This window comes from Sebastes fasciatus, chromosome 6 (genome assembly GCF_043250625.1).
Source record: "Sebastes fasciatus isolate fSebFas1 chromosome 6, fSebFas1.pri, whole genome shotgun sequence".
NCBI lineage: Eukaryota > Metazoa > Chordata > Actinopteri > Perciformes > Sebastidae > Sebastes > Sebastes fasciatus.
In genome coordinates this window covers 27516811-27660989 of record NC_133800.1, presented here as the reverse complement: position 1 = coordinate 27660989, position 144179 = coordinate 27516811, and the positions used below count along the sequence as shown (strand labels likewise).

At 39.9% G+C, this 144179-nt stretch overlaps 4 protein-coding genes and 1 non-coding gene across 7 annotated transcripts in view; 4 read left to right on the top strand and 1 right to left on the bottom strand.

Moving 5' to 3' along the window:
* The first annotated feature begins 27344 nt into the window (after window positions 1–27344).
* Window positions 27345–99839, top strand: srrm4 (serine/arginine repetitive matrix 4). The gene is made up of 13 exons (XM_074638954.1): window positions 27345–28188; window positions 75102–75236; window positions 83481–83564; window positions 83713–83793; window positions 83882–83908; window positions 85012–85062; window positions 86495–86578; window positions 87970–88135; window positions 93078–93400; window positions 93604–93798; window positions 94225–94326; window positions 94430–94585; window positions 96439–99839. The coding sequence occupies exons 1-13, from the start codon at window positions 27986–27988 to the stop codon at window positions 96695–96697; spliced, it is 1866 nt and encodes a 621-aa protein (XP_074495055.1). The 5' UTR covers window positions 27345–27985; the 3' UTR covers window positions 96698–99839.
* On the top strand, window positions 82736–82818 carry trnal-cag (transfer RNA leucine (anticodon CAG)). Its single transcript has one exon. It is a non-coding gene; the product is annotated as a tRNA-Leu (tRNA).
* A 2189-nt stretch (window positions 99840–102028) lies between the features above and the next one.
* hspb8 (heat shock protein b8) lies at window positions 102029–114057 on the top strand. Its single transcript, XM_074638953.1, has 3 exons — window positions 102029–102708; window positions 107030–107093; window positions 112308–114057. The coding sequence occupies exons 1-3, from the start codon at window positions 102282–102284 to the stop codon at window positions 112483–112485; spliced, it is 669 nt and encodes a 222-aa protein (XP_074495054.1). The 5' UTR covers window positions 102029–102281; the 3' UTR covers window positions 112486–114057.
* A 452-nt stretch (window positions 114058–114509) lies between these two features.
* LOC141770149 (heat shock protein beta-1) lies at window positions 114510–117621 on the bottom strand. Its single transcript, XM_074639810.1, has 4 exons — window positions 117255–117621; window positions 116840–116903; window positions 116524–116644; window positions 114510–115367 (listed from the first exon to the last, which is right to left on the bottom strand). The coding sequence occupies exons 1-4, from the start codon at window positions 117619–117621 to the stop codon at window positions 114912–114914; spliced, it is 1008 nt and encodes a 335-aa protein (XP_074495911.1). The 3' UTR covers window positions 114510–114911.
* A 24420-nt stretch (window positions 117622–142041) lies between these two features.
* The window catches only part of LOC141769656 (nuclear factor 7, brain-like), a 3013-nt gene continuing 875 nt past the window's right edge, over window positions 142042–144179 (top strand). For 2 of the 3 annotated variants that reach the window (XM_074638951.1, XM_074638952.1), the window contains exon 1: window positions 142046–143853. In XM_074638951.1, coding sequence (XP_074495052.1) covers window positions 142139–143584 — 1446 coding nt within the window. In that variant the 5' untranslated portion in view covers window positions 142046–142138 and the 3' untranslated portion in view covers window positions 143585–143853. Of the gene's footprint in view, window positions 143905–144179 lie in introns of all 3 variants that reach the window. The other variant, XM_074638950.1, reaches the window with a different exon arrangement.

Below are 144179 nucleotides of genomic sequence, written 5' to 3'. Positions count from 1 at the left end.
AACAATGTTTTTTTTCTGAAACAATTAAGCAATATAGAAGATTGAAAGAAGGATGTCCACTGTCTGCGTATCTATTTATTATAGCTATAGAAATCTTAGCACAAAAAGTAAGAATGAATAACAACATAGAAGGTTTGAGAATAAATAGTTTGGAATCAAAAATATCAATGTATGCGGACGATGTAAACTTTCAAAATCAACCAAATGTTGCATCCTTTACTGCATTAGTTAAAGAGTTGAATAACTTCTCAGTAATTTCCTGACTAAAACCTAACTATGATAAATGTACTGTGCTGCGAATTGGATCTCTGAAAGGTACAAATTTTAATATCTATAGTAATCTGCCCACTAAAATGGTCAGATGGCCCAATAGATGTCATTGGTATACATATCCCTAAAGACATGGACCTTATCACGAAGGAAAACTTTGATAGAAAGCTACATACAGTAGACAGAAAATTAAAAAGTTTGGGGAATGACTAACTTAACTTTATATGGAAAAAAAATAACCGTGATAAATTCCTTAGTGATTCCTCAGTTTATCTATATCCTCATGTCATTACCTACCCCAGGAGAGGAGCTGTTTAAAAAATATGAGCAAAATGTGTTCAATTTCATATGGGGTTGGAAGCCTGACAAAATTAAAAGAGCTTATCTGTATAATGATTACAAACACTGTGGACTTAAATTGTTAAACCTTAAGGCACTCAACTTTGCACTAAAAGCATCCCTTATACCAAAATGTATCTTAAATCCGCAGTGGTTTTCAGCAAAATGATTGAGGTCTGCTCATCCTCTGTTCCACAAAGAACTCTATCCTTACCTCCAGTTAACTGCTTTTCAGTTCACTATATTAAAGAGAAAGTCATTTCCATACTTATCCGGCTTTTTGGACGAGGCCATAGTCAGTTGGTTTCAATACCAATATCATCAACCAGAGTGAAGTTATGAAATCCAGAGCCAAGTGTTGTGGTATAATAGAAATATTTTGATTAATGATCACCGTATCTTTATTGAATCAATGTTTGAAAAAAGGAATATTATTTATAAATGACCTCTTGAATAGTGGGGGGCGAAATCAAGACTTATGATGAATTTAAAATAGTATACGGTAATGTTTGTGACCTTTTTACATTTAATCAACTCTGTGCAGCTATACCTCAGATCTGGAAAAGGAAGCTATTATTATGTACAAAACAAGTGGCATGTTACCCCTACATTAAGGACACAACATGGATGAATAAGACAAAAATAAACAAGAAAATATATCAGTTATACATGCAACTTAAACACATTTCTGCTACACCAGTAGCTATCCAGTCAAAAATGGGGGTATTTGTTAGACAAATGTATCCCATGGAGGAAAGTATATGCATGTATTTACACAACTTCTTTTGATGTCTCCATTAGAATTTTACAACTAAAACTAATCTACAAATTCTTGCCTACTAAGAGAATGCTAAAAAAAAAATTAAAATGGGGCATCCAACAAGGTGACATATGTATATTGTGTGAGGAGGAAGAGGAGTCAGACATTCATTTATTTTTGGTATTGTAAGGAAGTTGCATTATTTTGGATTAACGTTGAAAAAAGTGGATCTCAGTCTACAAATCAAATTTCTATAGTTGTCCTTTATCTATAATGTTTGGTGATTTAAGGGGTGATGAAAAAAAAAAAGGAAAAGACCTGAACAACATCATCATTACGATGGGGAAAGCATTTATATTTAAAGCTATAAAAAGACAACAGTTAAACACTGAACATTTCAAAATGTTTTTGAAACATCAGTGGGTTCTTGAGAGGGATGTTAATAGAAATAAAAGAACAGAATATCATTTTTGATCATGGGTGGGCTACTTTGAGTCAGGGTGAGGATTGGAGTTAAACAAAATTAATTAATAAGTAATGTCGACAAAAAGGTCAACTAAAGGGATGTAAATATGTCCTTTTTTTTTTTTTTTGTCTGTAAAATAGAATAGATAACTGTGTAAGCGAATGTGTCTAAGTGGATATCTATATGTAAGCGGGTGTGGATATAGACATATGTATATACTGTATGTGTGTGTGTGTGTGTGTGTGTATCTACACACATAGTCAAAATTGTTGGTACCCTTCCGTTAAAGAAAGAATAAAAAAAAAAACAATGGTCACTGAAATAACTTGAAACTGACAAAAAGTAATAATAAAAATTTATTGAAAATGAACTAATGAAAATCAGCTAATGTTTTTGAATTTTGGTTCAGAATCATTTAAAAAAACAAACTAATGAAGCTGTCCTGGACAAAAATGATGGTACCCCTAGAAAAGATTGAAAATAATTTGACCATAGGGGCACATTAAACATTGGCTGTGTCTAAGTGGATATCTATATGTAAGCGGGTGTGGATATAGACATATGTATATACTGTATGTGTGTTTGTGTGTGTGTGTGTGTGTGTGTGTGTGTGTGTGTGTGTGTGTATCTACACACATAGTCAAAATTGTTGGTACCCTTCCGTTAAAGAAAGAATAAAAAAAAACAGTGGTCACTGAAATAACTTGAAACTGACAAAAAAGTAATAATAAATAAAAATGTATTGAAAATGAACTAATGAAAATCAGCTAATGTTTTTGAATTTTGGTTCAGAATCATTTAAAAAAACAAACTAATGAAGCTGGCCTGGACAAAAATGATGGTACCCCTAGAAAAGATTGAAAATAATTTGACCATAGGGACACATTAAACATTGGTATCATGGTGTGTACCACACTGAACATGGACCACAGAAAGCTAAGGAGAGAGTTGTCTCAGGAGATTAGAAAGAAAATTATAGACAAGCATGTTAAAGGTAAAAGCTATAAGACCATCTCCAAGCAGCCTGATGTGTTTAGGCAGTTGATCGCACGCTAAAATACCCAAGAAATTTGTCCCATTAATAATTATTTTTCTAACAATGCTAGTTAGTTCTATAGTATTCATAGTGTTTTAGTAGTAGTCCATGAGCCATTTTCTCCTGTTTGAGCCAAAGTGGACTTAATGGCAGACAACCCCGGAGGACACCAAATCATAAAAAAGTGAGACTGGAATATGCCAAAATGCATATTGACAAGCCACAAAGCTTCTTGGAGAATGTCTTTTGGACAGATGAGACAAAACTGGGGCTTTTTGGCAAGTCACATCAGCTCTATGTTCACAGACGCCAAAAATGAAGCATCCAAAGAAAAGAACACTGTACCTAATGTGCAAAATGCAAGAGTGGCGTTAGGAAAAGCGTCCTCTTCAAAAGTTGTGAAGTTTGGTAAACACGACCTCAGCTGAATGCTGACTATATACACAAAGTGTAGGTAAAAAGATGGAGCTAGTGACATCTCATGAATACGCATGGTTGACAGGCCTTGAGGTTGCCCCATTCACACTACATACATTTTTTTTTTTTTTTTTTTTAAAAACCCACTATATTGTAACTCTACCGACATTGCACCGCTTTTTTTTTTTGGGAGATGACTACAAGCAAAATTAGTGGTGTACTAACACACATCTACCAATTTAAATGTTAACAAATCATTACAGCACAGATACATCTCCTAAAGAATTTTAGGAGATGGCATACAAGAGATGACCCCCATCCCGCTCACATCCACCCCATTTGTCCCTGGATACATGCTGATATCTATTACAAACAATACCACCCCATACCCCACCCCCTCTCACAGATACATCTCATAAAGAATTTTAGGAGATGACATGAAGGAGATGACATACTTCCCTTCTCACACCATTTGTCCTGGATACATGTTATTATCGACTACGAACAACGCTAATCCATACACCCTCTCACAAACAAACATATGGTTACAGGATCCATGCTGATATAGCCTGCAAACAGTACCAACCACCACAGCATCAAAAGCCATAAACATTTTGACCACAGCACACTAAGCTTTGTTTGAACTTTTAATGATACTGTAATAAAAAAGACACCTCTTGGATACAACGGAGTTCACATATAGGTATACAACTGTGTTTTGTTCACTGAAGCAGTATCCACAGGAGTGGGGTCTTCTTTTGTTTACGGAGCAACTGATAACATCTTGGATACAACCTACTTTTTTTTTTTATCTGACTCAGGATCAACAGTATGGGTCTTCTGTGGCAACACCAAAAAGGCAAAAACATTTTGGTCACAGGGACCAGGGGTTTGTTTGAACTTTTAATGATACTGTAATAAAAAGACAACTCTTGGATACAACGGAGTTCACATATAGGGATACAACTGTATTTTTTATCTGCATCAGGATCCATAGGATGGGGTCTTCTTTTTTTGTTGTGGAGCAACTGATAACCCCTACAGCAGACACCTTTGGACAACTACCAATAATTAACATAAGCCCTAGGGTTACAAAAAGGACACCAGGGTCACCAAGGGTTCACCTGTATCCCCACACACACACACGCACGCGCGCACACGCACGCGCACGCTCACGTGCACGCGCATTTCACATGCACGCGCAAAGGAACCAGTCCTATACTACTACTGTTATTTTGATCCTTGTGACTCCGTGGATATACTTATACCAATTCCCAAAACTAACAAGATACAGTGTTTAAATTCCAGCTTATAGACTATATATTATATAGATATTCATATTTTTATATTCAGGATAAGATGTTATTAACAATACAATTACAACTCATTAATGAAAAATATATTTAAAATAAATCCTTAATACAAATCAAACATCAGTGCACCTGTGAATGCACCCTGTGTCAGTATATACATCCAATTTATAAATGTCAGATTGGCTGACTTGTGTTTGCTCTAAATGACCTCTTTAAAGATCACTTTTCTTGTTAGTGTCATCTCAGATGCATTTCGGAATAGATGGATGCTTGAATAATGTTGGTGTATTGGCTGTTAAATTAAACAAAAGCAGTCACATGTCAAAAAATGCAATGTATTGAACTATAACTGTGATGCTGTTTGTCTAGATATTGAGCCTAAATTTACTTAAATCTGACAGATTTTATTTGGTTTGATTTGGGTGCACCCATTTGTTTGTATCTATGATATGTGCATTGTCTGTTGCCTCAGCGTAATCCTGTGGTTTATTAAGTTCCACCACCATGCAAAGATGCTACAAATCCAAATATGTTATACTATAAAAATATCCATAGGGATGTCACGGTACCAGAAATCTAGTAGTCGATACCAATACCAGTTTCCACGATTCTCGATACCAAATTCGATACCATGGTAAAAACAAAACAAAACAATAATAAATCCCATGTAATTCAACATGTACTCTTTTATTAAAAACATCTGAACATTGCAAAAAACAGAGGCATGTAGCCTTTAAGTAATAAATAAAAATAATTGACCCATTTTGTTCATTTTGGCGTATCAGTGGCATGTTATCAATCGATAGTCAGGTAGACAGGTAGACCCCCGCAGCGGAGCCCCGCAGCAAAAGCGCTACCGGAGAGGCCAGACACACCGCCACCCGACGGTACAGATCAGAGTCAGCGCTCTGCACACATTGACCGTCATCTTTCTTGTAAAATGTCCAGTGTAATCGGTAACACCGGTGTTGTCACAAGTTTATTAACCGGTGGGAAAATCTTCCTCACTGTCAAATCACTACCAATGACCAATACAGGCATCGTACGGTACCGTCGGTACTGTAGAAAAAGAGTGCCGTCACTTTTTTTGAATTTTGGCATCGACTTGGTACCGAAGTATCGGTTCTCGTGACATCCCTAGATATACAGTATATATATCAGGGTGGCTACTGACTCAAAAAATTGGGGAGGACAGGATGAAAACCAACCCATGGCGTCATGTTATTTTACACCAGTTTGCTACTTATCTCTACTTTCTTTCTTTATTAAACAAAAGAACATATATTATTATATATTATTCTTGCAGAGTAGTTCTTTTATGGCAGCATGTCTCCGGGACGATAAGTGCCAGAAAGTAAAAGGACTGACTCATTAATTTCTGCCTTGCTGAGTGAGGATGGGGCCAGAAAACAGTATCATAAACGAGGCGTTTGATGATCTATCTATTACCAGTTCCTGTAAACACCTTCCAGAGTGGATTTGTGAACTGTTGGCCTCAAAGACAAGACCACCGGATCCAGGCAAATTTTTATATTCAAGATCTTAAGAAACTTAGGTTATGAAAAGAAAACAGCGTAAAGACGCCTTTCAAGTGACAAAGTTTTCTTCTTACAAATGTTTGCTTTTCTTCTCTGTGTGAAGAGAGAACAATTATTGGAAAAACTTGAAAACCATTTTGTGCACCGCAGTTGGGGGCTCGCTTCAGGGAGGCACTATATTTCCTCTACCTGTACTACATGAAATACAGACGCCATTAAGGTTTCCAATAAAGAAGCTGCACATTCTTCCACATCATTGGTTAAGGTCTGTGGCCAAATGGGAACAAAAAAAACCCCCACAACCGGCACATCACCAGCCAGCCAGCTGTTTTCATAGGTGCAGTCACTGTTTCTGGTTTTGTTGGAGATCTGCAATGCTTCCAAACAGAAGCCCTGTTTTGCTCTCACTCCAACATAAAATAATAGCATGTTTATTCGAAATTGTAATTGAAAATGTTGTAGGCAGGTAGCAACATTTCCCTCTTCTGCTACACCTGCGTCCTGCTGGTGCATAACTATGTTTTTCATTAGTGTATAATCACCTGAAACTAAAAATGTTCATGTTTTCGTTAGCTTAGAATGAGCCCTTCATATCTACATAGAAAGCGAGTCCTCTTCAGGGAGTCCGCCATGTTGCTCTGCCATGTTTCTACAATAGCCCAGAATGGACAAACCAAACACTGACTCTAGAGCAGAGTGTAAAACCGTGATACCGCCAGCCGCCCTCTGACTTCCGTTGCTTGATGGCCTCTGAGCGAGGCGAACGGCGTTACCATGGCTTTGCACTTGGTTGCTCACGTTGCCGTAGTCTTGGAAAGGGAGGAGTGAGTGGAGGGGTTCTCAGTTGGTTGCGATCTGCAACCACACCACTAGATGCCACCCAATCTACACACTGTACCTTTCAGTTGCAACAGTTTTAAAACTGTGAGTATTCAAAACCTGCTAAGAAATATTGTTTTTTTTTGTCTACAGCCATTTACCTATTGTATTCTATGGGTTGTAAAAATAATAGTTCATGTCATTTTAGCTGTTTCTAATGATTGGCAGTGTGAAATAGTTTCATATTTTGACTTTGATGCCTAATGAAGGTCTCTGACCGAAGTGTTTTGCATTTTTAATACATTTAGTGCTGTGAGTGTGTGGGAATTCAACACTGTCTTTGCATTATTCACATTCACATGCACCTGGCTGATCAGTTGTGCATTAGACAACAGTTAGAGTCTAGAAACAACCAAATAAAGTGTTTGTTAATCTTCATATTTAACCCGTCTTTAAAGGGGCATTTCATTGATTTTACACATGAAGTTTGGTTTGAGAGAAGTGAAGTACTACTAGTCAGGTTTTCTTGGGTTGAGCTTGAGATTGAAGGCTTCAGTTATTTCACAGAAAGCCTGCATTACAAACTGGGGGTGTGAGGTTTAAGAGAAGTGAGTATTTACTAGACAGAAATGGTCTAATGAAAGATGCTATTGGGTTGGATTATGGGAAATTTAGGAATCAGTGACTTTTGGAGCTTGACCTATACTAGAGAATAAAAGCCTGGATATGTCTGCTGCTGCTGTTTAAATAATTTTTTTATATGCCTCTTGTGAGACCTCCAACTTTATGAAATTATAATAGTAAATCACTGAACTCCTCTAATAAAAAGGTTATCAATAGGGTTTTAACTTAGAGGATTATATACTTTGTATAATTAATAACTAAATAAAGAAAGCAAGCCAGAATAATTTAAGATTGTGAGTAAATGTAGATCAAATATTAAAAAACACAGGAGGTATTGAATAAATACACAGTAAATACTAAAACTCAGTGGCTTACTCAGTGGATTCAGACTGTCACCTCTGGGAGACAGAAAGACCAACTTAAACAAATGAATATTGCACGGTATTTTTTCACTAAACATTCTTTACAGTCACTCACTGATAATCAATATACCAGTGTGATCCTGTGGCCCAGTGTTATCCAAGCCTAATTAGCCAGGTCTTGAGTCGCGGCTGGTTTCGCCCTGGTCCTGCCAGGTTTGGCAGGGGTCTAATGGCAGTCCAATGGAGTTTCTGGTTGTCAGCCAGACACACCACAGCTAAGCCAGCAGAGACGGGGATTACCTTGTAAGATAGTGTTGTTCATGTTCACAAAGAAAGCTGATAGATCTGTCTCTAGGATGTTCATACAACATGCATGAAATGTTCATAAGGGGCATCCTTTAAAGACTGTATTGCATTTTTTGATTTGATTGATTACTAGAGCTTTCTGGTGAATATTTGCGTCTAGTGAAAATGTAATTGAATTGCTGTCAATTATAACCCATTGCAAATCAAGGAGGACTGAAGAAGATGCCGGAGACGTTACACTATTGTTATAGTTTCTACAAATCATAGATAAATAGGATAGGAGTTATAGATCACTTAATGGCTCTTTTAATCCCACAACAAATTACACAATAGATTTTCTCCGTGGTTCTGCAGTGTAGTAACAACAGTTTACAACAATTTACAACAACAAACATTATAGCTTTTGTTATATGTTTTGCTTCCCCCTCAGCAATTGAGTGTAAAATGTGCTGAGCGCCTGGGACAAATATGCACACTATTATTATCTATGAGAAGAATAGGCACCCTGCTAGCCTTTTGAATCTGTATTTAGACCTCAAGTCGTGCAATTATCCATGTAGATTTGAATGAGCCGAGCAGGCAGGAGATCTGTCTTTTTTTAAAAAAGCTTCTAAGGCACTGAGGGTGGTGGGAATTATATCTGCACATTGGAATTAGCTTATTTGAAATGTTTTGGATGATTGGTAGATAAATGTCTACCTTTGGTCTGCCAGTACTGGCCGATCAGTTTTTTTAACGTCAATAACTACCCCTTCAGACTTCAACTGGCGTAACCTGCATGATCAACGCAAGTGTAGGAGGGTGGCAAGGGCTCCAAATGTTGTATGAGTACTAGGACAATACTTTGTGAAATCACCTTCCTTGGTAGAGGTATGTCTGTGACCACTGAAGTGTACGTGGGTTAATAAAACCCATTAACCTAGGTACATGTGAAGGTGTGAACGAGGGGGTCATATAGGCCCAGTAGTACTTTTCTAGGGGGTCACTGCTCCACAAAAGGGGGGGCAATAAACAATACTGTGAGAACTGTATACCTAGTGAACACAAAATAGTATAAAAAAATGAGGGCTGTCAAAGTCAAAGCGATAATAACGCTTAAACTCAAATTAGTTTTAACTTCACAAATTTTTTTAAATACATTATCGATCATTATTATATAGAGTGAAGATACTGGTATCATATGAAACTACAAAACATAAGGAATCCATTGGTACCAACTATGTCATACTAGCTTGTCGTGAAGGAGGCAAAATAACGCTCCAAACTTGCACTAAAGTTTGGCGTGGAAAAACTGGCATGGCCAGCCATTTCCATTGACCTCTGACCTCAAGATATGGGAATGAAAATGGGTTCTATGGGTACCCACGAGTCTCCTCTTTACAGACATGCCCACTTTATGATAATCACTTGCAGTTTCGCAATACATAGGTGAATCATTTTTCTTCCCATCCCCTACTGGTTACAGATAACAAGTGTGAGGGTTGTGTAGAGAGGAGAGTCTTTCATGGATATATGCTTTGACAAGCAATAGCTTTCCCTACATACTGTACTTTCTAGACTGTAATATGTTTTTACAGCCCTGCAAGCTCAGCTACTCTGACAGTCTAGCATATCATGTACCATAGTCTGTGAGGAGCAGGCTGTGTTTATTAATAATTTGTGTTATTACTTTCCTTGAAAGAAAGTGGCTTCTGTGTCACCGGGAGTCATTGTCGAGATATATTCGTGACATTAAACCTACTGTTTATTGTGTGTTTGTTGCAACACCTTGGTATATGTTATATTTATGTTGTTTCTTTGAATTCGAGCCTCATGAAAAGCAGTAAACACCAAAGCTATCCATCAGCGAAGAAAAACTCCAAAGTGGCTCAAAACACTCCAATTCCTTCATGCCCTCAGAGAACAGAGAGGCAATCTAAAGCTAATTATAATGAACAGCGTGCCACAATGGCAGTCTTTTCTTTTTCTTTTTTTCGGGGAGCTTCAGCATATCATTAATCCCATGGCAACCGATGCAGCTTCAATGTGAGGCTCAGCGTGCCCCCTCTTACGTCTCTGAACCAATCACTACACAACAGTTGAACTCAAGTAAATCCCTTCATGGCACAACAAGCAAGTAAAGTTTAGTTTCTCGTCCTCGCACGTACACTTCAATACTGTCTGTATCTCTTTTGAAGTATTGAAAACATCAGGGCCAGTGCAAGTTTCAAGTCTTTGTCATATGAACAGGGTTTCTGCTAGAGTTGGGTCGATTTCCGGTCCGCTGTGCAATCTTAAAAACGGGTTTGATTTTAGTTTTAATTTGTTGTGTGGAATAAAAACACATCAGAGTTTGTTTGTGGTTGCCACTTCACACCCTGCTTCTTCTTCTTATTTAGTTTGGATTGGTGGTTGGCAAATCAGGTTGTGGCTCAGAGGTAGAGCAGGTCCTCCAAGAATGGGAAGATTGGCAGTTCGATCCCCGTCTCCTTCAGTCCGCATGTGTATGTGAATGAGTATTTAGATTAGATCCTGAGCAGGTGGCACCTTGTATGTATGGCAGCCTCTGCCATCAGTGTATGAATGGGTGAATGGTGACATGTAGTGTAAAGCGAGTCCATTACTGCCACCAAGTGGGCTGGACTCCAGGGTTTTCACAAAATGTATTAGCAGAAAATACAATGTGCAGAAGAAAATACAGATTCCCTACTTGGCCATTTGATCAAAGGAGAATTACTGGTAGCATAACCTTTGTTTTCCTCACCTCACAATATTATAAATTCCCACTGTTAGTATTGACTTTTCCAACCCCTCAGTTTCAACCCTCATCGCTCTCTGTGTGCAACACAGTATGCAAAAAGAGCATACTACAAATATCTCCACAACACCATCATCTGTAATAGCACACTGGAACATGTCATTAGAATTGTCAAGCATGGCTACGGTTTGTGGTCTGTCATGTATGTAATCAGAAAACGATTTGCATCTGAAGCAGGATTAACATTGCTTCGACCGCCTCCTGTTTTTCAATCTGTTGGAGAGCATTTCATGATAATGTCAACAGGTTGATTTCAGACAAAAAGGGCACCTAAATTTACGAAATCACTCAACATTGCCTGGTTGTGAAAGCCTGAAGCAGTGGAGCAAATCATTTGTTTAAACTCACACTCAATCCTCTTCATCCCCTATGGGACATAAGGCTTCGATGAGCTCTCTCCATTGCATTCGGTCCTTGGCAGCATGTTGGGCCTCTCCCCATGACCTCCAGCTCCTGTATCACAGTTCTGCGCCAAGTGGATTTGTGCCTCCCGGGTTTTCTTTTGCCTGGTAGTCTCCATCTTAAGGCTACTCTCGGGATCCGGTCCTTTGTTTAAAACACTTGTATTTTCTTGTCTTAAAGTTGCCTGTGTTATTGTAAACAAAGTGTATACTTCTAGCCTAGGTTTTCTAGGTTTGGTCTACGTTTCAGTTTTAGGTTTTGGGGGTACGTTTGTCTTCAGTCTGTCTCCATCTACATTAAGGAACTATGTCTTAGTGGTGTAAGAAATTATCGAACATTTTGAATATCGTGATATTTTGTTTTGTGATACTGTATAGATTCTCAAAAACGCAGTATTGATTTTTAATTAATAACAGTTTACATGCAAAGATTGACAAAGTCAATTCTTCATTTCATTTGTAAAGAGATGCGCCCTCTCAGTGTATGTGCTCTCTCATAGTAGTGCTGTGATGTTGGATGTTACAGCGACTGTGATGAAGGCCAATGCAGATCCCAACGTTCAGATTGCATGAACTTTTTCAAACACTTTAAACCCTTTTCCTAAAATTAGGTTAAAAATATTGCAATATATCGCCTTGCTTACAGTATCGCAATATATTGAATTTGAACCCCTGTATCGTGATATGTATCGTATCGCCAGATTCTTGCCGATACACAGCCCTGCTATGTCACAAAAGCAACAGTGCTATAAATTTACAATAATGGTATGGTAATGGTCTTGCTCATTGAGTGTTGAGGAAGGCTTCTGTATGTCAATAGATCAGATTATATTAGTATATCATTGACAGTAGTCAATACATCTGGTTACAACCATCTGATCCAGTTTAAAGAAACTTTTCTGATCTATGATTACTTCGTTTAGAATTTGCCAATCCATAGCCTTTAATACTCACATCCGTCTGTGTGGCTTGTGTGAAATAAATTGCACATTGATACACAAAGTAATAAATCTTGCCTTGTAAGTGGTGCTCGAGGCAAAATAAAAGACATTTTCCATGATCATCATTCCTAAAACCAAATATTATTTAGAGGAAAACCAACTTAACTCTGCTGGAGAACACCAGTGGGCTCCCAAATCAGATTTTCCCCCCAAGATATAGCTATGAACACACCGTACTTTTTGTCAAGCAGTCCAGCGATTAGCGACGTCTAGCGGGTTAAGGCCATTTGAGCGGAGAGGAACAAAACCACCTCATTGCTTGTGCATTTCAATGAGAAACCCCACATAAAAGCGATTTGCCTTCAAATGATTTTTCTTCCGGGGCCATCTTCTGTGAGTGTCCTCTCCCATTGAGTTCTTCTGGCATAAGAGCTCCATTACAATGATTTAGTCTGCACAGAACGAGCGTGCACTTGAATGAGAGCGTGCGCACACACACGTACAAGCACATACGCACTCATGCTTCAGGCCAAGGGACCCATCAGTTAGAGTGGGTTCAGTCAAGTCATCATCATCTTCCTCTTTTCTTTTTTTTCCCTCCCTCAGTGCACAGAAGTGGCACAATATGGACTCTCTCAGCCCCTCTGAGCGCTTTAAATCTGGAGCACTTGCATAAGAGTCTATTTTATAGGCACGTAAGCGAAAATAAATCCCAGATTCCGTCGGGGTATTGGGAGTGGATCTTGTTTTATGTCAAGGAGGGAAGGTGTGAAAGTCAGAAGGGTATTTTGGGGAGCAGAGATTGGCAGAATGAAGCTGAGGCCATCAGATCGTGTTTGTCTGCTGGTTTCTGTTTTGCTTTGTACCTCTGCTGTTCGCTGTCCTCTAGACGAAGGCTGTCATGCTCGTCAGGGAGCTACATTTACCTTGTGCTGTCAGATGTCATCTCAGGAAGATGTTGGGCACAACACACACACACGCCACCCTCCCACGGCTGTCTTTGATTTCAAGTCCTATTCACTGTTTACAAGCTTATGTACCACTTTGATGTGCATCTATTACCGAGTGATATTTTATCAATGTGTATCTTCATTATACAGTAAAATGGCTTTAAATACAAAAACGAAAGCTGCACAAGGCTAACGGTGGGACACTACGGTAATGTTGGTCAGTCCACATAGTTTTGTGTGTAACAGTGAATGTGAACGGAACTTGTGTTTGTTTTAGGGCTGTCAAAGGTAACGTGATAATAATGTGTTTGTTTTAACGCTACTAATTTCTTAAACGCATTAACGCAACTTGCGATTTTTAACATTGTAGCGGGCTCAGTTTTAGAGCTAGAATGAAGATACTGGCATCAAACTATCAAACCCAAGGAATCCATTGGTACCCACCATGTCATACTAGCTTAGCTCCTTGCGAAGGAGGTTAAATAACACACAATCATGTTAAAATGCAAATGCAGATCGAGTGTTCTGATTGCATAAAAAATTAAACATTTTGGCAGTGTTTTTTTCATACTATGACAGTTTTCCTAAAATCTGATTTTTAAAAATTGCAATATATAGCTTTGTTAACAGTATCGCAATATATCACTTTATATTGAATCGCAACCCCTGTATCGTGATACGTCAGATTCTTGCCAATACACAGCCCTAGCATACACGCGCACACACTTTCCGGCTGTTGTACATTGATGCAACTCATAGCAAATAGCCTATGGCTCTTATTAAAACACTGTCATGCTTAAAGTAAATAAAATGCGGTATTGTACCATTTTTAACGGCGGGGTATTGCGATACCTGTCATCAGTATCAGTATACCGTGCAACACTAGTGGAAACAACTGTTTAATTCAAGCAGTCTTTATGCAACAGTGATGATTGACAACAAGACTACTACATCAGGTACATATCCACTCTGAAAACTTTCGAGCAATGCCCTTCCTGAACAACCTGTTTTGTAAGTCAATACGCTGATGGACTCCTCCAGCCCCGGGGTCAGAGCAGTGGCCATATTGATTTTACTGTTTATAAAGACAGTAGCAAACAGGGCATAGTCTGAATGCCAACAGCAGTGACTTGGAAAAGGCATAGCCTGGAGGTATTTCTGTTTTTCCCCGTCTCTGCCTACCCTCTCTGTTTACCTTGAATGTATTTTACTCTCTCCCTGTGTTCTCACCATCACTGCCACTCTTCTGTCTGTCTGTGTCTGTCTCTTTATCGCCGACCGCATATTGTATTCTACATGGATGAGTAATTTTGAATAAGATAAACAAGAATTAGGACGATCTGACAAACACAGCTGTTATGAAACTGAGGTCCATAAGAGACCGTGTTTGTTGTGGGGAAATTCTCTGCCGTCCAGCTATGGATTTCTCTGACAAGTTGATAAGTAATGCAATTAAATGGACTGCATGCTGCAGAACAGGGATTATTTATTCACGGCTAAAGCTCATTCAATTTTTGTTACAAAAGCTTCCTCTGATTCGTTTTATGGCACGTGTGTTTCGTTTTATCTCTTTCATGTGAATTCCTGAGGATTATAGGGAATAGTGAATTATTGCATGGCGTCTATGGTGTGTGTTTCAGACTTGAAAGGAGGTTAGCACAGATACAACAAAAAGCCGCTTCCAAAAACAAGCAAACACTAAAACATGTTGCCTGTCTATCTACTCAGTCTGTGTCTCTCCCTGCCAGACTATTAGATACGTATCTAGATACACAGTCCACAATCTGATACAAAAAAGAATACAGATATATTTGTAGATACAGTACACAAATTGTCACCTGAACCTGCAGCTCCCTCCTTACATTATTACAGGCAGACGTTTTCAGAGAAAAAGCTCTAAAAACCTAATTTACCTTCTCAGCACCAAACAGCAGACAGACACAGTTAGCCACTAGCTGGTAGGGTTGAGATGGTGTAAAAATATCTGATATTAAGTCAAAGTTAACATGATGATTAGGCATTAATGCAAGTCTGTTTGTAGCTGGCTCAGTTTTATAAGATACTGATATCATATGAAACTAGAAAACCTAAGGAATTCATTGGTACTAATCATGTCATACTAGCTTGTTACGAAGGAGGTTAACTAACGCTCCAAACTTGTGCCAAATTTTGGCAAGGAAAAACTGGAATGACCATTTTCAAAGGGGTCCCTTGACCTCTGACCTCAAGATATGTGAATGAAAACGGGTTCTATGGGTACCCACGAGTCTCCCCTTTACAGACATGCCCACTTTATGATAATCACATGCAGTTTGGGGCAAGTCATAGTCAAGTCAGCACACTGACACACTGACAACTGTTGTTGCCTGTTGGGCTTGAGTTTGCCATGTTGTGATTACAGCATATTTTTATGCTAAATGCAGTACCTGTGAGGGTTTCTAGGCAATAGTTATAATTGTTTTGTGTTGTTAATTGAATTTCCGATAGTAAACATGTACATACATTTGCATAAAGCAAGCATATTTGCCCACTCCCATGTTGATAAGAGTATTAAATACTTGACAAATCTCCCTTTAGGGTACATTTTAAACAGATAAAAAAATGTGTGATTAACTTGCGATTTAGTATTTTTATCGATTGACAGCCCTAGTTGTATTCTAGCCTAATCTCCGTCTCTTGTATCATTTTTTTCCGATACGTGGTGGTTAATCTTTACACCCCTCCTATCTGTTACATTTGAACAAAAGACACAGAGGTAAGAGTTACTTGACCTGTATTTGGTGTTTGACTGAATCCCTCTTGTATATCTCATTAACTAAAGCAGCAAGAATGAATGACAAAAAAACGTTAGTAGTATTAAAGTATTTCTAATACCATATTAAAGCTCTAGCAAAGTTAATAGAATATTAACTAACTATTCCTCCAGTGTCTGATTTTTTGTATGCAATGAAAACAATGTTTTTATTCAAAGCCTTCCCACTTTCCTCCAATACATAATGGAAATGCTGACACAGAGAGTGACAGAGCCTTGGCCAGTGTCAAAGCAGGTCTTCTTGGGGTAGCACAAAGTCGCGCTCTGCAAATGAACATCAGACATGTGGCATCACCTACCACCTTTTCTTAATTGCCAACTGTATTTATAGATAAAGGATTCAGCCATGAGGTGCTCGGGGGCAAAGCTGCAGATCTTTGCCATCTGTCAAGGGGGCTATTTTTCAGAGCACTTTTTTTGGCCATGCTGAGTAGCTTGTGTTTATAAAGGTAAAGAAACCGCATCCAATACATAATTAATTTGGCTGTTGTAGATTATCTTTCATAACCTGAAAGTATCCTGTAATATTTAAGTATTAATTAAGTATAAATGCATGCATCAACAGGAACAATAAAAAAAGACTGCAGCAGTTTTGGTTTAGTCAGCAAACTTGATGAATTAGGGATTTAACTACTGAAAATCATTACAGGCCCATTAAAGCAGCTGTTGAAAACCCAAAGAGACACAAATAATAATTTCCTCCCTTTGTGCCAGAGATCTGTAAATTCTGGGTGAGCCTCACAACATGAGCGCGGTCCTCTCAGATGACGGCTCACGAGGTGACCCTCAGTTTATCTTTGGGGGCTCTGCGTAACGCTCCGCGGCCCGGCACGCAATCACCACGGATGAGCGTTATTCTGTATCCTCGGGGCCCGCGAAAAGCAGATCTGCTACACAAAGTCCCCCCCCCCACTCCATCCCTACGGTTTATTTACCCTGATGGAGACTCGTGATTTAATTTGGCAAGATGGGAGTGTCCTTTTACCCTTGCCCTGTGCTGCTGGGTCTTCACACGGCCCTCTCTAACCTCTTCACCTGCCTGGCCTGCTTACACTGTGCTGAGTCACAGAATAAAATACTTTAGAGTCTGCATGTCTAATATGTCATGGTAGGACTTAACAGATGTTTGTTACTCCTGTTTTGTTCTTTGTTCTTTCATCTAATGTGATATTTGACTAATGCCAGGAACACGCTACACGAGAATCAAACTGATTTTGGGCCTGATTTCCCCCCTCCAAACAATGGTCAGCAAATCCCCGATTTTTTGATGGTTCTAAAGATTATTTCTCCAGATATTCCTGAGGTGTGAGGTACGTTAAGTAGCCGCGATACATCGACTATATTCGATGTATCGCCCACCCCTATCTGGACTATCTCTGTTTTGCCTTGTCAAAAAAGCATGATCACACACTAAACATACAGCATGGATTTACACGTCACATGCATGTCAAAATAATTCAGATTTCATAAACCTGTGAGTGAGATGAAATTGATTTCAAACTCTGAGGTTTCATATTTTCAGCCATGCAGTTATTTCTTCTCATCAGAGTTTAGCTGCCAGCTTCAACAAAATTAACTGAATTAGTTTAAATCACTTTCTAAATTATTACTGCTGCAAAAATGCTTGGTCAGGACAAAAAGATGTCTTACAGGCTGGTGATTATTAGATACACGGTATGTGAAGGTCATTCCAAAGTTGTGCCTGCTGCCATCGGCACTGAGGAAATAAGGGTCATGTAATTTTAATGGCTGCAGCGAGGCTTTCCGTTTGTTTACCTGGACAGCAATCTTTGCTTATCAGGGCAATAAGATGTATTGATTACTGATAGTGTGTGCAGATGTCAGACATAGGACAGGGATGTAGGACACTGTATGCAAAAAGAGTCGTCTTCCTGAGGTGTTTTATTGAATTTTGCAAAACGCTGCACTGATGTTCATGTTGTAAATTGTGCAGTCTTATTGCACACGTTCATCATGCTTGTAGTACCTCTGTGCACACTGCTTTTATATAAAATAGGGCTGTTAAAGTAAACACGATAATAACGCGTTAACACAAATTTGTTTTAGCACTATTAATTTCTTTAACGCAACTCGTGATTTTTAAGTTTGTGATGGGCTCAGTTTTAAAGAGGAGTGAACATACTAGTATCATATGAAACTATAAAACCTAAGGAATCCATTGGTACCAACCATGTCATACTAGCTTGTCGCGAAGGAGGTTAAATAACGCTCCAAACTTATGATAATCACATGCAGTTCGGGGCAAGTCATAGTCAAGTCAGCAATCTGACACGCTGACAGCTATTGTTGCCTGTTGCCATGTTATGATTTGAGCATATTTTTTATGTTAAATGCAGTACCTGTGAGGGTTTCTGGACAGTATTTGTCATTGTTTTGTGTTGCTAATTGATTTCCAATAATAAATATATACATACATTTGCATAAAGCAAGTATATCTGCCCACTCCCATGTTGATAAGAGTATTAAACACTTGACAAATCTCCCTTTAAGGTACATTTTGAACTGTTAAAAAATGTGTAATTAATTACAGTAGTTTTTCATTTCAAAGCCCTCAACAACTATAATTATTTTGTTCAGTACAAGTAAATCGGAGTCATTTGTATAACTGCCATCTTAAACAAAGAGCAGCCTTTTAACTTTTCACTCTGTCATTTGCCCTTTGGCTAAAGAAGCACAGATTAAATTGGGCAATTTTCACATTTGTATTAACCTTAACGTGTATTATTAACCTCCAATTTTCTATGGTGACAACCAGCACTGATGTCGAGTTAGGTTGGGTGTGAGGGATTATCTTTATTTTATCTCGTCATGCACCTAGAGGGAAGAAGAGGAGCTACGGCATGATGGGTAATTACACTGCCAGATTGACTGCTTTGCTGGTTTTATCCAATGTCTCTAAAGCTGAGACACTTTTACCCCTCTGTCTGTGACAGTCCTGATAGGGGAGATAGAACCGGGATTTATATTCACTACATGCTAATAGAAAGATTCAGTATAAAGCAACGTATCCCATTACGTTTCAGTCTGATTTTATTGTAAGCTAAATCAGTCATTGTGATAGCTGTGTTATTTGTCTGTGTTTGTATGCAGCAGTACACTTTTCACTTTAACAAACACACCAACAGTGTTAGCTCCCCGAGCTGCTGCATTCATTGTGTCAGCGTTTGTAACCCCCCTCCTTTGTTAATTCTACTTTTATCGGACATCCTCCTCGCACCTTGGCCCCCCAGTGCCGTGTCACACAATGGAGTCAGACCTATTCCAAAATTGCAGACGCCTCAAAATGAAATATCTTATCAGGGTTGAGCAGCCTGAGCCAAAGCACCTAGAATTCAGGGTTTACATGTTAATGAGGGGATTCAGAGTAAACAGTCAAACCCATCGAAGAGCCTCTGTCTTTGTTGGCAGCCGCCCCGCAACGCAGTAACAGTGCATGCCTGGATTTATTCTGTAAAGTGTTCCTCCTACTTTAAAAAGTCATTTGTAGTTTATAATTGAAAGAGGAGCCTCAAAGTTTTACTAGAAGGAGATTTATTTTAGTCCTGTCAAATATTTCAGAGCTCTGTGGGTGTCACCTGAAGGTGATGGACCACCTCTATGAATGTGGATGCATGCATTACCTGTGTGCATACTGGTAGTTACATTATAAGTGATGTAAACAGGTGTTTAGGGACTAACCATCAGCAGCCATTATCACCTATAGGTATTATTTCCAGGTGTGATAACGCCCCGGGTAGCCGGCACTTTGTTAACATTGCTGTTAAGCACAGTCAGTGGTGGAAAGTAACTAAGTACATTTACTCAAGTATTATACTTATGCATAATTTTGAGGTACATTTTCCATTTTTCTGCTACTTTATACTTCCAGCTTTACAATTTAGAGGCAACTATTGTACATTTTGCTCTTATTTGATAACTTGAGTTACTTTTGCAGATTCAGATTAATGTAATCAACTAATAAATTATGATGTATTATCAGAGGTTATGATAGGATTAGATTTTACGTATGTATGTATGTAAATAATTAATTTAGTTTTTTAGTTTAATTAGTAATTGGTAAATAATTTACCAGCAGCAACGTTAAAGTGATGACCACACTAATGCATCAGTAATTATAATCCAATAAATATTCTGTAATGAGACATTCTGCATAATGGGCACTTTAACTTTTGGTACTTTAAGTATATTTTGATGCTAATTACATTATTATATGCATGACTTTGACTTCACACTGTGGTATTGCTGATTTAACTTTAGCAAAAGATTTGAGAACTTCTTCCAACACTGTTATGCGTGTTATTTTATATGAAGTTGGCTGATGCTGACAAAAAACGTTTCATTGATTGAAAACCATTTTGTGAACAACAGTTGCGTCTGGCACGTAAACAGTAGACAAGAAATTGATAAAAGCTGTTCAAAGCTTTTCAGCCATCTAAAAATGTTTTTTGAAAGACTACAGGAATTAAAGAAGAATAGATGTTTGTTGATCAGTTCGTGTAGTATTTTTTAAATCCTACATACCAGTAGTCACTCTGAGAATACAATAACATGTACGTGTTGTAAAACTAGATTTTTCTTGGGTCAAATGTTTGTGACATTGTAGACTATAAAAATCTGTGAGCTTGTAATCACATCATTTTGAGAGTCAGTTCAGCATATCAATGCATATTAACAGCATTAGAGCTGCTGATTAATCGATTAGTTGTCTGATTCCAGCTTCTTAAATGTTAATATTTTCTGGTTTCTTTACTCCTCTATGACAGTAAACTGATACAAGACATTTGAGTACGTCATCTTGGGCTTTGGGAAACACTGATCCACATTTTATAGACCGAACAACTAATTTATTAATTGAGAAAATAATCAACAGATTAATCAATGAAAATCATTTTTAGTTGCAGCCCTAATCTGCATATTAGTTACTTTTAAGCCACACACTAAATACACACACTGTTTTTATCAGTTGCAACCTGCTTCTTAAATGTGCACACTTCAATTGAAGGCATTCAGTCTATAATCTTGCATCTGCTGTTCATCACAACAAAATAATACTTATCAAAACTGACTGAATACACATTTCTTTACATTTCTACGTCTCTCTTTCACGCCTCCTGATCTGGAGATCATTCATCTATTTTGTGCAAGCAAGGGCCTTTTCAAATTACCGTATCTTACTTTCATCTTCATCTGATATTCCCCCATTTCGACATCTGTTATACCTTCTCCCCTCAGAGAAAGATGAGACAGAAAGTAATGCAAAGTACAGCTCAAGTTGAGATGTGTTTGTATTGGACTTCCTAAGGCTGCACCCCCCCACCCCCCTCCCCAACTTGGACAGATGTTCTGCTGTTGTGATCAAACCAGTGAAAATACGTCAAAAAGGCACAGAGGCATTCGATTAATCATTCTGACAACAACATGAATCGCACATGTTCAGAGACCAGAAATTGTCTGAAATGGAGACTGCACATTTCTCTTAGCTTTGCATTTCTTTTGTTTTTCAGGGCTCATTAGCTGAACTATAACGTGCACAACTACATCCAGAACTTATAATCAAACATACAGTAACACTACAGAAAAAAAGTAGAGCCAAGAAACGTTATTACTGTCATATGTCCTCAAAACTTTTTTAAAAAAGTAAGCTTGGCTGTCCTGAATGCTTTGGTGACAGCTTATCCCAAGATAATACCAGCGGTTGATTTCTCTTGAAGTTATGTGGAGGTGTGCACGCTGAAAGTGAAAATGAAAAAGAAATGAACAATGCTATGAAAAGAAAATACAGCTCAGGGTTTTGAAGGGAGGGTGAGGCTTAGCTTTACTGATTTTTTTTATATTTTTATGCGAGTTTCACGATAACAAAAGTAACTTTCAAATTATGCATCAGTGGAAAAAGTTGCACAAAAGAAATTTATCGACTTGAACTTAAAGAGAAAGGAACATTATATTCCTCAACAACTTGCCTTTTCCCTTGCGTGTTGAATATATTTGCGACGAAAAAAATCCATATAGATGAATCCATCTGCGCTAACAGCTGCAATTACTGTCAGCTCGAGATCTGACAGTGCAAAGCCATTGAGCCCCGCCAATAACATTTCATATATTCCCTCTGCTTCTTTAAAAAAAATAATTTGTGATGTACTTTGAATGGAAGCACTTGATGCTTAGCTGTGGCTGTGTATCAGCTAACCCAGACAATTACAGAGGACTGTTCAGTTGCCTTGTTAATAGGCTTTATCTTGTTGATGATATGTGTAGAGCTAGATTCATAGGAATCATTTCAGCTTTTGATGTTATATTGATGTGATGTCTTGAAAAAACGGCTGAGGAAAAAAATTGATTCACGTTTGTATTGCAATTTTCTTTTTTATGATTTTGAAATAGATTTTTTTAATGCCAGAATCGATATTTGCCTCATTTGAGTCTATGTGGAGGTAGAAGGAAGTTACCGCTTTTATTGTTGTAGTCTAAATAACGTGACGTTATATCCATTCCGTATCCGCCTAAACCAAAACAAACCGCAGCCAGCCGAAATAAGAAAGAAGAAAACGGTGGAGGATCTGCGTGGATACGACCTGCACCCTCACATTTTAAATCCAAAGTCGTAAACACTACACATACAGTTAAGTGTGGAAACACTTTTGCCAGGAAAAAGCAGAACTAGACATCACGGCTAAAGCTGCCTGCTAACTCTGTCATGGACAGGAAACGTTGCCGTATTGCGGTAAAGTGCGGTCAAGCAAGCTGCCATCTTATCTCCGTGGTCAAATCAGCCGATGCTACAACTATAGAGCACACATATACTGACATTTATGTTAAATGCATTCAAACGGCCCCGATGGAGCTGACCATGGATGTATAAAGAGAACGGAGCTGACGGGAGAGCTAGCGACGGACTTGACGAAGTAAGCGGAAGTATACACGTGCGAATACGTCCGGTTTTCAAAATAAGGTGTTGACAAAAGGAACTGTATATACAAAATACATATATGGAAATAAGATTAATTGGATTACATTCACCAGAAATATAAAACATTACATGTCCCTTATAAATTAAAAAGAAAATACCACTAATTTGTGAGGGAAATGTCTTTATTTGATTTGTGGGTTGCTGGAAGAAATGTAATAAATAATGCCTGACAATGTCTGATATATTTGACTTCAGGACATCTCTGACTACATACATGCTGAAAATCAAGCATTCTTACCTTATTAATTTAGATATTTTTCAAATTAAAAGTCCCTAGAAGTGTATGATTCAAATTTTCAAAAAAGTTAACAAAAATTGCAATAAATCATAATATCGTATCGCAATATTTGTAGAATCGCCATACTTAAAAATCCCAATACATATCAAATCGGCACCCAAGTATCGTGATATTACCGAAACGAGAGATAGGTTTATCGTCCCAGCCCTAGTCTTTACCATAGAAACATGCAAGTACCAATTATAAGTCTCTTTATGTGATGCCATGTAACACTTCAAAACCAGTTACTGTCACTAGGTGCAATTCTCTCTGTGAAAACACCAAGGCTAAAACATGAAATGATTGTCCCTCCAGAGTTTAATGACTTTTTCCACAACAGCTTTGTGCCCTTCAGCTCAACTTTCCATATAAAACCACTGCTAGCAAAAGCACTTCATAAAAACACTCGGCAGGAGGTAGTCCACCCCATTGCCCTCGGCGCAGCCCTCCAATATAACCCGGACTTCATCTCCCGGCAGAATCGGCTGTTTGATATTCCCCACCATAAATGAAACATATTCTGTGTTTTGCAGGACCGGCTCATCTCTGCCCTCTGGTTTGATTCGAGAGTGCCTCTGCTCCATCTTTATGCAAAGCACACTGATGAAGCAGCCACTTATCATTAAGTGGCTGCCGTTGTTATACATCAAGGTTTCATGTTATCAGCTAATATATGCATTATTAATCTAGACGAGGTACGGCGTATGTCTTTATGCATTCCTATTAGCGGGGAGAGATATTAATTCCTACCCACGCCTACAACTCCTCATCAGGGGGGAAGAGACGTTCACACGACGATGTTGCAGTACAGTGTGTTGAAACTTTTGTTTATGACGCCTTGTTCACACACACAGACAGGGAGTATTGTGGTATGATGATCCTGGTTCATCCTGTAGAGAAACAAGGTGCTCTGATCCCCATACTATTTATAGAAATGTCCAGTCATCCAGAGCAGACGTATTTAGCATTCAATGTGTGTGAAGAAAGACAAAATTAAAGGATCATATTAATAGTTTGCGTCATTTAATCTAAAAAAAAAAAAAAACGTAATTTGTATCACGCTAACCCGTTTCTGCAGAATATCATAACTTTTTAGATAAAAGCCAGATCTCACTCATTGATTGTTGTAGTACCATCACATCACTCGACAAATGTGTGCTCTAATTATATACCCTCAGGGGTGGAAGAAGTATTCAGATCTTTCATTTAAGTAAAAGTAGTAATACCACAGTGTAGAAATACTTACGAATGAAAGTCCTGCATTCAAAAAGATACTTAAAGCCCCCCTCCAGCCAGTTTTACTTTCCTACTTACTACTTTTACTGTTATTTTGTCTTATCTTAGACATGGGTTTTAGTCGCTGAGTTGACCCATCCTCTCATCCTATACATTTTATAGTACCGTTGACCCTGTGTTAACCTGCACATGACAAATAAAACTGAAACTTGAATACTTGAACTTGTATATGAAAATTAACAGATAATTATTTTGAAAAGCAATCATGAACTATTTGAGATTGTACGCTATTTTGCACCTCTGAGTCTGAAGAAAGCATGTTGCAGTAACAACAGTGAACAGCAGTGAACTTGTTCTACGTTAAGGCTGTCAAATAATCAGCTGTAGGTTTGCCGTCTCCAAAAGTCTATAAATAGTATTTATCTTTTAAAGTATTACACAGGCTGTCTGTTGTAGCCTAAACAGGGTGGCATCCCTGTACTAGTCAATAATCCCTCCCAAGATTTCAACCAGAGTCCCACGTGTTGCAGCAATGGCAAGCAGCAGATGATTCGCAGCATTAGAGACAGAGCGAAGAAGAGAGAAGGAGAGGATAGGAGAGGGAGGGAGGGAGGGAGGTTGGGGAGGTTGTTGAGCTGTTGCTCCGTGTTATGTGTCGTGTAGCAGCAGACTTGAGAGGAGAGGAGAGGAGGAGGTATCCAACGGCAGGGAAAAGCTGAAACCCCCGGGGGCGGGGGGGAGGTTTGTGTCAGCCACATGCTCTGGCTGGTCCTCACTGAGCCAGGCTTTTTGTTATGCTGATTTACTCAGCCCTTTGTCCAAGACACTGATGGAGTGTGTGTGCGAGGGGGAAGAGGACAAGAAAGAATGAAAGAAAGAGTTTAGAACATATTGCAGACTATATGTGGAGTAGACATATCAATAATCACATATTCAGTGAGAGAGAAAATAATAGCAGCACCTTACAATACCTCACCATCCTATACGATACTTACTCAATAAATACAACCCATTCATGAAACTGAAAATGTTCAATTATTGATGAGATAGGGTGAAAAAGTTGTTAATCCAACTACTATTTCAGGACAATGATTTGTAGTTTTGTAAGAACTCTTTCTACAGTTATTATTCAATATTCATTATCTTTGCAGCTGCAGGTGTAAACACGTGTTGTCATCACATACAACACGTGATGACGATGGCATTCATTGGCATTCATTGGTTCCAGCAGGAAGTTTGACTTGTTTACCATCATTATTAGTCCTGTTGGGGGTGACAGCACCTCTTTGGTAAACACAAGATTTAAAGTGGTGCTTTTGTTTGATTCATTGTGGAGAAACTCAGTTTTACAGATCTGTCGATTAAATCGACTAATCGATTAGTTGACAAAATCGTATGAGTGTTAGTTGGTTAAGAATTTCTTTGGACGAGGACAGCCCTAATGATCAGCAACATTACACATTACAGAAAGGTTCATTGGAAGATGTAATGTTTGGAAAAAACTGTAAGTAGCTGTTAGGTTTGGCTTGAGATGAGAAAGCTAAAAGCATAGTGATAAATCAAAACTAGGGTTGTCAATCGATTAAAATATTTAACTATGATTAACTGCATAACTGTCCATAGTTAATCGCGATTTTTTATCTATTCAAAATGTACCTTAAAGGGAGATTTGTCAAGTATTTAATACTCTTATCAACATGGGAGTGGGCAAGTTTGCTGCTTTATGCACATGTATTTATATATTTATTATTGGAAATCATTTAACAATACAAAACAATGAAAAATATTATCCAGAAACCCTCACAGGTACTGCATTTAGCATAAAAATATGCTCTAATCATAACATGACAAACTCAAGCCCAACAGGCGACAACAGCTGTCAGTATGTCAGTGTGCTGACTTGACTATGACTTGCCCCAAACTGCATGTGATTATCATAAAGTGGGCATGTCTGTAAAGGGGAGACTCGTGGGTACCCATAGAACCCATTTTCATTCACATATCTTGAGGTCAGAGGTCAAGGGACCCCTTTGAAAATGGCCATGCCAGTTTTTCCTCACCAATATGTAGCAAAAGTTTGGAGCGTTATTTAGCCTCCTTCGCGACAAGCTAGTATGACATGGTTGCTACCAATGGATTCCTTAGGTTTTTTCTAGTTTCATAGGATACTAGTATCGTCACTAGCTACCTTCTAGCTAACATATGTTGAGATATATCTGAGTGCTTATTTTGTCTACATTATTTTGTCCACCCTCCATATACTCACAGTGCACATGTAAAGCAAATTTTCACATCGGAGAAGCTGGAACCAGAGAATATTTGGAGCTTAAAAAACGAAGACTCGATGAGCAAAATTGTTGTAGATTAATTTTCTGATCAACTAATAGAATATTTATTTCGTTGTAGCTCTTGTATTTACTGAAAGAAAGAAATATTGAAAGGAACAAATCATAGAAGGCACAAAGATGAAGAAATAAAGGACAAAGAATAAAAGAAAAAATGATAAAGCAAGAAAGAGAGAAACTGATGGTGGCACACGTCAAGATGAGAAGTGACCTAATCAAGGGTAGAGTATACAAGTGTAACAGAGAGAGAGAGAGAGAGAGAGAGAGAGAGAGAGAGGATGACAGAAGGTGTCCCTCTCCCCAGTGTCCAGCCCCCAACTTTGACGTCACAGACTGAGAGACACAAAACAAGCCGCTCTCAGCTGAGCTCCTCACTCCATTCCCACTCACACACACTCTCCGACGCACATTCACGCCTGCCCTCAGAACACGCCGCGACACTTGCCTCGACACCTGCTCGGCGCTCAGCCGGTGCGCGTGGGTGAGCAATCATCTCTATACCAAAAACACTGCACTCCAGCAACAAGAAAAAATCACTCTCACTCCTCAGGACTGAAACATGCTGCGTCTCTAAGTGAGTGATTCTGTGTGAGGCTGCCGACTGGGAGGACAAAAAGGAGCGCTCCGACTCCCAACCCCGACCCCCGTCCCAAAAAGGCAGCAGATGTGACAGAAGAGGAGAGGCGGAGAGAAAGAAACACAATCCCCCCTACCCCTCCTTCCCTCATCTGGGAGAACAATACCCAGCCTCCAGTTGGAGAGGGTCAGCTTTTGTCCCTCTCCCCACGCTCCCGCTGAAGAGCAGACAGACGCGCTGACACATTGACCCGCTGCTGCTGAGAGGAGAGGACGGTGCAAAACAGTTGCTGCGCTTTGCACGGTTTTTGATTCAGTACTTGGACAGCTCCTGAGCGACAACCAGCGCGAGTGTGTGTTTCCATGAGTGTGTAGACTCTTGTTTTGGTTTGGAGACCCAAGAGAACCAGAGATGGAGCCCCCGTGCTCGCTCCAGCTCGGCCCCTGTGGCCCCCCTCCATCCCTGGGATCGCAGAGCAGCACTGTCAGCTTCCAGCATCTGGAAGAGAAGCGGCTCTTTGAGAAGTTTTGGAAGGGGACGTTCAAGGCTGTGGCCACCCCGAGACCGGAGAGCGTCATCGTGGCCAGCATCACCGCCTGCAGGAGGGTGACCAAGTGAGTTCTCTACTTTCTAGTCGCGGTCAAAGAACAAACACATCTTGTGGTTTTTTTCCCCTCATTTGAAATGTGTTTGCTGCTTCAGTGAGAGTTGTCAAAGATGGAAGTTACTCTCCATTGCAACACATGCTTGTTTATACGAAACATCAGCAAGTAGTTGTGGAGGGATTGCCAAGAAGGACAAGCAATTTTCTAAATCCACTGATGCCAGAACCAACAAATTCATCTGTTGTGTCAATGCCAAGACATTCCTAAAGGTTCTAGCATCCATGTCTTGCAAAGTCAGTCTAGCACCAGAGATTATGATTTTTGTCATTTACAGGTCAAAAGGCATCTAGTTGTCCAGTTCAAAAGTAATTATTTTAGACGTCTAGGTCAGTGGATTCGAAAGTGGGCTCTGGGGACCTCCAGGGGACCTTGAAGGGGATTCCAGGGGGTCCCCAGCCAAAAGGGGAATCATTTATTGTCACTGTAAATCCATCCATAAGTAACATGATGAGAGAATGTATGACTAGTTTGGTCATGGGTTTCACACACTTTCTGTTATAAAATAGGGCTGTTAACGTGATTATAACGTGTTAATGCAAATTTGTTTTAATTTCTTTAAGGCATTAACGCACTAAAGTGAAGATACTGATATCATATGAAACTAGAAAACCTAAGGTATTCATTGGTACCAACCATGTCATACTAGCTTGTCGCAAAGGAGGCTAATTAACGCTCCAAACTTGCACTCAATTTTGGCGAGGAAAAACTGGCATGGCCATTTTCAAAGGGTTCCCTTGACCTCTGACCTCAAGTTATGTGAATGAAAATGGGTTCTATGGGTACCCACGAGTCTCCCCTTTACAGAAATGCCCACTTTATGATAATCACATGCTGTTTTTGGCAAGTCATAGTCAAGTCAGCACACTGACACACTGACAGCTGTTGTTGCCTGTTGGGCTTGAGTTTGCCATGTTATGATTTGAGCATGAGATGTTGAGATGTTGTTAATTGATTTCCAATAACAATTATATACATACATTTGCATGTCCACTCTCATGTTGATAAGAGTATTAATTACTTGACAAATCTCCCTTTTAAGGTACATTTTGAACAGATTATAAAACGTGTGATTAATTTGCAATTAATCTCGATTAACTATGGACAAGCATGCGATTAATCGTGATTAAATATATTAATCGATTGACAGCTCTAGACTCAAAATGCCTTTGGTGCTAATTTATAAACCAAACACTTTGTATGCAGTGGCACACGTGTGACATACGACCAAACACAGCTGGCATGAAGAGTGTGACGTTCACTTAATTGTCCCCTTTAAAGGTCACATGGCAGCATCTTCATGCCTCTAATGTCACACTTGTCCCCTCTTTCCTCCCTTGTGACATGGCGTTGTGCCAGTATCTGTTGAAGGAGCAACATGTCACGTGTTTGTTCCCCCACTTTCATCCCTCCGACCAAAGGTTAGCCTGAGAGGGGAGGATGAATATCTGTTGCCCTTTCTCCTCCTCATCCCTTCTTTTTTTATCCCATCCTTGCTCTTGTGTGCGCGATCAACCATCACCTGCTGGCTCTGACAACTTTATCCATTGTATCATGCTCTGCTCTGCCTGCTGCGCCTGTTTGTCGAACACTACACGACAGTGGCGATGACACTGCTTTGCCTTTGAGAAAGGCATATAACAGAACACGTAACGAATGTTCAAACAGGTAGAACATTTACACATTTGCGCGTGCGCACTCGCATATCGAATGATGGAGCCTGCTTGGGTGACCTTTGAATGGTTTTGACACCCACTATCAACTTTCTCTTATGTGAAATTAGCTATGTTAATGAGGATTAAAATGGCCCATTTCATCCTACATCGGCACAGGCAGCGCAACACACTGAACCAGATAATGTGTCTTTAATGGGTTCTATTACAGCAGGGCCGTAATGCTGCACATGGCCTGGTTATAAAAGATTTTATTAGCTTGTGGGGTATGACAAAAAAAAAAATGATTGGAAGAATATGACCAAATATGTCTTTTTTTTCCCAGCTCAGCGATCTAACCAAATAACTGCAGGCTTAATTTTTCTGTCAATCAACCATAGCGTGGTACGGACGATAGATTCAGACCTATTTGGGGAAACTGGCAGAAAAAAAAAAAAAGAAACGGAGCAAATGAACCCACAAAAAGAACTTTAATGTGGCTGGCTGCCATGAACTGAGCAGCCTTTTTTTCTTATATCGCCTGAGACTCTGGAGCGGGGCCCAGCTGTCTCTTCAGCTTTAGCTTCTTCTCTAGGAAGGAAGCTCTCCTCAAGTGGCTTCGCCCCTCCAACGGGCTCCGTCCGGGTGACAGTGACGATGATGACAGCGTGGTAGGGGGCCAGGCGACACCCAACGTCCCCAGAGAGCAGACATAATGTTGCTAATTCGCCCAGGTCTGTTTGTCCAAGACGACAGCCTCCGTCGTGTGTATGTGCAGGAGGGTGAAATGCATGCAGAGGGACTTTTGGATGATACAGATTGTAAATAATGAGTAAAACACAACAAACAAGCACAACACCCAGAGAATATGAATGCAGGAGGAGGCTCAGGCGTCCCTCCATCCCTTCCTCCCTCCCTCCATGCTGCACTGTTGATTTTGCCTGAGCAGAGTGAGACTGGGGGATGCTTAGACCATCAGAATTCATGGCCTTGGGCTTGCTCCTCTGCCTCTCTCTCTCCAAGAGGAGACATCATTATTCACTGTGGATAACTGAAGGGTGATGAACAATTGCAGTGAAAGTGAGGGGGGGGGGAATTATGTACAACAAGAAGAGAGGAGACAGAAGGGGAGCCACAGGGAGAGGTTTCATGTTCAATCAGCGCGGGTCTTTTTTCTGTTTGCACCGTCCTCGCCCTTCCTTTCTGTTCACCTCCTTCTCTCTTTACTCCTGGAATAAAAAAAAGATGCTGGAGGGGCCCGTTAGCCACAGAGGAGTAATTAGAGTTTGTTGTTCTCCCTTCTCTGTCCTCCATGTCTCCTCCTCTTCAGGCCAGTCACACATTGGAGGGGAGGAGTTCACTGGCTCTGTGCAGCGGGGTGGGGCTTTGCTCCAAACCATCATGACCCTGCAAGCTGTTTTGTTCGTGGGGGGGCTCCTCATTAAATATGCAGCCTGGCTAACTTTGGGTTGCGTGTGTGTGCGTGTGTGTGTGTGTGTGTGTGTGTTTGTGTGTGTGTGTGCATTCATGTGCATCTGTACTGGAGATGTTTTCCAGCAATTGCTAGGGTTTGAAATGAGGGTGTAAGCTTGAGTGTGTGTGTGTGGCTGCCGTGTTAGTGGGGTCTTGTCCAACTCTGTGGCAGATGGCAGGCTCGAGAGAGAGAGCAATGCAAGGGAGGGGGGAAAGTGTGTGTGTGTGTGTGTGTGTGTGTGTGTGTTAGGGGGTTTCAGGTCTCTTACCTCAGCAGATGCTGGTTTAACGAGGAGGAGAGGAAAAGGGTTTGGAAGGGCTTGTACACTGACAGCACCACTGGGAATATACAGCGGGGTGGACAAAATAACAGGAACACCTCAGAACAGAATGCGGTGCAATCCAGCCACAGTCGAATCAACACATCTGTGCAATGGTCTCAACAAAAATGGATCATTATAAGAATACTTGCTGCAGAGCTGTTGTACTGAATTAATAATAATGCCAATGATATTTATATAGCACTTGTGTAAACAGAGACACAAAGTGCTTTAACAGTAAAAACCAACAGAGTAAACGGTACAAATGCTAAATTAATTACAAGAAGAATTCAATTAGGGCTGAACGATTTTGAAAAAATATCTATTATTTTGACTGATATTTCTATTGCTAGGGATGCACCGATTTATCGGCCAAACATCGGTATGCTGCCGTGCAGCCCGTGCAGCAGCACTGCTTAGGGTTTCTAATCACTTTTACATTCACATTTATTTTATGATTCACAAAAGTAATATTTTTGTTGGGCTATGTAAGTACTGAAACATTCTTCTCGTTGAGTAGGTAGTTATATAGCAGCTGAAAAGGCTTTTGAAGCAGTTATTTTGAAAAAAAAGAATATTTTTCATGTGAAAGAAGGTTATATTTAAAAGTTGTTTCATAAATTAGTATGATTGAATTTGTGCTCATTCAAAGACAGTGTAATTAAATTCTGAATGACTTTAAAACAGCTCAGTTATTTTATTATAATGAATAGGTCTTTGTTTCCCTGGCACAAAATTGTGATTGCGATATTATAAAAATATTTAAACATATTAAAATGATTATGGTGTGATTTTTGCAGGGACCTGTACCAAACTGATGTTTTCTTAAGTCTATAGAGTATGTAGAGTATGATGTGTTGACCAGGACATCTCTGCAGCACGACCGTACTTAATTTAAACTGGTACTTTGACACACATTTCACCTTTGACAAATATTGCGCCCCATTCGATTTGAAAATTGCATTAGGTCATATTGCCATTTTGATAAAATTTTGATTAATTGTGCAGACCTAAATTTAATAGTACAACACAGAACATAACAGTAACACAACGGATAGCACAGAAACATCAGAGCAGCAGAGGATCCACACGTAGACGTTACAATTTTCAAAAATATCTGGTAAAAGTGAGTTTTAAGAAGTGATATAAAAGATGCTACAGACTTGGCTAGCCTGAGATACTGAGACAGGGAAGTTGAGGGGCACAGACTGAAAAGGCCTGGGTAACAAAACAAATGGGTGGAACAACTAGAAGACCCTTGTCTGAAGATCTCAGTGGCTCATAAGAGATTAACATATAAACAATAACTACTGTAAGGGTCTCACCATGAAAAGCCTTAACATGTACATGCAACATCTTAAAATGATTTCTAAAACCCACAGGGAGCCAATGCAAAGATGCAAGAACAGGAGTGATGTGATCATCATTTCTTTGATTTTTTTAAAAAGCCATTTTTGGATGAACTAGAGGCAAGCAAATGACTTACTTTAAAATAAAAAAAAACAAAGGCTAATGATGGATTCTTTCTCAAGATCTGCAGCTGTTGGAAAATATTTGATTCAAAAATACAATTGTTGATGAAATACATTCATTGATTATAAATAATCTTTGATAAAAACTGAGGCTTTGAAATAGGCCTATAGTTATTTATAACCATGGATTTATTCAACAAAGGCTGGACAATTGAATGCTTAGAATGAGATGAAAGTGCGAGTGTAAAGATAACAGTTAATAATGGAAAGAATATTAGGTCCAGTCAGTGGTGTGGAAAACAGATTTTGAAAACCAAGTCAGTGTAAGAAATCTAGAGAGAAGGAAGAGGATTTCATGGAGGCCACTGTCTTTTCAAGGGTTGACAGACCGATTGGTGTAGATTTCACATTCACATGATTGAAGTTTGTGGCCTGATTTATTGATGAAGTGATTGAGAAACATTCTGCTGTGATGACTTCAGGGAACTGGGTAGGAGGAGGACTGATCACTGAGTCACTGAGTCACCGGCCTGGATTAAAATCATGGCTTGATTGTGGCTTTCAGAGGCAATCAGGTGGGAACAATATGTATTCTTCTCTTGTTTTACACAAGATTGCAAGATTTTTATAAGACTTCTGTGTTCATGTGCTTTCTTATAATGTCCCTGATGTGATCATTTAGCTAGGGAGAGGGTTTACGTTGTAATGTTTTGTCTTTAAAAGGTGCAATTTTATCTAAAATACTGCGACATATACTATTAACACCATTGCATTATATCAAGCTAATGAAGCTAATCACTTCAAGGAACACAGAAGTTCAGAAGATCAGACAGGTTGTAAACTGCTAGATTATCTTAACCACTTTATTTTGAGGTAAAGCTGAAAGCGAGTGTACCTGAAATGACAGTTTTAGAATAGGAGGAGCTATTTTGAGCGTCCCTGGTTTTGGAAGTAAAAGTTAATGTTACGTGACTGACAGCTGGAGCTCCTCTACAGCTTGGATCTGCACGAAACACTCCTGGTAGAAACATCAGTAACAAAGGATGAGATAAGGAATTAACTACGATTCCCGAGGTGCATTTCTGTAACAAACATCCAGGCTCAAACATCTGTTACCGCATACATGCACTGCTAATAATGGATTCAAGCTAAATATTACACTGTAATGAAAACTGACTATACAACCTGCATCTAAAATGAATTCACTTTTTGATTCTGGGTCAACTTTGGATGAATTTGGCGACTGTGGCGCCATGTTTTGCTCTTAACTGCAACAGCAAAGCCTGTGAATTTGCTACCACTGAGGCTCATGGGTATTGTAGTATTTACCACTTTGCAAAACAAGCCGTCCCCAATTAAAAAGAAAAAATGTTTGTACACAACTTTAGCAAGTGTGGTAGGTCATACAGGGTCGACTCTAGTCCTTTTGGTGCCCGAGGCACCCACCCAAGGCTTAGGGTTAGGGTTCAACCCCCCAGAACCCTGACCCTAGTCCCGTAAACTGCAACACACATCAGACATCACAATGGTTTTAAGACAAAAATTAGGATTTGGTATTTTCATAAATAACTGTTTTTATTATAATATAAATAAACAATTGGTTCTTGATATTGTTGGCTTAAAAGTGTTTAGTCAGTTTCACTACAATTTATACTTTTACTAACAAATAAGTGCGGCCAGGCAGATGAAAAAGTTTGAGAAAGAGAGTTACAGGGGTGAAAAGTGTATTTCTTTCTTTCTTTCTTTCTTTGTTTATTAGTTACCTCAATGTAGAAAATGAGGAAGAGCGCCCACCAGCATTTTTTTTTTTTTTTCAGAGGGCAACCAGCGCCCCTCAGAAGGTGGCACCCTAGGCGACCGCATATATAGCCTATGCCTTGAGCTGGCCCTGAGGTCATAGTTGAACTAGTTAATTGTAATGAATGGACAAGTAATAATTTTCCTTTTTACCTTTTTTTTCTTCAAAATAAGTTTGCCCCCAATATGGGGTTTTGTTTGCAACATGTATGATTGTCTGACCAGAATCAGAATCGATGAGAATTTATTGTTTTTGCCAGATGCTTCCTAGTTGTAAAAAACAAGAATGTTTTTGTGTCCACCCCCTGTGAGGTTAAACTGGAAACGATCTGTCTTGGGTTTGAATTTCTACGGTGGCCACCTCTGTGCCAAAGAAAATTGTCCACACATTCACACAAATACAGACATAAAATGTTCTGAGAGTGTGAATAAAATGAATAGAGGATACAGAGTCTCAAAAACATCAAGGACTAGCAGTTAGAGTTCCCCCTGGGACGAAGCATCTCTTTCTCTCTCTCTCCCCGCGAGAATGACAAACATGATTTAGTGACGGACGAGGGGTTTGTCTGCCGTTATATATCTCTCTGTCTGCGCTTCTGCTCTCTTCATCGCCGAGTATCTTTACCCGACTTCTCTCCCTCTCCTCACATCAGTATCTCCCTCCTTCCTTCTCTTAGTATCTTTTCAGTGTGCGTCAACTCGCCCTCTCTGTGTCTGTGTCATATTACTCAGAGCGCGCAGGATGCGGCCGCTGAGGCATGCTGACAAGAGAGCAGGAGATGATGCCGGCTCCCCAGGCAGGAATCGGACTTATCACCGCAATGGGATTCACATTCGATATTGATTCCAGCGTAGCCAATTCATTTGAATCAAACCAATGTCTGTGGCTTAACACTTGTGTTTTACAGCAGGATATTTTAGATTTGTATGTGACAGGAATAGGAGCGATAACAGAGATGCTAATTGGTGGAGTTGATTTATATTTGGCATTAATTTCTTCACAGCTAATCCATTTGAAACCAACCAGTGTCTCATGATTAACACCTGATACACTGTCACAGCATGTAGTTGTGCATTAGGGGGCATTTATTGATACCCAAGATGATAATAAAGTTCATAATCTTTAAGTTTATTTATGGAGCACTTAAAAGTGCTAGATTCGATATCTAGAACATTAATATATCATCAACAACTATTGTCGATTTATAAAGATATAGAGGAGTAAGGATGATAACGCCATCCTTTCTGGACGGCATCATCACGGAAGCCTGGCACCCACCCTCCAGTTCCAAATACCAAATACATCTAATAATATATATAATAAATATCAAATACCATTGGCTGCCTTAAGCCACTGATCATACCAGCCAAGTCAGGCTAAAGCAGCAAAATTACTGAGTATTTATTGTGAGTATTGGTGTGTTTTATTGGTTAAGAATTTAATTTTTTATTTGTAAAAAGAAGAATATATTATTTCCTCTTTCAAAAATTACTTGCTTTAATGGAGCACTAATGTGTTTTATCACAAAGGCGTAATGAGTAAAAGAAGAAAATCCTTTTCTATCCATCACTTTAACTCACCAGACAGGCTATCATAAATACTTTGAGCTGGTTTTAGTGGAAATTAAGTGATGCTGTCATGCCGTCTATGGCGAAGGCAACCTGCAGAGGCCGGCCTGTCAGATTGCTTCTACCTTTCCAATTAGCAACACTGCGACCATCCATATTTCTCTGTACCTGCAGGGTGCTGTTGTACCAAGACTAATCCCTCCCAAGTACTGCTGCAGGACGGCTGTAGCTAATGTAAAATGTAAAGTTCTCTTTGTTGTGATCTTATTTCATCTGAATGTAAAAGTTGATATTTGCGTCGTTCAAAGCTCACGTTGACATTTCCAAATTTAACTCTCGTCTCTGCGTCACAAAAAGCTCAAACTGGTACTGTGAGAAATTACTTTAGCTTTAATGACACTCCCATTGATTCTGGGAGACGATGGGCTGCACTTCAGTGCTAACTTGTGATAGATGCTTGATATAGCCCAAGCATGATGGGGAACAAAAAGCAGCAAGTCCCTGTGAATGGGGAGCTCAAAAGGCTCTTTGATGTTTTAATCCAACCAGTTTCTTTCTTTTTCTTTTTGTTCTCATACACACACTTCACGAAGAGATGTGTGCTTGGGAGGATGGAGCTGATCTCAATTCTTGTGTGTACACACACACATATATATGCATTATTATTACTGTATCCAGTGGTTGATTGCATCAGAACCCCTAAAGGCATCAACATGCTAGCAATGAAGAGGAATATGCCTTAACAGAATCAACACATGAACTCATACAAATCTGTGTTTACTCCCAGACAGGCAACATGAAGACAATATAAACAGGTGGCTGTAACATCGAAAAAACATAAATAGAAATGACATAAACTCAGAATAACAACAGCAGCAGCGGTGAAAGAGTGACAAATACAGCTAGGGAAAGGTTTGAATCCATCATAAAGACAACCGTGTTACATATTTTCATGTGCATTTTGAAGTATCGCATTAGAAAAGCTTTTTGGAAACAGCAAAATTCGATAAAACTCAACTCTCCTCGCTTGAAGTGTTTTTTTGTCTTTGTCGAAAAGAGTTGATGCGCTAAATGGGATATGGAATCACCTTTGCTGAATAAGTTCTGACGTAGTGAATATTTAACGATGACTGATCAGCTGATTCCGCTGTCGGCGTCTTTGCAGATATATATTTATATTGTCTTTTTCTCCTAACAGCAGGAAACACAGCCAATACTAGCTGACATGAAAGAACAATTAAAACTTGACCAATTGAAATTCCCAAAAACCTCTCTCCATTTTTCTCTGGTAGATCTGCAAAGCCGACATTTTTTGTTTCTGGTTGGCAACCTCTACTTCTTCTTCTACTCTTTTTACTGGCGGATTACAGCCATGCGTAGAGCGCAGTATATACAGCCAACCTCTGATGAAATTACGCAGCCTAGTTTATTATCTCCAAACCAGTTGATGTTAAAGCGCCAAAGTTGCATTTCTTTTTTGCGACATTTCAGAAGTTTGAGAATTTGTTCAGCAAGACGTTTTGAAGAATAGTTTATTAAATGTTGGCGCTGAAAGCAATTGACTAAACAGTAAATAAAAACACTTTGTCACAAGAAAGAACATCTGATATTGATTCTGCAAAGATTGTGGTGCGTTTTTATTCTTCAAACATGCATATTGGCCTGTATAAGCCTGCCAGTATTTATTTATCTTTGTTAAGGCAGCAATTATACAGTCACCTTCACCTTCACCTTCATCACAGTACAATCTAATATAAGCTAATAACCATAATAACAACAAACCTTGAGGAAGAGATGACCTTACTTGGGAGGATTTTCCTCTTATGCCTCTCAAGGATATTTGGTCCTTATTGGAAGAAATACAACAGAATGCATGTGCACAAACTGCTTGCATGTGCAGGTACCTACCGTACCTATACGGTCATATATGGGCATGCACGTACAGTACATATGGAGACTGACACACATTTCGCCATAGGGGGGTCCGACATGATAATTCCTCCAGAGCTGAACAGCAGCTGCAGCATTTTCGAAGATGAAAGCAAAGAGCTGAGAGTTAACCCTTTCCTTCAAACATCGGCTCAAAGCTGCTGTGAAATTTCCTCTCAGGGATCACAGCTCTCAGCCTGTGGTCCACCTCTGTCAGGAAAATGCCTCACACTGCCTTCCTCCTGCAGCTGCTGGCTACTGTGAAGTCTCATATTTCATATTATCATGCTGTTTTTTAACCAAATATTAAGTAACCTCTACTGTCTTAATAGAGCTTAGAGTGCACACTTATTTGATTTATATGTGTAAAATTTTGCATAGCTCTACATTAAAAAATATGATAACAAATCTAAAAAAATAACCTGCAGCACAGTTCCTCTAATGATTTCCTACTGTATAATATGTGCTGATCATGTCCTGAGGTATGTTATACAATATATATATTTATTTATTTTAGAACTGAAATGCTAATACTCAATACTAATGTATTGAAAGTAGGGCTTAAAAATATTTAATCGCAATTAATCGCATGATTGTCCAAGGTTAATCACGATTAATCGCAAATTAATCACACGTTTTTTATCTATTCAAAATGTATCTTTATTAAAGTATTTAATTATCTTATCAACATGGGAGTGGACAAATATGCTTGCTTTATGCCAATGTAAGTATATATTTATTATTGGAAATCAATTAACAACACAAAACAAGGATAAGTATCATAAAGTGGTCTGTAAAGTGGAGATTCGTGGGTACCCATAGAACCCATTTTCATTCACATATCTTGAGGTCAGTGGTCAAGGACAAGAGGTCAAGGGCCATGCCTCACCAATTCCTCACCAATATTTGTCATAAGTTTGTAGCGTTATTTAAGCATTATTTAAACTCCTTCATGACAAGCCAGTATGACATGGTTGGTACCAATTGATTCCTTAGGTATTTTAGTTTCATATGATGCAGTATCTTCACTCTAGCTTTAAAACTGAGCCCACTATAACCTAAAAATCCCAGGTTGCGTTAATGCGTTAAAGAAATTAGTGGTGTTAAAACAAATTTGTGTTAACGAGTTATTATTGCGTTAACTTTGACAGCCCTAATTGACAGTAAATATATTAATTGTGACAAATAGTTCCATGCAGTGTAATATTATGTAATACATGAGTATTTCAAGGCATAAAAATAAAGTGATAAAGGAGCTCTAGCATATTTATGATTCAGAGATTGCCTCCACACGGCTCTCAACACGTAGGTGAGTAAGCCGGCGGCTAGCAGGTAACAGTGTCGACAGTGTGAACAATGCTACAACGGCAACAGTGTTGACTGAGCTAACGGTGTTAACTGGGAGCTCATATGCACACACAGCCGGACCGGCTACGTAAACAAAGCACATAAATGCCTGGATTACAACACATACGTAGGGAGAGTGACTTCATTCTCTGCTCAGGTAGACATTACTCCTCTATATCTTTACATAGCAAATAGTTGTTTGCTGCTATATTAATGCTCTGAATGTCGTATAGAGATCAAGCACTTATGTTAAATACTGTATACAGGGTGTTAATGACTGTATATCTTATTCTAATTTGTACTAATGACTCAATATTTACCTCATTTGGCTAAGAGACTGAAACCAAAAAATACAAACAATAATTATGCTGACACATTTCTGTCTGTCAACAATTTCAACATTTAACTATGCATCATATTTTATAAGCTTATCATGTTTCGCATGTCTCACCAAATGTGAAGTGTAAATGTAGAATAAATCTCTCTGAGATACCATACAACAACACACATAATACACAGTATCGGTGCTTCTAAATTGTACTAAAGTAGTTGAGTAAGTCTTCTTTCCAACTCTGAGAATCGACACTGACACTAAGACAACAGGGTATATTTTATCAAAGCTGTGTGCAAAGATGTAGATGTTCAATCAGCATCAGTAAAACATAAGGCAAGAATGTAATCTGTCATGCTGTAAAGAGAAATTTTCTGCTCCAATGGCAGAGAGGGGTGAAACGATTTAGTTTGAGCTTGCATTTTTACGCCTGAATTAGTTCAATTTCATAATCATAACAGGGAGGAAAAAAAGCATTAGCCCTGTTTGAAACTTACTGTCTTGTTCATTGAAATTTTAACTATTCATGTATAGAAATCCAGCCCGATCTACAGCCGTATGGATCTGTTCTGCACCTGGTTGCACTTATTTTATGTTAAAATCGAGTGCACTGACATTTAAAATGACTCATGACATTTTAGTCCATTAACATAGTAAATTGTGTTTGCTTGTTCACAAGATGTGTGTGTGTGTGTGTGCTTGTCATTTTGTGTTTGCCAAGTGCAGACTCTGCAAGAATAAATATAACAGATAGAGACACAAAGGCAAGGAATCATTATCAATGCGTAAAACATCTCTGAAATGTGAAGACGCTGATTTTTCCTGTATAAAGGGAAATATTTTCTCAGTAGTTTGGTTGACACAGTCTCTGAAAGCTTGTCAAGAATCAATAGCTTTAGTCTTTCAGACATTATTAGGAGTTTCTTATCTCTATGAGCTTTTGCCCTGTAATGTTCTGGCTGCTCGACTTTATTTGGGGATGTGAGTAACACATCCGGACAGATGTTGCCTCACATACTTCACTAGACTTTCAGTTTTGTTTCCTGCGGCTGCTGCATAGCTCAACCTTGTTCAAATGCTTCAAAAGCTAGATACTGTGGACTTTGACAGTGAAGAACAAGTACACAACAAGGTTAAAGCTGACTCAACTAAATAGGCTTAAAAAGGAAAAGAAAATAAGACAGACATAAAGAACACAAACTTTGCTTTAGTTTCTTACATTTTGTCTCATGCAGAAATGTGTGTTCGGAGTGTGTCCAGCAACAAGCAGCTTTATGTAATTGACTTTTTTATTTATTGAAAGAAATGGGGTGAAGGGGAGAACAAGGGGGGAAAGGAATGGAGAAATGAAGGGAAATAGTTATTATTTTCAATAAAGAGGTGGGATGAAATGTAACAGCAGCACAAAGCCTGACTGTAATAACTGTCTGAAATAAAAAAAGAAGGAAGGAAATGAGAGGAGACTCTGTGAGTGACATTTTGAGATTGTCCAATTCACGACACTGGAGCAGCCAAGGTTATTACATTTTACTGAATATCATATTCCAGCCCATGAATAGAGATCCTTTCTTGAGTCCTGGCCAAAGGGAATTAAATTATATGCAGGCACATAATGTACAGCATTGAATAAACTCATAATAGACGATGAGCGAGAAGGTGAAACACTCCTTTGTCCTCTTACTGGCTCGACATGAAATGGACAGTAGTAAATCTTCCAGACAGTAAGAGATGACCTCTTCCTTTGAGCGATTCATTACCAGTGAGTGGTGGCTGAGAGAGGGACGGCTCGCTCATTACGACCTATTAGATCTTCACAAACCAGGGATGTCCCTGGACATGAAAAAGATATGACCCAACTTTCAACTTTAACTGCTAGTCATCTGGCCTGCAGCGAAGAGGCCCCACACTGAAGGAGAAACATAAACATGTGCATTGTGAGCAAGCCAAGGAAGATAGATTCAGCTTCTTGATGTTAAATGTGCTTCAGCATGCATTAATTACACAGTTTAACCATCATACTGTGAAATAAAGTTTTAATGCCGATCGTTATCGGATGATATTCAGTAAAAAAATATGTGATGGGGAGATCGGCATAATGCTTTCTAGATGCCGATCCCTGATAGTGCTACATTGTGAACAAAAAATCGGTGTTGAAATCGGCAAGAAGAGAGCTAGTAACATTGGCAGCACCGGAGCAGCAAACATACGGAGGTTCCATTGAGTTTATTACGGTGCGTTTAGATTCTATTCAGTAAAAATAGAATTGGGTGAAAGTAAATTCTAACGTTATCATGATGTGTTCAAATGTAATTTTATAAAATGGAGCTTTTGGCGAGAAACTATTGTGTAGTTGTTTGAAGAAGATGTTTTCACAGCAATATAAAATAGGTGATAGAGACGGAATTATGACCTGTTTAACTTCCTAACAGCTCTAAGCAGCTACATAATTATAAGTACATAATTTTTTATCAATAGAAATACAATCTTTTATTTCCTAATCATTTGAATTGTGTTTTTATGCAAATATCCACTATAGATTACTATAACAAAGTAAAAGGATAGCATTTCAATTTAAAAACATTTAAAAACAAAAACGATATGTATCGGCCAATGTGGCTCATCAACTATCAGCAATCTGTATATGTGGCAAAAAAAAGCGATCGGGGCATCTCTAAAAGTTATATTTGGTCCCTTTTTTTCTGCTGATCCGATCCAATCTGTGACTCAAAATCGTGTTACAATCCAAACCGTGAGTTTTGTGATCTGTTGCACCCCTACTATTCACATTAGTCACTGAAGACTTTGACTTAACAGATAAAAAAATCTGCATGTTAAAGTTCACCAAAATCAGGCTGTTCTCATTCACCGTTTGTAGCTATACCTACGAAAAGCAATGCACTTTAATTTGTATATAACCTACAAAATCAATTTGTATGTAATCCACGTAATTGTGAACCAGGAAATATAAAAAGTAACAAACACTGCATAGGGAAGAGGTCGTGGCGGATGAGTGGGTCAAAAAACACCAGAATTTAGCCCAAGAGGCCAGTTTGTGGCCTGTGTGAGACCAGTAGTCTTCGTTGATTTATTTGTCACGTAACTTCCGTACTTATGTTACGCCACTTCTGGAGTTATTTCAACCGAAACCGCAATCTTTTCCTAAAGTTAACTAAGTAGTTTTGTTGCCTAAACCTAACCAAGTTGTTTCTTGAGAAGACGGAAGTTTACTTTGAAAAGACCGGAGCGGAAATTGACACGCGCATCACGTGTTGCTGGACATTTGTAGGAGAACGCACAAAAAATGAGGAATAACCTTTTCGTAAGATATCACACGAACCGTTGTATGAGGATACGTTGCCAAAGGTGAACATGTTACTTTGCCCCCACAAGGGAATCCCCTGAATGCAGCATTTCCAATTAAAGTGAATTGACTTGCTGCAAAAGTACAAGCCGTTTCCACAGGCTTTTCTTAAGGCACTGAGAAACCTGTCTTGTCATTTTTAATTGTAGTTGTGCCTTTAACACACAGTATGTGCTGTAACAGTTAACTTATTATCACCTTCTTACATACAATAAACCTAAACTCCTGCATGATGAACTCCGTAGTTTGTAAGAGCCAAAGCATAAATGATGTAATGCGACAGGTTTTGAATATACAGCAGCTGAAAAAGTCATAATCATTATAAGATCCGTGGTGCTTTGGGGGATAGACATATAGTTATTGCCACATCCAACTGGAATATGCCATGAGGAAGCACAATCACTCATAATGACAGTAGGCTGAAATCCGTCTCAGTCTAAAATCGCACCGAGGCAATGGCCTCATTAAATATGCATACACACCCCAGAGTTGGCATATTGGAAAATCTGAAAAATCCTACATAATAGGCTGAAGCCGTTTTCCTCTGGCAGCAAATTTAACTCCAGAGTCAAAAAAGTCCCAGGAGCATCTTGTTTACGATATATCAACACACACACACACACACACACACACACACACACATACATACCAACACACAGAGGACAATGAGCCTCAGTTTTGTCCCACAGTGACTGACTGTCAGCCCTGTTGGTTTTCCTTTTTTTTTTTGCCAAGTATGCTACTTCTTTGTAACTGGACCCCTGAAGCGGTCATAGTATTCATTATTAAAATGCAAACTTATCAAAGTCAACTCCTCATCGCTTAAATTAAATCATTTCAAGGCTGACTGACTCTCACGTCTCGGCCTCCTCCTCCATTTTTCATTTTCGCTTCTTGCCCATCCTCATTTCAGGAAGACGATCTGCCATTCATGTGAAATTGCCACCATTTGCATAACTGATGCCGGGGTAAGGGTGCAAGCAGTGGCGGTGTTGATGTCACGAATGCAATCGGAGATGGGAGCGGAGGAATTAATTGGCCCGTAGCGTTGCTCCCTTCCCTCTGCCGCCGCCGCTTTCACCTCTGCCGTCGCTTCTTGACACGAAATGTCACGCGATGACAAGCGTTTCCACAACTATAACACCTTTACACCGGGTGAAAGACAGGTTTGCTTTGTAATTGGTACCCTGTGGAAACTTTGTGGTGAAGTTGTATAAGAGCACAGCTGCTTTATTTAGAAATGTTTGTTTTTAGCTGCTTTGGCTTCTTTTCAATCAATGAAAGGGAACATTTCAAACAGCGACGACATGTCTGCATTAAGAATTTATGACACTAAACCTCTTATGATTCCAGTTAAGTAGTCCTAACACTTTAGCCTCATTATTTTATTATTCCTTTTTTCCAATATTCAGGGATAAATAATGAATCCATTTTGCCTTGTGCTTTACCGTTCTTATATGAGCATAAAAACGTACCCACCAGCCAGGATTTATGCTTTTTTAAAGCGATAATATAACTTTTACTGCCTTTTAGCTGTAAAATGACTTTATTATATGTGAGGGGTTGACAGGGTTGTTGATCAATACCAGTGTTTCCCAATTGTAAGACACTCTCAGTATATAACAACTAGTCATTAGTGCAGTTATAGCCGCTCTAGGGAATATTTTAATATAACAAGGACACACAGTGTCACAGTCAGTGAAGCAACCTTCACAGTTTAGCGTTATCACAGAGACGTGGTTCGTGATTGATCCTGAGTCAGTCTGTTTGTCAGTTCAGACAATCACTTATACGTTGGCTTGTTTTCATAAAGTGGAACTGGATGAGTTCAGCTAAATGTAGGAGCATTGGAGTTAAACATTTACAACCTTGGCTGCTATTCTTTGGATAGAAACTCTGTTATACTCAGCATGAAAAGTAATGACTTGGTATTGAAATGGAATAGGAATGAAAGATGGGACAGGATTGGCAAAATAACAGCGCTGTGATGAGCTGAGGAGAAATGAATCATGACCTAAAAGGATGGAAAGATAATTTCACTCCTGTTTCACCCTCAAATTGGCGAAGTAAGTGAGCAAGTTAGAGAGTGTGGGAGGTAATAAATAAATGAATATGCAAGTATTTTTCTTTTTGTCTGTGGAGTGCTGTGGATCTAAAGCTTGGTCACACATTATAAAAGGCTACATATTGTGGCAAAATCAATTCATTTTAATCGGTGGATTTGCACAGTTAACCATTAGCAAGCCGTCCTGACAGGGCCGACCCCTGGAGAGCCGGAGACTCAAAAAAAAAGAGAGAAAGCTATTATAGCTTATGTGTTTCACCATCCACTGTTCTTTAACCTCCTCTGTCGGAGTACAAACTGTTCCAGAAATGAGTAATGGTTTTCAGTTATGACTTATGAGACAAGATTCAAGCTAATGAGCGTGCTAGCTGATATCAAGCTAGCTGAAAGTTAACTCTTTCTGAAAGTGAAATGATTTACAATCCTGAGATCCTGAGAACAAAATGTTAGAGGGGACCAAATGCCAAAGTACAGAGAAAAGACAAAGAAGTTCAGGAAGCTATTGCATAATAATAATAATGTATAAATCCCCAAATAGCCCATGAAATAAGAAATAATCCAAAAACATTATTCATCTTTCATATTCAACTTGAATTATTATTAGTTATTCTAGGACGGATATTGGTTATGTGTAGAGGTGCATGTGTGTACAGTAGTGCGGCAGCGGCAATGTCTCGAAGCTTTGAATACCTTTGAATATTTCTCACCGAAGCTTCGAAGCCCAAAAAATGGTATTCGGGACAGCCCTAATTAAGATGTGTTTTATGTATTCTATTTCGATGTGTGTACAATGAGAGCAACAACAAAAATAGAGTCAAATACCTGGCGCATAAAGCTGATTCTGATTATTATATAGCACGTCTAAATGATAAAGTTGGACTTTAACACAAAGTGTGACAAAATAAATTTGCCCAGTTTCCCTTAATACTGCATTAGTAAACTTTTCCGTCCACATTAAGAGTGACTTCTCCTTATCAGCAGTAAGTCAAAAAAGAAACCTGGACCTGGAATTTCTTTGAATTTCTACTTCTTTAAGTTTAAATTTCCATTTTAGCTCTTGGTGCCATTTTTCACTTATGTGCACAGCTGCCTTATAGAGCTTCCAGTCAAATTTCAGAGGCACCCCTCCTCCTAATGCCACATCAGATGAACATAGATCAGGTATCCCAAGCGACAAGCTGATTCTGAGCAGTTTAAGACGCTGTCGTCTGAAGGTCAACGTCAAGGTCAACGAGTGACAGCGTAGCAGGTCGAGGGCTGTGCACAGAGGGCACACACTGTCGTTCAAAGGCTCATCTTCCCAGTGTGCTACTTCCAAGTGTGAGTGTAATTCCCAATGACATTCCAGTAGCCGGCGCATCCCACTGAGAACTGATTAGGACAAATGGAGCTGACAGGTTTGTCGCTGTTGCCGGAGTAAGAGGGACGTGCTAGGAAGTAGAGTAGAAATCTCCTTTTCTGTCAGCCCAAATCACACGAGACGTGAGATATGATCCCTTTAGCAAACTTGGATCACCTCTTTTACACTATTTGATAGTACAGCTCTTTTTTTCAAATATTTGTCATAAAAAGAGAGAATTTCTTAGCCACCACCACCTTATAACAGCCTCTAACAACAAAACATATTTGTTGTTGATGCTCTATCAAATTATAATGATTTCAGCAAAGTATAGGTCTACCATGCAATTTCATATCTGCAGACGACAGGAAATCATTAAAGAAAGTTATCATTTTTACATGACATCAGCACACTGCCCAAACACCACAAGATTGGTGTTTCTGTTGCTTCGGTTTCTGGAAATGGCTCATTTCTTCCCATAATTAAGTTTAGCAACAGCCTTGTGAGCTGCTCGGTCATTAGACGCGTGTTAAATGTGGTCAGTGTAAGCGATTCGGTAGCTCTGGATACAGAAATGACTTTAGAAATGCAGTTAAGCAGCGGCGTTGCTGATTGATTCCCTCAGTGACCAGTTTGTTTTGTCCGAGTTTGTTGGAGTAGTTTGAGGGTTCGATGATGAAATAGCCAGGAGTATTAATGAAAGACAGGCTACGTGAATTATTAATACAATTCATGTTGTTGTTGTATTCAATGTTGATATGAGTCAATGTATCTTCATACAACGGTTTCGTATAATATCTTACGAAAAGTTATTCCTCATTTTTGGTGCCTTTTCCTACGAATGTCCAACACGTCAATTTCCACTCGTTACATGCATAAAGTCTTTTTAAAATAAACTTAATGTCTTCACAGGAAACAACTTGGTTAGGTTTAGGAAAAGATCGACTTGATTAGGTTCAGGCAACAAAACTACTAAGTTAGGTTTAGGAAAAGATCGACATGGTCACGTTTAGGCAACAAAACTACTTAGTTAGGTTCAGGAAAAGATTGACTTGTTTTGGTTTAGGCAACAAAACTACTTAGGTTTAGGAAAAGATTGTGGTTTGGGTCAAAATAACAAATTTCACATGGGTATGAACACCGGTCTCCTGAGCATAAGTTTGGTGTTTTTTGACCCATCAATCCACCCGCCCTCCTACCGACACGGCATTTGTCGCTCTTTATACTTCCTGGTTCATGATTACGTGGATTACATATGAATTGATTTCATGGGATATAGACGAATTGCAGTGAATTAGGTATAGCTACGAACGGTGTATGAGAACAGCCTGTATGAGTACTTAATTTTAGTTAGTAAAGGTTTATAGTAAGATCGGTTGGGCATATGTAGACATGCATGGCTCTATGAATTGTAATGTCGGTCGATCGGACTGAAATTTCTCAACAACTATTGAATGAATTGTTTTGAAATTTAATACAGACATTGGTGGTTCCCAGACGACGAATCCTAATGACTTTGGTGATCGACTGACATTTCCTCGAGCGCCACCATGAGGTCCACATTTGTGGTTTTGAGTGAAATGTCTTGACAATTATATAAAGACCATGATGTCTCATGTCTGTGTGTTACTGTTCTTGGATTCCAACGTCTTGAGACCACATGGGAAATAAATGCCCTAATTTTACTGTAACATATTGTCTTGTTTGTCTTGTAAGTCCATAAATAATCAATGAATCAATTAAGTTGTGAGCCATCAGCGAGGCTCGTCCTCCTCGATCCAAGTTTAATTAACTTCTCAGCCTTTAAAGTCAGCCTCATTCCTCATCATGGAGAGGTGATCTGTTATGTATTCAGCGCCAGTAATCCATTAGCTGTGCCATGTTTTGATTCAGCTGAAATCCCTCAGTTTAAAAATAAAAAAGGCCCTTCTAAAAGCATTTATCATTACAACACTGAGATGAAATCTACAATACAATACGGCTTTATTGCCTGCTGTGGTGGAAATTTGTCTTTGACCATACGTTGACAGTAAAACATTGGAAACTGAGACATCCACCAGCCTCAAAAAGACTGCTTTATAAAGATATGGACACTGCATGTGCCGTTTAATTTGTCCACTAATTAAATTTATCTGGCGAGGATCGGGGTGATCTGGGGATATTGTACCTAATTATAAGAAATATAATTAATGTCTCTGGCATATGAGCTCATTTCAGTGGCTTCCTATCACTTTTGATAAAAGCGAGGAAGGTTTTTTTTTTTTTCCAGTTTTGCATCGATGAAAGAATTGGTTATCGCACTCGCCCTGATTCATTTGGAAAACATGAAAGCCTCTCTGATAGCCACATAATTAAACTGTTATTTTGGGGCATTCAATTTAAACTTGGGCTCAGCAGTGCCCTTGTAGGAGAAATAGAATTGCTTTGTCTCAGCACTCTCTTTGACTCCGAAGACAGTTTAAGGAACTCTAGTCGCAATAAAACACCAGATCTGACTACAACAGGAGGCTCAGAATTAATGATTTGCCTTTGATCCGACCAGGGCGATGCGAGAGTGCCTTTTGTCCTCATCTAAATGAGTTCCCAGTTCTGTGGAAGACTGCTAAATTATTAAGGCCGCGCTAGAAGTTTGACTTTTTGATTTTTCTTTTCTTGCACTGCACCGAGGGAACCTTTGGCAAAGAATCCAAAGATTTAAAATAGAAAGAATCTGAACCAGGTTTGCAATAATCACAAAGCCTCGTAGAGTGAAGTTGCAGAACATCCGCCTCATCACATCAACTTCCACATTAACCTACATTGTCTATATTTGGATATTATTTCCGAACTTACTGCAGCGCTCTGCATTATATCATGTGATGGACATTGAGCTGCCGGCTACAATTTGACTGCAGGACGCCCTTATCTTGTTTGATATTCAGGCGAGGTGGGGGGAGCGTTGGCCTATCAAGTGATGATTTGCGTAAACAAATAGATCCTGACTGGTGGCATAATCCCTCTCATGATGGCCAAAGGACAAACTTAATGCACTGAGATATCAACGTCAAAGTCAAAGAGCATGAATAGAGTCTATTTTAGATTTTTCTGCACATTTGCCTCGTTATTCAAACTGATGAAAACTGCTTTTGAAATGCAGCACTTTTGAAATTTAGGTGGTGCACATGAATCAAAACCACTGTGTGTGTGTGTTTGTGTTGATAAGGAAACATTTCCTTGTAACTCCTTCTGCATAATAAGTATCCAGCCGCAGACATGTATTCAGGTGTAGTAACAGGTCTGAATGCTTTTGATGTAGAGGCGTCGGAGAGGAAGAGAGTTGGCTTGTTGACTCTCCTCTTCAAGAAAACCTCTCAGCGCTTTCGAGTGATTGACATATTTACTCCTAAAGTCCTCCACCATCCCTCTCTCCATCTGTCGCTGCCCTTAACGACACCTCATCCTGTTGAGAATGGGCCGAGAGAGGCAGGAGATTAAGGGCTAATATGGTATTGGAAAGGAGGAATAATCTCACAGACACCCTATCTTTTCTCATAAACTCTGAGGTGAGAGGACAGTCGTCCAGCCTGACTGACAGACTGCTGCACTCATTGACTGACAGCCGCCAAGGTTAGGGTACGTCAGATTGGAGGAGTCGAGTTTAAAAGCCAGTTAGCGGCGTACCGTCTTAGCCCTCAGGTCATCATCGTGGATGACCGCCTGTGCTATCAGCTCTAATCCTGGCCCATAGCCTCGTTCTCCATTCCCACAGGACCAATATTGCTCTGGGACATGAGATGGTTTTGCAATAATTTCAAAGATTTATGGTGATTTTAATTCCGTGCAAATCTCCCACATCTATAATTTGTAAAGTTAAAGTTTGAGGGCAAATTCCTGGCTGCATTAAGAAGAAAGACAGAGGTCCCCTGTTAATACTAATCTATTGCAAATCAGAATCTGCAGTATTTCAATCCTTTTGAAATGGAAGAATGCTCTGTTCCTACGCCGTCTCCCTAGAAATTACATTTATATGCTACTAATTTGCAACAGAAAATACGTGTTGGGAGACCAAATAACGTTTTTTATCAATAAAATAAATAGCATGATATTACAACGAAATTCCATGTGTCATGAGGACGCATTTTAGCCTTTTCGCGTGTCATTTTTACGTCACACAACAAAACTACAGTAATGTTCACAGTTTTGTTTAGACAACAAAACCACTTAGTTAAGGTGGTTGGGCTTAAAATACGTACGTAAACTTAGTAAAATATGTACGAAAACAACGTAACACATCACAAATGTCACTAAAAAAACACATGTGACAAACATCACTAACGTAACTAAGGGATGATGGACCCATCCACCTCCCGACCACCAGAAGCGGTCTTTCTCACTTTTTATTCTACGTCACTAGCTCTGAACGTAACATATTTATGCCGATGCTGTCAGTACAGAGTATGTGGCGTACAAATGACACGCGAAAAGCAAGAAAGGCGTTCGTATTGCACACTAAATGTCTTTTTGTGCGACCAGGCTGCTCGAAGCACGAGACAGGACATTACTTAATTGACATTTAACTGAAACCACTTCGCCAAACCCAAAGTTGTTGCTTAGATCTAACCAGCACTTTTCAGACCCATCACCATCCTACGACTTGAAGAACATAATATTTCTTTAACTGGACATTTTCTTTGCCACTGAACATAATCCTGCCTTCCCTCAAAACGTATCCCAATGAGACGGGGTTATCTGTTCTTACTGGAATAAAGATTGGAGACAGAGGTGAAAAAAGTTATTAACTGTGCTTGCACTTGAATAACCGGGTTGCTGTCGATGTTCTGCCACAACCTGATTTCTTATACTCTATGTCATGTAAGTGAGAAACCCAGTTTCTGTAATTGGAATAATAGATTAGGGAACATTGTTAACACAGCAAGATATCTGCTGGATAAACCTGATTCCTTAGCAATATGAATATATACTGAACATGCAACTGGGTTTGTTACAGGGTTTTTGCAAGAGAGCATGACCATGACATAGACCAGGAAACGATGTGGCAGCAGTACGGAGAGATGATGGGAAACCTCATTAGAGCAGCACATCCCTCTAGCCAAAATAATTAGATCTGAAATTGAAACTGACACTAAAATAAAAATCAGTGTGTTACAGAGGTCTAAATAAGTCATTTCCCACAGCCAAACAATGCACTATTTGTAAAATTTACACATCCAAGGAAAAACTCTGCTCTCTCATTATAGACTGTCCTCTCACTGTGCTGTCAGCCCATGGACCTCCAAGAAATAACACAAAACAAAACCAAAAAAATCTGGAAAAGGCATCTTATATCACTTAAAGTCAAAAGTTTCATCACGATACGATATTATATTGATTATTTAAATAACGATATGATATTTACTGATATCACAAAATCTGCTACGATACGATTTCGATTCGATTCAGGTGCCTACGATCGATATGAAACAACATCATATTCCCATTTAACACAATCAGTATCACTTATATCAACTCACAAAAAAACAACTAAAATATGATTTGACAATTTTATTACTAGGCTCTCTCAGACATTTAACCGAAAAACATTCTATTCTTTTTAATAAAAAAATGAAAATAGACCTGTTGTTCACTATAAAATGTTACATTTCTCATGTTTATGCGCTATTTGAATGTTTAGGAAGGAGCTGCGCTTGGACGGACATAGACTATAAAAAAAGGCATATCTGAAAGATGACGATATATACAGTATATATATCTATGTTTTCAATTTGCATCAATGATATTGGATCGTTGATCATTAAATTGATACATCGATCCATATAAATCACACATTTATTATCTGTTCAAGTATTTAATACACTTATCGACATGGGAGTGGGCAAATATGCTGGCAAACACTGCATGTGATTATCATAAAGTGGGCATGTCTGTAAAGGAGAGACTCGTGGGTACCCATAGAACCCATTTTCATTCACATATCTTGAGGTCAGAGGTCAAGGGACCCCTTTGAAAATCGCCATGTAGTTTACATCGACCCATATCGATGTATCGATACACCCCTTGTAGATATCTCATTCTTGTCCAGCTGTTTGTAAACATACACTTTTTACCACAGTAGTAGTTTTACTACGAAACCACAAAGTCACAACTTACATATTTAGATGTTTGTAGTCAAGGATACAGAGGTTGACAGGGTTGTTCATTAATTGCATAAAGTTCCCAACATACTGACCTGTAGTAGCCCCATGTGAATAAGGCTTAAGTCACTTTTCATTAGGCCTCTTCTGTTTTTCATAATCTGCCTCCCGCTCAAAACACCGCAAGATCAGACTCACCTTCTTTAAACTCTGTCTCCTCCGGTTCCCCTGAGAACAGAGAGTGGCCCCCCCTCTCCCTGAGTCACTTTTACTTCGCCCTTCCCTCGCTAATATTTACTCTCTGGGAAAATGTGTTTATAGGATTTCAGTGAGAAAAGGCAGATATTCATGTTTACATCTATCTACACACTTCTTAGGCAACGCTGCTTGTCATGTTCACTCAGAGAACGTCTGCGTTTGCCAGCAAAATGACAAAAAAACATGCTGTCAAGACGCTGACGACGTTCAATGCGGCTGACAGGCTTTGCGCCAGATGCCTCATACATGCCTGAAGGGATTATTTTTTGAACATATCTTATTTCCCAATATGTCCTGCACAGTGGAAAACGATATGAAATATGCAATTTATATTATATTATATTACGCCTGTTTACCTATGTTATGAAGCAGTGATGCTTTTCAGAGAGCTCTCAAAATAGATCAGGATTCAATATGCTCAGTGTGCCTACAACATGTCCTGTTGCATTGATGAGATCTGTTTCCACCTCGAGTATTATTGCATCAGAAATAGAGAAATATTGCACTTCAGTATTGTACATCCATCCATCCATCCATCTGCAACCGCTTATCCCGTTAGGGGTCGCGGGGGGGCTGGAGCCGATCCCAGCCGACATTGGGCGAAGGCAGGGTACACCCTGGACAGGTCGCCAGTCCATCGCAGGGCTGACACATAGAGACAGACAACCATTCACGCTCACATTCACACCTACGGGCAATTTAGAGTCCACAATTAACCTAACCTGCATGTCTTTGGACTGTGGGAGGAAACCGGAGTACCCGGAGAAAACCCACGCTAACTCCACACAGAAGGGTCCCAAGCCGGATTCGAACCTGCAACCCTCTAGCTGTGAGGCGCCAGTGCTAACCACTGCACCACCGTGCACCGAGTATTGTACATGTTCATGAAAAAGGAAAATATGAAGAACCATCTTACTTATTTTATACAGTGTTCCTACATTTCCCAGAATGACCTTCAGCAACTTAAAGAGAGCAGATGAGAACTTTATGCTAACTAGCCAGAGCGAGAGTGGTATCAATCTTCTCATCCAGCTCTCGACAAGAAAGACACATATTTCCTAAAACGTCAAGCTATTCCTCTACTGCCAGTGGTGAGGTCGCATTTTGTGTAGGCCTTTTTGATCATATACACTTGGCCAGTTGTATAAAATCAGGGTTTCCCACATAGTATTTAAAGCTACTACGAGGAACTTTCATTTTGTGTTGATTTTGGCAGCCCCTGTGGACAAAAGCGGTGCAGAGCACCAGAGTCCCTTTAGAAAACCTCTCATTTTACTGCAGCATTGTCTGACAGTCTGCCCCACGCAATCCTGGTTCTGGTTCTCCCGTGCCTCCCTTCCCTCCAGCGAGCCCAGCAATATGGCCTGGGCCTCCAGCAGCGTGGTGTCGCTGTTGGCTCCCAGCGGGGACCGGCGGAGCAGCGGGATGAAGCTCTGCTCCCGGAGCCGCTGTTGCCGGGCGCAGAGCTCTCCACCTCCCGCCGGAGCCCCGACTGCAGGTCGAAGGTGGCAGCCAAGCCGGATCTGGGTTTGTCCACGGTGGGCTGGTCGCTACCGGAGGCCCCCGCTGGAGGCCCCGCTGGAGTCTGAGCTAAAGGAGTTTCTGGTGAACCCGCATGATTTCGTCTGATTTTGCACAGAATCCGACCTGGTGGCACAGATAACAAGCATTAAGAATAACAATAGAAATTGGTCTTTTGGTCTCATTTACTTATGTAGGTCATATAGAGGCATCAGTATTAAATTGAGACTGTCCTCACAGTAACTTTAGTATAACATTTGTGAAATAAAGCATTAAACTTTAGGGAGTAAGAGCAGAGGCACCATTTCACACAGCAAATGCCGTATACTAAATGAACGTTGTTAAGGCCAAAATCTAACTAAACTGATAAATTGTTGTTTTAACAGTGTTCAAGGATGGATGTGTAGTTTGTAAAAAATACTGACTCATTTTTATGCATAAAACCTTCCCACAGTGGTTAAAGTTAGTTGTAATGGCGAGACAGCTGTGAGCTTTACAAACTATATTTGTTTTGCTTCTACACAAACTACAAGTAATAAGGGACAATACGAGACCATATGTGCATGTCACTGTACCGCTCATTATATCCACATTAATACAGTACAGTATGTGCAGCCTGAATACGCTGCATGGTGAATCCTTTAAACACCACCTTTGACTTTGAGGGAGGATTATCCTTTAATAAGGTTTAAGCCAAATATAAGAAGACTCTTTAATTAAGCAAATCATTTCGAGCCACGTGGCTGTGATGCTTTTCAATTAAATGTCATAAGAGTTTTATGTTCGTCAGATCAGCCTCCAACCTGGAATAAAGAGAAAATAAAGACAGTGTTCTGGTGCAGGTCACTGTACATTAAAGACATCTTTTAATCTTTTTATTTTCAGTACAATTAACAGGCAGAATCAGAAGGCAGAATCAGAAATACTTTATTGATACCCGGGGGGAGATGTATATATCTAATTATTATATATATAAATAAACATAATATATATACATAAAGAAATGTAAGAAAATATAAATAAAGGAGTATGTAACATGTAAATTATGTACGTAATGCTACATATAACAGTATATGAAGAGAAATTTAAGTAAATAATAAGAACAAGAAATGAGAAGAAATACTGTATGTACAAATATTTGCATTAACACAAATAATATGTATCATAAAACCACAATGCATGTAAATTAAATTAAATGATGATGATAAGAATGTAAAAATCTAATCTGGAGCACAAATCCACAGAAACTGCATTTAAAAAAACATACGATTCAACTTGTTTACAGAGGAATGCATTCCTAAATGAATGAATGAATAAGCATGTGGGAGCCTATTTGTGTCTTTTTATTTCCTCTCATTGTTTCCTCTTGAGGAACAGAGGTTACAAAGCTAAATAAATCCCCTCAGGACCTTGACGGCGTTTGCCTCCCCACACATTAAAGATAATGGAATAATTCACTTGCCCTTGAGCCCCTCGCCGTGCGTCCATACAGAACTTCTTATTGGGTCGCCAGCAAATTGAATGAACCTCCTTTCCATAAAAAGGTAATGGACTCCCTCGGATAGCCCTCTAAATAACACGGACGGTAGGGGAGGTGAGATGAACCAATTTATTACCCGACTTTGAAGAAGGTGCGTACGGAGGGGAAGGTCACTCTCTCATTGATCACCGGTTCCCCTGTAGGGAAATGATAATTATGTGTACCAACATGGGCTGAGGTCACCTCCAGCCATCACCAGGAAGGGTTAGAAATCCTCCAGGGAGGAAGTAGGGCTGTGTAGTGGAACATTATTGTTTTAGCATAGATTGCAGTGTGTCATTGTTTGGTTTTATGGTGATGTGAAAGTCTTGGTTCGTGTCTCGAACAGGATTTATTGCGCTGACATGTTTTTCAGAGACTGGGTTTTAATTTAAGATTATGTGAAAGCATGGTTGGTGTACGTGCCAGAATATTCTGCTCTAATTTAAAAGAACAGAAAATATACATTTAAAATGTTAATAATGCCCTTTTACACAGAGACTTGTTCCATGTGATCTCTTCCATGTTGTGCAAGAAGGTCAAGACATTAGAGTTTAAACTAGAAGCGTAAATTTAATTAAAAAATCTCAATTTTGAAGTGAAAATGGCTCCACGTTTGGCCGGTTTACGATGCAATAAGCAAGTTTCTGTTCGTGCTCTGTGCGCTACAGTTGTGAGATTCAATAAAATGCGTACTGTGTAGAGGAGGGATTTCAAATGAACAATATGTCATGGAAGACCTGCGGTAAACATGTTTGTTATGCAAACCCAGTCTCAGCATCCTAAATCATGATGTTGGGCTTAATTAATTGAGAGGCCAGATAGGTAGTAAACATTTCCATCTGGTATCTACCTCTGGCTGGTACCGCTTTAAGTGGGGAAAAACAGACCTAAACTTGTGACTGAAAATGTCCATAGAGCTGAAAATAATGAATAATTTTATTTGCAATTAATCTGTAATTCATTTCTGGATTAATCAATGAATCATTTGGCCTATAAATTGTCAAAAGTAAATAGTTAAAAGTGTCCATCCATTCTCCTAAATGTCTTTTCAGTCCAAACCCAAAGATATTCAGCTTACTATCAGATAAGATGAAGAAAAACAGCGAATATTCACAACTGAGAAGCTGAAAACATCAAATTTATCATTATTATCAAACTAATAATTTCAGCTTCAATTTATACTTTTCAAGTAGAGCTGCAACGAATAATCAATTAATGGTTTAGTTGTCAATTACTAAATTAATCGGCAACTATTTTGATAATAGATTAATAGTCTCTGATTCCAGCTTCTTAAATGTGAATTTCTTAATTTCTAGAGTTTCTCTACTCCTTTATGACAGTAAACTGAATAGTTGTGGACAAAACAAGATATTTGAGGACATAATCTTGGGCTTTGGGAAACACTGATCGTCATTTTTCAGCATTTTCTGACATTTAATAGACCAAACAACTAATCGATTAATCAAAAGAATAATCAACAGATTAATCGACAATGAAAATAATTGTTAGTTGTAGGCCTAATTTCAATCAAGGCATTCCGTTTACTTACATAACCTAGACACAGGCGATGACAAAATAAAACTTTTACTTTCTAGAAAGAGTACAAAGACAAGGGAAGGCAAAGGTGAACACCCTTGAAGCTGATAGTGATGGATTTTTCTTGCGGCTTTTATGCAACATAGGGTCTACAATCAGATCAAGTCTATCAGACAGCCAGCAGCACCCACACTGATTAGCATCGAGGGGGAGAGGTGGGTGGAGGACGGGGAAGTCAGCGGGTGTCTTGATTGCTCTCTGTAGTCGTCACATTCTGCATGCCCTGCTCCATTTTTAACATGATTATTTTAGATGTGAATGCCAGGTTGCATAGCTAATGGAAAGTCTTCTCAAGAGCCAACAGTGATATGTCACGCTTGTAACCGACTCCTGCACACACTCCTACGCACATATACATATATATATACATACCTGCCCAGTCATGTGGAGTGGGCAGCATGGTAATACTTGTTCTATAAATGTCTGTCGGCAGCAAATGGTGTTGTTGTGTATGAGAAGTGAACATGATAGTGGTTATAAGAAGTAAAAAGCCATTTTTTACCAGTGTGAAAAAATGCAGTGCGGGAATGCGGAAAATCCGCATGCAAATTTTCCGCATTGACAACTATGCGCACCAAGTCCGATGCGAAATATCCGCGTTGCCATGTTCCATTTTCACAACGAGTTTCCTCCTAAACAGTGCCAGTGTCCACTCCACACAACAAAGACCTATCCAGACAGAGAATATCTAAGGGGCTAACGTTAACTAGACTACACAATACATAAAATAATCAGACCCCAAATGTGATGCTAACACTAGCGTTAGCTGTTGTGGCTAGCCTCGTTCCATGACCAACATATAACATTAGCAAGTGCATATCAGCTACATTACCATCTTCATTGTATCCCAGCTGCTGGGCGATCTCAAGCCATATAGTACTTTATTTGGTTGTTGAGGTAGTAGTGGTGTCGTACATTATTGGGTGTTGAGAAGGGAACTACCCATTGTTATTCCAAAACACTAATAGTTAGAAAAATGTCCCATTGGACAGAAAAAAAAGCCCATAGTAGTAGTAGTAGTAGTAATTGTACGATAGTCTGTTACCCTGAAAACAAACGCCCATTGTTCAAAAGCCCCAAAAATACAAACTCTCTGTGCAACAAACAGAAGCACGTAGCTACTTATTATGCAGAATCACCAGCATTCATCAAAGAATTTCATTGGTCAAACATAAATTTCCCCTGAAATTGAGGTGAATATATATTCCCCCAAACAAATGTTCTGCGGGATGTGCAAGCATTTGTCAGTTTTTATAAATTTCTGTGCAATTATGTTTGGACGAAAATCCGTCCTTGGTGTGAAATGGCTTTAATGATGATGCAAAGAGTCAAGCTGTTCTCATACATCATTTGTAGGTATACCTATGAAAAGTAATGCACTGTAATTCATATATAACCCACAAAGTCAATGCGTATTTAATCCAAGTAATCATGAACCAGGAAGTATAAAGAGCGACAAACGCCGCGTAGGGATGAGGTCGGGGTGGATGGGTGGGTGAAAAAAACACCGGACTTTCACCCAGGAGACCGGTGTTTGTGTCTCGTGTGAAACCAAAAGTCAATTTATTTGTCACGTAACTTCTGTACTTATGTAATTTTACTTCCGTAGTTATTTTAACCCAAACAACAATCTTTTCCTAAACCTAACTAAGTAGTTTTGTTGCCTAAACCTAACCAAGTTGTTTCCTGTGAAGACGGAAATTTTGAAAAGACTGTATGCATGTAACGAGCAGAAATTGACTCGTGTTGCTGGGCATTCGTAGGAAAACGCACGAAAAACAAGGAATAACTTTTCGTTGAATATACGAACCGTTGTATGAGGATACGTTGAAAATGTGCTGTGAGATTTCTGCAACAAACAACATTTAAAATAGTTTCTCTCAGGACACTGGAGTGAAATATGAATGGAGGATGTACAACAGAGATAGAGACAATGTGAGGGACAAAGAATACAGTCAAGTGAACAGAGAAGAAAAAACAGTAAAGATGGAGAAAGACAGATTACACTGAGGATATGACATCCGTGGCCCGTCTAACAGCCCACAGGGTGTAGCAGCAGACGTGGGAGGAGGTCCTGATTTTGATACACCACAGACAGCGGGTGTAACGGGACTGTGGAGCTCTCTCTACTCGCAAAAACCAAGACTCAGCCTCTTGGACGAGACTCAAATAGACAGAGACAGAAGGTTAAAGCAGCACAGGAACGGAGACGAACAAGCCTGGAGGTCTGATACAAGCATATGAAGACAGTGGGGAGTTAGTTGGCTGCAGATTGCATGTGATATCATCCACTTAGAAGTTACATTTATAGCATCAGAATGGTGGTGGATCTGCTGGATCGGTTGGATGCTGCGCCTCCATCTGCCCGTGCAGCACACCTGGTAGGTGGCAAAGACGGAGCATTGATGAGAACATGAGGGTGGATCATGGGGATGGTTTACCTGTTCACATCTCCGCGCCAAAAGCAGCGTGAGTGCATAACGTGAAAACTGTAATGAGCTCAGGTGAGGGGGGAAAGGAGAGGTTTATGATGCTATTTATGTCTTATGTTGTGCAACTTCAGTATTAATCTCAGTGATAGTATTTAGGGGCCGGGCAGCTCAGTCGCCAGTCTCTTTTGTTTTTGGCAATATTATTATTAGGGCTATCAATCGATAAAAATATTGAATCATGATTAATTGCATGATTGTCCATAGTTAATCATGATTAATCACAAATTAATTGCACATTTTTAAGCTTAAAGGGAGATTTGGCAAGAATGTAATACTCTTATCAACACGGGAGTGGGCATATATGCTTGCTCTATGCAAATATATGTATATTCATTATTGGAAATCAATGAACAACACAATATACTGACAAATGTGGTTCAGAAACCCTCTCAGGTACTGCATTTAGCATAAAAAATATGCTGAAATCATAACATGGTAAACTCAAGCCCAACAGGCAACAACAGCTGTCAGTGGGCTGACTTGACTCTGACTAAAGTGGACATGTCTGTAAAGGGGAGAACCCATTTTTAAAGGATTAATGAAGATGGGCCGTCCTGTACTTCTCATTTGTCTTCCTCCTCTTCCTTTTTTCTTCTTCATTTGGATTTTGGTGATGTTCTTCTTCGAAAAATGTTGTCCTGAGCAAATTCCTTGTTTTAAAAAAGTTGACTTTGCATTTGTTTCTCTACGAAAGGCAGGCAGCTCAATTTTTAGGTATAATTTAGAATAAATTGAATTCCATGAATCCAATCATCAACCTCACTGGTAGCCATTTTCTGGCTGAGACATAATTTATTATAAACATGCCTATTTGTAATTTATATGGGAGAGTGTAGACATGACATGAAAGAGATGTGTGAAAACAGTGTTATCCAGGAATCCAGATGTTACTTGTGACATCTGTTCAAGCATCACACCCTCCCTGACTGATTGCACACTGCTCCTATGAAAGCACATGGAAGGAAATCATCTTTATTCTAAATCCTGGTCCACTTTCTCTTCTACTGACATTGATTATCTAATGAAGGAACAGATACTGTGAAACATGGTCATAAGCGGGCCTTCGTGAATAATTCACATGGCTATTTTGCATAGGAGAGAGGCGTCAAAGCTGAGGATGAGGTTGAAGAAAAAGAAAGATGGAAAGGGGGAAGTGATGGGACATGTTGGTCCATCCTGAACCGGTTCTCTAATTACCAGCGTAGATCTGGATCTTGTCAGGAGTTCCCTTCCTCTCTCTCCTGCACCGAGGTGTCGATTGACCCATTGAGTTTCACTCCGCCTGTCATGGTCGGCTGCAAACCTGATATGTTTACTGACACAAATTAGTGTGGAACTGTAGCAGCTCATTAAGGCCGAGGGGGGAGATTGAAATAGCAATAGGGTTCCAATCTGTCCCCCCATCTCGGTGTGCACACCCAGACAGGTGTGTGGAGAAACCCTTAAGTTAATGCTATAAATTATTCCCATATAGGGAAACGTGATGGTGGATAATTGGGAGGCAGAAGAGGAAAAAGGCAGCTCAGAAGGTCCTCAATGCACAGAGCTGTGGCTGCTGGTCTGTCAAAGCAGATTCTAAATTAGCTTCAGTGTCATGGAAAATGTTATTTACGGTCGTCTTCGCAGTTGCTGGTAAATATTACTTGTTTAATTGGCTGATTAGGTTTCAGCCAGATGACAGTTTTATTGTCTGTCTGTTCTCTCAATTAATTGGGAGAGGTGTGCTGCAGATAATGTTTGTTTAGTTTCGCTGTTTCCTCACACAGGCCCAAAACTCACATCCAAAATGGAAGAAATGAAATGTCCAATCCTGAACCCATCTGTCAGCTGCTGTTTGAGTGAGCAAATTAGACGTCATCGGGGAAAAATAGGATCCCTTTCATAGCATAGACTTGCACGCCCATTTCCCTCATCCAACTTTTGTCTTCTTCTTTGGTCAAACTCTGCGGGAACACCTTCTGCCAATCATCCCCCAGCGGCTTCCTCCTGGCGTCATCTCTCGTGTCATAGTCGTGCTAATTAACCACGGGGTGCGCGCACAGTGATTATTGCTCGCTGCACTCCACATACATTAGCCACATTAGCATCTGCAGAAGGCTCTTCAGCAATCTCCTTCACACAGGAAGAAGTGCGGCGAGGAAGTGCGCCTCGCAAGCTGCTAATTAAACCCAACTATGCCCGCTCCCCTCCCTCCGCCTTCACACAAAGAACCCTCTAATCACTTCTAACTCGATTTGGAGGCAAGTAATTGATGCCCACGTAAGGTTTATGATGCGTGAAAGAGGAGTAACACTTCCAGTTTAGATGTTAACAATCTGGGCTAAGAGGACCACGTGACGCCGGAGTTATTCCTCTTCTAAATGCTTCTGAAATAGCATCGTTGATTGGGACCGGAAAGGGCATAACGGCGATGATGATGACAGTGATGATGATGGCAGCGTGATGATGGTGGCAGCACCGCAGTGTTTGCATTCACGTGAGGTTTCGGGCTAGTCAGGTGACCTTTGGTGTGCATGTTGCTGTTTGCTGGGGGTGCAGTCTTTATGCTCACGTGAAAATTCCTTATTTTTCTGCTTATTGGAACCGCTGCTGATTCCTCCGTTAGCTTTGGCTCAGCGCTCCACTCTAGAATAAACTTCGCCGAACATTTTGCTTCTCAAGCCAGAGCGGCTTGTAACAGGAATGAAATGTAAAGCAGCAGCTACAGGGAACGGTGCCATCTCTGTCAGAGCCTCGGGCTTCAGCCTCCAATTCACAGGGAAGTGCTGCTGCCCTAACTCTGACATGAGCTCACTCTCATATTACTAGGCAGACAGCACTGACACATACATGTGACCGCATTTGTCACCATTCAATAAGAAATTTTTTCACTCGAAGCACACGCTCCGCGCAGCAGCAGCATGTCGTATGAAGACGTTATTCAAATGTTGACATTCCTCGACATCCCCTCCCACACGGTCTCCCCTCCTCTAAGCCTGTAGCGGCTCCTATAATGAACCACAGCGCTAACAGCTCTTGTGAATCTGAGCGCTAGGCGTTGCGATTTGATTTGATTTTAGCTCTACAGAGAGTAGGCAAATAGAAAGAGCTGCCAATGGAATCCAGCAGGTTTACTCAAGTCAAATGAAGCCTTTAGGCTATGATTCACTGGCTAGAAAAATGAATTTATTTTGCAAAAGGGTTCATCCTCCAGTTGATGTTACAGTTCTCATTTACATAACTCTGGAGAGGAACATCTATTTCCTCCATTTTAATTTTAATGAGATGTTCTGACTTTAGCACTAAAGCTCAGAGACAGCATTGGGGATAGAGTGCTCTGGTTTTACTGACACTCAACACTTTACAACACTTACTTTTTCTAACATACGTAAGTTATTACTTTGTCACACCTGCATTGTTTACTTTTATTTTCCTTCCTCAAATTATGGACTCATTCTTTAATGCGCAGTATTTTAGGACAAATTAGCTAGAAATACACCTCCAGGCTATCTATTTAAAGTAGCAAACAATAATACTCACTGCTGCCAGAGCTGGCTGTGAGGAGGCTCTTTCAATGTTGATGCAACAAAAGGAATTGTATAACTTTAGAAGCATCCTACCAAACAACTTGATGAAACTTTGAGCAATAGTTTAATGTTTACTGTAAATTCATTCTGTTTTTAAACGTCTGTTTTCTGTCTTGTTTATATCTTAAAAGGACTTTCAGGAGTTACTTTTAATAAAGAGTAACTGTATGACTTAAGTACTGTTTAAAACTCAGTTTTGAGTATCTATTTAGGTCATATCTGGCTTTAACATCCAGAGTGTGCATCTCATCTTTACATTCAAACTAGTGGTGCAACGGTTCAACAAGCCCACGGTTCGGTTTGTATTGAGGTTTTTGGGGCACAGTTTTGGTTTTGGTTCGATTTGTTTTGCATATTAGGGAGAAGAAAGAGAAAACTGGCCATATAGAATATACTGGAATTTTAATTCCTGTTTAAGTTTGGACCAATTTGTTGCTGCATGCTTTTACCAAGTTGCTGATGTACAATTTTTTGTTTTAATAATGAATAACAATTCAGTAAATGTACATCCACGTATATATTTGTTACATTTTGTTTTACAAAGTTAGAAATGTAATGTTTAAATCAAGCGTGATGTTGCCTTACATATAAAGGAATGATCCCGGTCACTTCCACACAGTGAGGCATACAGCTTATTAATCACACACTGGTATTGGATCGGTACTCGGTATCGGCCGATACCCAAAGCCCAGGTAACGCCATCGGGACTGAAAAAGTTGGATCGTCCACCCCTAATTGTTGAATGACCTTCCAGCTATTTATTTATTTGTCATGAGAGGCACAAACGGAGGCTAATCTGGCTTTAAAATGTACACCTGAGTAGCCATGTTGGGACTGAGCGCTGAGGTAAGAGGTCACAGTTTTCTTCCTGTATCGATCCCACTCTGACCAACCAGCCAGAAAGCTTCACTCAAGTCTCCGTTAACCAATTCTATCTCACTATAACAGGGAAGAGAACACAGGCAGTAGTTCAATTGGACGCTCCTGTAACTACACCATCAATTCAGTTTCATATAATAGTTGCTTTGAGGAAATTAGCATTGTGAATACGCCTCTGTGTGGTGAGTGGTCGTGGATGTGATTGGAGGTCATGGAGTTGCTCACGCGTTATTATGCGCTGACATTTGATCACAGCCTCCCATTTACACAATTCTCCTGCTGGTTAGAAGCGGCCAGACGTCAGGATTGTCACGAGCTTTAATGATCGCTTCAGGCAAATAAATCCACCGAGGTCCTGCACAGCCTCGCTCACGCTGGCTTTACACAATTTCTTTTACGATTTCTGACATGTTCAGAGATTTCTAATCACCCTGAGTGACCTTTTGCTTGGAGTTACAGCTCTTAGGTAAACACTTCCCTGGCCGGAGGCGGAGGTCGGAGCCAATCGACTCATTTGTTCTGTGTGGAAGTGATTGCTGCCGAGTGGATACTGCTTTAATTTGATTGATGTGTGGTTCACCAAGCGGTGGATTTGGTGGTAATTACTCTTTGTGCTCACCGTGATAAGGAAATTAATCAAGCCATTATGTTGCTCCCATTTTATCATCAGGACACAATAATTGAATAAACCAACCTCACTTGTCGTCAAAGTCACTCTGGCTCACAGCGTACCCGCCCGCTGGAAGGGTAAAGGGCTCGCTATTGCTGATTGGCTGATAGTGAGGCGAGGATGTTCAGCTTATTTCATACTCACAGACCATGTAGTCATTCTGATTGAAATAATCAGGGCCAGTTGTTCTCCAAATGAAATCACAAAGCCACATTATCATCCATACATGTAGGACGTACAATCCAGTAATCCACTTTGTTTTCAACAAATAACATTTAGCTCATTGACAGAGGTGTAAGAAATATTCAAATCCTTTAGTTAAAGTACCAATAGCACAGTGTAAGAATACTCTATTACAAGTATATGTCCTGCATTTTAAAATCCTGCATTAGTAAAAACAAAATGTACTTGAAGTATTGAAAGTAGTCTTGACTGACATATTAGTATGACATTAATAGATTATTCATACTGATGCATCAGTGCGTAAGCAGTATTTCACTGTTGTAGCTGGTCAAGGTGGAGCTAGTTTAGTCTGGTGTTTCCCAACCTAGGGGTCAGGTCCCTTCCTGAGGGTCACAACATATCCTCATACAACGCTTCACATGATATCTTACGCCTCTTCTACGCTGTGTTTGTCACTCTTTATACTTCAAGCAGCCACAACCCCCAAAATGTTGGAAACCACTGCTTATGTCTTAAACAGTGTGCTTTAAGCTTATCATATGTGTTTTTATTAGGGCTGCCAACCGATTAAAATATTTAATCACGATTAATCGCATGATTGTCCATGATTAATTGCAATTAATTGCAAATGAATAAAAAATGTTATCTGTTCAAAATATACCTTAAAGGGAGATTTGTCAAGTATTTAATACTCTTATCAACATGGGAGGCGAAAAATATGCTTGCTTTATGCAAATGTATGTATATATCTCTTAGAGGAAATTAATTAACCACATAAAACAATGACAGATATTGTCCAGAAACCCTCACAGGTACTGCATTTAGCATAAAAAATATGCTCAAATCATAACATGGCAAATTGCAGCCCAACAGGCAACAACAGCTGTCAGTGTGTCAGTGTGCTGACTTGACTATGACATAAAGTGGGCATGTCTGTAAAGGGGAGACTCGTGGGTACCCATAGAACCCATTTTCATTCACATATCTTGAGGTCGGAGGTCAAAATTCTCGCCAAAATTTAGCGTAAGTTTGGAGCATTATTTAGTCTCCTTCCCGACAAGCTAGTATGACATGGTTGGTACCAATGGTTCCCTTAGGTCTTTTCTAGTTTTGTATGATGCCGGTATCTTCACTATAGCTTTAAATCTGAGCCTGGTATAACCTACGGAAGATTGATTGCGTTAATGCATTAAAGAATTTGCGTTAACGCGTTATTATCACGTTAACTTTGACAGCCTATTTCTTATATCAAATTTTATGCTGTAAAAATAAATGTACTGAAGTAAAACATACATTATTTTCCTCTGGAATGAAGCAGAGTAAAAGTATTAAGTAGCATAAAATGAAAATATTCAAGTAAAGTACCAGCATCTTAAAATTGTACTTGAGTAAATGTACTTGGTCGCTTCCCACCATTGCTCTTTGATGCAATGTGTGAAGCTCTTCAATGTAAATTGTTGAGGAAATTCATTTACAGAGAATTCATTTATAGATAAATCATGAGCCTTGAAATTAAAATAGAGAACACAAAACTCATTCCGAACATTGCGTAATTACAGCCTAATGTACTGTCAAAGCTTAATGCTGAAGTTGGATGTTACATTCGGAGAAAACCAGCGAAGACGGGAAATTGCCTGGAGCCAGTGATACCTCCTAACGGGGGCTGAACAGCCATTAAATCTTTGATGTTCACTTCTATCATTCTGCCTTCCCATCATGCATTGTAAGGAAGAAGAGGCGGCCAATTTGGGGCTGATCTCAGACGCCCAAAAGGATTTGCATCCATTGTTGCAATTTATTCCAGCGGGAGGAATGTCACAAAAAAAATCTATTACCCATCTGCGTACGTTTGGGAGAAAAACCGCCTCCGCTGGGGAGGGAATTCGGGAGGTGATTTTCTTACCCATATGAAAAGGAACAACACTTTTACATGAACAGACTTGTTCAAGGGGACGTGACAACCCCCACAAGAGCAGCTATGCAAACTGGATTAATTTCATGGCAACATAAGTGTTTATTAGTCAGATATCTTCGATTATATTTTCTTAAACATGCCAGCCCATGCAGAAGCTCATTTAAATTTAGTACAGTTTTGATGGCAGCTTCAGTGATGGAGTGGTTGGATGTTTTGCTTACGTGCCCAATTGATTGCTTGATTGCATGTCCATGTTTGTCTGAATGATTGCCTCAAAATCTCTTAACATTTAATCAATAACACTTTTCTATCCAGAAGTATCCAGCTTGCATCGAAAAGTTTGTGCCTTAAGAGTTAGCCTTGTGAGGGAAGCGTTTGATTCACTCTGTGTGGGTTTAATTGCTCGCTTGTGTCCTTTGGGTGGTGATGAAGTTGTTCTTGACTGGAGTCTGAAACTTGGATAAACACTCTCAGTGTAAATTAAAGCCAAGTGCCTCGGGACCACCGTGTTTGGGTTTTAATTGTGGTAGTAGATCATCTCTTTCCCTGGTAATTATCTCAACTATCATCGCTCCTATAATAACGATAATCAATTGTTCCTGGTGGCTCTGACAGGGATAATGAAAAGTTTATTAGCCTCCATGAACCTCAAGTGTGGCGGGGGAACTCTTAAATCATCTGTGGAAATGGGGAGAAAAAAAAATTAAAAGCAGCCCAGTTCTGCACACTTTACTGTCACTTATACAAATTTCTCCTGAGAGGATGAAGGTCATGCAAGTTCTTTCTCGGTCTCCATTATCAGCTCTGATAGCCTTGACGTGTTTACAAGCTTGTTACTTAGAACAGCGCTCCTTAAGTGCTAATTTGCACAATTTGGCAACCCTCCACTTTGAATAATCAGGATGTTTGGGTTGTTAGACCGAGGGCCACTCCACTGTAAAGAGGAATGACACTATACTCAATGAAGAAGTAAAGTTTCTTTCAAGAGTTCTGCAATTAATGTCAGCTATTTTTAAATGAGCCAACATTTCATTTGTATTTTCAACACAGCGTCATAATTGAGTTTGAGATCATTATGTGCTTTACAAATCTGGAAAAAAAATATTTAATTCTCTTTGGCTTCTCCATATTTCTTGTTCTCAAAGTGACGTACCATCCATCGATCCTCTGATGTTGTTTTCCTGTTGTTGCTTTAGGGTTAGCTGTATTGATCCTTCCATGTATGTCCCCTAACTTGTTTGCCACAGTTTATTATTCACCTGCTCTGTTAGGCGTGAGTCTTCTCAGCAGGCGTGTGAGGATGGCATGGCAACCAAAATGACACAAGGTCAACCAATATGGATTTTTGGAGGCTGGAACCTATATCTGTAATGAAGTCACTGAAAATAAAATGTCTTATATCTTCAAGTTTAATACCAAACGTCATAATTGTTTTTCTTAACATATTATTACACTTTATTATTACACTTGGATAACACTTATAAATCACCTATTCCAATGGTTCCCAATCTGGGAGTCATAAGATGATTAAAGGGATCACTAAGAAAAAACAAATATTTAAAATCATGTTTTTGTGTCTTTATTATATTTTTTCTTATGAAACACTGAATATTCAACGCAGTTGCACTAAATGGCGTATTAATGACACGATAATCTTAAGTCATTTTGCATGCAACAAGAGCGCCATTCTTGCTTTTGGTCTGTTATTTATACGCCATGTTGTCTGTACTGACTGTAATGTAAACGCATTTGCTTAAATATGCTGAGAGCTAGTGACTACGCATGGGTCATGATTTTTGGAATAGTCATTAGATTATAAAATATCGACTGTCCAAAGGTATCAAAATCCGAATACCAGCATCTCTAAAGCTCACTAATTAACATGTTATATCTTGTTTGTTTAATTTGTGCAAAAGTGTAAAAACTAGGGCTGTCAATCGATTAAAATAGTTAATCGCGATTAATTGCAAATTAATCGCACATGTTTTATCTGTTCAGAATGTACCTTAGAGGGAGATTTGATTAGGTTTTCTAGTTTCATATGATGCCAGTATCTTCACTCTAGCTTTAAAACTGAGCCCGCTACAACCTAAAAATCGCAAGTTGCGTTAAATCGTTACAGAAATTAGTTGTCTTAAAACAAATTTGCGTTAACGCGTTATTATCACATTAACTTTGACAGCCCTAGTAAAAACGATACCAGTGGTTATGTCCCAGACTATTTCTTACCCGGGCACAGAGAGTATGTTAAGAGTTAAGAGTATGTGGATAATCCAGTTTACACTCGTGGTGCAGACGTGTCTAATTAAATACAATGAATTGAACTAAATGGTCCCTAGAAGCAAAGGTTGTGAGGGTACACTGATTTACGCTGAGACAGCAAAACACAACCAAGTCTGTTTGTGCTTTCAGGAACAGATGAGATCACAGCAAATGTGTCTCTTTAACGCTATCTTGTAAGATCTCGTTCTGTCACAGCGGGGTGTCTGTAGACACAAGGGTTAGAGGGAAAAGGTTGCCTTCGAGTGCTCTGTGTTTTGTTGTGTCCCCATAGATCCTCTAGACTCCTCCAGCTCTGCAAACACTCAAAACACCCCGGAGCGCCTCCTGAAGCAAACTGCCAGGTAGCTTTTATTCACACGCTCGGAGTAAACACTTGATTTGAAAAAGCAGAGTGCAGATGAAAACATGTTTTGCAGAATGTAATTGAGGCAGCTGAGAATGCAATCTGTGTTAATCGCCGGTGTGATTTTGACACGTTTTAATGCAAACAGCGGAGCCGCGTAGCACTGTTTTGCTGGTTGGTTTAATGGCTGCCTGCATGCTTCTTGCACACCTGTACGATGTCAGCGGATGTTGTGAGTTTGAGCCCTCCGACAGCAAGCCTGTGTTGTGTAAAGCAGCTGGCAGATTACAGAGCAGCTCCTGGCAGATATTGTCGCAGTTTATCTCAATTTAACATCGTAAATGGGGTGTGGACAATGAAACTGTACACAAACTATGATGATCCTCCTGTGGCTCTGGCAGTCGATGGTGTTTTATGAATATATCAGCACGGAGCTGGAAGTTCAACAGACAAGCAGATGGTTAGATTGAAAGAAATGAAAAGGTTAGACATGTTCTGCTTTTCTCTTTCATCTTTCTTTCTTTTTTTTTTGACCAGATAGACCCATTGATAATGTGACACATTTGTAATTCAGTCTCCTAAACATTACCTTTATATACAACTCATTCATTTAAGGCTGCAAATAATTTTTAGTTTCATTATGTATTAATCTGGCAATTTTTTCTTGATTTATTGTTTGGTCAATAAAATGTGAAAAATGAGCTTCAGCATTTCCTAAATGTCCAAGGTGACATCTTCAAATTGCTTGTTTTGTCTGACCAACATCGAAAGATATTCAGCTTACTAAATTAATTAACGGAGTTATGGAATTAATTTTCTGTCACATAATTCAAGAGTCAACCTTTTTAATGCAGCAACAAATTGGTCAAAACTTAAATAGGAATTAAAAGTCCAGTCTATAATGTATATATTATATAAACATAGAATTAAACTGAATAGATCGGCCCCATTGTCACCGATACCCGATCCAGCTATTTGACTCAGTATCGGTATCAACGTATCCCTGATTTCAAACAGAAGTAAACAGTGTATTTTTTGGGGACTACTTTTAGCTGTGGTGTATTTGGGACGGACTCTAAATAACCTAGTGCCCATGTTCATTGTAATAAAGCAGCATATCACCCAGTGCAATGGTGTGGCTCATTGATGTGTTTTTGCACAACAATGGAGCTCTATGACACTGAGGAATAAGCTACAGCACAGAAAATACAGATACATGTTAATAGAATCAATTCATTGTTAGATTTGGCATTTTCATGGAAGCAATCACCAATATGTTGGCGAATTTTAAACACATTTTGTAGGAGACAACATTGGCACACACACACACACACATCCTGCACTGCACCCATCTATCCATCCAAAAAAGCGCTGTCTTCCTGTTTGCAGTTTGTTTTTGTGCACCATCTGTCAGTATTTATTATCATCCACGTGACACCGAACAGCAGCCGTGTATGACGGAGCGAGACGCTCCCTCTGTGACAAGAGACCGAAACAAGAGCTAGTCACAGCATGGTCACCCCTCTAAGCCTCCAGTGACAGACTTACTCATCGCCAAGGGAGCTGTGCTGAAGCATGCATGTACAGTAAGACACACATGATGGGAGGAAGAGGTCAAACAGTCAAGAAGTGGGATGCTACCAGTATATTTAAAGATTAGTGTCTACGTAATTCATCGTCATGGAGGACTCTCACTTAATCACTAGTATTTGCATTCTTTTAAAGCTGTTTGCCAGTTTGGTGCTTTGAATTGTCCCTTTAAATACCTTCAACTGCTGCCCGGTTATGAATTACGACTACAAAAAGGATTGTCCATGCTTGTGTGTGTGGAAGAAAGAGTGAGAGGTGTTGTTTGACAGATACAAATGGCCCGCGATAAATCCAGGTGCTTATAGTTTGGAAAGTTTCAGCCATAAATTGCAGAGTTGGATCAAGGGAATGTGCATCCGCGATGGCGAAATCGATTTAATTTAGAACTCATCAACCACAGCTCTTAGAGTGACAGCGAATAACAAAGAGGCAGAGAGAGAGAGGGGTGGCAGTTAAAGCAGCTTTGGGCCACTTTCCACTCCGGCTTTATTCAGAGACACAGAGCGGCGCATTCAACAGCGCAAATGTTTCAGCCTTTTTGTTCTCCCGTGTCAAGTAAATTGCTTATATTGTTCAGATCTTCGCAGGAAGTATTACCGCAGGCTGGAACATCAATATCTTTTGTCACACTAAAAGCATTCAGCAGCCAAAGACCTCTATGTTTATGTATAAGGTCTTCTTTATAGCTGTGAATTGACAGCTGTGATGTGTTCTGGCCACCTATAGATGGTGAATCAAATAAATCTTCCATGATTTCCAGTGGAGGAATGACACATTTGCGTGGTTTCAGATAGTTCCCATATTCTGCTTTGGTTGATTAGTTTGTCAGATAAATATATACATTCAATGAGCACCATCACATATGGAAAGACAAACTGAAATTCACATACATCTAAATGCAAATACAAGAGGCAGGCAGTAGTGTAGCCACGAGATGCAGTGCTTATTGTTGATGTGTGCATAGAGGGTGTGACAAAATCACTGTATGGACTTCCTCGTGTTTGCTGGGATCACTCTAGAAAATAATTTTCCGTTTGAGATGGTCACTGTTTCAAATTAAGTTATCACTGACTCATGAATTCTTGCCAAGAGACATGGAAGACGTGTCGGATGCTGACCAACCAACCACGACTTTCGTGATGTACACGTGATCAGAAAAGAAGTGAACCGTCCTCATCGTTCCACCTGACCGCACCAACAACATCATTCCCTTTTCACTTTGCCATGCTTACATTTGTGCAGAGAGGAGCGCTCCGTGTACCTATGATTCAGCCTCATGGAGCACGCCGTACACATAGACTGTATATAAGAAGTGGACGTAGTCACCGTGACGTCATCCATAGGTTTGTGGACTGCGATTTTGAAGCCTTGAGTTCAGCATTTTGGCCGGCGCCATGTTGTTTTTTTGCAACCAGAAGTGACACAAGAGGGTGGAGCTAAGTACAACCCAACGCTGAATAAGACATTTTTCGGCGACCAAAAATGTTATGATTAACTTTCATGAACTGAAAACACACCGTGAAACTCCCAGACCGGACAACGCCGTGGTCACAAGGCCCCTAAAGTATACCCTGCTTTATGGTCTATTTGACTCTAAATGGGACCATAATTTACTAAATGAACATCATGCTGTATTGAAGAAGACTTGAAACTAGCAATTGAGACCATAAACTCATGTTTACAATGTTTACTGAGGTAATAAATCAAGTGAGAAGTAGGGTCATTTTCTCATAGACTTCTATACAATCAGACTTCTTTTTGCAACCAGAGGAGTCGCCCCCTGCTGGCTATTAGAAAGAATGCAAGTTCAAGGCACTTCAGTATTGGCTTCACTTTTCAAACCCGAAGGATGCCCACTGGTCGTACACAGATTATCAACCAGGCAAGAGATGTGGAGGTTTCTATCAGTTTCTCCCATTCCTACTGGTTGTTCTCTGACATTTCACTCTGCTACATAAATGAAAACCAACAATGACAAAGTAAGATTCATGATCTATCAAGTTGGTCTTTGAGTTTCAGACTACGCCGATTGAGTTTAGTGATGAAGCAAATAAAATACTGGGCTATTAATTGCACTTTTACGGTAAGCAGACTTTTATTTGCATCTCCAACAACAGTAAGAGAACATCAGCCAAATCACCAGGATATTTGAAGGTTCCTTTCCCATCAGCCTCCTTGATCAGACTAATCATCCTTCCGGTGGTTGTCTTTATCTCCCCGATCACCTTTCAAACACTCAGTCATGTCGGAGCACCCAGTCTGCCGTTTTACATTATTAGTTCCCTGCCGGGGGCACTCCCTCTTATGCAGGGTAGCAGAGGAAAGCAAAGGTGATGAAGATAGAAAGCGACGGCTCCTGCCTGCTCGTCACTTGGTGGAAGAGGAGGAGGAGGCGGCGTTGACGGCCTAATCTCCGGCTCTGATTATCTTCTCATTACAATCAGACGGGAGCCACTCGAAGAAGAGGAGAATGTGTAATTACGCTCAAATCTCCCATGACTAAAACAGAGGATAATAAGCAGGGCTAGAACTGTGTGCTCACATCTAATCATTCAGTTTATTTAGTCATTCGTTCTGCAGCCGCATTTGACTGTGAATGAAGATTTTTGGGTGGTTCAGGTGGAAGCGGTTGAATTAGTAAACACCTGGCTTATAGCAGCGTTGTGTCGGTATTGGAAGCCGGAAATAATTTGCCTTAATTTTGAAACTGTGGAAAATGTGTTTAAACACGAGGCTGAGAATGTCACTGTTTTTCTTAATTTTGCTTTTATGCAAAATTAAGATTTGGACCTGAATCCATTAAGAACACTACTAAATACCCACATATATTTGTTTGGGTTTAGTTACTCTTAAATATATTTTGATAACTAAAAAGTGTAAGCTCTGGTTTATCAGAAAAAAGTTCAAGGAGAACTACTCAAACTATTCTGATGACCATGCATCTCCCGCGGCTGCATCTGCCCAGCATGAGATAGAAAACACCATTTCCCAAAATGTCAGAGCAACTGAAGCATGTAAATAACTACATTTCAATTGACACCTCGATTTGAATGGTAAATGGCTGACCTCCAATTTTCCCAGAGAATGGCTGGCGGGGAGAAATGGAGGGGAATAAAACACATATCCAGTAGACCAGAGGGAATAAGGCTAACCAAGCATGCAAAATCCTCCTCACTATTGTATGATGGAAGCGTCAACTGTGTGGACAACTAGAAAGGCATGAGAGCAAAAACTAAAATCTTTTTTTTGCTTTCCTCACAGCCTTGAGACAACTGCCTGCCAGCCCTTGAAGACTGATGAGAGGAAGGTGGCGGACACCAGGGTGGACACAGCGGACAGGAATGGCTGCATCAAAGGAAAAGGACGCAAACACCACAGTCATCGCAGGGCCAGGAGGTGAGTTAGTCTTTACGCTTTCACAAATGTCGAGCAGGAGCACTTGAAAACCATCAAGGAGGGTTTTCTGAACTCAAAGAGCGAGCGAGCGAGAGAACAAATCAACATTTTAGGATTGTTGATCATAGTGAAACATTTCAGATGATGAATGGTTTTTATTTGTTTTTTTTGGGAGGGGGGTGCTTTTGTAGATTTCCGTGCTGATGATAAAGCATTTTAACAGTACCAAACACTCCTTCAGGGCTTGACTCTCAGTGAGAAAAACAGAGCTAATCTCTATATTTTGGTGCAGGGAATGTAAACAGTCTTATCAGGTCGGGCCCAGTGGAGAAATACAAACATGTTGTGAGGAATTCCACACTGTGTCATTCAGATCCCCTCTTTTCACCAGCACCTTGAATCAAAAGTCTCCTTCAAACACTGAGAACAGTTTTCAGGCTTCTTGTTCTGAGGTGGGAAAAATCGATTCAGGCAGATTTTTTATTTTTTTTTAAAAAGAAACCTCTCAATTAATCCCGACACCTTCAAAGCCTTTTGCAGTAACACAGCGGGGAGGCATCCAGCGATATGTAAAACACGACTGAAGCCGCGTCTGAGGTGTTAGAGAAGATCATAAACAGGAATCACTTCTCTTTGGATGAACTTCAGCCAGCGGCTGCTTCTCTTTGTTTTTGAATTTAAAAGCGAGTGCAGAGTATACGCGCAGGCATGCAGGCTTCTGATAATCATTTTTCTGGTTTGTGCGTGAAAGAAAAGACATCTGATAGAGAGGAAAAAAAGTGCGGTGAGAAAGATTTATGGTGTTTTGTTTGTTATCCTTGAAACAGAGAGCTTTTTTTCTGTGAGTTGAAGTTACACTAGAGGACTTCAGTAACCTTAAGAACTGAGGAATCACAAGAAATGTCTTCATTAAAGTGAATAGAGCACACTCATGTTTATTCCTAAGGAAGGATATCAAGAGCATACCATAATTGCATCTCGCCTCTTCATCAATTTAGATATAAGATATCGGTGAAAATAGTCGTTTTTTAATAGCACATCAGAGGCCTCTAAAGGACAATATAGAAGTTTGGGTATATACTCCAGACCATGCAAAGACCCTGTACTGTATGTTATTAACAGTAGTCATTCTAAAAGAGATTGACTTAGACTACACCTCGACAAGTCCTCCAACTTTCAGAATACTAATCCTTTCTGAAATCAAAAAGAAAATGTCTCTAAAATACAGTGTTTCCTATGAGACTGTAATGATGAGGATCTGATAGTCGAGAGTAATAGACGGAGGCTGAGAAGACGGAACAGCAGCTACATCCAGTCGTGATTGAGCTCCTGCAGCCACACAGATGTATCACTGGCTGTAAGCAAATAATTAACGGATCAAAAATGACCAAGAAGAAAAGAAATGCTTGAAAAATGTTGTGTTTATGTTTATTCATCTCCACTTATTAAAAAGTGGCTAATGAGGTGGATTTATTTCCAAAGTCTTTGTCTCAGTTACAAAGCACTGCAGTTGCTGCCTGAGAAAACTCTCCTCTGTTGAGAAAGACGTTTGTTCTTTGGACTGTTATCTCGCTAATTGGCCGGCAGCAGCCCAATTTAGCAGAGCAACCAATGTTAATTATAACATGAAACCACAAGCCACTGACACCAGCTCCCATCTAGAAGCAGTGTGTTAGCTTACAGTGTTTTAGAAAGCAGTTGTTACTGAACCTGGTTCACCAGAAAAAGAGCCAATGAAATGAACTGTTTCCATTCAATTCTGTTGAATTAGAGTTGAGCCAGTGTAAACATTTTCCAACCAGCTTGATATTAAGCCAAACACCAGACCGGACTCGTATACCGAAATTCACCACTAGGTGTTGCACTTGACTCAGCAGCTGCTCCCGAGTGGAACATAACAAAACTGAGTGAGCCCATGAATGAGAGCATAGCGACTCCAGTACACTTGGTGGTGTGAATGCACCTCTAAGCTGGTTTGCCAATAAACACTAAGAAGAAGCAAAGAGTGAAGCGGCACCACCAGATGGCAGCCTCCTGGTCTCAAAAGTGAAGCCAATGCTGAAGTGCCTTAAACTTGCATTCTTTCTAACAGCCAGCAGGGGGCGACTCCTCTGGTTGCAAAAAAGAAGTCTGATTGTATAGAAGTCTATGAGAAAATGAGCCTACTTCTCACTTGATTTATTACCTCAGTAAACATTGTAAACATGAGTTCATGGTCTCAATCGCTAGTTTCAAGTCTTCTTCAACACAGCATGATGTTCATTTAGTAAATTATGTTCCCATTTAGAGTCATATAATCATAAAGCAGGGTATGCTTTAGGGCGTGGCTACCTTGTGATTGACAGATTGCTACCACGGCGTTGTCCGGTCTGGGAGTTGTCCGTGTTTTCGTCTTACAACTTTAACCAATTCACAGTGTGTTTTCAGTTCATGAAAGTGATTGTAACAGTTTGGTTGCCTGAAAATATCTTGTTCACCGCTTAGTTGTACTTAGCTCCTCCCTCTCGTGTCACTTCTGGTTGCAAAAAAACAAGATGGCGACGGCCAAAATGGCGAACTCAAAGCTTCAAATGGCAGTCAACAAACCAATGGGTGAAGTAAACGGTAACTAAGTCCACTTCTCTACAGTCTATGGCCCCCACATTACACATTGCCTCGTCTATGTTTTTCGGCTCACCTCTGTCATTGTATTCAAATCCAAAATGTTGCCATTTGACACAGTTTTATTTTTCTTTGAGACTAACTCTGCCATGTCTCGTCTCGTCACCCCAAAAAAACACAAACATTTTCTCGTAAACAAACAAAACTTGCACCGTGCGACTCCTCCCCCTCCCACCTCTACTGAAATTTGATCTCCTTTATGTTACCTCAGCTCGGCAGTAAATTGCGCACGGCCTGTCAGTCAGTAGTGGCAAACATAATATTATGTTAATGACTTTGCCATATTGTTTATTACTAATGTAGGCCTAATAAAAGTTGGATTTATTGCCGTGATGCCGTCGGCACAGGTTGCCAATGTAGGCTACTTTTAATTTGCCAGAACCCGGAAATCGACCCAACTCTTTGTTGAATCAGTGAAAAGGTTTAATTACCTGAAAACTCCACTAGAAATGTAAAATAAATCCACCTGATCACAACTATACTAAACACAATACAACACTTAACTAAATCAACATGATGTAGAATGTAGTTACATATAAACATTTATGGTATTCCTGCATGATTGCAGCCGGGTAAAAAAGCAACATGCTCTTCAGGAAATAGGCTACATTCAGCAGCATTGAGCATATTCTCATCAGATGTCCCCAAATCTCTTTTTCATACACCATTGTTTCGCACAATCACCATTCCCAGTGTAGCTGGCAATTGACTGCTCGCTCATTCTCCCTTTCATTCTCTCCACCTCATCAAAAGAAACTGTTTCTGCTGGCAAGAAGAAATGCAAATGCTTGCCTTGTGCTCTCCTTCTACAAGGCCAGAATGGTAGAGGTGTTAATGAGTGACAAAGCGTTCTCATTACCAGGAGAGGGTACTTGGGCTTGGTCGGTCTAATCAGCCCTAATGCATTTCAGTTCCTAATGCTCCCAAACTGCCGACTACACCGAGCAGGGCCATTTATTATAGCGAGACAGTCTTCTGCATCCGATGGAACAGGCACATAGTCTCCAGAACTCTGTGGTCGCATATATCAAGCAGGAGTGCAGTTTGTCACTGTCTGGATCAGTTCTGATCACACTCACCTGTTAGCGTGACCTGCTGTTTGTGCAACATAAAGGTACATTTCCTTGAATTTGTGACGTAAATCGCAAACGTCAGTAAACGTGAAAGTACTACTTCTACTATTTGTAGACATTGGAATATATTCTGCCTTGAGCTAAGCCTGATTCTGTGCTATGAAGATATCATCTGGATATTGATAGTGTTGATAATGTTGATCTTTAATGCTTAGTTTTATTCTCAGCTAAATCACTTCAAGTACAAAACTGTTTTAGCATATTGCAGTTTTAGTTTTTTTGTGGGCTTTCTGTTGGAGTTGTTCCGAGTATGCCAATTTATGCATCGGTCCGATCTTGGTATCGGATTGGTACTCGGTATCGGCTGATACCGCAAGTTCAGATATCGAAATCGGTATGGGGAATTTGTAGCCTCACCCTTCATTCCTACGTCCAAATTCAAAGTAGCAGCAGTAGCAGTTTTTTAGTTTCCATGCATCGTTTCTCTTATTCAAGTTCGGCTAGCTGGTTAAAGTTATTGGGAAGCCATTGATCTCAACAATCATGTTTTCAGGCCAATGAGAGCCTTCATACGTTGGGAAAATAATCTAAGCGTACCAGAGCCATAATGAAAAGAATATGGAGACAACTATTGACTGAATTACCACAGCTATTCACTGAATTAGGTCTGCATATAACAATTCTTTTTCAGTATTGGTTAATATGCGCTTATTTTTACGATTCATCTTTTAGTTCAATAAAACGTCAGAAAATAGTGAAAAACACAAGTTCCCAAGCCCATTGGGATGTCTTTTTATTGCTTCATATGTCCGACCAACAGTCCAAAACACAAAGACATTAAATTAAAAATGACATGAAAAAAGCATTGGAGAACAAGGAGCCAGTGAATGTTTGGTGCTTTGCTTGAAAAAATTACGAAAACGGTTAATCAATGTTTTGCTACAGCTCTAAAATAAATGAAAAAACAGCTACGAAAGCGGGACAACGCTAAGCATTGAAGTCACTTCCTCAAAAGAAAGCTGCCAGAAAAAGGACGCTTTTGCAGTTCTTCCCAATGGGGTTTTGGAAAGATTTGATATGTCTGGTATTTGGGGAAATGTGTTGGAAAGATTCAAATCTCAGTTGTTCTGCCTTGATCAACTTGATGGAGGATCAAATGAAAGAGTGCACAGTAACAATGAAATAGTAAATAGTTAAAAGGAACTTGACGTCTTACAAATGGCATGTTGCCTTGATTGTTGTGACAACTGCTAAGATGCCTTTAATCGCCATAAAGCTTTCTGTGACGACTAAGAATGACTGAGTGGACAGATACATCATTTACACCACCTTCAATTGTTAATTCATAAACAGTTCAGTGTGCATGTACTCATATATTTCTCTGTAGTGCGTCATGTCTCCATGCCAGCTCCCTCCTCTGCCTTATTTACTACCATTAATGATGTAAACACTCCATAACTCCTCCATGAAATTCACATCAGTTCTTGTTCAACCAATACCAGACACCCGTCCCAGTTTTCCCAATGAAACTTATTTTCAACCTCATTATCAAAGGCAAGGTGAGTTGCAGTCAAAAGCATCTTCTTGCACATCTTTTTTACTCTGTGTCACCCCACATGATCGCTCACTCCCACCTGTCTGCTTCTTATGAAATTTGGTCGGCCCGCACTTGAAAGGCTCATTCAATGAGCCCGTGGTGCTTCAAAGGCCCCCGTCTCCGTTTCCACATCAGTCATTTTCAGAGACAAAATGAAGTGGACCTCTGGACAGCAATCAAGCTGTTCGACTGATGGAATCGGACAAGTTTCTTTTCTTTGTAATTATGAATTCACACTTCAAGAGAATAATGGATGGAAGAAGAATATCTCAGGCTAGCATGAGCATGTGTGTCTGTGCCAAGCCCCCAGGAAGAGCGTCGGGCTTTGAAGCCAATTTTTGTATTGGTCAAACCATGGAATTACAACTTCCCGGTCCGTCACTTGATGTGGATGTTTTATTTATATCAACTTCACAGTACACTTTATATGGCCTTTATTTATATCATTATGGCCATAAAATTGTAAAAAGTTATTTTCCTTCCTCCGTTCATGTGAATGAGCCCGAGACAGAGCGTCTGGGAGGCGAGGCTAAAGGAAACGCAACAACAGCTGTGAGCGTGTCTTACCCCAAACAGCATGTGATTATTATAAAGTGGGCATGTCTGTAAAGGGGAGACTCGTGGGTACCCATAGAACCCATTTTCATTCACAAATATTGAGGTCAGAGGTCAAGGGACCCCTTTGAAAATGACAATTTTTCCTCGCAAAAGTTTTGCTCAAGTTTGGAGCGTTATTTAACCTCCATCGCAACAAGCTAGTATGAACTGGTTGTTTTTTGTACTTCACCCATATTAGGGAGAAAAAAGTCTGGATAACATGGCCTTGGCTGTAAGTATTTTTCTGACTGTGACAGAACCAAAGAATGCCACACGCTCAGTGATCAATGATCGACTTTATTAACTTTATTCAGTACAAGTGATCGCCATCGTAGTTTTTTTTTTGGTTCTTTCACGCACATTCAGACACAAATTTATTCTCTTGCAAGTACCCAGACTGAAAGAAATCGAGACACTAAGCTGCCGGAGTACTATTTTAAGATTAAAAACTTTCCTTAACATACATAGTTAGTCTAACAAGATTCACAAGAAGGTTTTTGATAAAATAACAAATTCAAAAGGTCTGTTCAGTTTTGCTAAAACAATCAAATCACACATTCATTCACAGGCATTGCTGCTGAAGTGAGGTTCTAAGGTTCATTGTATTAAATGAAAGCTTACAGCATACGTATGTGTTGTACTGTACAGTTTGTTTGTTTGTTCAAATAACAGAAAGAAAGGAACAAAGGATCAGGGTCAATCCGACGTACCTCAGAGTCAATAGGAATGCAGAACACAGATTCCAAGGCTAAATAGGAAGCACATAACTGCTGAAGTTATGGGCGCTGGCAGTGGACGGGATGTATCACGGATCCATCTCCCCCTCTGCGTGAGGCCGTGTTGTCATCAGCCTCGACTTCAGTGAAGCTCACTGGCATGCGTGCGATCTGTTTTGTCCTTTCTACCAGTCTCGATAGGATTTCATCATCCTGTTGTGATGGGATCATCTCGTATGGGACATTTGGCTCACAGATAATCTTGCTTGTGTGTGTTGTGAGAGAGAATCAGGATGCATTTCTGTGCAGATATGTGATGCCAGCGATGAGTCATGTGGATTATTTTACCCCACCCATCCTGTTACGGAAAAAATGACTTTTATAGGGGGAGTTTCACTCTTGGCATGAAACGCAAACTGAGAAAACTGTGAGCAGCACTTTCACTATGAACTGCCTCACCACATCAGATCTGCAAACTACTGAGTCGTCAAGACCCACCTCTTTTCTTTGGCTTTTGAGTGTTCCTAATTTGCGACTACTAAATGGCTGTTATTAGTTTTTGGGCCGCTCATCGATCTGAACTTTATATCTGTTTTATTATCTATATTCTGTTGACCTACTTTATCCTGCCTATGTCTGTAAAGCACTTTGGTCAGCTCATGTTGTTTTAAATGTGCAATATAAATACATTTGATTTGATATCACATAATAAAAGTAGATGAAGGAATTATCACAGAGTAGAATCATATAATAATGTTGCTGTTAATGCAGCCTGTAGGTGCTTTTTGCACTGCTTTATGGTGCACAGCTTTAACTCACCACTCATTAATTTGAAACTGAACAGGCTGACATGAAGTCAGGCTGGCCGAGCGGTCTAAGGCGCTGCGTTCAGGTCGCAGTCTCCCCTGGAGGCGTGGGTTCAAATCCCACTTCTGACAGATGAGTTTTCTTAGCATATATTCATCTCGTATTGTAATATCCACCCATCCAGCCATCCAGCATAGAGACAGACAACCATTCACGCTCTCATTCACACCTACGGGCAATTTAAAGTCAACAATTAACCTACATTCCTTTGGACTGTGGGAGGAAGCCGGAGAACCCGGAGTAAACCAACGCTAACAAGGGGAGAACATGCAAACTCCACACACAAGGGCCAGGTTTGAACCTACAACCCTCTTGCTGTGAATACTGTAATATACCGCAGCATATTGTATATTCTACAATTATATATTATATATTCTACAGTGAGCTGCAGAATTGTCCAATACGGATGTCATTTCTAGGGACAGTGGACTGTTGAGATTCCATTCACCTCCATTGTATTAGAGTGGAGGCAGAAATCTCAGAGAAGGATAGACTGAGCAAAAAAACTAGAACTATCTGCATGGCTAGATAATACTAGAGGTAAGGGAGAAAATAACTTTTTTGGAATAACCCTTTAACACAGAGCAGATCTAATACATACTGAGAATCACATTCCAAAAGTCCTGATATTGGGATTCAGAAGCTGTTACTCTTGCTGCTGAGATTTCACATTTCGTACCCCGTCAGTGGAATGAATACAGAAATGTCCCCTCTGCTCTGTCTCCGCTTGCAGCCCCTCCTTTGATGAGGAACTCTCCCCTCGGCCCAAGGGGAAGAAGAAGAAGAGAAAGTCTGAACGGAAGAGGAAAAGGAAAAGGTCAGTTCCCAAAATGAGATGACTCTGCAGCGAGGTGTATTGTTGGACGCTTTTTGTCCTGTTTCCTGAAATAAATAAACCGAGAGAGCCGTGCAGGAGGATGCTCGGTACTCTCTAGAGCTCATGTTTACTTGTCCTCCGGCTTTAGGTCTCCTTCCTACAGCCTGTCGCCACTGAGGAAGAAGAAAAAGAAGAAGAAGAAGAGCTCTAAGAAACGAAGGCGGCATAGGTACTTCTTGCTTACTACGACAATATTGGCAAACTGGCGTGACACTTATTTTTAGTTGACTGAATTCATCTTTTTTTTCCTGTTTCAGGTATACCTCCAAAAAGTCAAAACACAGGTATGTTTATGATTATTGCAAGATTTTGCGCATCATTTTAGCTTCTCTCATGGCTGTGTGTGCCTGTAATTAATTACAAGAGCAAACAGTTCTCACCTGGACACATTTCTGACATAAATGTGGCAAACATTTAGCTTCTGCTTTCCATAAGATTTCCAACTTATTTGGTAACTTCAGTATTTTTCAACCTGGACCCTATTTTTCCATGTTTTTGTGAGTGACTAATGGTGACAACAATTTCCGAAATTGGTGTAGTATTGAGGGAGAGCGCTGTAAACAGCAGGCACGAAACAAGCTGCGAGGGGCAGGTGATCAGCGTTAATGTAACGTTGCGTCCACTAAAAGTTCTTGTTTTTGCCACTGACAGGCTCATATTGTTATAATAAGTGTCTGACAACATTATGGAAAGAACCCTACAAAGAAATAAAACCATTTTCTTAAGTTTCACTTGATCCAATCTATATGTTATTTTGTCCTAGTCCCGCTCAAGGAGAAGTCTCCTTGTGAAATCTGAATATCCATATAGTCTGGCTCAAATAAATACGGGCAGCCATGGAATTCAAAGACGTCGTCCACATTGTGTAAATCATATAATTATGCAGCCATGACATTGAAAATCTTTTAGATAACACTAAGCTACGCTTTCTGTACTCCAACACAACAAACTCTGCCCGGCTGCCACTCACGTTTCCACCATAGACGTATTCCACTATTCCACCATTGTCTTCCAGCAACACGTCACCTCGCCAGATTTCAGAATGAGACACTTTCCTTAATGTCACATACTTATAATAACAATCAGAGCCTGTCATGGCAAAAACAAGCACTTTTAGCTTGCCCCAATAGCTTTTAGCTTGCCCCAATAGCACCATATTACAGCCTGTGAGCGGCTGTCGTCTGCAGCGCTCTCCCTCAATAGTGGACCAATTTCAGAAATTATTGTCGCTATCAGTCACTTAGACACAAAAACATGGGGAAAATAGGGTACAGGTTGAAAAATATCAAAGTTACCCTTTAAAAGCCGATTCCCTGTATGTGTCAGTGAGAAAGCAGGTCGTCTTAATGCGCCTCGCTCATGTTTCTATTCTCTTTCATCCCACCAGCTCTTCAAGTTTAAAACATAAGAGGAAGGATGAGCGCAAGCACAAGAAAAGGTCAGTCTGTGATTGTTGCATTAGAATCATGTACTCTACAAATCCTACACAACTGTTTTGACCCCTGCTCCTCCTCCACCTCCTCCACCTCCCCCATGGTAAGCCCTTCCACCCTTTTCAGAACACCCATCGCTGAGGAAGAAAGAGAGAGCATCCTCCAAAGTGCTCTCATGTAAGGGCACGATGGGTGAATACAGAAACGTGCAGGCTTTTATTTTTGTGAGCAAAGCGTGAAAAAACCCTCGGAAAAGAGGAAACCGATTGAAAGCTTGAGTCACAAAGAGAGGGGAAAAAAGGGGTGAAGGAGGGTAAGGGAAACCAATTTCATGCTGTGATCTTGCAACATTTTATAATTCGACTTTGGATGAGCGGGCTGTTGTTTGTAAGCACAGAGCCAAGTTCAGTTGCTGCTTACTTCAACGGAAACCACTGCTTTTCCAGCTCACTTCAACTCTCTCCTCTTTTGTGCTCTTCATGCCTTCGCTGTTTCTTTATACTCTCGCCTTCTCTGATGTGATCCCCTACTTTTCAAACACGGTTCATATACATCAGAGAAAACAAGATCCAAACATTCGGAAATGCCAACAAGTTTACATCTGTGCTCTACAGAGCAATTTTTTAATTTTTGATTAACCTTTTCGTAGTGTCAGTAGTAATAGATCCACTATCTGGAGTCATTGATGACATCATTAGTTGAAGGATAATAGAGTGCTACAGGAATGAGTCCTAAAACCCGGAAATGAGTTAGCATTTTAGCACTTCTGGTTCCCTCGTCTGGAAGTCAATGTCTTTTTTTTAATGGGTTTTTAGTTAGCCGCCTGAAATAAGGTCTGTGGTTAACACAAGCTTAAGAGATTTTAACGTTTTATTTATAGCCTTACGTTAGCTTTTTACTTCTGGCTGCATTTACACTTCAAAAATCATAAATGTGGTGTTCATTCGTGAAGATTATCTTGCTGGAAACAACATGTAAGTATCATAAACATGTGTTATTCCACAGAGTTTATTTTCTGCAATAATCCAAAAGCCAATGGAAAATCCCATTGGCTTTTTTTTTTTAGGTAACCCGTGCAATGCAAAATTTAGGATGTTATATGTTAGTAAAAAATGTTAGCAAAACTAAACATCTACAAAATAATTTAATAGTAAATATCAAAAACAGATTATAGCAATGACAAAAAAGGTGTAGGATGGAGCCGGAGCTTAACACGTCTACCTTTATCACAAAACAAAAAGTGAATATGGACAAAATGTACATGCTACACAGTCCTGCCACAGACCATTAGCTACAAAGTGAATTTACAATGGCACAGAACAGATAGAAGCAGCAAATACTCACATTTGAGAAGCTGGAATTTGTACTTGATTGATTAATCATAGTACTCTTAGCTCCTTATCCACCTGTGTCTTCTCTCCTCATCACCTCCTTCAGTTCACGGACTCACTCACGGCGGAGGCGACGCTATCGGAGGTCAGAGTCGGACAGCTCTTCTTACCAATCTTCCACAGAGGACAGGTAAGAACCCATCCCTCCTCCTCCTCCTCCTCCTCCTCCTCCTCCTCCTCCTCACCCCTCCGTTTATCTTATCAGCTCGAGGTGTCTGCCGAGTTCCTGGTCACACCACAGCGATGACTGATAAGGCAGAGGTGACTTCCTGATCTCAGGCACGACCGGCCCTTATCACAGCTTCACAGGAAGTGGCCCCATATTCACTCCACAGATCGATGCACTCAATTATAATGACATATTGCAAAATCTGGAAAGATGAAGGATGTTGTTTTTCACAGGTTTTATGGATTATACTGAACGGGGTTGAGAGCAAGATGATTTCTAGCAGCTAGTGGAATAACTGGACACTTCCACCGGTGATAATTAATCCTTAGATAACCATTGATCGCCACTCAATGCAGAGTTTGAGTCAGAATGACATCCTTATGAACACCTCAATTAATGAACCTTGACAGACATTGATCACTTCAGTTTGAACTCAAATTGAGGCTCAATTTCCCCAAAAAAATTCTGAAATTGCAGTTTTTAAATCTGTCAAGAGCTCTTTATTACTTACTCATTATTATGAGTTTCCCTGGGATATTACAGTGGCAACAGACAACTAGCGTTTCCGAGTAGTATTATTTGAGGTTCCCCTTTCGCAAAGACAACCAGATCACTTTCGTTTTATTTAAAGCCTAGCAACCACCAACAATGCAGTTAGCAACATGCCTACCAAAACAGCCAATGGTGATGCAGTGTAGATGTCAAGGGGTTTTATTGTGAAAGGAAAAAACAAAAAGATATGTAGTTGTAATCTGCTGCCGTTGACAGTGTAGGAGGCAATAAAGAGTTTGCCGTCTTGGTTCAGACTATGGAGCTTCCGTGTTATTATTTCATTAATAAGAATAGGCGAGACTTATGCACTATCCTCCTCTTTTGTGCCGTAAATCAAGCCTTCATTTTCCCGGGAGATCGCAACCTAATCTAAATACTGAATGTAATTATTCTATAAATTACATTGTGCAGTCAACATTTACTTCATAATAAGTTGAGGCAAAAAACGTGTCTATTGCAACTTTAAGCAGAGGAAAACAATTGAAATCCAGATATATTCAGCTTTAAACTACATTTTTATACAGCTGAAAATCATCTCCGCTAATCCTTTCAATCAAAAAAACATTTCCTTTTAGTTTTTTCTATGATTACACAACAATTTATAATTCATTTTTCATTCCAAGAAGACAACAGAAAACAATGTTGCTGAAGTAAATCCAGATATTTCACTGACATAAAAATGTGCATATACTTGTTACTTTTTGTCCCATTCTCTGAAGTGCAGAATTGGCTGCAACTGAAAAAAAGCATTTTTGTCACGATGATGTGTCATGAAAACTGAATCCAGCGTTTTCCCACAGACACCATCTGCAGAAATCTGTGGTGCATCAGGCATTAGGAGGCCTGGCAGCTGTAGTAGAGGAAACCAACGGAGTGCTTGACCACACGGACATGAGGTGGAGACCTGCAACCAAATCAGTGTGTAAAACGGCTCCAAAATATCGCTCCATCCTCTCAACCGCCACCGTAAGTACACTTTAGGACTCTTAACGCTGCTGCCGCTGGTTTAGTTTGGTTTCTCAGTTATGGCCATGTGAAACAACTTATTGTCAGTCAAAATAAAACGCCTACAGTGAGGATGTTGGGTTTGGAAAGTCTTCTTTAGTTTAAACCCATTTAGCCGTCCTCTAAAGCATCAATATTTACAAAATCCCCAAAACTATACATGGCCTGACTCTGAGCTCATTTTATGCATTCTTTATTTTGCAGTAATTTTGTCAATTCTTGTTTTCTGTTTTTAAAACTAACGCCATCAAGTACTTTGTATACAAGACTCCCCATAATTATAATGATACCGCTGGAAAAAATGACACGTTCTCTATATTACAGCAATGTGAAAGCTTATTTTCCCTCCTGTTGAGAAATAAAGAGGCACATTTAAATGACAATGAACACCAACAACACATATTTTATTTTCAAGAGCTATTTCTCACTCACATTTATATTCCTTTATAAAGGTATGTTTGTTTGTTCATGATGATGTTAATGAATATTCAGTGCCAATAGTTTTTTAAATTAGGGCTGTCGATCAATTAAAATATTTAATCACACATGTTTTATCTATTCAAAATGAACCTTAAAGGGAGATTTGTCAAGTATTTAATACCCTTATCAACATGGGAGTGGACAAATATGCTTGCTTTATGCAAATGTATGTATATATTTATTATTGGAAATCAATTAACAACACAAAATAATGAGAAATATTGTCCAGAAACCCTCACAGGTACTACATTTAGTATAAAAAAATATGCTCAAATCATAACATGGCAAACTGAAGCCCAACAGGCAACAACAACTGTCAGTGTGTCAGTGTTAAGACTTGACTATGACTTGCCCAAAACTGCATGTGATTATCATAAAGTGGGCATGTCTGTAAAGGGGAGACTCGTGGGTACCCATAGAACCCATTTTCATTCACATATCTTGATGTCAGAGGTCAAGAGACCCCTTTGAAAATGGCCATGACAGTTTGTCCTCGCCAACATTTTGCGTAAGTTTGGAGCGTTATTTAACCTCCTTTGCGACAACATAGTATGACATGATTGATGCCAATGGAATCTGAGCCCACTACAACCTAAAAATCGCAAGTTGCGTTAATGCGTGAAAGAATTTAGTTTCGTTAAAACGAATTTGCGTTATTATTGCGTCAACTTTGACAGCCCTATTTTAAATTAATTATTTCAACAAACTCACACCCATGGTCAAGATTAGGAAAATAAAACACTTGTTTACAGTATTATTTGTTTAGTTTAGGACCTGCCTGTGGTCAGATCTGTGGCGCACACTGGTGCAAAACTGTAGCGCCGCACAGGAAGTGAAGCATGTTTTTTTTGTAATTAAAAATAAATAACGTTGCTGCAAGCAGCAGGAAGGGAGCGCTTATTTGTTATCTTCAAAAGTGCAACATACTGTGCTTAATCAGTACACGGAGCTTTAAGGTGCCACACTGCTTCCTGTGCTGGCACTGGATGTGAATCATGTGCTCATTTAATGTCAGCATAATTGCTAGGGAGACCGGGCTGAAGCAGGAGACTAAGATAAAGTAGGATTTCTTAGAATTATTATGGATTTTTGGAAATATTAGCATTTTCTCGCCACTGTGGACCAAAGAAATAACAGAATACCAGTTCAGAATTCAACCTATTGAAACCTAATGTGGTTAAAACAGCCAAAAGGACTCAGAGACTCTTGTCCTGCTGTCCTGAGAATATGTTTTTTTATATATTGTATTTTGTGTGTGACGTCTTAATACTTGCACACTTGCAGGAACTACCTTTTATATGATACAGAAGCATCCTTTTTAAAATTTTATTTTCTTTAAAATTGATTAAAATATATATATATCCTTTAACATGTCAGCCCTTCTCAGTCCCCTCTGGTCGTTGCATCTGTTTTATGTTGTACTTCCAGCTGATGGTTTAATTGTTTAGATTGCAGATCTGACCTGCAGCCGAAATGAAACCAAGAGAATACAAACATCTTTAAACTGTAATTGTCTGCTCCTAGGCGACAGACTTTGAATTTTAAAATGATGCTGTTTATTGCAGGTTGAATCTTTTTCTTTTTTTAAAATGATGTTCTCTCCAAAGAGCCTCATAAATACAGCCATGTCCTCAAACTCATTGTCTCATGCTTATTAGAGCATGAAATATATTTAATTTCTCTCCAGCAATCATTAAATTATGCTAATTGCACGGAGAAATGTTTTTAATTACACACCACAGGGTTTTAATTGAAATTCAATAAATTAATCCATATATTGAATCATGCCTGGCATTCAATATCCTAAAGTCTTTCAGGAGGCGGATACAGTTGGGTGCTGAGGGGGGATTCTTACTGTATCACAGTTATCCACTGGTGTTTGCATTCATTTTATTTGGTGGATAAAAGCACAAAAGTAATGCGGAATGATTTTTGCTTAATATTTCTTTCCTCCAAAAAAAGCAATCCATAAAGGGAAAGGTAGGTATGACCGGACAGAAAAACCCTCAAAAATATGAATAATCGACGTGAATGTGGTTGATTATAAAATATGTCAACCTTTCCTGTGAATAAAAGTGATGAATTGGGGAATTTCTTTTGTGGTGGAAGTATAGACTGTATATAAAGATGGACGACGCGTCTCCTCTTCCTTCCACTGTACAAAAGTGAAGCCAAAATATCCCGGTACAGGACCTACCATCTTGAGATTTTGACATAATTTCGAGCCAGAGTCTGCGCAGTAGTGATCGGGAGGCTGGAGCTCGACCGAGCCAATCACGAGCCGAACACGGCCACAGCTTGTTAGTGCGAGCCACCTAGCTGCTAGATTAGTAACGGTAGCTGTTTATCTAGAACAGTGGGGGAATGTAACAAAGTACATTTACTCAAGTACTGCACTCAAGTACAATTATGAGGTACTTGTACTTTATTTTTTACGTTACTTTATACTTTTTTATACTATTTATTTGACAGCTTTAGTTACTCGTTACTTTGCACATTCAGATTATTAACAGAAAAGCCAAAAAATAAATCAACTAATACTTTACGATGTATTATCACAGGTAAAGTTACCCAATAGTATATAAACTACATAAAATAAACTCCACCTGCTGATGAACACATGTATCACTAATTATAATTCAATAATATAATATATATTATTCTGCATAATAAGTACTTTGACTTTTGATACTTTTAAGTATGTTTTGATGTTAATACTTTTGTACTTTTATTTAAGACTTGAACACAGGACTTTTACTTGTAATAAAGTATCTTTACACTGTAGTATCACTATTTTTACTTAGGTAAAAGGTTCTTATACTTATTCTTCTTCCACCACTGGGCAAGAAAGACACATCAAATAACCATAATATCTCTATAACTACATTTATGATCAATTTCACACATGTTCTATTACACAGACTCGTTATGTAAAGTTAAAGTTACATCTCCTCTTGTACAGCTGTCAATCATGATGTCTCCCACCTTTTTATAGCATCAGATAACTAATTAAAACCAAACTAATCAGAAAAATGAACACTTGAATATACGGCAGCATGATAAGAACTACTTAAAATGACAGAAATCATCTTTGGGAAAAATGTATTTATGATTTATGACCTATACTGCAGCCAACCACCAGGGGGCGATCCAGGTGTTTTGGCTTCACCTTTAGGGAGCTGTCACGTCGTCCATCTTTATATACAGTCTATGGGTGGAAGCATAAGAAACATGGTGGCAACAAAAGGAAAAGAAAGCTCACAAGAACCTTTTGAAATGTTTATTTGAAGGCAGCCTTGTCAAAATATCTCCAGGTGTCAGTGAAGAATGTCTCTGATTAAATTGTGTCTTTCTGATGCGAAGTGGTAGAAGAACAAAGACTTGTCTAAATTCCCCTCAGGGTCGGTCTTTTGTGTCGACTTTAGACTAGCTTAAGGGAAACCTTCGAGAGGACAGACTGGATAAGTAAATAAATAAAGAGAGATCATGATTTTATTAGTCAACTATGATCCTCGGAGAGTCTTCTTCCGTTAATTCTCTAGTTTCAGTGTGCAGTTGTTATACTCACATACAAGCCCACTTTTAAAGTATTTTGGGACTATTCGCTCCTGAAAAACTCCAAAACAATGCACCATTAAGGAAAGAAAAAGGAACATGCCAATATAAGTCTAACTGGCTCTGGGTTTGAAGAGAGGGTTATTGTCTTTTTCTTGCAATTTACAACTCTAATGATGCACTTATGTTGCCCGCTCTTCCCTTTTTCTTACACCTTACCTACTTAAGGAGGAAATCTTGATTGGTAAGTCGATGCTATCCGCAGATTTAGGGATTTACTTGTAGGTCGGTGCAGGCAAATGATTTACTTCTTACAGGAGAAAGAGCACAGTCATCTGTCCCATTCTGAGGGCTTTCTTAGTTAGACTGATGGGATCTCTCTTTGTCTGCAATCCTTTTCATTTCTACATAATACCCATTTTGTGATGTTTGTTCAATGTTCTTTAAATGAGGCTTTTCAATGGGGCTATTGTTTACTCTTTTTCTCTTCACTCGAGTTAGAGCCGGTAGATCTTTCCACGCATAGCTTTTCTTTCTTCTCTGCTCTTTTGTTGTTCCTTTCATATAATTGTTTTAGTTTAGACTTACTTTATCTAAATTTGTTTCCTGTTGATTTCTTTAACTTTAGTTGAGTTCAGATTTTCTTTGGGGGTTAATCGCATGCTTCAAATTTGCATGATGTCTTTATCTTTCAAAGTTTTCTGTCCCGAGAAAAAAAAAAAAAAAAAAAAAGAAATCCCTTCTCTGTGTTTTCAAGGGAATATGTGCCTTTTGTACTAGAGTATTCACAGTGCATCAAAGCAGATAGGAGGTTCAATTCATCAACACACATTTGGTTTTAAGCCTCAGCCTATTTGTCTGTTTGCAGATTTTGTCGTCAAAACCCGGAAGCGAGCTTTTGCACGGAAGCGGGTCTCAGCAATTATCGAGCCAGACCAACGCTCCGCACGATTACGATTCTGGGAATGACACATCCTCGCCGCCGTCAAGCAAAGCTGGTGTTTTTCAGGCGAGTGTCACTGACATCAAGAGGAACCACTGTAAACGTCTGGCCTCGCCAGAGAAGCTCAAGTTCACTGACAGAGACAATGCCTCTGATTCAGGAAACTCTGTGACCAGCTACGCTTCCCTGTGCAAACCTTATGTGGAGGACGGCTTGTCTGCGACCCTGTTCAGTGGAAACGGCAAGAGGTAATGTTGTGTTCATAATAAATAATCCATGTGAAAGAATGCTTCCCAGGAAATGTGCAAGCTGTTTATCTTCTGTTTCCACGCTCTGTTTTCTCTTTTGAAACATTCATCTTATGAAAATAAGAGAGAGCGTTTCTTAAAGACAACACAGGATACAGTGTGGGCTTTTTCACTTAAAGCAGTGAATCGTGTTTTCTTTGCAGAGAGCAGATAACCTTGGGGTGTCGGGTGGAGGTTGTGAGATCTGCAAAGACTTCCAGCTGTTCCCAGAGGAGGAGACGGTCGTCTCGAAGGCGACTGAAAACCCGGTCATCCAGCAGCAGGAGCAGGAGCAGATCCTCGGGGAGTTCCAGATACTCCGGGCGCTACTCGCGAAGCCTGTCGCTGTCATCTTGCAGGTGGTACTTTTATGTTGTACATCACTAATTCCCAAGTTACACTGAGTACGTTTCCACTCACATGTATTTCACTTTAAACATAAAAAAATGTAAATTGTGGAACATCACGTTGGTCCAGACCGAAATATCTCAACAACTGTTAAATGGATTGGCATGAAATGTGGTGCAGATATCCTTGGTGGCCAAATAACGCATCTAAAGCAGTTCAAAGTTTTCATTTATCCTGAGAAATATCTCACATCTACTAAATGAATTGGCACCGTATTTATCACAGACATTCACGGTTCCCAGGCGATGTGTTCTCATGACTTTGGTGATCCCCTGACTTCCCGAACATATTTGCATAAAAATTAACATTTTATGGACTCATATCTACTGCTGCTTTGCTCGATTCTAGGGGATAATTGTCATTTTTCTCGTTGCCAGCTCGTACTCGCGCTCACCGAGTTATTCAGCTGATCTGAGGAGGCGAGGTAGCGTGGCCAGCCTGAGCTCCAGAGGAAGCTACTCCAGATACAGTGCTGACAGGTAAACTTTTTGAAAAGTTTCCGCTGCTAATGACTCCTCATTAATGGTGTACGGGAACAAATATACATTTACATTGTTTCACCTTGTTTTGTCTGCCTCCCAGACTACGAGACAGAAAGAGAACACATAGTTCCAGAGAGACAGATGTGAAGCATGCACATAAGGTTAGTGGGAAGAGACAAAGACGCAAATCCTACTCTCCTATGAAGAAAAGAAGGAGAGACTCACCCAGCCATCTGGAAGCACGCCGAATCACAAGGTACAGCTTTTCCCCAGCCGGGTTATTATTCACAGCTACAATATACACTGTTATGCCTAAAGGCAGAAAATATGTACTGCTGGTCCCACCCTCCTCACCCCCTCAGTCGGATGAGTCCCCAACCTGAAATCTCTCTAATCGTGTTGATGAGCTGTGTACCTTGAAATGGCGTTTAGCCAGAGGATGAGATAACCGTCAGCTCTAACGCCGCCACAGGTGCTAAAGAAGCAGATGGTGGAACGCAGGCAATCTGAAATGTAAAAAAAAAGAACAACCAAAGTGTGATATTCACTTTTTTCCCACATATCTTGTCTGCCACACACTTAGCTTTACTTTTCTTTTCATACTGAAATGATGTACACCCATAAATTTGCACAAAAGAACACAACGGCCTCCGAGAGATTACAAATAACAGATTTTATGTATGTTATTGCTCCAGTAATATGTATTGTTTGAAGCTGCACTGTTCAATATTTGTGTATTAATTATGAGCCAAATGACTTCATTCAAATAAGTTAGATATATACAGCAGACAGAGAAAGTTGGCGACTAGCTGGTGAACATTGTTGAGCATTTGGCAGCTAAAAAGTCAAACATTTTTCTTAGGAGTTGGTGGAGACCAAACTAGAGCTAAAAGGAGAGTATATAATGGACCAACATGTTCTCAATCCTAACTCGTCAAATACCGATGCTTGGTCAGTGGCCCTACGCTTCAAACTATGACGCTCAAGGTACCTCTCTAGCATCAGTTTTGGACGTGACAGAAACGGCTTGTCAGTTTCCGTTCGTTGCATTGTGTCTTTTCGAAATAAACTTCAGTGTTTACAGGAAACGTACAGTTTCCACTCGTTACACGCATACAGACTCTTTTCAAATAAAACTTCCAACGTAGGTTTACATAGTTTTTAGGTTTACTTACGCAACAAACATACTTGACTGAATATAAGAAATGGATATAGTCACCATGACGTCACCCATTGGTTTGTGGACTACTGTTTTGAAGCCTCAAGTTATGCATTTTGGCCGTCGCCATCTTGGTTTTTGGCCGTCGCCATGTTGTTTTTTTGCAACCAGAAGTGACACAAGAAGGTGGAACTAAGTACAACCAAACGCTAAATAAGACATTTTTAGGCGACCATAAAGTTACAATCAACTTTCATGAAGTGAAAACACACCGTGAAAGGGTTAAATTTGTAAGACGAAAACACGACAACTCCCAGACCGGACAACGCCGTGGTAGCGACCTGTCAATCACAAGGTAGCCACGCCTCAAAGCATCCCCTGCTTTATGGTCTATTTGACTCTAAATGGGACCATAATTTACTAAATGAACATCATGCTGTATTGAAGAAGACTTGAAACTAGCGATTGAGACCATAAACTCATGTTTACAATGTTTGCTGAGGTAATAAATCAAGTGAGAAGAAGGAGGCTGATTTTCTCGGGATCTTGAGATAACTGCATTAAAAATATGTTTGAACCACGTCCGTTTAGGGCTTCCGTACTCTTTAGCTGCTAAATGCTCCACTCTGTTCACCAGCTAGTCGCTAACTTTGTCAGTTTGCCTGTTTGTTGCTGAGCAGTGAATTTATTGGAGCTTTTTTTGCTGCCTGTTGCGGCTGAGAAGGACGCTGATGTGAGTGGTGAAAGTGAATCAAAATAGTGAAATTGCTGCTATTAAAGGAAAACAATAAACTGCTCCGTAAAGCTGAAAGACAAAGTCAGTCATTCGACTCGTTGTTCATATGATCAATGCAGCTTTAAGGTTGAGTAAAATGTACCCATTGCAGCTTTTAATGATGTTACTGTCTGTCAGTTTCACACCACTTACCTGTTACCTTACCTCTCCACAGTGCCAGGAAGCGACCCATCCCTTACTTCCGACCCAGCCCTTCCTCCAGCAGTCGCTCCACCAGCGTGTCGTCCTGGAGCAGCCTCTTCACCCGAAGCCGCAGTCGCAGCCCCATCCATAGCATCAGCCGCAGCCGGAGCCACAGTTACTCCTCCTACAGGAGCTACAGCCGCAGCTCCTCCTGGAACTCAATCTTTGGCAGCCGCAGTCGCAGCCGGAGTCGCGGTTCGTTGAACAAACGCCACAAAACCAGGCATTAGGTTTGTGAGAGCACATTAAGGGAGTGGAGCTCCGGGTTGAGAGCAGGGGACGCTGGATGTTGGAGCAATCGACTGAGTGCGTCTCCGCGCTCCGCTTTGACGCTTGAGTGGAAATGTCTCCGCAGGGGTCCGACCACGTCTTTCATTGAGGCAGTGTTGTTCACTCTGCTCACAGAGACCACTGGAGACTGAATGTCTTCTTGTTTGTTTGTTTTGTTTCGTGTACTGCATCCTCTTGCATCAGCGCTCACAACGGCCTGAGACTGTTCATCTCTGAGATATTTACAATAGAAACTGTACATAAAGCAGACACGGTGTTCAACTCACATCGCTGTTCCTTATTTTTAAGTCCATGCACTTCCCATTAAATCATTCTCTTAAGTTAATGCTTTAAAATTATCTTAATATTTATTTTTAAAGGGACTGTTTGTAAATTCTTACACGTATAAATCGACCAGGTCGGGATCCCATGCGCGCTCACTTGTGGCCGGAGTCTCTGCTCCTCTGCCTGCTTGCCTTCACTCAAACACCGCGCGCGTTCTCGCTGTCTCACTCCACCTCTACACATGCATGCACGCACACTACACACTGCAGGAGACTTCGTAGCTCTGAGAATATCTAGTGAATGTACAGTGGACGTTTGTGCAGAAATAAATGCTGCAGCTCCTCCAGACCAACAGAGGTTTCCCGTGTCTTGTGAAGTGACGGGGCTCCGCAGCGAGAAACGTTATCGTCTCTGACCGGGTGCCGGAGGGAGACACCGGAGACGATAACGTTTCTCTTCCTGCTTCAGGAGGGAAGGAGGCTGAAGCAGGAAAAAGCCAACACTAGGATCAGCACTGATTCATGGAGAGACCTCCGTCTGGTCAGCTAACATTACTGCCAAGCAGGTGAAATATAGAGTGATATTGTGGTTTTAGCTGACGTGTGTCGCCTCACTGTTTTGAGCGATGCTCGTTCATGTCTATTTAGAGCGAGCAAGCGCAAGCCCGACGCTGACTTTCGTTGACTTAACGGCCACAGGTGTCGCTGTTAACAATCATTTCTGAAAGTTACAAACAGTCCCTTTAAATGATGCATAATAAGGCCTGAAGGTACCAAGAAGGGTTGAAATTGCTTCATTTTTCTGGGCAATATACAAGTATGATGCACCAGGTAAACACTTTAAAAGCTTCATAAGACTTTGAGCATTTATTGTCCCATGTCGGGTCTGGATGTTGTGGATTTTGCGTCGAGAAGTGAAGTATTGAGGTAACATTTGAGCCCGTTTGATCCGAGTGTTTACAAATGGCTTCAGAGGGATCGTTGTCAGGAATAAGAAAAAGGTTTATAGCTCTGATCTCTGCACTTCACACAGTGGAGAACAAATGTGTTTTCCTCTGAAAAATGAAACGGCGAGAGCGGCCTGACGGCGAGCAAACTGCCTGTCGGCTCAAATGTCAAATTAATTTATCCTCTGATCAAGTGGAAAACAATTGAAATGTCAGTCCGTGTAATACAACAGAGAGCGATCGAAACATCAAAATCTTCACGGTGTCAGAGGAGGTATTTTCTTTGACAACTCGTGGTGAATAAAACATAATGAATTTGTTTTGGGGAACAAAAGGACACTTTAAAGATAAATATAATAGACTTTTTATCTACTTCAATGCTTAAACTGTCATCTAGGGTGAGTTTTTATTTGATAGTTGTGATTTCAAAGAAGAAGCGGTACCTCCTTTGGTTGCAACATGTTGACAATAAGTCTGAACTTATGAAGAGCATTGATCAGTTTACTTGAATAATGTTTTCTTGCTACAACACTGGAGCCAAACATATAAATCAACAGTGTTTTTGTTTTATGACAACAGAAGGTCAAGTTTTTTTAATTGTGCAGCACCATCGATATTTATTACTTATTTCATATTTATTGGTTTGTTGTCCCTCTCGGTAGTGGTCAATCTTTCTATGCAACACTGTCAATTTATAGTTATTATGACGCTGCTGTAATTTATGTTTGGTTTGTTGTAAATTGTTCCTGGTTTTTGCCACCTCACTCACACATAAACCTCAAAGTAGAAGCAGATGTTCAAAAGACGGAAGAGCAGAAAAAAAAAAGGTTTGACCTTTTGTTTTGCGCTCCTTTTTTTTAAAAGCAAAAGTTTGACATTTTGGGAAATAAGCTTCATCGCTTTCTTGCCGAGAGTCATATGAGAAGATTGAACAACTCTCATATCTGTTCGTTAAATATGAAGCTACGAGCCAGCAGCTGGTTAGCTTAGTTTAGCTTAAAGACTGGAAACAGCTGGTTTAAAAGGAAATACAATCTGCCTGCCAGCACCTCTAAAGCTCACTAATTATAAAATATCTAATGTGTTTAATCCTGAAGTGTTAAAATGAGAAGTTGTGTTTATACAGGAGAATATGTGCAGGACTATTTCTTGGCCAGATGCAACAAAATCCTGAAAATCCACTGTTAATCTGCACACCCAATTCAACTGTTATCAGCTCATTAAATGAGTAAGTCGTTATAAGCCTCATAGATGTGGGCCAGTAGGGGCCTGCTACACCTGCAACGTTGTAAAAGTGAAAGCGAAACTTAAAAGCAACACGTTTTAACACTTAAAATTAATGAAACGTTACGGTTAGGGCTCTCAATCGATTCATAATAATTAATCGCAAATTAATCACACAATTTTTATCAATTCAAAATGAAATTTAAAGGGAGATTTGTCACATATTTAATATTCTTATCAACATGGGAGTGGGTAAATATGATGCTTTATGCAAAAGTATGTATATATTTATTATTGGAAATTAATTAACAACCCAAAACAATAACAAATATTGTCCATAAACCCTCACAGGTACTGAATTTAGCATAACAAAATATACTCAAATTATAACATGGCAAACTGCAGCCCAACAGGCAACAACAGCTGTCAGTGTGTCAGTGTGCTGACTTGACTATGACTTGCCCCAAACTGCATGTGATTATCATAAAGTGGGCATGTCTGTAAAGGGGAGACTCGTGGGTACCCATAGAACCCATTTTCATTCGCATATCTAGAGGTCAGAGGTCAAGGGACCCCTTTAAAAATGGCCATGCCAGTTTTTACTTGCCAACATTTAGAGTCGGTTTGGAGCGTTATTTAGCCTCCTTTGTGACAAGCTAGTATGACATGGTTGGTACCAATGGATTACCATATGATACCAGTATCTCCACTCTAGCTTTAAAACTGATACCGCTACAATCTAATAATTTAACTAGATTAAACTAACGAGAAGTAACATGCTATTTAATGAGCTTTAGAGGAGCTGGTAGGTGGATTGTTTTAAACCTTTAGACACAGTCAGGCTAGCTGTTTCCCCCTGTTTCTAGTCTTTATGCTAAGCTAAGCTAACCGGCAGCTGATCGTACGTACCGTCCAGACGTGAGAGTGGTGTCAGTCTTCTCATATAACTCTCGGCAAGAAAGCGAATGAGCATATTTCCGGAAAATGTCAAACTAATTCTTTAAAGTCAATTTGGAGTCTGCTTTGACTCCAGAGTTTGAGAAGTTTGAAACTGCCTCTCCGTATAATCATGAGAGTTATATTTCTCAATCATTTCAAATCCATCATCCTGTCGGTGCGACTGCTCCGGGCCTGACAGACTGCTCTCTATGCACTCAATACTCTCAGCTTATTTCCCTGAATGTCAACTAAATTGGACGAATGAGGGAAATATGACACTAGAAGAGGAAGGGGACTTTGCACAGAAAGTCATCCATAAACTATAAAGGGATGACGACTCGTGTCGACCGCCGTTGACGAGTTTGTGCAGTCGTGTTTCTAGATGGGCATCCTACAATGTAAAGTTTACATCAGTTCTCGTGCAAAATGATTTTGAATATGTAATTACTGTGGTGTAAATATGCATCTGCGTTGTATAGATTATACAAATGTGACTATTTGCAGAATGTCGTTGGGTGTTAAAATGTTGGATACGATGCAATGACGCGTCAATCAGTGGACTCTAGATGTCTTTGTGCTCTGATCATAGTTATTTTAAAAACCCACAATAACAAAGTCATATAGCAATAGTGATCCAGTGTTTCAGTGTTAAATTATGCATCCTCTCCCTGTTTCCCATATGAAGGAGCATATTGTTTTTCACGCTGTCACATCGTGTCAGCGGTGAACTCCACATTGTAATAACGTGTCACCTGGAAATTGAATTGTCCCCCATGAAATCAACTTTCACTGCGTGTTTAGAATAAGCTCTATAAAAATCATGTTCTGAATAAAAAACGTCTTGTTTTATGTTCTGAAGACTTTCTTCTTCTTCTTCTTCTGCTTCGGTAAACACAAAGTTGACTTCTTAGCTGTGTGGTTTTATCTGTACTGTGACATCAGTGTGTTTGACCTGAAGCTCTGCGTTATTTTCTATTTAAAAAGCCAGTGAGTCACCAGCAGGAGGAGGCAGCAGCTCCAGCTCTGTGTGACTGACATGTGGAACTTAATTTGGCAAAAAGGGGGAGGCTGGTCTTTGGTCAGCTGTTGCGCCTGCACTGCAAAAAATATCCACATCAGCAAGTCATTTGATCTTAATTTAAATCTTAACCTGCTTTTTGACTCTAACAAACATCTGATACAGATTATTTGGAGTAGAGAAAGTCTTTTTTAATGCTGTTTTCTTTACTTTAAAGATTTGAAGACAACCTGCAGGCTCCGGAGCAACATGTGGCTCTTTAGCTGTAGGTCTATGGTACCACAGTACGAAAGAGTATGAGAGCCACATTAAGGAAAAAATAAATAAATCTGAGATTACAAGAATAAAGTCATAATATTACGAGAATAAAGTCATAATATTATAAAGTAGTAATTTTACGTGTTATTTTATTTTTTTTCTCGTAAATTTATGACTTTATTCTTGTAATATTACAACTTTTTTCTCGTTAAGTTATGACTTTATTCTCGTAATATTATGACTTTATTCTTAAAAATCTCAGATGTTTTCCCCCTCAATGTGACCCCTAATACTCCGTACTACATTTGCTCTTTGGCCCTCACTGCATCAGACTTATATACTATATACTTAGACTATAAACTGTGTTATCTTCATCACAAAAATGCTCAAATGTTTTGTGGCTCCAGACAGATTTGTGTTGTTGTTTTTTTGCCTTTAAAATGTCTCTTTTGATAGTAAAGGTTGCTGACCCCTGATGTAGACCATTCTGTGTATTTTATCCTGTTCTCTTTACTTTAAACATTTAAAGACTGTGTTTGACTTCTTAGATGGATATTTTTTGCAGTGTAGTGTCCTGCTCTCCAGATCCTCCCAGCACTTTCCCAACATTTTGCTCAGTGCAGACTCATCTTCTGGGAAATCCAACCTCCAGTATAAAACCCGCAGCCAGGAGGGATCCACTTTTTTAGGAACAGCCGTGTTGACAGTTTGTTGTTGGATCAACTGGTGCGTAAAGGTGATGCGTAAAATCCAAAAGAGATAAACTTTTTTACCACAAAAACATTTCTTTTTACTTTTGCAACAGAAAACGTTTTGTTTCTGGGTTGTTTGGCACCACTAGAAGAACTTTTAAACTTTTTTTTTTAACTGGACAATGGCAGAGGGAGACTTCTACACGATGGGAAACCGCCAGAGGTTTCCCAGGGATCCATTTGGAGAGTCACCGTTCAGAGATCAGCTCGGCTCTCGGTTTATGGACGAGGAATTCGGGTTGCCATCGTTCCCGGATGATTTGGCGATGGACTGGCCGGGCTGGGCTCGACCTGGTCGGCTCAGTACTCGCCTCAGCACGTCGCCCTTTGGTACCGGTTTACGCACAGGTTTCCCTCCGCGTCAGTCCTCGGGAGGCCCCACAATGTACACCTCCAGGTACGGAGAGCCCTCCAACCGGAGCTCACCCACCGGCAGCACCGGCAGCAGCACTACCGGAGGAGAACCGTGGAAAGTTTGCGTGAACGTCCACAGCTTCAAACCAGAGGAATTAACCATCAAAACGAGAGACGGCTTTGTAGAAGTGTCAGGTGAGTTTGGGATGATGCTGCAGAGGCCTACATTTGCATTTAACCAGTTTTTTTTTCAGGATGTTCCATAACGTTATAATCAAGTTCACTGAGGATTGAGGGAAGGAAAAAGTTCCTACTTTTGGTGTCAATGTCTGGAGGTCAAAGTGAATCCACCTCACAGTGACATCCATCAGCTCAGTTTTATTTATAGAGCACATTTATGTCCAAAATTCCTTTTTAAAGTGGGGATTTAATCGGTCAAATACATAATGAGAATGAAAATAATATGTTAAATTTAAGGCATATTGCACATTAAATAGAATATAAACTAAATAAATGAGGCAAATAGTATCATCTGCTTTTGAAAACCATTTTAAAAAAAAGCAGGTCTATAGCTGCTATTAAGTTAAGGGAAAGTTCCTACTTTTGGTATCAATGTCTGCAGGTCAAAGTGATCCCAGCTCATAGTGACATCCACCAGCTCAGTTTTATTTATAGAACACATTTAACACAACATATGAACACAACATGTCAAATGTGCCTTTAAAATGAGGATTTAAATAGAATTTAAACAAAATAAATTAGGCAAATAGTATCATCTGCTTGTGAAAACCATTAATAAAAAGCAGGTCTATAGCTGCTATTAAGGACATTGAGGTCATGCCCTTATTATTGCTTATGGGAAATGTTACATGATCTATTTTTAAAGGTGTGTTAAGCAATGTTTTTTAGGACTCGTGACTTTTTGGAAAAGAAATACTAAAATGAAATAATATTGTTTTCTCAGCAAAAAATGTATCTCTGGCTCTGTGGAAAAGGAATTAAAACAGCATTTAGACCCTACATTTTTTGTAGATTAAAGTTCAAAGAAAATATAATTGAACAGCTACAGTTAATTTTAACAAAATAATTAGAAACCTCTACAAGCTTTTTTGATGGCTATAGTCAAACCGTCTTAGCAGTGTGCGATATCATTGAGGGAATTTGGACTCCTGACCTCAAAATTTCTAAAACTTCTCACAACAAAACTGCTTTTATTTATTTATTTATTTTTTCAAGTTTTTTTTTTTTTAACCTTTCATTTGGCTCGATCTTGAAAAAATATCGAATTGTGATTTTTTTTGACTGATAATGTAATTGTGAAATGATTTACAATATTAGAAGGAATAATAATTTTTACATCATTATTCTCATTTTTATTAACATTATTATGGTGTGACCTTTGCAGGGATCTGTACCAAACAAAGAAGTTTTCTTAAATCTGTAGAATACGATTTATTGGCCATATTTCATTTTAAAATGGTATTTTTGACACACATTTCACCTTTAACAAATAGTGTGCCTCCATTTTGATTAATTGTGCTGCCCTATTCACATTTAGACAACAAATCTTAAACAACCATCACGTGAAACATAAAAGTTGTGGACAAAACAACATCCATCTATATGCACACGTAAAATAAATTGATGTACAAAAATGTAGTTCAAGGATCAAAAAGCAGCAGTCCAGCTAATCTAAAGCCAGAATCGCATCTCTCAGGATCGTGGCTCTTTCACTTTGGCAGCCGGTTTGAAGCAGCACAATGAAAGCCTCTGCAGTGTAACTTGGTCTCAGCATTTCCTGAGTCTTGATATGGAAGAGCTAAACAGATTTTGGGGGACTGGGACCTGCACGTTGGCAGGCAGATTCTCAAGCTTGGACACCTGTTTCAGATTCCTGGAGAATCACTCCCTCAGTCACCCATGAGCTCGATTTAGATTTAAGGCAAGGCCCGTGACAACAGTCTCTGTTTACAATAAGACACTCGCTGCCGTTAAACACCGGAGAGAATGTTCTGGAAATAGGATCACAGCTCTACCCAGCAGGCCTCCTTCTGTCTCCTGCTGGCGTCACGTTCAGACTCACTGATTATGGGAGGAAATTGTAGAAGTTGCTTCCTCACGTCGGTCTTTCAAGAGACGGATGGATTCCAGGGATACCCGGAGCTGAGGAGGGCACAGAGGACAGCAGGCCCCCTCAGATCTGAGTTTTTTATAAACACATTGTTGGTATGCCAGTTGGGTCATTCAATCAGCGCCATGTTGGGCCGGCCTGCTGCGGTGACTCGACCCCCCGTTCTAAAAGTGTGACACAGGGAGTGTGACACATGCATGTTGGAGGTGTTCAGTACATGAGCGAACAAATGTTTAACACAGAATCCTCCAGATGAACTGAGCCGTCACTGACCGAATCTGAGAGTGCCATGAGCAAGTTTATATTCACTGATGGTACGATTCAAATGTTACTGAAAGTTGCTCAAAACATTTTTTTAAAAGTTGATTAAAATCTTACTGAAGGGTTTTGACAAAATTCCCTGAAAGTAAGATTTTAAGATACAAGCAATATTCACAAAAACAAACAATGTCCAAAATGCATCGTTACTACAACATTAATGTTACCGCGGTGTTGTCCGGTCTGAGAGTTGTTCATGTTTTCGTCTTACAACTTTAACCCTTTCACAGTGTATTTTCAGTTCATGAAAGTTAATTGTGACTATTTTGGTCGCCTGAAAATCTCTTATTCTGCACTTCTGGTTGCAAAAACCAAGATGGCGACAGCCAAAATGCAGAACAAACCAATGGGTGACGTCCCGGTGACTTTGTCCACTTCTTACATACAGTCTTTGTTAAAATCTTACTGAAGGGTTATGACAAAATGTCCTGAAAGTAAGATTTTAACATACAAGCAAAGTGCGTCGTTGCTACATCATTAATGTTGCTTTTATGGTCCTTGTTTTGTACTGGACTGAGCTAATCATTTCGAACCAGCAACAGACTAAACTCACATAGGATCCAAGATCCAGCCCATCCAATCCCAATTAAGCACTCAGCTTAAAGCAGTATTAATTAATATTTTTTGACGATATTATTTGTTTGATTATTTAACAGTGACAGCACAGATTAAAATAGTCACACACTAAGAAGTATTGCAACAGATGTAATGTATATACACGTAGGGCATTAAGCAGGAGCTATATTTGCAGCTCCTCTTCTAATAAAGACGACATTGACATTTTATCTCCACCAACTCTTGAGGGGTATATCTCTCTTTAGCTGCTAAATGCTCCACTATGTTCACCAGCTAGTTGCTAGTGTTGTCTGTCTGACATTTTTTTTGTAGGCTGAATAGCACATAGTGGGTTTATCAGAGCTTTTTCACTGAAAAGAGCTGCCTGATGCCACTGAAAATGAGTTTGATGAGAGAGTGAATCAAAACAGTAAAGTTGTGGGTCATAAAATGAAAACATTGACACTAAAATGCTCTGTAAACTTTGTGATTATTCTCTGTAGATTTGTCACTACGAGCAACACCTTTTGTCATTTCTCCTAGTCATTTGATTTATTAAAAAATACTGAGAAGTGCAGCTTTAAGGAAACTAACAATCATTCTTTGAACTGAACTGATCATCTCGCTGCATAGACAGAAGGAAACATGACACACAGTAACTAAAAGCTTCATCTGCGAATGTGAAAACCACAGCCCTGTCCTTGACACTCTTAGAGGCAGAACAACCGTTATGCATGACGATAAGATCCGCCATCTCTCCTCCCAGAACATTCAGTTTTATGAGCGTTACGTAGAGCATCTGGAATTTGGCATCTCTGTCGTAAGAGACTTGAAAACAAGCAGAGGCAGCGCCTCGTTAGAAACCACCATTATTCATGAAATGACACCAGTTTAAATAATAATGTTATGACTTCACTGGCGATCTTAGCACAGTTCTCTCTGGAGTTTCACTCCACCCTCCGTCTCTGGTGGAGTCCAGCACTTTCGGCAGGCAGAGACGTCACCGTGGGGGTATAGGGTGGCGCATAGTCGAGCCCGGAGTGCAGACGGGGGTTGAGGGGTGGAGTGGGCCAAGCTGCTGGCGGCGGCGGCGGCAGTGATATTTAGCAGCCCCACAGCAGCTGCTAGCAAGCCCGAGAGATACAACGGCCATAAACAGAGCTAGAAGGAGAAGATGGAGGGGAGGGGGGGTCAACAAAAGGGTCAACATGTTGGCTGCAACCCACCCTACGGCCCCAAAGTGAAAACACTGCTGCTGTTGTTGAGCAATGGAAAACTGCGTGCCAAATGAAACATGTTTTGATCTCAATGTCATCACCACCTTTTGAGTCTACATCCATAATGAAGCACATTGATACATTTAAAGGATATACGATGTCTGGTGACAAGGACACTCATTTATGATCCATGACGTTGCTAGACTATTGCACAATGTTGAACGTAATCATATCTGAGGTTATCTAAGGTTACTCTCCACTAACTCACTTATTTGTTGATGTTTTTTTCAAACAGGAAAACATGAAGAGAAGCAGGAGGAAGGAGGCATAGTGACAAAGAATTTCACAAAGAAGATACAGTGAGTATAATCTCAGTGATGGATGATAGCTGCACGCTCTCTTTCTGTACATTATGGACACAAAGGGCTTTTTTCATCCTTTTTTATGCCCACATATTCAAGACGTAATATCTGTTGAAGTGTTGGTACCTTTCAGCCAAATAATAGATATGAATGCTACACAGTAGTGGTTTCCAACCTCGGGGTCAGGGTGTCATGAGATGGATGTAGTGGGGAGCTACATGAATACTGTGGCACATGATAAAAAACAGAACTCTCATACACAAAATGATGTTTCCCTAGTCTTTGTTTTTTTTCTTGTGTCATACTTAACAGTTTTAGGTTTTCAAACTTATAAATATTATTCAAAAGAAAGTGAATATCACTTTTCTATTCAGCTCATCACAAACCATACACATGCAACCAGTGTCAAAGGAAACAAGTACATGTCGTTTGATAAAGGGGTCAAAAGCAAAAAAAAAGTACAGATGTTTTTTCTTGATTTTAAAACTTTATTTTCTGCAATATATATATATATATTGTCTTCTCTGTCACTTTTATCCCCTCTTCGTCTTTGCTTCATTCTGTAAGAGTTATTGTTGCTACTTTTTCAAATAATAATTTATGTAACAATTGTTTTGAAAAGTTCTATGTACAGTATATTAACTCTGCTTGCTTGCTGAATACTAACGTGTACATAAAGGACAACATGGACAGAAAACCCAAAAGATACACTGAAAGCTAAATGCTAGTTAATCAGAAGCTAACCTGGAAGACTTTAACTATTTATGGTGAACTCTTAAAGGAATACTTCAGCCACAAAATGACCATTTGTATATTAATTATTCACCTCGTGTTACCTTGAATTCTTTGTTTCTCTTGCATGCCTCCATGGTGAACAAAGAATTAAAAAAACAACAACTTTGGACTCGCAAGGGACGAGTAGCGCGCCTGCGCAAGCATGAGACGGTTTATGCAGAAGTGTTTTATATAGTAAGGTTTTAGCAGACATGCATGTGTTTGAGAAGTATTGAGCATACGACTGGGTAAATGAGACGTGGATTATACTGCACCAGTTGTGTGAGAGTTTGTAAACAGAAGTTTTGATATAGTTTTGCTGTTGTTAAACGCCGCCCCCATTTACTTTAATTCATCAAGACTTTTCTCCGTCTTTTGATTCTTTGTTCACCGTGGAGGCATGAGAGGAAAACAAAGATTTCTACCAGAATTCAAGGTAACACAGGGTGAGGAATTGATAATCAAATTATCATTTTGTGGGTGAAGTATTCCTTTAAGTAGAAGAGTACATATACGTAGAATTATTACCTTATTCATCAACATGACAGCATCCTGCATGTATCTTTGCTGTTTTATTTATCTTCTACGAATGTAAAAGTCAATACTAAGTCAGTCCACAGCTGTAAACTTAAACAAGTTTTGAACAGTTGCTCTAAACTCATATAAACTCCAAGCAGCATATTGTCGACTTTTCATACTGTAACTCATCGGAGCCAAACAGGCCACAGAAGTTTCCACAACCTGCCCGGCTCTCCGCCTTTTAATTGGGCAGCGAGGAGACTTCAAACAGCGGTGCTGCTAATCGCTGGTGCGAATCGACGTCTCGCTGGCGCGTCACTCCGGTTCTGCTAATTTCCTGCTAGCTAATTAGCAAGCAGTTGTGCTACTGTAGCCCGGCACTGTTCACATCACAATCCTTTTAATTGGAAAGCCCTCCGATCAGGCCGGTGCTCTTCCGCTAAGCAAAACCTAAAACCAGTGACAGGCTGAATATATAGAGAGGGAGGGGGGGTGCTCTGGTGGGGGGTGAGAGGGTCATATATATAAATAACTGACCTTGATACCCAAATCCTCTGCTTATATCACAGATCACAGATGCAGTAACGTGTAAGTAGCACTCTAATGTAGCTGGTTAAAGTGGAACCACTTTAGCTACTGTACATACTGTTGGGAAGTTAAATATATAACAATTTATCACATATTTTATGACCTTAACATGCTTTATATTTAAAATCCTTGTCTGCAAAGTAACTTAAAGCTGTCAGATAAATAGAATAAAATGTAAAAATTTCCTCTGAATGTTGAAGAAGTACAGTTCTACAGTAAATGTACTTTGTTAATACGAGAAGGAGAGACAGCAGATTAAAGGGAAAGTAGATGATCCTAAAAAGTAAAATACCAACAGGTCATTACGGAAATTATTGATAGAACATGATTTATATAAACTGCACAACAGGGTCCAAGGTTGGATTTTTCTGTTAAACTCTCAAACAAGTGAGAAATATGTCAATTATTAACCAACGACGTTGTTTGTTGAATCAGTTCCGAGGTCAAAGGTAGCTGGGAAACAGGAACATATTATGGGTAACATGTTTTACACACTCTCTCCGTGTCCGGTCTCACTGTCTTGTCTCTGTCTGTCTCAGCATCTCTGCGGGGGGAAAAGCATATTGGACAGTGTTTTGGCAGCTGTACAAAATCAATGTGTGAGATAAAATGTGCGCTTGCCAGAGGTAAATAAACTCCCCGAGCTCGACAGATGAGGTTTCTGCCGGAGTCCCACGTAATGGGCCGGCTGAGTGATTTGACTTTGTCAGAAGAGCCAACTTTACTTCGCAGCAATTGGCTCCTTGAAGGCAGAGAGGGTGTAGGCCTGTATATACTGTGTGTGAGTGGTTTACACCAACTTCAAATACTATTTTTAAAGGTACCTTGTATAAGGTTTTGGTGGCATCTAGTGGTGGAATACCGCGTTTTTGTGACCCAAAACTTTGTTTGCGTGTGGACGAGAGGCCGAAACGTAGAGGAAAATATCAGTTTTTTAAAAATATCTGTATACATGTAGACAGGGCCTTAGCTCAGATGATTAAACACTAATGAAAACATAGTTATGAATATTATATTGCATTTCTGCTAATAGATCAATGCTAGCCATGCTAGTGTCATGGCTCTATGGATCTATTGGATGAAATTATGCGCAGACATCAATGGTCTGTGGTGAATCCCACCGACCTTTGTGATCCCCTGACTACGATTGGTCCAATTTTCATGAAAGAAAGACACCATTACATTTTGGAGCCGATCGGGGACACAAAAATTATTTTTCTCAGTTTCGTTAACATTGCGAGAGGTTGCATTTGGCCGTGGCGGAGCTCTGCGCCCTTCTTGTTCTATGTCATTTGGGTGTACTATAGTGCTTCTGTTAAGACTCCGTATTTCTATTATTGCTACAACTTCCTATATTTGGCCCAAATGTCCACTTGGACTCCAGGATGAACTGATTGGATTTTGGAGGTCAAAGGTCACTGTGAGCTCACAAAACAATTTTTGGCCATATCTCAAGAATTCATGTGCTAATTATGACAACTTCACACAAATGTCTAACATGATAAAATGATGACATTTACAGACATGGATGTAAACTGCAACTCTAGTTTTGTAATTGCCTTTTTCCCTCCTATTGCATCCCTCACTATTTGAGAAGGTGGGGCGTCTCTATTTGATTTTCCTGTCCCAATTTTAATCCAATATTTGTGTTCTTCTTTGAGTTCAGTCGTTTTTTGGGGGGGGGAATATTTCCTTGTTTTCTATGTGAACTCGGGTCATGGTCTGGAGGTTGGTTATTGCAGTGGACATGTGCAGCTCAATGAGACGCTGTATGGTGTGATATTTAGCACACAAATAGACCTGACTCGACCTCCCCGTCCGTCTGCTTCTGTGTGGTGAAGTTCCCCTCAGTCCCTTCTGACTTGTATTTCTCGGTGTAGTGGGAAGCCACTGGAGGGTCCTCTCTAATTAAATGGAGGGTGAACCCACAGTCTCCTCGTCTGAACAGGGCAGCCTGATGTTTATATTAACTCCCAGAGACACTTGGCTGCTCACACAGAAAACCCACAATACCCATATTTGGCCACACTGTCTGGACAAAGAACAGAGTTTCCCTGGATCTCTGTGTGTGTTTGACTCTGCAGCAGCTTTTTGGAGGACTTTCATTCCAAAGAGGAGACGTGTATTATTTTGAATATAAACTTGACATTAAATTGATAACTAAATCGGTTTGATGAACATCATTAACCCTCTGAGACCCACAATAGAGCTGTTTTTGTCTTTTTTAGGGGGTACAGGGGGTCTTTAGGGGGACATAGCAGGTCAACAGTAGATGTTTCATCATAGTGATGTACATCATCTGAAAGCTGGGAACCTGAAGATTAATTTAAAACTTTAGAGCGTAATTTTGCCTTCCTTCATGACAAGTGAGCATGACATGGTTGGTACTAATGGATTCCTTAAGTTTCCTAGTTTCATATGATGCCACAATCTTCACTCTTGCTTTAAAACTGAACCTGCTACAGCCTCTGTAAGACAGTAAAGTTAGTCAGGATCGCGGGTCTCAGAGGGTTAAATATTATTGTTTCTAAGGCGTGTATACAGTGTTATGGAAGTAAACCCTTACACACTGCAGCTCGGGCTGATTTTCCTGCAAGTTTTAGGAGCCAGTTATCCCACACTGCTCTGGCAAATATACCATTTTCAGCGTGAAAAGTGTCAAAAAGTGAAGTGAAGAAATGCCAGACACAAAATTAGCTGTTTCCTATAAGACAGACGAGAGCAGCAGATTAGGAGAGTATACACCGGTGGAAATGTACAGGTGTTAAACTTTGGCAGACAGACGCTCTCATTAATTGGAATCAGGTTTAATTTTTACCTCACACCTGGATCCACTGTTTGCTTTCTGTCCCTCGCCGATGTCGCAGAGCTGGAGGATTTTAATGAAAACCCATCTCCTGGGTGCAAGGTAGTGTTTGTGAGTGTAGAATGAGTGCTAGCCGAGGAGGACGGGCAGGGTGAACGTTTTTAATAACCGTTAAAAAAACTCTCCTAGACATACAGAGCTAAGATCATCCGCCTGCAGGCTGTTTATTGGTATTGTCAAAGTGTCAATAAAAAATCCCAGCATTTAACAATGTTTGCACAGCAGCTCTTATGGAGGAGAATGTCACAGTTTTGCATGACCTCCACAAGCAGGAAGTGAACTGTTTCTCCAGGCTGTTTCTGCTCACCGCTCTCCTTATTTTGTTCCTCCCACTCGTGCTTTTAAACATGCTGAACGCACACAACAGCTTACAGATTTTCCACCAAGTAAACTTCGGCTACTCTTAACATCTGAACTTCTATCCTTGCATTAAAAAAACACTTTCTCACCTTTCCTCTCATCAGGATCCCGTTAGATGTGGACCCTGTAACCGTTTTCGCCTCCTTGTCCCCCGAGGGCGTCCTCATCATCGAAGCCCGGCAGACGCCTCCGTATTACCTCTTCAGCAACGACGGCTCCCTGCAGGGTGGAGACACACAGGAGGTGGAGGCCCTCAAGCCCCAAGAGACCCCTGTAGTCTAAACCCCCCCACATCCTCACTAACATAACAAATCATCCTTCACAATTGATTACAAGTAGGGATGCACCGATACGACTTTTTCAGTCTCAACACCAATAGCGATACCTGAACTTTAGGTATCGGCCAATACCGAGTACCGATCCGATACCAGTGTTTAATTAATAGGCTGTATGCCTCTCTGTGTGGAAGATCATTCTTTTATGTGTAAGGCCACATCAGGCTTGACATAAACTTTGTAAAACAAAATGTAACAAATAAATACAGTACATACTGTAGATAACATAACATAAATTTAGTGAATTTTTATTCATTATTAAAATAATAAATCTTCAAAATTAACAAGAATTACAATTCAGATGTAAACCTTTTTAAAGCAGCAACAAATTGGTCAAAACAGGTATTAAAATTCCAGTGTATAATGTATATAGTATAGAATTGAATTGAATAGATTGGCCCCATTGTCATTGATATCAGATCCAGCTATTTGAGTCAGTGTCGGCACGATATCCGATCCGGTATCGGTGCATCCCTAATTACAAGTTTGATATGAAATGTGTGGCAGATAAGTCCTGTTTGATGTCTTTATTAAAGCTGCACAAGGAACAGTTATGTATGTAAGTAGAGTAGTGAAGAGCCTCCTCTCCTTACTGACACAGATGTTATAGATTTGCCCCGTTGCTCAAATTATATTCGGTTATTACTTCTCTTTCAAGTTGAATCCAAATGTCAAAAAGAACCCGATACTTGAGATGTTTATTTTCACTCGTGTCCTCATGGAGTCTTTTATTACAAAATGATTACAGACCAGCTGCTTTGATAAACATGAACTGATGTTCCATTTCATCATTTCTGGTAGCGCCAGTTTGTGCCTCATGTATTATTATTACATAATACAGTATATCTTCACAAGTGTTTTTAAACGACCTTCTGTTTTTGTTAGAGATGTTCAAACGGAAAGCTGTGTGTTAACTTGTCTTGTGCAGCTTTAATATTTTTTATATTTATGGGTACATCCTGAGGTTATGCAAGAGCTGTTGGGCCACTGATACATTATAATTGTCAATAACCAGTAAGTTAATATGACACAGTATGTGAATCAAATTTATATTTGTATTTATATGAATTAATTTAGTGGAAGTCTTTACATCAAATGCATTTTATGTGATTACTTTGGTTTAAAAAAAAAAATGTGCCTTTATTTCCTTGAGTGCCTCGACTTCCTTCAGTTTGTCTTTGGAGTTAATGAATGTCAAGTAAACTGACAAGAAACGAAAGCAAGTTACCTTTTGTGGCTTCATTAGGGGGTGGATTGTGTGCATTAATACTGTATTCTACCAAAGTGTATTGTAAATATACTTCAATATGTGCCAATTCATTATTAATCTGAAGTGTTCCAGGTTTTGCAATATGGTTTGCATTTTTTTCTTTCTTTTCTATTTGAGCATTCGAGAAGATGGCTGCATGATTGTTGGAGCGGACGGACTGAATTGTTTGCCAAAGACGTTTGTTTCCTGCCTTCTTTTCTGTCCATGTCTTTGTATTGGCTGATGCAATAAAAATGTCCAGCCAATCTCCCCAGTGTGTCTTAACGTCTGTGTCTTTTTATTGAGAACTGTGCCACTCTCTGGCCTGGTACCAGGGATCCAGGGAGCCTGTGGTGTTATTGTTGGATAACAGAAGGAATTGGGCAGCAGATTAGCGGAGGGCTTAGTGCTGGGTGAGATTGGCACCGCCGTGTGCTGCAGAATGGGCCTAACGCACGGACGCAGCACTGCCAGAGCTTTTGTATGCAAGTGCAAAAAAAAAAAAAATTGGGGCAGTTCCTTTGCATGTTGTGTGATGCAAAAAATAATCTTCTCTGTGTGTTGGAATCAAGAGGGATGATCAGTTTGAGAAAGTTTCCAAACTGGAGTCACACTGTGGAAACAACAAAAAAGGGCCTCCACAGTTTTTGGCTCTGTCACTTTGTGTGACGTGCCAGCTCACATGAACTGTTGTATTTATTGCTATTAGGTGATGTGTTGCTGCCATGGCAACAGCATAATTGGGCAAGCCACTCATGTAGAAGTGACTAATGCACAGCTGTGCAAACGTATAGTATCTGATTAATGTCAAAACCTCTTAGCTGAAACGGCATGATAATTAATCACTTTTTCATATTTTCTCAGAGGTAGCTATGAATGTGATCGCTTATTCATGAACCGTTGCAAATTCACACATTCATTTAAAGATTGAGAGGAAGTAAAAGCATGTAGAAATAATGAGTCACACCAACACAGTATTTAACATTTTTAACATGCTATTGCTTTATTGGAGCTCCAAAGTCAGCATGATTATGTACGGATATTATATCTATAGACTAAAATGCATCTGTAGAGCTGGTGCAAGGCAAGCGGTGCAGGTATTTTGTCAAAATGTGGTGTGTTTTTTACTCGGCGTGTTCTTGTTTTATGTTGGGGGCCTCCAGCTCCTGGCTCGGGACCTCGCTCGGTGGATTCTTGCCCAGCTCCGGCTCCCCAGGGTGGGTGATCTCCTTAGCAGCCTCCCCCGAGCCTGCCATTACCTGGATCTCTCCATCCACGACTGCTTCTTTGTGCTCTGGCTGTTTGAATGGGCTTTCTTGGATTTCCTGGGCTTCACGGTGCTTAGAAGAATCTTGAATACTCTCTGTGCCTTTGCCGTCTACAGAGTCTCCAGCTGGCTTTTCATAGGTCTCCTCCCTCTGTTCCCTCGTCTCTTCATGCTGCTGAGGCCCAGCTGTGGTGCTGCCAGGGTGGGCCTGACCACCATGGTCCTCTACTGGAGACTCTTCCCCGTCATCCTCTGGGTCTGCATCAGGGGCTTCTTCTTTCTCCTGTTTTTCTCCAGTGGCCTCCAGCTCCACCTGTGCATAAATATGTAGAAAATGTCAGCAGTGAAATGAAATGATTAAAGGTTAGCTAGCTCAGCTTTCATGCCCCACGTCAATACTGAATTTGCAGCATGCAGGTTCTCTCATAAGTGGAAACTCGAGAGGGATATTGAATTGGTTGCAATCAGCTGATATTGTTCAGAACGTGTCTAATTTATAGGTATGGTTTGACATTTGGGGAAATATGGTTAACTCTCAACAATAGAGCTGGCCAGTATACTCTACTCTACGATATAGGCCTAGGTAATTTCATATCTCAATAACAATATATATCACGATACAGCGTGTTTTCTGGTAATTCAATTAATAAATAGACTATAATAAATAACCACATGTTTGTCCATAGTTAATTGCAAATTAATCGCATATATTTTACCTGTTTAAAATGTACCTTGAGGGCATATTTGTCAAGTATTTAATACTCTTATCAACATGGGAGTGGGCAAATATGCTCAATTAACAACACAGAACAATGACAAATATTGTCCAGAAACCCTCACAAGTACTGCATTTAGCATAAAAACATATGCTCAAATCATAACATAGCAAACTGCAGCCCAACAGGCAACAACAGCTGTCAGTGTGCTGACTTGACTATGACTTGCCCCAAACTGCATGTGATCATCATAAAGTGGACATTACTGTAAAGGGGAGACTCGTAGGTACCTATAGAACCCATTTTCATTCACATATCTTAAGGTCAGAGGTCAAGGGACCCCTTTGAAAATGGCTATGCCAGTTTTTCCTCGCCAAAATTTAGCGCAAGTTTGGAGCGTTATTTAACCTCATTTGAGACGAGCTAGTATGACATGGTTGGTACCAATGGATTCCTTCGTTTTTTTACTTTAATATGACACCAGTATCTTCACTCTAGCTTTAAAACTGAACCCTAAAAATCAAGTTGCGTTAAAGAAATTTGTGGTTTTAAAACAAATTTGCATTAACACGTTATTATCACGTTAACTTTGACAGCCCTAAGAAAAATATATTTATAGACATTTTTATATCGTTTTAACAATATAAATTATATTGTGAGATTGCCCGGCCCTACTCGACAAGAAAGCAAATAAGCACATCTACCAAAATGTCAAACTGTTCCTTTAAATATAAATATAGATAATGCGATCACCTTTATGGGGATGATGATGGCAGCAGGAACGGAGGTTTCGGAAACTGGAGCTTCCACAGTCAGGATACCATCAACAGAGAGTGTGGATACCATTTTGGTTGCATCAATCTCAGCTGGGAGCCTGAAAAAAAGAGGATCCTGTTTACAATATCTCTACATACTAAGTGCCACTGAATCCGATGTACATTTTTCAGATCAGTGAGAATTTTAGATATTGAATACTATCAAAAACAGATCCTCAATGCTGCATTCGTGGCTGCTTAAACTGTGGGTAAGTCATCGTGTGCAGGATAACATCAGTGTTTACTTTGCATACCTGTATTTCCTTGTAAAACATCTGGCAATAAATCCATGCTCGTCTGGCCTCTCCTCGTGTTTCCCTGGGGATGGATTACCGTTTATGGGGGAAGAATGTGAGGACACAGAGGAATCAGAGAAACCACTCAACACAGAAATTAATTTCTGCCACAGAGCTGTGATTTCCCCGAGCACATTATTTAAGCAGCTTTCTAATTTTGTTACATTCAGCTTCCTTCCCCCCATCAGTGTTTAAGGGGTTTACTCTGTGAACTGTGAGAGAAGTCTATTTAGATAACTCTGTTGGAGATAATAATATTAGATAGATAAGATTATTAATACTTTAGTGGAAACTATCCTGTGTGTAAAAGTAATTAGCAATGCTAATAAAGTGAACTTTTAGAGGTGTTTAATTAACAGCCGATGCTCTGTACCTCCGACCTGCAGGAATCCGTCTCTGACGCTGACAGAGATCTCCGGGGGAAAGAAGTGAGCCATTTCCAGGCTGACCCTCCACTTGTACTGCTCTTCGCTAATCTTCTGTCCGGGATGACGCATCGACCCAGAGATGTAGGGCACAAACAGTGGAGCGGGTATGCACCCCAGCCAGGAGCAGGCTGCCAGACTCCTCTGGAGCCAGTCCACATCCATCCACCGAGGGTCCCCCGGCTCCAGGAAGGGCGGCAGGCCAACATCCTGATTGAAAAGCCTGCTGGACTGCCACCATTTTCTCAGGGGGTACCAGGGGACGCTCTCGCCGGACCTCCCGCATGACGGCTCTGTTTTGGCCTGATCGCTCATGATTCAAGAAATCGCACAAAAACAAAGGAGACAATCCTATTTTGATGTATCTTTTGGACACTTAAATTAAAATCTCCTTAATGAGTGAGGGAATGATAAAAGAAAGAAAGTGAGAAGGAGAAATCTCAGAGGGGCTTTATATACTGCTCCTGTCTGTTTTAGCACTTATTAAGCACTCATGCCGATCCCATGAGAAGGGCGTGTGGGGTGATGGGTGTGGAAGGGAGGCCGTTACCTCTTCCTGGCCTGAAGAAGGCGGTAGACTAATTAGTCGTATTTATAACTTTTAAGGGCACGATGGCAAATAGCGAGCAGTTGGCTGTAGTTTGTGTTTGAACTGTTGCATTTGTTGCCTGAAGGCCGTTCTTCTCACATCCCAGTGAACTCTATTCTGTCAGTGGTGACTGGGCTCCTCAGCGCTGTCATGAGCCAGTGAGAGCGTCTCTTCCCCCTGTGTTTCACCCCTGAAAGGACACACAGCGGTTTGTCTAGAGCATGAAATACCTCAGCTAGAGGCCGAGGAGGGCACAAAATTATCTGTTTTGTGTTATCTGAAACGTTTCATGTGTGTGTGCGTTGAGCGTGCAAAGCTCCCTTCCACTTCATTTTTCTGTCGCTCGGTAGTTTCAACAGGATTATTATTGTTCCCTCTTTTATCAAGTGTGACAGACTTGTCAGTGTTTCATTTTTAGAGCCGTGTGCCCTGAGATCTCAGCATACTGTCCACTGGAGCACAAAACAGATTGAACAGATGTTTCTGACACTTTGTGTGATGCCTCACCCACAGATTCTGTCTGTAGGATATACTGTGAGAGGTTAAATTGGGTTTCACTGCTGCTGTTGCTGCTGCTGCTGGAGTCGCCTGAAAAATTGGTTCCTCTGTTTTCAACCATCAATAGAGACTTCCATCCTGTTCACATTAAAGGCACATTATGCCCACGGTGCACCAAGATGTTCATGCTACTTTTCAAAACTAGTTTGGAAGGCTGAGGTGGAAATGTAATTTGGAAAAACTGCATGAGAGATGAAACTTTATTCTCAAATGTGTCAGTTTTTCCTCAAATATATGACTTTCACCCATTTCAACACTTAAAGTTCCCATGAAATGAAAATAGATGCTTAAAGGTCTTATTGATATAATTTTTATGTAGACAAATATTTTAAAAAAATATTGTGAATGACCATCCTAAAATAAAACATCCTCCTTGTTATATATGTAACGTTAGTTTGTGATATGAATAGGCGTCATGAGATGCTACTATGAGACACCTCATTATATCACACTAAGTAGCCAGACTTCCATCCAACCTGTTAGAATCCTTCATAATAATGATCACAATTAGCTGTCGAAATAGCAACCACGAATTTTAATTTACTATAAACTAACCAAACAATGGCCTCAAGTCTTAATAGCTTCATGGGGCTGCAAAATATCGGCTGATTTAGGACTTTTGAGTGTTCACATAGTTAATAACTTTCACTTCCATGTATATATTCTGCAGCATTCTGGGAAGACTTGCAGGACTGGCTGTCAACCAAAATCCAACTACCTGCTCCTCTGACTAGAGAAAATATTTTGTTTGGTCTTAACATGAAGGACATTAAGAATGACTTGATATTGAACAATCTGATACTGCTTGCAAATGTTTTCATCCATGCATCCAAATGGAGGAAAATGAAACCCCTATTTTCCGCTTTCAAAAGGGACCTTATGGACAATCATCTCAGTGCTTTAAGACGAATGAAAGGACAACATGCAAAGTCTCTCCTCAGATCTTATGAAGAACTGAACATATATATGATGATGACCCCCTAGAGCTACTATGGAAGAGTGCAGTCTTATTATTATTTATTTATTTATGCATTTCTTTTTTTGTTCCTTGAATTATTTTCTCCCCCCTCTTTTATTTTTGTTATTATATTATTATTTTTTAAGTTATCTTTCCTAGAGTCATGTGCAGTCTTATTATTATTTATTTATTTATTATTATTTATTTATAAATAAATAATAATAATAAATAAATTATTATTAATAGTAAATAATTACTATTATAAATAAATAAATAATATTATTATTATTTATTTATTTATGCATTTCTTTTTTTGTTCCTTGAATTATTTTCAACTCCCTCTTTTATTTTTTTTATTATATTATTTTTTATAATTTAAGTTATCTTTCCTAACCAATTATGCCTTGTATGTTAGAAGTATTGAGTTTAGATTACAACGCCTTAATGTTTGTAAATTAATTTTCTTCAATAAAAAAAAAAAAAAAAAAAAGTCACTTCCGGGGTGAGCTTCATTTGCCGTTACCATGGGAACCGCAGGTCGCTGGGCAACAACGGGTGGAGCTGAAGTTTGTAGAAATGTTTTTAAACACTTTAAATCTCCGTTTAATCCCGTCTGTGACATGTCACTGTTTCTATACAACGTTAGTTTACTTCTTAATGTACAGACTTATCATGATTAATCTGAATTCTACGCTGGATCCGTTACGTTTAGGTTCCGTAAAGCCTCAGAGCATCCTGGTCGGAAGGAGCCACCGGCCTCCCGGAGGAATCATGACCGCCGACAGCTGCAGCTGAGCCCGCAAGGATGAACCGGCAGCGCCCTGGAGACCCAGTGAGACCCCCAGACTTCCATCACAGCTGGACACTAAACCAGTGATTCTGGACAACGTGGGACAACAACACGTGGGAAAAGGTATTTCAGTTATTATCTTAAATAAACCTGAAAAATTGGTTCCTCTGTTTCAACCATCAATCGAGACTTCCATCCTGTTCACATTAAAGGCACATTAGTACACTTAGTATCATTATTATTAGTACACAATACACTTGGAAGGCTGAGGTGGAAATATAATTTGGAAAAACTGCATTAAAGAGGAAATGTATTATCAAATTTGTCAGTTTTTCCTCAAATGTATGACTTTCACCCATTTCCACACTTATGTATACAAATATAAAAAGAAAAAAAAAGAATAATAAAAGCATGTTTTTTCCTGAAAAAAAATATTATGACTTTGAATTAATCATTTTAAAAATGTTGGCGGGTCCAAAATTAATGTTTTGTTTATCTCTGTGGAAGATGTCTGACATTTGCTTCCCACTTCTAAGCTTGTGAGCCAACAGTAAAACAACGTTAGTATCCAGTGGTATCTCTCGGTCAGTTAGTGTGGAAAAAAATGATAAATTGCTGGCAACAACTTGTTGTGAGGTAAATGCATGGCTATGGACCAGACACAATGGCGTTGTCAGTCCAAAACGGCGGTAAACCAGTGCTTCTGGACAATGTGAGACAACAACACCTAGGAAAAGGTATTTCAGTTATTATCTATTAAATAAACTGCATGATTTCAGTCAAATTCAATACAGTTTGTTTTGTTCGTCTTTGTGTGTGTAAAAGGAGACTTTCTAATATCTTGCCTTTCCCCACACCCTTCTGTAAACACATCATCACCAAATCATTTTGATGCCTTGAATCAGGATTAACTTCAAAGATGGCTGGCAGTTTATTCATCTCAACCAGAATTAAAAAGGGCTCATTTGAAGGAACTCTCTCGCTCTTTGCTATCTTTTTTTCTTTTTTCTAACAACTTCTGATTCATCCCATCCCATCTGGCCGCTGCCAAAGATCAGAAAGTCTTCATGGTCCCATTACACTCTTGCTTTTCCTCCCCTTGAACTGCTAATGTCCCTCTCAAGTGATATTTCCATATCTTTCTGCGTATATGTGTGTGATTCCTTTCATTTCATAGCAGGGGCTTCTATCGCTCATTCATCAGTAACGCCAGCTACCCCCTCCACTCCCCTCTCCGTGCTACACAGAGCAGTCCCATACAAGATCAGTCGCTTTTTAATGGACACTGACCGCCCTCAAGCACATGAAGTGTGTCGCAAATTAACAATTTTCTAGCCCAGATGAAAACACATTTTCGGACTTGCAGTCAAAGGATGGGAAACACACCCATGACCCAGTTTACTTTAACTGTCCTCAGCTTGTTGGAGAGGATCTCAGAGTTAGTTTTGAAGGCCCGGTGGGCTCTGCAGAGTCAGTTTTCATAATCAGCAACACAGATGCTGTGTCTGATCCCCCCCAAAGCCTACTAACAAATGAATTTGAACTAAGACATTGCCAATTGTACGATGATTACAGTCACCTATGCTCAGGGGGAGGGCTCAGCAGAGGCCAGTCACAGCGACTCATGAGGCTTCAAACAGCCCGCCACGGATCTACGGGATATTAGCAGCTAATGCATCAAGGGGGATGAAGTGTCAAATGGCTGGTTTGTTCCTGTGGACATTGCATTCATCATAGTTATTGTAAGGTTGGCTCAGTCGCTGAGGCTGGCCGGCGAATAGAGAGAGTCCATATCAGAAGTGACACATCAGAATGGACTGGCTTATCTATGGAAATATATTTTTTGGAAAGCCGTTTTACAAGTTATTGCAGCCAGCAATGAGTCAGAAAGAATACGGAGTGATGCTTGAACCTCGATCTAACATAAAACGATGCTATTGGGAGCAGAAATTCATTCGCTGAATTGGTTTAGCCATGCCTGTTGCCAATCCATTGTCTCTATGACTACAGTGAACAAGAATTGCCCCGCATACACTGTAAATCACCAAGGAGGGAAAACAAGGCAATCTTGTCTTCTGCAGTTTCCTGCTCTGTGTTATTGCATTTACAATGCTTTTGATTCAGCTCTCTGCGGTGCTGTTAACACAAATGCAATACTAACAGCATTGTTTGATGTATGTGTGTTGCTCCTGGGGGTTGATGGAAACACCGTACACAGGCTAAGGCACAGACCATTCCTTAAAGTATTCTTTTTTTTCCGTTACATGTATGTATTGGAACATGGGTGTTCTGTATTCATATGCTGGGGTCTCTATTCTCTGCGTTCACTGAAGTAGCAGAAAGGCAACAACGGTGTCCCGGTTTGACTCGAAAGAGATTTGCAGCAAATGAGCTCATCCATCAGCAGAAGCGTGTGGGGACAAGGGGATGATGAGGAGGAGGAGGGTGAGGAGGAAGATGAGGAGAGACGGCGGGGCGGAGCAGGGGCCGAGGAGAGGCAGGACCGCTCAGAGAGACGCCTCGCAGTGAAATATGACGGCCGTGGCATTTCCGCGCTCTCCAGCACCTTCTTTTGTCCTTTGGATGTTGCAGCTTGAAGACCTGAGCTCAGCTTGGTCCTTGTCCAGTTCTTCTGTAGCTTTGCCATAAATCTAAAAAAAGTCATGACATTTAAGGAGTAGCATTTTTAACTGCATTAACCTTCACCCATTCAGCATTTACTCTCAATTTTCTTTAACCCCTTTGTATGCAGTTTTCCCCTCTTTTCCCAGATTTAAGGTTGGAAATCATCCTGTTTGACAGTATCACATATATTCTGTATGAGTTTGTTCCAACTCTTCATTGAAGATATATCATATTTACAGTGAGGGAAATATTCAAACCCAAGACTTTTCTACGTATTCATGACTGCACCATCAGTAAATGGAAATATTCTAGATGGCTTGTGCATCATTTTATACACATTTCCACCAAAAATTCAGCCCCGATATATTTGGTATCTTTGGAAACTTTGGGATCTCCTCTAGCATGTTAAATATAGCTCTGTGAGTTTGAACAGCGTTTGGCTACACAGCATGGTTTTGTATCAGCTGACCTACTGTAGGGTCGATGCAGTTTAACCTGTAGGCAAACTCTGGGTCTGAAAAGTGAAGTCAATGCAGAAGTGCCTTAAACTACATTCTTTCTAATAGCCAGCAGGGGGCGACTCCTCTGGTTACAAAAATAAGTCTGATTGTATAGAAGTCTATGAGGAAATGATCCTACTACTCACTTGATTTATTACCTTAGTAAACATTTCTAAACATGAGTTTATGGTCTCAATCGCTAGTTTCAAGTCTTCTTCAATACAGCATGATGTTCATTTAGTAAATTATGGTCCCATTTAGTGTCAAATAAACCATAAAGCAGGGTATGCTTTAGGGTAGTGATACCTTGTGATTGACAGGTCGTTACCACGCCGTTGTCCGGTCCGGGAGTTGTCCGTGTTTTCGTCTTACAACTTTAACCCCCCTAAAAGTGGCTTCAGTATTCGGTTGTGCTTAGCTCCACCCTCTCGTGTCACTTCTGGTTGCAAAAAGACGGCGATGGCCAAAATGCCGAACTCAAGGCTTCAAAACGGCAGTCCACAAACTGATGGGTGACGTCTTATATTCGGTCTCTGAGTTTAACGGGTTAATTTAGCATGGTTACGAAGGCATTTGAGCCAGTAAGTGAAAAGTGAATCTGTGGAGGCCTGAACAAAATGAAGAAGACTGATCGGGAATAATAGATGATCTTTGGCTTGCTTTTTAGTCATTGATCTGTGGTCAGAGTTTGAGTGGTGGCTTGATTAACAGTTGTGCCAGCTCAGCTGTCATCAGTAACGGAAGACTCTCCTGGGTAGACTTTGCCGTTTTAAAGTCGAAATAGCATTCTTGGTGATGTTGCAGTAAATACTGCAAAGACAGAAGCATTTCATTTAACTTGCCAATACTTTAGATACTGTAGTAGAGCTACTCACTCCTATAAGATCCGAAAATAATCTTATATATAATTGCAAATGAAGGGACACTTTCCAGAGTAATTTGTGTTCAAAAAACAATATGAACTTCTAGACATTGGGTCTACCCGCTGCTGTTACACATGTCAAGCTTTCCATTATGCGTTTCACAACAATAGCTGTTGCAGATTCACCACTCAAAATTCTGCTGCTTGATTATGGCAAAAATCATAATCACGATTATTCTGGTCAATATAAGATCACGATTATTCAACACGATCACTCATGAGTTTGAAAACATCATGCATTTAAAAAAAGAAAAGTTTGTAGGCTACATTTTAACTTCTACGACCTTCTATGTAGGTCACAGTTTGATCCTGGTATTTGTGCACAGTTGCAGATAAAGATCAGTCTACACTAATATTATTAGTATTACGCTATCAGTAGAATTAGATTCCAGTGTTGGCTGAGTGGGGTTGTTTCCGACTCGTATGATCCAAACATTTCCAATAACCCATTGTAAAGTTTACTGCGGTCAAAAAACTGTTTGCTCTCCAGCTTGTCGCACACAAAGGGAGTCCCACACCTGTATTATCGGGACGGTCTAGCAGCAATCTAACAGCACTATAAATCACAATAACAAAAAAATTTGGCTCAGCTTTTCTTCGATACAAGTAAGGGGGGCTTCAAGGAAAATAGGTTGGGAACCGCTAGTCTATAAAATGGTGAAAAATGTCAATCAGTGTTTCCCAAAACCCAAGATGATGTTCTCAAATGTCTTGTTTTGTCCACAACTCAGGTTTTAAGGATTTGTATGGTGTCTATATGATTTTAACAGCTTGAGACCATGTTGGAAATAAATGTTCTTCTCACTTTAACATGCGTTATCCCTGGGATTTAAAGTGTTTTGTAGCTGCCTAAATAAATAAAATGAAAAATCTGAAGATAAAAAATCCTCATGATTATCCAGGCCAAGCTAATGCCCCTTCGCCTCCTCTCTGATGATCTATTCATAGGCGACTAGATGACCCACCGAAGAGAGTCGACCCATCCATTAACAGCAACCCTCCAGATTCCACAGGAGGAAGTAAGGTGTGACTGTTAATCATTAACCCACATTTATACTCCTCTCTCATCCTGTTATCTAATTCATATTGCAGAAAAACACCAGTTTATCTTGCATAAGGAGGTTCTTTTACTCATTGCAGTTAATTATGTAGAGATTAATTGCCTGATTATCTGTCATTTCCATACGCAATGTCATATTAGAGGCACAATCTTTGCTCTTGGCCCGCCGCCCAATTTGCCTCTGCAGAGGTCACATGGGGATGCGGCAGAGTCTTTCATGGGTGAAAAAGTGCTCTGAGCTCCAGAGCTACTCAGAAGACAAAAACATAATGGCTGCTTGTCCTTTTCTTTTTATGTCTTTGTTTTTCAGAGTTTGCCAATTTGCCGTGCGCAGGCTGGAAAAAGAGCAGATATGGTTACCCTGAGGAAGCATCTGGGCCACACCAGGTGAACGTTACATCTGGGGGTGTTTAAGCAAATATGGGACGAATGAATCCCTTCTGTTGATGTAAACATGTGGTGTCTAGTTGCTTTCTCCCCTGAAACAGATGGAGACTGTAGTAGCACCTATTTGTGGAAAAAGTCACATTTAACAGTAGTAAAAAGGGAAATCTGCAACAGTTTGCTCACTGCAGGTATGCTCAGCTTTCTGTGTCCTGCAGGCAGTGGAGTCCTGGCACTGAAAAAGCTGTGGCATTTGGTCCGGTGTGTACGTGTGTGAGTGTGTGTGCAACCCTCTAACCCCACCACAGGGTGTAGAGACAACATCCTCTGGGGGCAGCCAAGGGTACTTCCAACCGGCTGACATTTCTGACAGCCTCTGATAGAGCCCAGTGTGTTGAATTATTCATACAGGTGTTATGGGGAAAGGTTGCCATTTTCACTGGAGATACTAACCCCCTGATGAATTGTGGCTGTTTATCCCCGTAAGTGAATACAGTAGTAATGATTTGGGGCTGTGATGCCTTTTAGGCCAAATGGCAGCCCATTCTCTGTCGGCTCACATGTTGAAAGCTCATACATCTCACTGTTTGTCTGGCCGGAGAAAACCTCTTAAACTTAATCAGCCTGGTTTTGTTGTGAAGCTCGGGCACTTGGGTGGAAACATTTGACACATAGTCAGCAATTCCATATTTCATAATGAGTGTCTTAATAGAAATACTGTATGACACATCTGATAATCACCATTATCTCCTCTCACCTCAGTAATTAATCTGAAGGGTCAGTTCACTTCACAAAAAAACATATATTGTCACTTACCTCTGGTGGTATCTAGCCTATAGGAGATACATAAGGGATAATGTACGGCGAGACGGTCATTATTGTGAAGTAAACCCCGACAGGGCGATGTGGCACCCCGACGCGAAGCAATGACCCGCTAGTTGTACATTATCCCGCTTATTACACGGCTACTTACTTAAGAAATCAATAATTTGACACAAAAATGGTTCTCCAGAGTCCGAGATCAGAACTGCGCCCATAGCAACGGTCTGTTATACTTAGCAACGGTCAGCTATAAAGAAATAACAGCTCCTGGCCGGAGGAGGAGCCGCTGCTGCCGGGCGCGGAGCTCTCCACTTCCCGCCGGAGCTTTGACTGCAGGTCGAAGGCGGCAGCGAAATATTGCCTGCCGCCCAGAAACTTAACGGAACCGGGGTCGCCATGTTTCTTTTTGTCAAGCTTGTCTGACGTAGTAACAGTAACTAACGGGGGGTTGGGTGGGGTGGGGCGGGACTTAAGATCGGCCTCCTAGGTTCCATTTCCAAACTTAATGGATAGACATGAGAGTAGTACTGATCATCTCATTTAACTCTCGACAAGAAAGCAGGTGTGTTAACCAAAATGTCAAAAATATTCCCTCAAAGGACTTTCTAATGTGAAAACGTTGGACAGCGAGGTCTTTGTATTATCCAGAGTAACCTGGTCATTGTTTTTTGTATGTATTTTTTCCATGTTTTGAACAGCACAGTCACACTTAATGCCAATATCATGTACATGCTACTGAATTATTTATCCATTCACTTGCAGCTATACAGTTCACACAAACTATATGCAAAGAATCTAAATTCTCTGAAATGCATCACTTTGCTCTATTAACTTAATCAATGGTGTGCTGTAGGGTCTAGTGTCAGTTTTGTTTGACAGAAAATATTTATTGTTAATTGGTTGGCAGGTGTCCGTTAACGTTATATCAGGACCGCTCAAATATAGTACATAATACAGTTTAACCACCACTTCACCACTATACAGTATTTAACTCTATAGTAATACTTACATAACTATGATGTTAAATTGACTGCAAACAAAGATTTGAAAACTGGATGATTTGAACACAACTTTTCCCTTTTTCTCATCTCTGAGAGGCGGTATACATAAGTGCAATAACACTCTGGGACATCCAGATATAGAAAATAATGTATCCTGACAAGTGAAAACAATTTCCTTTCACTTGTCAGGATCTTCATTAATTCAATTCATGTCAAGAGGAGTATGGAAGAGTAGTGTGAAAAAAAATCATTGGAGCTCTTTGATTAAAGTCTGAATTCCGAAAAAAAAATCACAATTCTCAGATTAAAGCACAAAAATATCAGAAAAATGGGATGACAATATTACATAGTGTCAAATAATGTATTTCATATTGCCCTAATCCTCCTCTGTAGGACGGGGATTTGTCACTTAATTCAGGTAATCCCAAAAACACAGTCACAGCTGTAATAATTGTCTCCATTTCAAGATGAGGTGGAAATTAGGAAACGCATTTAAAGATATTCACTTGAATTTGATGGGTTCCTGCAGCACAACTGTCATGTTCTTTACATCATGATTTTTTTTTTTTATACCATGCAAGCAGTCACTAATTTCTGTCACAATATGAAACTGTGGTGCTCCATGAAATTATCTGGTGTGCAGTAGAGTCCAGTTTGGTTTCGTATTTCTTGCTGTTTCTTTGCTGTTTTGTCTCAGTAGACACTACAAAGCCCAATCAGAATTTTGAGCGCCTTGCCGGTGGCACTCTGTCATTTATGACTGCGCCAGCTTGTGTTGTCGTGGTCTGCCATTTGTCTCTGGCGATGTTGACATGAAACATCCCACGCTGTCTTGTCAACACTACTGCGAGTCCTGTTTCTCATCACGTTGCGGTTGACAGACAATACTTCCCATGTAGCATTCTTCTGCTGGATTTATAATTAGGATTTAATTATGAAATGTGTTTGAACTTGTTTACGTCATGCTGCAGTGGCCTGTGTATCATCATTCCCCAACAAAATTCACCATGCTAAAGGCTTTAATTAGCCTAACCCAACTTACCTCCTCCTGCCTTTCTGATAGCAATTGCTGGACTTCTCAAAACTTCCTCAAACTTAATGATGACGAAACGGTAATTGTGTTCCCAGTTCACTTTCGCATTGATTTTAAAATTGTATTGTCGACCTCCAAGGCTTTAAATAACCAGGCCTGATGAAAGACCCACTGACCCCTTATGAGCCGGTGCACCCTCTTAGATCAGCTATTGTGAAGAATTTATAGGATATTAAATCTTTATCTCTGAATTAGCGGAGCTTTGTTTGCGGATATTCTTAATAAAACCAACTCTACTGTAGGGAGGAAGAGAACAATTTACAGCAAAAATAATGTTTTTTTTATTGTTTGCACACACCGTAGCCCTGCTGTTCTTGAGATGCAAATCAGCTGATCCTTTGGCCGTGGTTACACACACCCTCAAGCGGGTAGCTCTGTTGTAATGGGGTCGCAAATCCATGCCATGCTGGGTTGACGTGCTGAGTCAAACCAAGTCGAGCCAAGCCAGCACATGTGTATGGAAAAACCCTAATAGTGGCCTTCTGAGCGTTCCCAGAGCTGGTGACTAAGGGATATCGGGCTTTTACTGTCCCCTATTTACCTGCTGGAATTAGGTCTGCTAAATCTATCACTACTTTTAAACCTCTTCCCAAAACTTTCTTCTTTAAAAAAGCTTTTATCTCTGTGTGAATTTTATTTCATTGCAATTTATTTATCTATATTTTATATTATTTTTATTGTTTTACTGTATTTTTTTCTTGTTGTGAACCACTTTGTAATGTTGTTAAGAAAAGTGCTATACAAATCAAGATTATTATTATTATTATTATTATTATTCATAACTTGTGCATAAAAAATCACGTATTTGAATTTATGCTGATGTGAGAGTAGAGCTGATGAGTAGATTCAGAATAGAGCCATAACATCTTAGTTGGTCTAACCACTGTAAAGGTGCCTCACCTACCACAAACCCTATCTCTTTTGTTGCCTGGCAACAAGCTGCCACCCAAAGGCTCCCATGATCTGATCTGTTAAAAACTGTCCCCTGCACCACCACCACCACCACCACCTTCGCCCCATGCACAAATGTCTACATTTGTTACATTGCAATTAATTTCTAACCACCGATCAAGCCTCCCTTCCACGCATTGTCATCTTTAATGAGCTTTTCAAGCCAGGCTCTGATTTGTGGTCATGATTCACTCTCACAAAGAAGGATAACTTGTTATTGACTGGAGGGACAGACGGTGGTGATGAGAAAAGGCATAATGGGGTTTCACTTCAGAGCTTCTTGGCTTTCAAACACAAAAGTTTCATTGTGTGTTTACGTATTGATGATACATTGCTTCTCCTCAATGCCTTTTGTATTTTCTTGTCACACCAAATGCTGCAGCCTGTCATTGACTCTTTTTTTCTGTCAGCTCCTTTCTCTCTCCCTTCCCTTCAGCATATTATTGTTCAGCTTTCATGTTACATTCAGACACAAACAAACATGTGTGCTTGTGGTGCATCAAACACAAGCACAAAAGACACCCACTTGCCTGCTAGTTAGAAGATATTAATCAATACAAAAAAACATTAGCTGAATTGAAGTGAAAGAGTCACTTTAGCACAAAGAGCTAACAAAATTAGTCACGTCTGAGGCAAGGTCACCGAGCCACCTCCCACACTCTTGGCAGCCGGCAGCGACTCCAGGGAAAAACTTTTTGCACATTTGAAGCAACGAGTCATTAGCGATGCTGATAGAACCACACTTTAATTAAGACTGCTGCATTTTGGACTTAGATGTCACATCTGAAGATTAATAAGTAATATCAGGGGTGTGGTGGTATGCAAATAGAACAGACATGCCTCCGAGCTAAACTGGTGCTCTCTGTGTATCACCGAATAGAGCCAAATTAGCATGCTGGAACACTGCACAGTGCTCTGTGCCCCCCTCCTAGGCTGAAGTGCTTGGCTCTACTTGTGGGCGAAATATTACCAGCCAGCTGCTCGCTAGATAACAAATAAGAACGGGAGCAGCAGAGGGTTGGAGCATATGCAGGCCTTTGTGCCTTTTTGCTTGTTTGGTTTCACCCTTGCAAAAAATCCAGCTCGCCTGCAAAGGACAGGTCACGAATATATTGTAAGGTCACCGTGTCGCTGACCCTCACTCCTCTTCTTGTTGGTTTCTTGTAATCAGGAAATTGAAGCTGCATCTTGCTGTATTCACCGTGAGTTGCTCTGGGCAGCTGGGTTGGCCAAATGATGTCGAACAAACCCAATGAATGCATTTCCCTCCTCATAAAACATTTGCAAAATTTTGAGTGTGTTGGAACCTGCATCATGTACATCATGGTTTTATGAGGAGAACTGGATAGCATGTTCCAAGAAGTTGCTCACTGGGCACACACTGAAATAGTTTTTCAGGCTTGCTCAGACTTCCGCATTTTTGGGCAAACAAATATAGAACTTTCACCCAGGAGTCTGCTGTTCGTGTCTGTCCCGTGTAAGTTTACTTATTTTGTCATGTCAGTCGTTTGTGACGTGACTCGTTAGTATTGTTAATCAATCAAGTTAACGTCAACCACAACCTGTTCGTAACCCTAACCAAGTGGTTTTGTTGCCTAAATTCGTATCGCATCACCTGCGGGCATGAATATATGTGTCCTCATGCATGTACTAGTAGGGGTGGGGGAAAAAATCAATACAGTATAGTATCACGATCTTTTGCGTGGCAACATTTATCGATACACAGACGTCAGGTAAATCCGACGCCCACTGTTCTGTCTTTCAGAGGTTGTAGCGGGCTCAGTCTTAAAGCTAGAGTGAAGATACTTGTATCATATGAAACTAGAAAGTCTAAAGAATCCATCGGTACATGTCAGCTTGTCGGTAAGAACAATAAATAGAGCTCAAAGTTACGCTAAATCTTGGTGAGGAAAAACTGGCATGGCCATTTTCAAAGGGTTAGGGTTAGTGAAAACTGTATCTTATTAGATAAAACAGATGTTGACAAACTGCATAAGTTGCAGTTGAAAAAAAGGTAATAAATCGCAATATATCTTATCGCAATACTCAACATATCGCTTTTAAATCGCAATAAGATCGTATCGTGATAAGATCGTGTCGTGATTATATTGTATCTGGGGCCCTCTGGTGATTCCCACCCCTACGACTGACCCAGTCATAACAAATTGCTTCGAAACCCTATATGCTACCTTTTAAATGACTCATTGTTAGTTTTCTAATTACAGTTAGCTTGAAATCATTCATTTGGCGAGCAGAATATTGTAAAAGAAAACACTGGGTTCATATCCTCTCCATACAATTTCACTGAAAGTATATAAATAATAATATTGAATTATTGCCCAGCCATAATATACATCATTCTCTAGATATTGCCTTTGTGATTTGACGTTACTGCTTATCTCAGAGTCTCAGTCATATTGGATGGCTGCTGAGCTTTGTCCAACATCAGCAACACCCGTAGAAGCTGAACCACAGCCTTTATTGCATTTTGAAGCACATACAGCCCTGTACAGTAATATTCCTTTTGAATCCCAGTTGATTCCAACAACAAAGGATCATACGCCACCTTGACTCTCCATCCGTCCAAGAGCTTCGCAGCAGCATGCCCTTTGACCTGCTTCTCTCTGCCTCCTTCACTCACAAGAAGGCAGCCTGCTCATGTGAAATGATTAAGAAACACTGAGCTGTGTTACCTCGGTCGGTCTACCGACAAAGTCACCTCGACAGTTGCTTCAAAGCAGCGTCTTTTAATTTTCCACTGCAGCATTAACGCAAAGGTAATTACGCGTGCAGTATGAGAAAAACAAGCAAACAGTATTTGAGGAAAGGTTATGGTTGGAAGCTAAACCGCCATAATTAAGTCATTAATCTGGCCAGACGTAACACGTTTCTCCCATAATGCTCTAGTTAGGTGTCATTTGTGCCTGCCTGCTGCTCCGGTGTGCTCTGATTTGGATGATTTACAGCGCACTTGTGTGTGTGTGTGTGTATGTGAAGGATTATTGTGAAGTCACGCAAGCACTTTTGACCGTAACTCATCGGCTTTGATGGTTTTTGTATGTCCAACAAAGACAGGAGATTAATGTATCGGCTTGGCATTTGTGGTTTCTGTCCTTTTTTCTTCTTCTCTGTCATTTGGATTGTTGGAAAGTGAACATATATCATCATTAAAGCACGCCATTGACGCCCTGTATTTATGACTCCCGCTTATGTCTCTCTGCTTTGCAGGCGTTTGGCATCAGCAATTAAGCAGGGCCAGAGCTACTTCCACCTCCTGCAGAAAGAGGAGCAGGAGGAGCAGGAGGAGGAGGAGAGGCAGCGGATGAGGATGGAGGAGCAGATGAGAACAGAGCCACGACCTCACAGTTTCTCCTCTGACTCCGACAGCGATTCAGACCGGTGAGGCAACAACTCAGCTCACTCACGTTAGACTGAGTTGTCCTGGAAAAATGATCCCATTTCTGTTCCTCTTCCTAAGGATTCTAGCTTTTTAGTCCAAACCAAGGCTGTAGAGAAATATTTATTAGAATGTTGAATATTAAATGCCAATAGAGTGGTGCTGGGATGACGTCATTTTGTAGGCCAACCCGGAAGTTAGAATTGCACAGGTTCCCTCGACAAAACGTTTTGGATTATTGCAGAAAATAAGCTTTGAGGCAAACAAACGTTTATGATAATTACACGTTTTGTTCAGCAAGATAATCTTCACAAATGAACACCACTTTTATAATTTTTGAAGTGTGAATGTAATCGCAAGAAGTAAAAAAGCTAACGTTAGGCTATAAACAAACTACACCAAGGTCGCATGAGCGGGAGTATACACAACGAGGCTATAAAGGCGGACGAGTCGTTGGATGACGTTTAGTAGTCTCATGTAGCCACTTGTTAGCAACCACCTTTTTTATGACACGTAAAAGCTTCAAAATTCACAAGTGGGATATTTACTGACATGTTTTATATCGCAGAAAAAAACGTTAAAATCTCTTCAGCTTGTGTTAACCACAGACCTTATTTCAGCATCTAACTAAAAATCCATTGACTTCCAGATAACGGAACCGGAAGCGCTAACATGCTCATTCCTGCACCACTCTATATCAAACACACCGAGCAAAGCAGCTTGGTTCAAATATAAATCATTAGTATTCACATCCGCTTTCAAAACATCCATATTGAACTCTTGTCCAACCCACATGCAAGCTAAGATATGCAGTAAAATCAGCAAAAGCTAATTGAGGTCATTCTTAGTAAATGTTACCACCTGAAAATAACTGCTCATCACATCAGTGGCATCATCCGTATGCTCATATGTTATTAATCGCTAACTGTATCTCTGCTGCGTTCAATGGCCTCCGCCTGCAGGAACCAGCTGGTCAGGCGCGAACGAAGCATGACCACACAGGAAGAAGAGCCAGTCAGCGCGACCTTTCCCCCCTGTCCATCACTCTCTGACCTTCCCTCTGCTGAGTGAAACACCGAGGTAAGGTTACTATATATACTGTACAGCCTGTTGACGGTGGCCTTTTAAATGAGCCATATATATGTTCAAGTGGTTTATGGTACTCAAGGTTAGAAGCTGTCTTAAGAGCTGGCGTCAAAACCCCACTCTGCACCTTCCTCCAGAGCGGCCAGACAGCAGCAGCACATTCTTTACTTGCAGTGAAAGAGATTTGAGGAACGTAGCTGCTTTGCTTTGTCCTTCAGCCTGTCACTTTCAGTACATAACTTTCAGGTATATACTGTAGTGCTCTCACAATGCTGTGCTGTACTTCCCCATTATGCAATTTGTAGGTGGAGTTGCTGTAGTGTAGATGTAGCTGGAAATTGAAGCTGTATGCTGTATTTCCTCTGCAAATAACAGAGGAAGGTCTTCAAGGTAGCCAGATTAGGAAATTCAAAGCTTTGGCCTTCAAAATTAATCGTTTGTGGAATCAGAGCATAAAATAATGACAACTTTAAACATCCAAGAAGATCAGTTAGTTCTAGTGTTAATTTTGTTAACGAAAACTATGACGAAATATGTTCCTCAACGACCTTTTTTTCCATGACTAAGATGAGACGATGATGAGACGGCACCGACGTCATTAAACACTAACGGTGACGATATCAAACTAGGGATGCACCGATCCGACTTTTTCAGTCTCGATACCGATAGCGAAACCTGAGCTTTGGGTATCGGCCGATACCGAGTACCGATCCGATACCAGTGTATAAATAGTAATCTGTATGCCTCACTGTGTGGAAGTGACTGGGATCATTCTATTATGTGTAAGGCAACAACAGGCTCTACTTAAACATCGCTTTCCTAACTTTGTATAACAAAATGTAACAAATAAATACAAAGTTAGTACCTCTGATTTCAATGATTTAGAGTAGTTAGATACATATAACATCTGAATATTTGCTCTGGTCGTCATGATCAAAATCCTTGTTTATATTATGGCATAATACATTTTCTAAGAATCCCCACACCCTGTAAAGCACTAAAGAAAAAAGGTGTGATGTTTTGATTTTAAGGAATCATTGCGCTTATTCCATCTTCTTCTGTCTGCCACAATTCATCCGTTTGATTCATGTCAAACAGATGTGTTACTACACCTCAGCAAACATCAAACAGAGGAAAACAAACAGGCAGATTGATGAATATTTAAAGCAAAATATCTGACATTGATAGAATCGTGATGCTTTCATTTTGAATTTCTTTCATACGGCAGACTCCTTTGATGCTGCGTGAACCGGAGCTAACCTTTCCGAAAAAACACGTCAGAAAAAGTTTTCTCTGACAAACCTGCCTTGTTAAAACTCAGGTGCTGGCTGACAATAAACACACACAGACCTCTGGTTCACAAAAGCAACATTTAGTGGTTTCTGCTCTGCTTTGATGTTGTATGGAGGATTTTATGGCAATACTGCCTGCAATTCACAAGTGCTTTTGAACAAAAGTGATCACACATTATGTTGTGACAAGTGTAATGTGGTTGAAAAGGATTAAATGGCAAAGCAGGAACATTTTAGCTTTCAAACTAGGAGATGCCTGTTGTACCAGCAGTTTCCTAAAGAGCCCAGATGTGTCTGCACTTCTGTTACCCAGACACTTATTTTACCCATCGTCGCAGCAACCCAGGCGCCAGAAAAAAAATATTTTGGCATTGTATGTTTCTGCAAACCACGGGATACGTTGAATTTCGACGTTTCTCAACCAAAAATATGTTTCATAAATATTAGGGCTGTCAATTCAAATATTTATTCGCGATTAATCGCAAATTAATCACATATTTTTACCTGTTCAAAATGTATCTTAAAGGGAGATCTGTTAAGTATTTAATACTCTTATCAACATGGGACTGGGCAAATATGCTTACTTTATACAAATGTATGTATATATTTATTATTGGAAATCAATAAACAACACAAATTGTCCAGAAACCCTCACAGGTACTGCATTTAACATAAGAAATATGCTCAAATCATAACATGGCAAACCCGAGCCCAACAGGCAACAACAGCTGTCAGTGTGTCAGTGTGCTGACTTGACTATGACTTGCCCCAAACTGCATGTGATTATCATAAAGTGTGCATGTCTGTAAAATGGCTGATAGTTTTTCCTCGCCAAAATTAAGCGCAAGTTTGGAGCGTTATTTAACCTCCTTTGCGATCTAGTATGACATGGTTGGTACCAATAGATTCCTTAGGTTTTCTCGTTTCATACGATATCAGTATCTTCACTCTAGCTCTTAAACTGAGCCCGTTACAACCTAAAAATTGCAAGTTGCGTTAATGCGTTTAAGAAATTAGTGGCATTAAAACAAATTTGCGTTAACCCATTATTATCACGTTAACTTTGACAACTCTACTTGTTATTTAACCATGTAACTTTCAATGACGGTCGCTTGATTTACTGCGTCATTTGCTCTGACCGGTTGACAAAATGTCGACATTCAACATATCCCCGGTTTGCAGAAACGTACAATGCCACCATTTTTTCCTGGCGACTGGGCTGTCGACAGACACAGGAATCCTCTGTGTTTTACATCTGACAGTGCGCTGTTCCACGGTGACAAATCTGCAGCCTGTGTTTATGATACAACACATCCAACTCAACATGCATTTCCCTCTGACACCGCCTTATTGCCACTGCCAGAATACAGCCTTGTTTTCTGGCGAGACCTCTGGAAAATAACAACCCTGTTTGAAGGCTGTTACCTGACATCTGACAGATCCTAATCTAGCAGACAATCTGCCTGGCAGAGAAATGGCCTGGTCGATAATGAAAAGAGCTCGGAGCGACCCGGGACAGCAGCATTTGTGCGCAGAAGGAAGTGAGGCAGAATTCATATTGTGTTTGATGTGTTTGGAGAGATCATGGGAATGGATGTAGCCATAAAGCCTCGAAGCGTGAAAGTGTCGGGGTGACGGACGGCACCGCTTGACTGCAGGTGACACTGTAACCACGCTTTTAGAGAGATGGCATGTTTTGCATTTGTTGCTACTACAGCAGCTCTTGTATTGAAGAGTTGGGCCTCTTGTGTCAATGTTTCCATCCACTTATTTTACCTGCAATAGAACTGGAATGGAAATGAAGGGTGCTCAGTATGATTGGTTTTGCAGTGGCTATTTTTTGCCATTGGAGGAGGCACCACACCACTACTTAACGTAGTGATATTTACTTTTTCACGTGGAAAACACAATAACCAGCAGCGTAATATCATTGTGATTGGCAAATTTTTGTCTTGGGCCCTCGCCCCAAACACAAGCGTACATATACACACACATGTACACGCACCCACTCAAGACAGTTGCAAAGTAGACAATTGTTATGCCAACGTGGAGAGGCTCAGCATTCACCTCCCATACTGCAAACCAGCCCTAGATCAGCAACACGAACAGCAGCCGGAACGCCAAATTCATCAACGCTAATTTAACATCTTGCCCTGGACTCAGCCGCCCACTGTTCTCAATGACACAGATTGCAGTAGGTGCACATTTTCCAACGTATGAGACGTAACAATTACAGAGCTATAGATTTAAATCCCTGATCCCACTCCATAATAACAAAAAGAAAACCAGTATTCACCCATTAGAAGTTTATCCTACAGGTCTTGTAGGAGTCATTAACAACACTGCTTAAGAACCATGTCCTTTTTTATTGGAATGTCCTGGCCGTGAGCGATGCAGCGCGACGGGTCACGCCATTACTGACGCTCACCTTGAAATCGCCTCAATGGACCAGAAGCAGCTGATTGGTGAAGTTGAAATGAGGAGGTATCTATATGATACCTCTTCATTTCACTACAGACACCTTAATAAGGTGGCAGCTGGCTGGAGAGAGCTGAAAGTTTCTTACTGTTGTTAGCTATATTTTATGTCATTTCAAGTAAATATCACAATATTAAACTGTGTTTTCTGTAAAAAGAACAAACAAAGGAAGATAAAGTGGTTACATCTCCGGTCTGATCTCGAGCGCACAGCTGATAGGTAGCCTATGTGGTTTGTTTACATGACAGAAGTGCATATAACCAACCGCACCGGTTGCACCGTCGATATTTACGCCACTGACAATAACTTTGTCTTGGTGACAGTGAGAGCACTTAAAAGGACTTTTCATACAATATAAAAGGTCTGTGTAACTTTATTTAATCAGGTAGTTTCATTCGGTCTATATTTCAAGAGACAAAGAAAAATTAAGAAAAAACTTTTACAATCGATTTCAGCGAAGCAATGGAATTCTTTGTTCTCAGGCTCCCTCCAACAGTGCTCATACAATATGTACAGAAAGAAAATCACACAAGTAAAACAGTAAAAATGAGAATCTAAGACATAAACATAAAATAGTGCAAAAGTTAAAATATAAGAATACAATATAGAATAGCATCAAATATTAAAATACAATTTTAAATATGGTACTGTGGTCGACTGGTGTACAGTAGTGATAAAATAAGTATGCTATCAAATACTCTTCCCTAAAGGTGCTCTTAAGCAAGGCACTAAGCCCAGGAGATTGTGGTTTCATAGCACACTTCCCAGTACAACCAAGAGTACATTTGCATTGCTGTGAGAGTGGAGCTTATCGGTGTTATAATTGTCTAAATAAAAGATGTTTAATTAAAAATCAGAGCGCCTCAGTTATTTTCCATGACTGCTGTCCTGTACCAAGGACTTCCTTTCAAAGTAAGCTGGACAGTTACTGTTTTATATTGTTATTTGACTAGTTTTACAGTGTTGGGGACAAGTCATCATTCAGGAAAGTGTCACAGTTTTTAAACCGTTTCCATAGTTTTGCTTGTGAGTTGCTCTGACCACAAAAAAAAAGAAATATAAGAGACTGTCGACTCTCATCTGTTGCTTCAGCTGCAACAACATGAAGCTCTGTTCCTTACAAGCAAACTTAGCTATCATGCTTGGTTGTAACCCCTCCTTGTGTGTTCTTATTGCGATCCAAGCAACATGTGTCCTACTCTCCTAAAGAGGGGGAATATGCTGTAATACATTCACTAAATACTGTTGTTTATTGGCTATGATGCTTAATAATTCACATTCTACATGTTGACCTTTGACCCCTTGAAGTCAGTCTAGTGAGTGGAGTTAAAGTTTAGTAAAAGTTACTCTGAGGGTGCCCTGGTGGCTGACCTTTGTTGCATATCGTATCTCTCTCTCTCCGTGCTTCTCGACATTGACTGTCAAATAATGGCAAAAAAAAAAAAAAAAAAAATTTCCAGCTGAACCTAAATTCTACATGTTTATAATCCATTAAAAGTCTGAGAATGCAACTGTTCATGTCAAACGTTTCTATATTTTCAAATAGACCTGTTTATCCTGAAAAAGAAAATATTTCATAGTTACACATTTACACAACGCTAATAAAGGGAAAAAATATATATTAAAACTCCTAAACTATTTCACTGCGAATCCACATAACAGTTATAAGAATGGGGTGGGATCGTCTTTCAAGATTATTGCAATATTGCTAAATAAAGACAAATATATTTGTATATATATTTATTTTTTTTATTTAAAAAAAAGCCGAAGACCACCATTCGTTCATTTCTCCTAGCCTACTTATCATTGATTATTGGCTGCATGAACTGTGCCAGAACAGCGCTTTTGAATAGAATAGTACAGTAGTTGCTATAAAACCTAAGTTTTTCTTTTGCCAATCAATAAAGGAGATTGATTTTTCTAGACTGGAATCGCCTTCATGTTTCACGCAAAGTGTCACGTCCATTGAAACAGTAAAGTCACTATGGACAACCACAAGCATTCTCTCACTGCAGGGCTTTGAATGCAAACCACCACCAGAGGGCGACGCAACTCCTTTAGTATCGATCTTGAATCCACCTGCAGCTCAGGCAAGGGTTATTGATATAGTAGATATAGATAATAGGCTTATTATCGCTGCTTTCCTTCATGTTTTATTTTTAAATTTTTATTTTAATTCATATCAAATATGAACTACCACTTAACCTAACCCCATAAACCGCAACACACATCAGACATCACAATGGTTTTAAGACAAAAATTAAGATTTTTATTTTCATAAATAAGTGTATTTATTATAATATAAATTAAGAATTGGTCCGTGATTTTTTGGCTTAAAAGTGTTTAGTCGGTTTTACTACAATTTACACTTTTATTAACAAATGTTAGTTTGTTAATAAGTGCCGTAAGTCTCAAGTGTGGCCGGGCAGATGAAAAAGGGTGAGAAAGAGAGTTACAGGGGTGGAAAGTGTGTTTCTTTATTTATTTATTTATTTATTTGTTCATTCATTATCTCAATGCAAAAAAATAGGAAGGGCACCCACTGGCATTTTTGGAAAATTATTTTTTTAATTTTTGTAGAGGGTGACTGGCGCCCCCCAGAAGGTGGCGCCCTAGGCGACTGCCTATATGGCCTGAGCTTTAAGTCGGCCGTGCTCCCAGCAACTAAAAAAAAAATTTGATTCGTCGGGCCACATGCAACTGTGTATTCAGATAAATGGCCCGGATCTAAATGGGATAATAAAATATTTTTTAATTTTTATCATGGAAATATGAGTTGGATAATTTGTCATAGTGAGTTTTTTGCTTGCTGTATCTTCTGGAATTATTATAATAACACCTTTCTGGATAAACAGAGCTGTCTCAATGGGCTGCTGGAGGCCTTGACTCTGGATCGCTCCGGCAGAGTCGGACCGTTCACCGCCTGCTGGGACCCCAAGTAAGTTATTCTGGGGTCAAAGGTTCTTACCACCCACATACAACTTACCAGTGGTCAGTTAAAGCAAATACATGGATAAGAAGTTGCCTAAGGGAATACGCCTAATCGACTCACCCTCCTGTTTAAAACTCATAAACTGATTTGCTCTAACTGCCCACATAAAATGGAACTTTTTTTTTACATTAACTCTGGTTGAAAATGTTCTCAATGCACCTGCTGTGACACAGTTTATAGTAGGGCTGTCAATCGATTAAAATATTGAATCGCGATTAATCGCATGATTCTTCCATAGATAATTGTGATTAAATGCAAATTAATCACACATTTTTTATCTGTTCAAAATGTTCCTTAAAGGGATATTTATCATGTATTTAATACTCTTATCAACATGGGAGTGGGCAAATATGCTTGCTTATTTAAAATGTAGCGTATGTTTGGAGCGTTATTTATCCACGACAAGCTAGTATGGTTGGTACCAATAGATTCTTTAGGTTTTCTAGTTTTAGATGATACCAGTATCTTCACTCTAGCTTTAAAACTGAGTTCGCTACAGCCTAAAATCGCAAGCTGCGTTAATGGGTTAAAGAAATTAGTGGCATTAAAACCAATTTGCAGTAACGCGTTATTATCGCATTAACTTTGACAGCTCTAATTAAAACATTTCTAAAGTTGTTGATCTTCAGGACTGTCACTATATATTTGTGTGACCCTAAACAGGAACTTCTTCCAACTTTTATGGAGGAATAAAACACTTAAAATCACAAGGAAGTACATGGACCAATAAATGTTTGAGCTCAAATGTCCTGCAATAATAAAAAAACTGCCATACAAAGTCCAAAGATAGTGAGAGCTGTACACTGGAATGAACCGGAACACTGAAGAAAAAGTTACTGTTCCTCTCTGCATGTAGATTTACTGTATGTAAAAGAGGCACATATATATAATGTGAAGAAGTTTAATCTTAAGAGTTTTACATCAGAGGTCTTTTCATCATCAGTGTATCCAACAGTTTCTTTGTCTTTACTGTGACAAAATATATATTTTTCATTGTGATACATGAAACATCAGATGCAACATTTTGGAGGGATAAAAATGTTCTGCAGTGTTTATTTCTCACACAAGAGGGAAATGGGCGGGTTAAAGGATGAACTTAAAGGTTTTCCAGGTTCTGAAGTACAGGTTGCAACGTATTCTGTTATCAGCTGGCAATAAAAGACAGATGACTGCATTTACTACCGTTAATGATTAACTAATGAAAGAGGTTGGTGAAGTTGTCAGCATATTCTGGCATTGTTGAACAGAGCAACAACTCCATTACGCTGGGAGAGACCTCTATCGAGCAAGTTGGTGAGTCTTTCATTGAAGAACAATTTGGAAAATCAAGAAAAATGGCTGAGAAAACTGCTCTTCTTGAAAGTTATCTGAACTGCCATGTGTGTTCAGAGACTTTCAGAAATCCTGTGTCTCTGAGCTGCAACCACAGCTTCTGTTCAAGCTGCCTGAAGAAATTCTGGGAACAAGCTGAAGACAAAAACTGTCCCATTTGTAAAAGAAAATCATCTAAAGATAATACCCAGGTGAACTTTGCACTGAAGGAACTGTCTGACTCGTTTGCTGAAAGACAGAAAGCTGGATCATCTGAGCCAGAAATAAAGAAGAAGACGGTGGAGGTGTGTAGTAAACATCAAGAAGAGACTAAACTGTTCTGTAAGGATGAAGAGAGAGCTGTGTGTCCTGTCTGTGAGTTTTCTCTCCACCAGAGTCACAAGGTGGTTCCTGATGAACAAGCAGTCAGTGACCTGAAGGACCAGCTGAAATCTGACTTAGAGTCTCTACAGGACAAGAGGGACAAACACAAAGAAGTAGAAAAAACATACAATGAAGTGATTCAACACTCCAAGAAGCATCTGTTGTCCACAGAGAGGCAGATCAGAGCAGAGTTCAACAAGCTACACCGGTTCCTGAAAGAGGAAGAGGAGTCCAGACTGGCAGCTCTGAGGGAGGAAGAGGAGCAGAAGGGGAAGACTATCAGCAGAGAGATGAAGATGATTCAGGAGCAAATCTCCTCTCTGTCATACAGTATCTCTGCTGTTGAAGAAGACCTGCAGAAACACAACGTGCCCTTCCTCAGCAGTTATAAAGCCACTCAGACCAGAGCCAGAGTCCAGTGCTCACTGTCAGATCCACAGCTGGTCTCAGGAGCGCTGATAGATGTGGCCAAACACCTGGGCAACCTGTCCTTCAGAGTCTGGGAGAAGATGAAGGACAAGGTCCACTTCAGTCCTGTCATTCTGGACCCAAACACTGCGTACCCCATTCTCTATCTGTCTGATGATCTGACCAGTGTGAGACGTGGAGACACAATCCAGCAGCTTCCTGACAATCCAGAGAGATTCACTAAGTATCCCACTGTTCTGGGCTCTGAGGGCTTCAACTCAGGGAAACACAGCTGGGAGGTGGAGGTGGGAGACCATCCTGACTGGCTTGTAGGTTTGGCTAAAGAGTCAGCTGACACGAAGGGGAAGGCAAACGCTTCACCAGAATATGGAATCTGGTGTTTAGCTCATCGCAGTGGAAAATACACTAATGTTGTTGGTAAGACAGTCGGAGTGAAGAAGAGTCTCCAGAGGATCAGAGTCCAGCTGGACTATGACAGGGGGGAGGTGTCCTTCTACGACCCTGAAGACATGACTCACATCTACACTCACAGAGACACTTTCACTGAGAAACTCTTCCCATATTTCAGTATTGGATCAGCTGGTGATGTTAAAACTGTTGATATCAAAATCAGTCAAACTGAGATTCTCTGTGATGTTCAGACACGTTGGTGTTAGTTCAGACTTTAATCTGACTTCACTGTCTGTCTAGATCTCATTAATATAATCAAGACAATCAACAGTTATAACAGAAATAAGATTTACTCAATACTTAAACTGCATTACATCATCAGGTCTTAAACTTTCATACAGCTACAAATCAGTTTACTTATTAACCTGGTTATCATCATCTTGTGTTTAATCAGACCACAATATAACATCTACTGTATCCACTATACCAAACACTTTGTTTCAGCTGTGTGATTCTTTAAGGGGAGACTCTACAGGTGAATAGGGTAAAATATTTAACTAATAGATATCACCATGAAACTTCCCCAGTTGATTACTTACATCAAAACAATTATTTTTTTGTATTACAAGTTTTCTGAAATGTTATGTTTAAATATGCAAACAAGGCATTATCTTACTAAATATGCGCTAATTTGGATACATTTCCAGAAAAGAAATCTGAACAATGGATAAAGCTAGGTTCAAAATTCTTGTTTCATTTTTTTGACACATTAGAGTCAAAGGTTTTTACAGAGGAGATTTTTTGGATATCTCTCTTTATCGCTCCAGAAATCCGAAAATACTGTCAACAGCCATAAAAAAA

Bases quoted from the DNA above. Each gene is read 5' to 3' on its own strand.
- hspb8 (XM_074638953.1), top strand. From the start codon at position 102,282: ATGGCAGAGGGAGACTTCTACACGATGGGAAACCGCCAGAGGTTTCCC. The intron at 102,709-107,029 runs GTGAGTTTGGGA...TTTTTCAAACAG, and splicing joins CGGCTTTGTAGAAGTGTCAG to GAAAACATGAAGAGAAGCAG. The intron at 107,094-112,307 runs GTGAGTATAATC...TCCTCTCATCAG, and splicing joins AATTTCACAAAGAAGATACA to GATCCCGTTAGATGTGGACC.
- LOC141770149 (XM_074639810.1), bottom strand. From the start codon at position 117,621: ATGAGCGATCAGGCCAAAACAGAGCCGTCATGCGGGAGGTCCGGCGAG. The intron at 116,904-117,254 runs GTACAGAGCATC...ATCCATCCCCAG, and splicing joins CGGATTCCTGCAGGTCGGAG to GGAAACACGAGGAGAGGCCA. The intron at 116,645-116,839 runs GTATGCAAAGTA...TCTTTTTTTCAG, and splicing joins TGTTTTACAAGGAAATACAG to GCTCCCAGCTGAGATTGATG.
- srrm4 (XM_074638954.1), top strand. From the start codon at position 27,986: ATGGAGCCCCCGTGCTCGCTCCAGCTCGGCCCCTGTGGCCCCCCTCCA. The intron at 83,794-83,881 runs GTACTTCTTGCT...TTCCTGTTTCAG, and splicing joins AAGAAACGAAGGCGGCATAG to GTATACCTCCAAAAAGTCAA. The intron at 85,063-86,494 runs GTCAGTCTGTGA...CACCTCCTTCAG, and splicing joins GAGCGCAAGCACAAGAAAAG to TTCACGGACTCACTCACGGC.